This window comes from Vipera ursinii (genome assembly GCF_947247035.1).
Source record: "Vipera ursinii genome assembly, chromosome: 7".
In the NCBI taxonomy this organism is placed as follows: Eukaryota; Metazoa; Chordata; class Lepidosauria; order Squamata; family Viperidae; genus Vipera; species Vipera ursinii.
This window is the reverse complement of record NC_139521.1, coordinates 18,781,218-18,925,396: the sequence shown is the minus strand read 5'-3', so window position 1 is coordinate 18,925,396 and position 144,179 is coordinate 18,781,218. Positions and strand designations below refer to the sequence as shown.

Sequence of the window (144,179 nt, the reverse complement as noted above, 5' to 3'; positions counted from 1 at the left end):
ATGAAACACAGGGTGGACTTCTCCCAACAGGCATGGAAGTTTCAGTTCCACTGTAATAGGGTTTATGATTTTTGTGATGGGAAAAGAACCAAGGGACTTTGGCCCCAATTTTCTGCTGGGTAACTTTAATCTTAAATATTTTGTTGAAAGATAAACCAGTTGCTCAACATAAAATGGTTTTTGAGGGGAGCGTTGTTTATCTGCCTGCTCCTTGTAAACCTTGGTAGCCTTGGTAAATGCTTTCTTCACATTCACCCAAACCCACTGGAAAGACATCACCCATTGATCCAAAGTCTAAGAAGTAGGAGGCTCCTGGGGGTACTCAGGCATAGGCACAAAATCCTGACCTGTTACTACTTTAAATGGGGTGAGTCCAGTGCTACTGTGCACAGTATTGTTGTAGGCTACCTCCGCAAAAAGCAGGATGTCAGACCAATTAGTCTGCCCGTCATTTACATAGCAGATGAGGTACTGTTCCACCATTGCATTAGATTTTTCAACTGCACCATTTGTGCTTGGATGAGAAGCCCCTGAGCTGACCCAATCAGTTTAACAAACTTCCTCCAGACCTTTGCAGGAAACTGGTACCTCCCTGTCAGAAATAATCTGCTTTGAGGATCCATGGAGCCAATATATGTCTTTCAAAAACATCTTGGTTAGCTTCTGGACAGAGGGAAGTCATGAGAAATCGATGAAATGCACTTGTTTGGAAAATATATCAATTATAGTCCATATTACCATGTTTCCATTGCTCTCAGTCAACTCCACTATAGTCCATGGCTATTTCCTCCCAAGGCTGGAAAGGGTCAGCCGCTTGTTGCAGCAAACTTGGGGGCTTCTCAGGATGTCTTTTCATTGCAGCACAGGTAGCACAGCTCCTCACATAATTCTCAATGTCTCTTTTCATCCTTGGCCATCGGAATTGCCTACACACTGAATATAACATTTTCAGGAACCCAAAATGACCCGCCTGCTTTGCATCATGACTCCACTGAAGGGCTTGAAGTTTGAGGCCATCTGGGAGGTATAACTTAGAGCCTTTGCAGGCTATTTCTCCCCTAATGGTTAAAATAGATTTGTTGTCTTTGAACCAGGTGTCAATCTCTAATTGCTCCTTTAGTTCCTTCAGTAAGCAGTCATCAGGACTGGCAGGTGGTCATTGTGTTTGAGATCTAGTTGTTATTTGAGAAGCAGACTGTGGCAGGGGAATAATGGAGTTGATTACTTCCGGTGATTTTTGAACTGGGGCATTCTAGACAAGGGGTCAGCCAAAAAAATCCTTACTGTATCCCTGGGGAAATACATTAAGATGAAGTTAAAATGGTTGAAGTATTGAGCCCACTGGACCTGTTTCAGGGATAATTTGCGGGGTGAGTGTGTTCAGAGTTTCCACATTTTTATGATCAATCCATACTTCAAAAGGTATCTCCCCCCTCCCGCTTCCAAAAAAATCATGCTGTCAGAGTCCTTACCAGCCCTGGTTCCACAAATAATAAATGATGGTCAACAAGGTAGCTGGCTAGGCAGGAACATTCTGACCAGTGTTTATTGATGGCAAATAACAGCAAATAAAGTCAGCACTGGGAGTGACTTGCTCCCAGGGCCTTATATACAGGCAATCCCCTTAGCTCCACCCCTCCATCCAACCAGCCAGCATCTGGCACCCATCCCTAAAACCAGTATTGTTGACCTTTGCCTCCCCCCTCCAGTGTCATCTCCAGCAGTCTACCATGCAGCCAGGAGCCTCAGCTGTTCGGCGGCTGGAGAGAGAGCAGTCAGCATGCAGCCAGGAGCTCCAGCTGCTTGGCAGTAAGGCGGAGGGATTCCCGGGCAAAGGGGGATTCCCTTGTCATCAGGCAATGACATCAGCAGCTTGCCGTCCAACTGTGGGCTCCCTCGGTTGTCTCCCTTTCCCTTCCCTGAAGTGGCAAGCCCACAGGATTGACAGATGCCACATTAGTAACGCCCATCGCACCACCAAAGTTTCCTTCTCCCAAAAGGCCCACCTCCTCTCTGTGTCAGTTAGCTTCTGGGAAGTGTAAGCGCAAGGTTGTAATTCCACCGGTGATTTTTTTGTAAGAGAACAGTACCCACAGTCACATCAGTCACATTGTCTTGAATGATGAATTGCTTTTCAGGATCATGGTGCTTGAGAACAGGTTTGGCTGCAAAGAGACTTTTTAGTTTCTCGAATGCAGCTTGACATTCTAGGGATCAAGACAATGGCTGATAAGGTCGGGTTTTCTCCCCCCCCTTCCTATTTTCAATGTTAGTTATTGGCATGGCTTTCTTTGCGAAAGAGGGGATAAGTTGGCAATAAAAGTTAGCAAACCCCAGAAAACTTTGAAGTTGTTTACGGGTGCAAGGGGGTTGCCATTTCAATACAGCTTTCACTTTTGCAGGATACATTTCTATCTTCTCATTTGAAATTTGGTACCCTAGATAGTCAAGGCATGTCTGGTGAAACTCACATTTAGAAAGCTTTGCATACAGTTTAGCTTTCAGCAGTTTCCTCAGCACATCATGGACCAATTTAATGTGGTCTTCCATAGTCTCAGTGTAAATGGGAATGTCATCAAGATAAACCAGAACCCCCTTATACAGATAATTATGGAGCACCTGGTTGATTTAACTACATAAATACAGCAGGAGCTCCTTGTAGTCCAAAAGGCATCACTTTAAATTGGAAGCTTCCCAGGGGGCAATTGAAGGCAGCTTTCCATTCGTCCCCTTCCTTAATCTGGACTTGGTAATAAGCCTCTCTTAAATCCAATTTTGTAACAACTTTCCCCTTTTTCAGGTGGGCTAACATGTTCTTCATTAAGGGGAGGGGGTACATGTTCTCTGAGCTGACAGCATTTAACCCTTTAAAATCCATGCATAATCTCAGCAACCATCTTTCTTTTCTTTGAACAGTACAGGGGCTGCTACACAAGATTTTGTGATTGGATGAAACCTCGACCCAGGTTCTTATCAATGTACTCTCTTAACTCCTTCATCTCTCTGGGCAAACCAAACATTTTTGGTTTCAGGAGCTTGGCCCCAGGTAAGATTTCAATGGCATAGTTCAGTGATGGCAAACCTTTTAGAGACCGAGTGCCCAAACTGCAACCCAAAACCCACTTATTTATCACAAAGTGCCAACATGGCAATTTAACCTGAATACTGAGGTTTTAGTTTAGAAAAAACAACTCATACATTAACATATTTTTTCTTAAAAGAAAAACACAATAACAAAGCTTTCAATGATACAAACAACTTTTTATTGAAAGGTAAAAGTTTGCATTTAGCATGCTTTTGAACAATTAATGTGATTTTTGCTGTTGTATGCATGCTGGTAATTTGTCTAACCTTGGCTCATACTTTGTAAGTTTGAGAGCAACACATGCAGCACTCAGGTCATCTGTTAGTCTGTTTCTGGTGTCAGATTTGATATAATTCAAAGCTGAAAACAGCTGCTCAAAGAGAATTTGGCAGAGAATTCCACACTTTTAAGGATTTCATTTTCAGAACTAAATGTGCTGTCCTTTGTCACCCCTTCTATCTTTTCAAGTGTTTCATGCAGGTCATAGAATATGTAGTGCACATTTCTCATACACAGGAGGAAATGCAGACCTTGATCATCCATACAGGCTCTCATTTTCCCATTAGCAGGAGCCAGTTTGGTTCCTATGGACAGCAGACAATACAAAGTTCCCCCTCACAATCCCAGTACAATGAGTGCCATGTTTGTCCTGTCCTCTCATATAGCACATGCACCAGCTTCTTCCTCACTGATGTCACCACCTATGCTGCTTTCCTCAGCCTGTCCTGTGCAGTGTAGAGTGCTGGCTGGCTGTATGAATGACTGGAACATAAGAAGAGCCCACTGGATCAGGCCAATGGCCCATCTAGTTCAGCTCCTGTATCTCACAGTGGTTCACATCTATAATAAGGAGGTAGCATACACACATTGGGGCTAGTAAACCGAGATGGACTTTTCCTCCATAAATTTGTCCAAACCCCTCTTAAAGGCATCTAGGCTGAATGCCATCACCACATCCTGTGGAAAGGAGTTCCACAGGTTAATTACATGCTGAATAATTGGGTGTTCCTCTTTTATTGAGCAGGGGGAGAGTAACTGGTCCTCTGCACCCCATCAGTGTCTTTTCTGGTGGTTGTCTGTTGGTGTAGTATAAAGAGCTGATTTCTATGGACTTTAAAGTTCCTGTGGGAAAAAAATTATAAAGCTCTGTTGTGTGGATATACTGTATACTGAATTATACATTTTTGTATAATGGATGCTAAATCACAGAATCCATTTTATTTATCCTCATGTATAGAAATATGTATGTTTGGGTAGTAAATTTGTGGGGAGTATTTCCAAAAGTAAATTAGGATTTCATGACTTTATATCACAAAAATATAGATTTGAATCTTGAACTATTACAAGTGTGATATACCCATCTTTACTTTGGGAAGAATACCACTAAACACATAATTAAGATCATTTTAACCTTCCTGGATCTGACTACTGAGAATCATAAAAATACCAAAAATATTGGCCATTTCAGTGTTGCTAAGGACAGAAGAAGGTAAATGCTACAGTACTTCCAACACAGGTGAATTACAATAATCCCAAATGGAAAGATTAAAATCATCTCACAATCAAGAGTTCTTTTTTTTTAAGCTGATCTGTTCAGAGGAATAATAAAGAAATACTTCCATTGTTCAAATTTCAACAAGGAAGCCACAAGGCGACAACGTGAAAGACAATTTGGGTTGTTGGTTAAGCACTAGGCTAGAAACAGGGAGATTGTGAGTTCTAGTCCCACTTTAGGCATGAACTTTAGGTCAATCAATCTGAGAGACTTTAGGTCAGTCACTCCCTCACAACTGAACTCATCTCACAGGGCTGTCGTTGCTGTAGGGAAAATAGGTCGAGGAAAGAGTATTAGACTTGAGTTATTTATAAAGGCAGGATAAACATGACTAAACATGAACCAAGATGTACCTCAGCAGAAGTGATGGGGGGAGTGAGGGGATGGGAGCCAACCATGTAAAATTATTAAACAGACCATGATGTTAACAACACTATGAAGGCTACCACCAATGGCTTAATAAAATAACCAAACACTTTCATGGGATTAAAAACAGGGAACGCAAGTGTCAGAATCCATTTATATTTCATTTCTATCTCCTCTGTGCAGAAACCAAATCTCATCTTCCCCTGGATTCTGCCATTCCCAAGGGGGAGAGGGAACAAACATGGGGCTTTATTGCTTTCACCTCAGCCGCTCACCTCAGGGTGGGCAACTTTCTGATTAAGTGTCAGCTTAGGAGGCACACAGGTCGTGTTTTTGGGGGGAAGGATGGGGATTTTGTGGGGTTGTTACTTTAAAACAGGGAACACCCTTCTTAGTTATTGTTAGTGGGAAAGGCTTTGCTCTGATGTGTGGTAAGATGTTAAGTTCAAGGAAAAGTTGTGTTTTCCATAATCCAACTCTTGGTGTGTTTTAAAAAATGGTTTAAAGATCCTGGGGGGAGGGGAAATGCAGTGAGAGTAAACAAGTGAAGTTTGGCATACAGGCTGCCTAAAGTGAAAAGGTTTTATAAAACCCATCTTAAAAAGCCACTTGCCCAGGGAGATTCTGATGCAGGTTGCTCAGATGGATGGGATGCTGCACATGCCCACAGAGAGGGCTCTGAGTGTCTCCTCTGGCATGCATGCCATAGGTTCACCACCACTGCCCTAGGATGACACCCAGTGTCCTTGGAAGACCTCCAAGAGTAGCAGATGACTATTTCTGTACTTCTTTCTCTTATCTAAAGTGAGCCAGCTTGTCTGGGTGTGTGCCAGTGCTTCTGGGTGGAAAAACAGCATATAAATATAAGTGTCAAAATGTGTTCAAGGTTCCCTCTTGCTAAGGGAGGCCTGTCTTTATTCATGCTAATAATGCTAATAATCAAAGTTGTAATTTTCTCTTATTATAGCCCTACACTATAGTATGTTGGCTGGGGAATTCTGGAAGTTGAAATGCTCACATTTTAAAGTTGCTGAGGTTGAGAAAACTCTGTTATTGCCTATATTGATAAAATATAATTCTAGTTATTCTGTGAAATCTATTTCCTGGTCTGTTCTTCCCCAAAGGCATGCGATAGCCCAGGGGTCTTCAAACTTGGCCCTTTTATGACTTGTGGTCTTCAACTCCCAGATTTACTTAGCCAGGTGCCTGGCTGAGGAATTCTGGGAGTTGAAGTCCACAACTCATAAAAGGGCCAAGTTTGAAGGCCCCTGTGATAGCCATTTCCTTCTCTATCACAATCTTTCATGGGTAAATAAATCCAGAGGGGGAGGGGTTTCCTAATGTAACCAGAAATGGCATAGAGAGATTTTTTTTGCCACGGTGTCATGGGGACTATACTGTGTCCAAAGCCCCATGCTTCCCTCACAATAAAGAATCGATTTTTATCGTGCCTCCAACTCTCAGTCTTTGTGGCTTTTTCATCAAAGAGAGAGAGATCTGTGGTGTTGGACAAGAGAACAGTGTGATAAGAAATTGCTTCCAGGATCATGGAATATCAATTTCTAGGTAATCTCCAAATTGTGAACATTCCCTTAGTGAATGTTCAAAATTACACAATAAGTGCCCCCTAGTGCTTATGAGAAAGTCCCGAAATTACAAATGCTGCTGCGCCCTTACAAACGACCACAGTGCCACTACAACATTCACCCTGGTTATTGCCTTCCTCCCCTCCCCCCGGGTCTCCCTGTGAAAATTGAGATCCTTCACTTTCTTGGCTGCTCCATGCCTTCTGTGTGTTCACAAAAATGGAGGCCTAAAGTAATGCAAGATCATGCAAGATCAGTGGTGCAAGATCTCATGCTACTGATCTTGTATTACCTCATGGTATTTTAGGCCTCTATTCTCTGCAACAGAGAATGCAACCAAAGACGGGGAATGCTTCTGCAGCCCTCCAGAGGCCCAATCCAGTCGTCGGAGGCCTTTTCCAGGCCACTGTCACCTGGATCTGAGCCTGGGGAACACTTCCACACAGCCCTATGGAAGCTGGATCGGGCATTGGAGGCCTTTTTCAGGTTGCTACCACCTGGATTTGAAGCTGGGAGACACTTCTGTGGCCGTCTGGAGGCCCGAGCCAGGTGTCATAGGCCTTTTCCAGGATGCTGCTACCCAGATCTGAGGTTGGGGGAATGCTTCTGTGACACTCCAGAGGCCCGATCTGGGCATCAGATGCCTTTTCCAGGGTGCTGCCGCCTGGAAACGGGCCTCCAGAGGCACATGGAAGCATCCCCCACGTGAGATCTGGGTGGCAGTGGCCTGGAAAAGGTGTCTGACTCCCAGATTGGGCCTCCGAATGCATGCAGAAGCATCAGATCCAGCAGCAGATCCAGCAGCAGTAGCCTGGCAAAGGTCTCCAATTCCTGGATTGGGCTTCCGGAAGGCTGCAGAAGTGTCCCCCGGCCTCATTTCCAGGTGGCAGTGGCCTGGAAGAGGCCTCTGATGCCTGGTTCTGGCTTCTGGAGGCATGCAGAAGCATCCTCCAGCCTCAGATCTGGGCGGCAGTGGAAACTCTAGCAGAAATATTTTCAAGGTGAGTTTGCATGGCAAGAAGGGAGGGGGAAGCACAAGGTATCTTAGTGGGTTGGGGAGGAATTCGATTAGCGAATGTGTGGACGAAAGGAGGGAGTGAATTGCGTTCAAGGTACAAGATTCACTCCCATGTATTTTCAAATTATGAAAATAATAATAATAATAATAATAATAATAATAATAATAATAATAATAATAATAATAATAATAATAATAATAATTTTATTTGTATACCGCCCTTCTCCCGAAGGACTCAGGGCAGTGAACAGGACAAACATATAAAAGTACAAGAATACAAAAATTAAAAGAGATTAAACAGGGTGCCCAAAAGCTTACAACAGTAAGTTAAAATACATTAAAACAATAATAAAACCCAAACCCATCACCCATCAGGCCAGGCCAGCTTATTCAAACAAGTAGGTCTTCAGATCGCGTCGGAAGGGGCGAAGATCGGGCACCATCCGGAGCTCGACCGGCAAACGATTCCATAAATCTCAGTCTCCATTGCATTCGTAACTCGAGGAAAAGTAATCACAAAGCAAAACATATTTTAATTATGATTATTTTCCCTTACATCTAATACATCAATTACAAATCTCAATGGGATGTATGAGCTTAAATATAATAGTGCATTTTACTAGTGACTGGAGTAAGATCTGATATAACTATTCCAACTAATTTGATTTTTTTATCTCAGTTGTAATGAGTGTTAAAAATCCATTTACATGAAGAGGTTGATGGAAAAGGTAACAGCATTTTCCAATCACTTCCTTTCCAATTAAGACTCATATTTTGCATGAGGATTTATCCAAAAATTTTCAAGTAATGCTTTTTTTTAAGCTTGCAATACCTTGTTCAGGGTGTGCATTCCAGAAGAATAGTTTAGTCCAAATATTATGCATGAGAGAAAGAGAAAGAGAATGAAGACTGACCTCTTCCCAATAATTCATTGAGTGTATTATAGATTCAGATAGTTGAGTGGCAAGATTTTGTCTATAGTTGTAAAACTATAAATAACTCATCTTGGAATAATCACCATGGTCATTCTTGATTTTACAACTGACAGTTCTTTGAAAATTAAATCAGGTACTCTGAGAGATGATGCCCACAGAGGGGAAGCTAGTGTGGTGGAGTTTCTCAGGAAGGAGACAGTACACTTCTGAAAGTGGGCTGAGACAAGAGATATCACAACCCAGAACTGAATATGAGACAGAGGAAATGAATAAGGATAGCCACTCTCTATAATCTTCCAACATGTATATAGGGCGGGAGTTTAGTCTGGCAAGATTCTGTCTACTGCATGTAATTAAATAAAGAACTGAACTCTGAATTAATTGCTCTGTCATTCTTGGGCTTAGCCTGAAAGATACTCAATAGAAATAACCCATACAGCTTTCTGTTTTGCTTCAGTATTATGTATATTAAGCAGGGCAGCTTTTGAGTCAAAAGCAAAAAGATGCTTCAGAGCATGCAGGGGCATTGATCTACCAACTGTCTGCCACTCTTGAAAGCAGCCAATTTTTCTCAGTTGATGGGATGAAAACATTGGTTTGTAGGATATGTTGGCTTGCAATAGTCTATTTTACATAGAATTATTCTGCTATTTGAAATGAATGGATGAGTATGCACCAAACAAGAGAATACAGAGAAGTTGACTAACCTATTTAAAATTTCAGGGATGAACATGAATGAACATTAACAGAGATAATGAAGTGAATATTTGCAAATTAGACCTAAGTGGTTAAAAATTACACCAAGGAGATGAATTTGTACACCTTGGTAGATATTCATTAACAAAGATAAAAAAGAGAAAGAAAATGTTTAAAGTGTGGAAGTATTAGTACAAAGAGACTAGTAATACAGCATCTGTTGTGATGCATTGTTGTTCAGTAAAAGAAGTGAAAATGGCTGTGCATAAAAGCACTATTTTATCCACTTTATTATCTGAAATGGAGTCTAGATCTCAGCATTCTCACTGAGTTAGCTATATTACAAAGCTAACCATATATTGCTGGGGAAAGTAAATCAAGTCACAACAAATAGTTAAGAACTCTCACAATATATTGTTTTATTGACATCAGCAGCATACATTTGGAATATAATAGGAACAGTTCTGCACAAGCTACTCCTCTGGAGGTGATTTGTTTTCAAAGTTTTTTTTCAAAAAACACAGATGTTCATAATACAGATAAGTAACAAACTGGATAATACTAAAACAAATTTACAGGTACTTTCACTATTCTTTTGCGGTTTACATCAGGTAACCAGCACTGAATCTACACATTCAGTTTCCTCCATCATCATCATCATCATCATCATCATCAATCACCATCACCACCATCTTTTAATGTGACTAATAGATAGGATTCATTTTAATAACTAACTTTGTTGATTCATTTCAAAAGGCCCACAAATATTTTAAGAAGTGATCCTGCTTGCAAATGAGCCAAATCAGGACCATGGATCTATCCCAACTGTATAATTAACTGGGAAAGCAATCCTGCTGTATTGTGGGAAAACTCAAACCCAGCCAGGTGGCATACCTGGAGTTCCAACAGAAAGAGTTGAAAAAAGCAAGCTTGTTCACTACAAATTAATTGTCCAAATTTGGGAGCACCAAAGACTTCTCTTAAATTCTGACTGGTTGCAATGGCAACTGTTGCCTGGCAAATCAAAAAGAAAAGGGCTAAGGAGGTCTTGAAGTTTTGCTTGTAGTAAGAGTAACTTGGTAGAATTGTGTTCCTCAACAATGTTTGGGTGCTAACAAACAATTGATAAGGAGAGGTCATTGGATTAGTATGTAACTCCATTAAATGTGGGAACAAAGTTAATGTGATGATTTCTCAGCCTATGTAGAAATATCCTCAGTTGCTTTAATCACTTTTAATCCCAAGTAAAACAACAGCCTTAATTTTCTTTGTATAAACATATCTTGGAAGAGAGTTGTGTTATGTGATTATTTCTCTGCCACTTTCAAGTATTCATCTCTGAGATGCCAGTCTGCATTTTAGATTGCTATGTTTGGGACCCAAGTTCACTTTGTCTTTTCATAAACTATACATATTTTATGAATTATATAAAATAGTATTCAGTTAAGAATTGCAATCCAGCATTTTGTCCAGCAAGGAAAAGTTCTCACAAGTGATAAATGCAACGTTCAAATTCAGATTTTCTATAATGGGGTAATTTTTTGCTTCCTACTGATTTCCTAGTGTTTATACTTTTGATGAGAACCAGTTTGGTTAAGACATCTGGATAGACACTATAATACAGTGAGTTCTAGACCTGCCTTAGGCACAAATCCAGCTGGGTAACCTGGGCCAGTCATTTTCTCTCAGCCCTAGGAAAGAGAATGTCTCCAAAAATCAGACACACTGAACAGAAGAAAAAACTAGTTTTGATGGAGAAATGCCTGAATCTTGTAATAATAATTGACTATATTCTCATTAGAACAGTGTAACCAACTTACTGAAGTCAGTTTTTTTCAGCAAAACCAAACTATCTCATCTTCTTAGAAACACAACAAAAGTTAATTGGATTTTGGAATGACTAGGGAATGAATGAAGAAAAAGAAACAAAAGAAAGCATGTGAATCATATTTACAGTATAGCATTACACATTTCATATAATTTAAGGTTTTAATAAGTCTGTATATCTTAAACAAGGGACGCGGTGGCTCAGTGGGTTAGGACGCTGAGCTTGTCGATCAGAAGGTCGGCAGTTTGGCGGGTCGAATCCCGAGTGCCGCGTAACAGAGTGAGCGCCTGTTACTCGTCCCAGCTTCTGCCCACCTAGCAGTTTGAAAGCACGTAAAAATGCAAGTAGAAAAATAGGGACCACTACGGTGGGAAGGTAACAGCGTTCCGTGCGCCTTTGGCGTCTAGTCATGCCGGCCACATGACCACGGAGACGTCCTCTGACAAACGCTGGCTCTTCGGCTTTGAGACGGAGATGAGCACCGGCCCCTAGAGTCGGAAACGACTAGCACGCATGTGCGGGGGAACCTTTACCTTTACTATCTTAAACAAAAACATTAAATATCTTTTTGCTTAATTATTTTCTGTCCTAAGCCTAGAACCCATATACTGAATATTTGTTAATAAAGGAAATAGTAGAAATATAAGAGGTGGGCACGGCTTCCGCATGATGTAACCGGCCCATGGGCCAGCAGTTTAACACCCCTGTTCTAGAGTCTCAACAGCTTATAAAAGTTGGCTGGAATAAATGAAATTTATTCCAAACTCTGTAAGTTTGGAATAAATATAAAGAAAAGCTTTTTCTTAAAATATCCCTTTGGGTGTCACCCCAGAAGGCCTTCTTTAGAAAGGAAATGACTGTGAGGTAGAAGTGTTGGATGTATGCTGAAATAATCTTTTATTCAAGGTGAACCTACCCTTAAACCAAAAGAAGACTTGGAATCAGAATTACATGCCACTGTTTTACCTATTTTGGGGTTTGACAACTAAGTAGATCATGATTATAGAAATGGGTAATATTTATCATTTTAGATAAGTAAAAGGTTGATGGCTTATAACTGTATTATGTATCTTATTTCACTGGAAAAAGTTAAAAGTCACTGCATTTCCTTTTCTTTTTCCTCACTTTATCTTTCCTTTCCTCCCTTTTCTCTTCCTCTTTATTTATTTATTTCTATTAGTCTTTATTTTTATTTTTATTTCCTACCCAATCAGGATGAACAAAGGAAGTGGTAAGTTGCTGAAAATAATAAGGCAAAAACAATCATAATTTTTAATAGAAACTTAAGACTGAAGTGGTGTCTAAATTCCCTTTAGGAAGATGGAGGGGGTTATGCAGTCCCAAGGAACTATGTTCTACAATTTGGGAACAATTCAACAAAAGACCTTTTTCTATATGACTGCCAAATAGGACTCTGAAATGGGAACATTTACAAAAGGGCTTTTTCTGCAGATCTTTGTTCTAAATTGATTTATAAGGGGAAAGGTGATTCTTCAGATAATCAGGTTCTTAAGCAATTTTAGAACTTAAGAGGTTAAAACTAAAATAGTTATTCTATATTGTACAACAATGGACTAATTCAAATAGACATCTTCATTATTTCCCCAAGCATTCCTCAAATTCTGAAAATTCTGCTCACATTGGCCATATCATTGTCAGCAAGAACTAGTAGTTTATCCATTTCACCAATGGGGGAGTGCAATTTTTTTTGGTTGAAATTCCATTGTTTCTTCACAACTTACTGTCCAGAGACAATAAAACTAAGAATTCAAGAACAGAAAATAAAGTAACTAGCTGGCACCTTGTTCTGCTCCTTCTATTACTTCTCTATCAGGTTTGTTTTCAATGCCCCCACACCCACACAAAATAATAACCACAATTATGTTCCTCTGCTTTACTGGTATGAGAAACTGATTGAAGCTATGGTGCTTTTGCAGGAATGCAGAAAATCCTGACAATGAGAAAATGTTGCCCTTTAAAAAAACATGTTTTACAATTTGCATTACATTCATCCCTGTGTAGACTAAGGAAAATGAAAATGACCTTAATGGAAACATAAAAGAACTATTATCTAAACCAGAGTTCCCCAACCTTTCTGGTTAGGGATGGTTTTGTGGGCAGGGCAGGTGCGTGCACACGCACATGTGCATGCACAAGCACTCATTGCTTGTGTGAGTGGGGCCAAGAGCACCTGTGACATATGAGGCCCTGAATGCTTGCATAAGTGAGGCCCCAATTGCCCATGATGTGTGTGAGAGTGAGGCCCTGAACACCCATGACACTCGCACAAGTGAGACCCCGAAGCCCACAACACACAAGTGGGGATGCAAGCACCCACAACACTTGCATGAGTGAGGCCCCAACACCTGGACACTTATGCCAGTGAGGCCCCAAAATGCCTGCAACTCTCACAAAAGTGAGGCCCTGAATATCTGTGATGCTTGCACAAGTGAGCCCTGAATGCCCGTGATGCTTGTGGGAGTGGGTCTGTGCATTAGTAGGCCATTAGTAGGCCATAACCCACAGGTTGGGGACCTCTGATTTAAATAAAAGGGGATTTCTTTTAAAGTCCAGAGTGATAACATTTGGAAGCAGTTCAGGGAGATATCTCTAATTCACTGGAATATAAGGGAGAGGTGTCATTTACAGCAATCCAACTTGCGAGATCCTGCCATTATAGCCAATATCAAGTTTTCCTATGGATTTCCTTGTCTGTTCTACTTAATTGGGCTGACAATCTCAGCCAGAAGTAAGATGACTTGCCCTCTTTTTGTTTGTCCTTTGTTATTTATTACACATGACTCTTAGCAGTTTATAGCTACATCCAATGAGTCAAAATGCCCATGGTATAGTATTGTGATGGAATGTAGTCTAAATTTCCAGGAGACAGTGCATTCCATCATAAATATTAATTAAATAAATTAAAACTTGAAAAATAAACATATAACAAAATACATTTTTTAAAAAAAAACCTATAAAAATAATGAAACAAATGAAGGTAAATGACAAAGTAAATTGTAATAAGCACAATTCAAATAGTTTCCTAAATAACAATTTTGGGCAACTTAAAAAGTATTCATAAAGTGGGGCTGATATTATTTCAGGGAGAAGATGCAGAACAAAGCAGACGCAGTAACTGAAAAGCAATGTATGCTAGTTTCCATTTCCTTGTCTCGCAAAAATGGGAGACCACTAAATGGTTCTCCCTCTACATCTGCACTGGTGGGTGGAGGTACAGTAGGTTGAAGAAGATGGCCAGGAGACACCTCAAAGCCAAACTATGTAGGGATTTAAAAGTCAGAAACCAGTATTTTGAAGTGTACTTGGAAGCCAACAGAAAATCAATGCTGGGGCTTCTCATATACATTATATAGTCAGCCAGCCCTCTGCATTTTGTACTAATTGAAGTTTCAGGATGTTTTTCAAAGGAAGTCCTAAGTAAAGGCCACTGTAGTAATCCAGATTTTGTGAGGTTCTCACCCACCATGTGTGATGCTGCAACTACAGCTAGCAAAGGTCTCATATGGCATCACAGAAATACAGTGCAATCCAGCAGCAGCCTCAAAGTGTTACATGAAATTGTCCAATATCCATAAAGCTATCTATCTTTCCCTAATAATGATATTCATTAACAATCTTAAGTATTAGGATAAATAAATATATTCTACTTGAAAGATTTCAAATTTGCAGAAAATCAATGAATCAAAATCTGAAGGTTTCACGAAAAATGGATAAGGTTTAAATAAGATTATACATGAAGAAAATGTTCATTCTCAGGGCTAGGGATAGAGTCTGCATCAAAAATTTTATGCAGTTTTAAGACTGACTTTTGAATCTGTTAATTCCTTGCATTAAGTACTAGATTCTGTAATGTCCAGCTATAAGTAGAACTTTGACAAAGAGCTGCTGGATGTTCAATTCTTAAAATGTCACTATTGTGAGTCAGAACATAAAAGAACTAAAAGTTGTCATCCTGCAGCATAAGACTATAAATGTTTAGCAAGCATTTTTAAAGAAGTGCTTAAATTGGTGCTTTTCAAAACAACAACTGCATTGATCAGAACCAGCTGCATTGAGCTCTAATCCAATTCAGAACCACAGCATCCAGCAGAGAGATCTAATCCTTCCTTTCCTCTGCTATTTTCATGCTGAAAAACTGCTCACTCATTTCTTGCCCTCTCCCAAAGCTACTATTTGCAATAAATATAGTAGCTTTGTGGAAAACAGCAAGAAAGTTTATTTTTTCCCCATGACGACATACAGCACTCTATTCTTTTCAGTGCCTACCCAGGAAAACATGTAATAGTAATAATAGTAATAATAACAACAACAACAATATTGGAAGGGACCGTGGAGGTCATCTAGTCCAACCCTTGCTCGGGCAGGAAACCATATACCATTTCAGACAAATGGCTGTCCAGTCTCTTCTTAAAAACTTCCAGTGTTGGAGCATTCACAGCTTCTGGAGCCAGGTTGTTCCACTGATTGTTATAACTGTCAGGAAGTTTCACCTTAGTTCTAGGTTGCTTCTCTCCTTGATTAGTTTCCATCCATTGCTTCTTGTCCTGCCTTTGGGTGCTTTGGAGAATACCTTGAGTCCCTCCTCTTTGTGGCAGCCCCTGAGATATTGGAACACTGCTATCATGTCACCCCTCACCCTTCTCTTCATTAAACTAGACATACCCAATTCCAGCAACCATTCCTTATATGTTTTAGCCTCCAGTCTCCTAATCATCTTTGTTGCTCTTCTCTGCACTCTTTCTAGCATCTCAACATCTTTTTTACATCGTGGTGACCAAAACTGGATGCAGTATTCCAAGTGTGGCCTTACCAAGGCATTGTAAAATGGTATTAATACTTCACGTGATCTTGATTCTATCCCTCTGTTAATCCAGCCTAGCACTGTGTTGGCTTTTTTGGCAGCTGCAGCACACTGCTGGCTCATATTTAAGTGATTGTCCACTAGGACACCGAGATCCCTTTCACAGTTACTACTATTGAGCAAGGAACTACCTGTACTATACCTGTGCATTTGGTTTTTCTTGCCTAAATGTAGAACCTTACTTTTTTCACCATTGAATCTCATTTTGTTAGATAGTGCCCAGTGTTCGAGTCTGTCAAGATCCTTCTGTATATTAAGCCTGTCTTCAAGAGTGTTGGCTATTTCTGCCAGCTTGGTGTCGTCTGCAAATTTTATGAGTTCCCCATCTATCCCCTCATCCAGATCATTGATGAAGATGTAGAAGAGCACTGGGCCCAGAACAGAGCCCTGGGGCACCTCACTACGCACTTCCCTCCATGTAGATGTGGTTCCATTGAGGACTACATGCTGAGTACAGCCTGTCAGCCAGATACGAATCAATCTGGTGGTGATGCTGTCTAACCCACATTTTTCTATCTTATCAAGTAGTAGGTTGTGATCTACTTTATCAAATGCCTTTATTAAAGTCCAAATAAATTATATCCACAGCATTCCTCTGGTCCACTAATTTTGTCACTTGGTCAAAGAATGCAGTAAGATTTATCTGGCATGATCTGTTTTTGATAAACCCATGTTGGCTTTTGGTAATGACTTTGTTTGCCTCTAGGTGTTCACTGATTCATTGTTTATCTTTTTCAGAATCTTCCCAGGTATTGAGTCAGGCTGATAGGTCTGTAGTTTCCTCAATCCATTTTTCCCCTTTTTTGAAGATGGGAACTACATCAGCTCTTTTCCAGTCCCCTGATAGTTCCCCAGTGTTCCAGGATCTTTGAAAGATATAGTTCAGTGGTTCTGAGATCACATCTGCCAGTTCCTTTAGAACCTTGGAGTGTAATCCATCTGGTCCTGGTGATTTGAACTCATCTAGGTTGGACAGTTGCTCACTTACCATTTTCTTGCCTATCTTAACTTGTGTTTCTAATCTGTTTTTTACAGTACTGTTTTTGAGAGGTTGGACTGTTTTTCCCCTTTGTGTAAAGACAGATGTAAAAAACGAGTTAAATAGTTCTGCCTTCTCCCTGTTGCTTGTCACCTTTTTGCCACTTTCTCCCACTAATGGACTAATCATTTCCTTCACTTTTTTCTTGTTTTTTACATGTTGAAAGAAGTTTTTTTTGTTATTTTTTACTTTCCTTGCAAGCCTTAGTACATTTTGAACCTTAGCTTTCCTCACTTCATCTTTGCATGCTTGGGCTATGTGCCCCTCTTTCCACTTGTTATACTTGTCCTTTTTGTCTTTCAATTTATCAGAGAGTTCTTTATGCAGCCATGCTGATTTCTTTTGAGAGCTGTTATTTTTCTTCTTCATTGGTATTGTGCTAGACTGGGCTTTTAAAATATATGCCTCTTGTTTCTCATTCCATGGGGTGTTCTGAGTTTTCAAAGCCAATAACTTAGGGACATATTTTGGTTTATTCTTGGGATGTTCAGAGAGGAGAAATATCTCTTCCTGTAAAACTTCTGCAGATACTCAAATATTGAATTAAACTATGTAAACATAGAACCTTTTTCTAACTTTCTCCCTTGTTCCTGCAAAGACAGTTGGGAAGCCAGGCAGAATAGCAAATTTCCACACACTCACACATCTCTGGTTGTGTACTGTTGCCTCGGTATTTCTGACACAGCCAGATCACTGAAAATTGTTGAGCTGTGCAGCTGGAGGACCTATACTAACAGGATCTCTCTCATGCTGCAGTTCCACTATATGAATTTTCCTTGCAGGGAACATTCATATTTTTGTTTCTCTCCCACCTGAGGACTCACAGAGGGCCCCAAATGATCCTTAGCTGATCTCTTTCCAAGAAATGAATAACAAAAATGCATCATCAGGAAATTCACTCATATTCACTCTGGTTTTGTGCTGTAGCACGTGGCCGCAGGATAGCAAAGCTATCTGAAGTTGCCCCAAAGAGGTGACCATGAAGGATGGGTGCTCCATTGATCACAAAATGACTGCGGTCATTTCATTCAATCTGGGGAAAGCCCTATGACACGACAGGATAATGGATTGCATGGCATCAGCATCTAGCCCAAGCTACCTGCAGCCGAAGTCCAAAAGCACAAACAAGAATATTAGTGAACAGCGTGCTTGGAACTGGTGAGAGTATCAATCGTTTCTCTTCTATCTACTAACTGAATCCTTGGGAAAGACTCCCAAAGCAAGAAAACCTCAAAAAGTGAAGGGAGGGGACTATATCCCCATTCCCTTATAGACAGAAGTAGCAAATTAATACTAAGGGGGAAAGAAATAGACTGAAATTAAATTTAAAATACTACAGTCTGTACAAATCTAGAAACTAAAAAAACCCTGCTAAGACTACACCTAAAAGGGTTTTAATGAAATTATAAAAATATATAACAATAATATTTTTTTGTCTGAAAAAACTGGAAAATGAACAACTACTGACACCTAGTGGAGAATCAAAGCATAGAACACTAACAATAATAACTCAGAAACTGGCAGGACACCTAGAAACAAAGAATAATCTGTTCCCTTAAATTTTAAATAACCTTGAAGACAGCTGGCAATAAAGAAAGAGCTGGCCTAGCCATAAGATTAAAAAGTGTCTGAAAGAAAAATACCTGAACTGTGGACTAAATATAAGAATTGTTTAGAGAAAAAGAAAAACTTTGGCTCTTGGCTAATCTTTTAGAGGAGAATCTACAGGAAGGACTTAAAGTGGCTTAACATACTGAATTGCAGTTTTGACTGACTGATAATTAACCCCTGAAATAAAATATTGATGAAAGACTATTTGAAGAGGGGAGACAACATCATACACTTATCAACAAATGACAGGACACCACACTCAATATTCACTCCTGAAGGACTGAGCCAGGAATATCAAAGACTCTCAGAAGCAATATTTCAAGGCAAGACAAATACCTTCCAAGAGGAAACATACGCAATGTTATGACAGATATAAATGACAATAGATTTAAACCACAAGGAAATCCAGAACAACTTTCATGACATAAATAAGCACATCTCTAAACTAAATCTACAATCAAAAAACACCCAAAAAATGTCGGCGAATGAATAAACAAATCAGATAACAGAATACAAATTAGAAGAACATGATGATATCGATGAAGCTACAAATGAAAAGAATTACAATCTAACACAAATAGTAAAAAATCTACAAGACTTTGATATAACAATAAAAATGGGGTGGACTATAGAATTCCCATGAGAATCGTTACAGTTTGGGAGGCAGAAAATATATATCCTACCTATTCTATCTTCTGTATTCCCAACAATACTTGCAAAAACACAGGAACTGCTGGGTAAGCGGAATTTATCAACTTGGAAAGCTATTTGGCAAAAGAAGAAAGCTAAAGACAGATTCAAGAGAGTTGGTTCGCCCTACCAGATGGTGTATTACATGAGTAAACACTTGTTTAAATATGGTTAAAAGAATAGAGAACTTCAAACATAAAGGGGCCCTATAACAAGAGGGATAAGAGATTTGAGTAATATAGTATGTTTTACAATATATGAAATGTAAAAATATTGGGATGATGTAACTTTTATAAATAAAGTGAAATATAAGCTGATCAGAAAGGATGTTATACCCAAATTTTACAAGATAGATAAGAAGCACAGTATTTTTTATAATACATGAAATATGAAAATATTGGGATGGTATACCTAAATGGAAAAAAATTGGTATCTAGATCAGGGCTTTTAAACCAGTGGTATGCATACCACTAGTGGTACACGAGCACCTGGCTGGTGGTACTCATAGGACGGGTTGAACAGCAAGGTAAAAAAATGTTTTAAAAAGTGTTTTTTTTACTAACCTGTTTTCAGCTGCATTCCGTTTTTCCATTTGCTTCTCAGCCTTTGCCACGTGTTTGTGGGACTATCAGTAAAAAATAAAAAAAAGTTCCATGAGGCTTTCTAACTTCGTGCGAGATCTCACGAGAAGTTAGAAAGTCTCATGGAACTTTTTTTTTGTCCTACAAATGCATGGCGAAGGCTGAGAAGCGAATGGAGAAATGGAATGTAGCTGAAAGCTGCAATTCCTGTGCAAGATTTCCTGCTTGCAAAAGGGCAATCACTTCTGCCTCTCTTACAAAGACAGGGATTTCTCCAGCAGAGGATGCCAGCAAGCCAGGGTGGGGCTGTGGGCAAGGAAGTGAAACCCCTTCTCGGAGCATCTGGGATGGGGAAAACCACTGCCCCACCACCTGCCTTCTCTTTTTCTGCAAGGTGGGGGGAAGAGGAAGGAGGAGGCACAGAAGCAGTGGGCGAGATGAAGACACCAGCCTGAAGATGATGAGTGGGACCTCGTCGAAACGTCGCCACGACACTATCAATCTTACATGGGAAAAGACCTGAATACGCCAAGACCTACATACCTGTACCCGTGAAAAAAGCAGAATATATTTCCCCAAAGGAATAATGGAGAAGATCTTAAAAGGCAGAAACTTCTCCCTCCCCCACCCAGCAAGAAACTCAGCATGCCAGGTCTGTAGAAATGCAGATTTGATAATCCTTTCAGAAAGATTGGAGCCAGGAAGCTTGGAGCTGATGGGATAAAAAAGACAAAGACGCCTAAGAGACAAATCCTCACCCATCCAACACAAGACATAGCCTTCAGCCACAGCCACAGGGAAGCAGGACATGACCTTTAGGACATAATAGAATTAACTCACACCATCAGAATACAAAAAGAGCACATTGAACCTCAGGTCAAAGTTCATGCCACAGGAACAACTCCAAACACAAAAGCCCAAGAAAGTATAAAAACCTACCACTCCCAGCACCATATGGTCAGCCACCCCAGAAACATGCTGCTGTCACTGAAGTTTCTGCAACTAAATAGATAAATAAATAAGAACCTTCTATCCAAAAGCAGTCTCCACTTTGTTTATTCCCAGCTTGGATTGGATCCTGATGAGTTTTCTTTCAACAGCAGTAAAAATATACAGGATTTATTGCATTCACAAAGTCAGGGAGAACAACAAAGGAAATTAATACCTGCAACATTAATTTCTCCTATCATCATCCATTTAACCCTAGTTTTAAGTCAAAAGAGGGAAGTAAACAACAAGCATCCAGCTTAATCTAAATAACAGAAGCACTATACACAGTCACTTTCTTTTATTTTCTGAAAATCAGAAAATATTTTCAGAGGAGAGGATGTGGCAGATTTTAATGCTAATTGGGGCAGTAATGAGGTTCAGCTCCTCAGCTTCAGGAAATGAAAGTAAAGTCAAAAGTTTCCAAGCTCCTTTTCTTAAATTCTCACATAATAAGACTCAAAGGAGTAATTGTTGCATTCCCAGCCAACTAGCTTATATAATACTGCAAAACATGAAAGTAAAGTACCCAGTTTAGAAACCCCTCTCTACGCAACCCATAAATTTCTGCTTCTCCTCAATTCAACTTTAAAACAAACCCTATAAACATGCTTAAACTGGTAGTTTCTTAAAAAGAAACACCCTTTTTAGCTCTCTTACAATCACAGATTTGCACTGTTTATAGAATAAGATTGCTGTTTGTGATGCTTACTCCAGAAACCAAGTTTAAAACAAACTATTGTTAAAATGAACAACAAAAATGCTGAAAGAAAATCTCAATGGTTTCTTGAAGCCAGGATCTTCACTCCCACAAGTTAAAAACAAATAAAAAAGCTGAATTTATGAATTTCAGCCTTAAGATATTTGATATCCAAGAAGAAATTTTAAAATAAAAAAGTATTCAACCCAAATAGGCTTAGATTACTCAATTGTACAGCATCAAGTTTCATGGAGATTTTGTAAGCTTCCATCTCCAAATAAAGTGAACTGCACTTAAGTCCACTGAAGCTGTTGGAAGGAAAACAAGGAACTTCAGAAGGAAGAGTTTTATTTCATTAACTTTTTAAAGTCTAGAACTGCTTTGGGCAACAACACCCACTTTGTTCACAAGGCCTTGCAATTTTTCAGAGGAGAAAGGGGAAGTGGCATTAGAATCATTTGTTCCTATAAATCAGATATCAGAATAACAGATTTGAAAGGGATGTTGGAGGTCTTCTAGTGCAGGGCTTTTCAACCTTTTCACAGGTTGTACCTCTTTTAGGACATGACAAAATATGAGTACCACCAGTGCTTAGCAAGGTGTAAAAAACCTAATGACAAAAAGGGGAGATTTTGGGTTTTACTGATTAGATTCATTTGTTGTTATAGAAATGGCTAGCTTAAAATATTATGGAAAAGTAAAAAGTTGAGGTTCAGTGTTAATGCTTCCTTCTACTGCAACAGAGGAAGTCTGTTCTTTTTCCCTTCTCCCCCTCACTTTCCCCCCTTTTCCTCCCCACTGTGTCCTACTATTTGCTTTTGTATTTTTGCATTTTATTCTATAATCTAATAAAATATTACAAACTGTAGAAAAAAGGAAACAATTTAATTTAATTTGGTGGCTGTTCCTTTGCTGACTCACTTTCCCTTTGCACTGACAAATGTATGATGAATTTATCCATGTTTATTAATATGCACCATTACCAGCTAACTCAGGAGTCTTCAAGCTTGGCACTTTTAAGACTTGTGGACTTCAGCTCCCAGAATTCCTCAGCCATCATGGCTGGTTGAGGAATTCTGGGAGTCTTAAAGTTGCTAAGTTTGTAGACCCCTGAGCTAGCTGGTCATCCCTTCTTCCTCTCTCCCTCTCCTCTTCATCCTTCATGCCTTCTGAGCTCTCCTTCCAGAGTGTAGTAAGAATGTATCCCCCCAATCTCTTCCCTGTACCCTTAAAGACACAGGAATCAAGTGCAAAGCAAGAAAGGCTCACAAAAGCCTCCCAGAATAAAGAAACACAACAACTCTGGTTTGTTGTTTTTTAAGCTGCCTCAGGCGTGTTACATTTCACAATGTTGCAACCTGAGACCTTAAATTAACCTGTTTACCTTCAAAGAAAACTCTCTAAAAGCCATATACAGACTCAAGATAAGGGGACAAAAATAATTACATTTGTTTAAAGGGGTTAAACCTACAGAAGTCAACACTTTTGACTCATTGCTAGTCTTTGTGAAACAGACTAAAATATTCCAATAACCAAAGCACACAAAGGAGCCTCTGAATTACAAAACACTGTATAAACTGTACAAAAATCCTTATGGAACCCAGTCAACCTGCCAGCTGATCCAGAACTAAATAAACCCACCTCCTTTCTGACATGCTCATCTCCCAGCTTTTCATTTCTCAGCACTGATTATATTCTGCTAGCCAGAGAAAATGAACCAGGAGACCTTTTCTTCCAGCAACAGCTGCTGCTGCTTCCTTGTCTGATTTTCCTCCATGCCTGCTGAGCTCTCCTTCCACAGCTTCTTCTCTGTCCCCTTCTCTTTCCCTGTCTTTTTTTCCCTGCCAAAACCACCTCCTTTTATATCCTCTCCTCTCCTCCCCCCTTTTTTTCTTCAGTTCACCTCCAGCTCTGTGCTGCTTCCAGAAGCGCCAATCAGCTGGAGCCAATAAGTTGAAGCCCTGCTGGCTCAGGGGGCTTCTGCCGAGCCCAGACAGTCCTGCAGCTCCAGACTTGGGTTGCCTCAGCTCATTCCCCTCCCCTGCTAGGGGGAGTGTCTCTAGGATGGTCATGTACCACTTGCCACATGCCAAAGTACCACAGGTGGTACGCATGCCACCGGTTGAAAAGCGGTGCTCAAGCAGGAGACCCTATGCCATTTCAAACAAGTAGCTGTCCAGTCTCTTCTTAAAAGCTTCCAGTAATGAAGCACCAACAACTTTTGAAGGCAAGCCATTCCATTGGTTAATTGTTCTCACTGTTAGGAAATTTATCCTTAGTTCTAAGTTGCTTCTCTTTCTGATTAGCTTCCCTCCATTGTTTCTTGATTTGCCTTCTGGTGCTTTGGAAAATAAAGTGACCCCTTCTTCTTTGTGGCAGCCCCTCAAATATTGGAACACTGCTATCATGTCATCCCTAGTCCTTCTATATATGTATTATATGTACATAGGCAGGAATACATATACATCACAGCACCTAGCCAGATTTAGCCAGCTAAAAATTGAAGATTTGGCTAGTTGTTGAATGGGAGCCACTAGGAAGTCAGGTTGACTACACAAACAAATAAACATACAAGCAAATTATGTTTAGTTTTCCATCTCGCCAGGTATTATCGACCCAGGATTGTTTATGGGATTCCTCATATGCCTGCTAATTTAATATATGCATTTTAAAGGGAAGAAATTGGGTTCTTTCCAAAGGACGAAAACTCAATTTGATTTTCAGGGCAAAACAGAATTTAGCAAATATCATTTTCTATCAGACATGTTTGCTGTGAAAATGTTCCTCAGTGCAACAACAATAGCAATAAAAACCTCTGCCAAAGCGAGTAAAATTACATATCACAAAGCAACACAAGAGAAAATAATTTTCCAAGCAAGTATGTAACATTTGCAGATATTCTTATGGGAACCAAACATGCTCAGTTAGCAAAGGATATAGAGGTTTTTTTTTAAAAAAGAGAAATCTATATATGGACTATTCAAAAAGCACTATAATGCTTTGAATTTTTCCCCCCAAATCAAACAATAGCAACAATCTTTTAGCTGCTTGAGTAAGTAAGCACACAACTGTTAGGAGACCTTCATGCAATTCTTTGATCAAAATAAATTTATTTATGGTAGGGTTTTTTTATTTTAAAGAAAAACCAAGCCAGTCTAGGCTAAAATGTTTGACAGAACCAACTCCAAATCTTCTCCAGTAGAATAGGTACATTTTTAAATCCTAAGGAGTATTCCAATATGGTATCCTCTTCACATTATGAAGTAATATAGACCACAAGGATAAATTCACTCTTTAATCCTTGGATTAGCTATACAAGTTTTAGACAGCATGTGATTGCAGAAATACATCCATGAAATCAAAGAAAAATCCAAAGTATTAGAGAATATCCTGAATATTAGAACATACAAAGAGCAACCTTATCAATTTGCTTCTAGTGAAAGCTTATTTTCTAATTGGCTGAATCCACAATTTTGTGTAGTTGCCTACAACACGATTTCAATATTCCAAACATGTTCTCTGTCCCAAAACAGTTGTGAACAACTGTTGTTGTAAACAATTATTGTAACAATTATACACTAACATTATCCACTGGCTGGCCATCCATTATGCAGGCCCAGTCATGCACCATGCAATATATTATGGAGAAAAGTGAGCATTATGTTTTTAGAGAAGTGCATTTTCCTGTTGTCCATAAAACTAGCTTTAAATACACATCACATAAACAGCTCTGGCATCTTTAAAATATTGTAATGAGACTTTACAAAGCAACATAGTGAAAAAGGGTTCTATTGGGGCTATATATAGAATCAGGGCTTTTTTTGTCAGAGAATGCACTGGAACGGAGTTCCAGCACCTTTTTCGATGGATTTTCCAGAGTTATGTTAGTTTCCTATTGTTTTCCTTCCTATCCTCATTTGTTTTTGAAAATGCCCCACTGGTGGTACGGTGCAAGCAGGGTCCCCTCTGGCACTGTCTGCCTCCTCTAGGAGGAGCCATGAGGCGCCAGAGCACCACAGCCAGAGTGTGGCTTGATTGGCTGGGTCAGACCATGTGGTGTGGAAGCTGATGGTAGCGGTGGGAGACACGTAAATATGGAGGCCATCTTTCATGAGAGGGTGAGTGAGCCTTTTGCCTTCCCTTAGAGAAGGTGAGGTATGAGGTTAAAAAGAGGCGAAGTGAGAGGAAAGAAAGGCTGGCGTGGAAGCTTGCCCAACAGCAAAACTTTGCTGTTTCAGTTCCTTGGGTAGTTCAAAGGCTGGGATGTCTACGAAAATCTTTTTAGTCTTTTATACTTTATATTCAAACTGCAGAGGGGAAGAATAAGAATAAAGCCAATGTCTTGTGATTTGGTAATAATAATAATAATAAGGAGGAGAGATGTTACCTCCCATTGATAGAGCACGCAATCTGGGCGTCCTCCTAGATTCACGACTCAGTTTTGAAGATCATATTGGAGTCGTAGCTAGGGGGGCATTTGCCCAGATTCGCCTAATATACCAATTGCGCCCCTTTCTGGACCGAGATGCCCTACGTACAGTCACCCATGTACTCGTTACCTCCCGTATAGACTACTGCAATGCTCTCTACATGGGGCTGCCCTTGAAAACCACCCGGAGGCTTCAGCTGGTGCAGAATGCGGCTGCACGGGTAGTGATGGGAGCTCTCCGATACTCCCATATAACACCTCTGCTCCATGAGCTGCACTGGTTACCGGTTGCCCTCCGGGTGAGATTTAAGGTGCTGGTACTTACCTTTAAAGCCCTACATGGCTTAGGCCCAGGATACTTGCAGGACCATCTGCTACCGGGAATGAATTCCCATCGCCCAGTACGCTCACACAGAGAAGGCCTCCTCAGGGTACCGTCGGCTAGACAATGTTGGCTGGCGAACCCCAGGGGAAGGGCCTTCTCTGTGGGAGCGCCAGTCCTATGGAATCAGCTCCCCCCTGAGCTTCGGATGGCCCAAAATCTACAGTCTTTTCGCTGCAGCCTCAAAACACTCCTTTTCCGCCTGGCTGACCTGGACTGACAAGCATTTTAACTATATTTACAATTTTAAATTTATTTTTAATTTTAATTTATTGCACAGATGATTTTAATTTTATTTTTATCTTAATTTCTGTACTTATTATATGTTATTGTTGTTAGCCGCCCTGAGTCCTTCGGGAGATAGGGCGGGATATAAATCCCATAAATAAATAAATAAATAAATAAATAAATAAATAAATAAATAAATTAAAAATAATATGTTCACTGACAAAGTTGCAACTTTATTTCAAGTCAATATCCATATTAAACTCCAGATATAAATTTTTCCACCTTGTTTGACAACTTCTTAAAAATAATTCAATCTTTTACAAGCAACCAAATTTTGTTTTATTGGGCCAATTTCATTCCACATAGAAAGCTGACATTTCCACTCATTAAACTAAATGGGTATGCCAATGGTAAATGTCCCAAAAGATTAATAAAATGCCTTCTTGTAATTTAAAGCCACACAGTGCATGGTAACATTAATAGCATTAACTTACTTTGAACAAAATCCTAGTCTTTTAGATACAGTAAAAATTAAAGGGTTTTTTTTCCAACTACAAAGGTAAACCTTGTAGGGTAGGTAAGGAGGACTGTATGAAGTGTGTGAGTTCCAGGACCTTTAAAAAAAAGCAGTGTATAAAATAGAGCTGGAAGGGACATTGGATGTCTTCTAGTCCAGCCTCCTGTTCAAGCAGGAGAACTTATACCATCTCAGATGGTGATTGTCTAGGTGATTGGTCACCACAATGTAAAAAAGATGTTGAGACTCTAAAAAGAGTACAGAGAAGAGCAACAAAGATGATTAGGGGACTGGAGACTAAAACATATAAGGAACAGCTGCTGGAATTGGGTATGTCTAGTTTAATGAAGAGAAGGACAAGGGGAGATGATAGCAGTTTTTCAATACCTCAAGGGATGCCACAAAGAGGAGGGACTCAAGCTATTCTCCAAAGCGCCCAAAGGCAGGACAAGAAGCAATGGATGGAAACTAATCAAGAAGAGAAGCAACCTAGAACTAAGGAGAAACTTCCTGACAGTTAGAACAATTAACCAGTAGAACAACCTGGCTCCAGAAGCTGTGAATGCTCCAACACTGGAAGTTTTTAAGAAGAGACTGGACAGCCATTTGTCTGAAATGGTATAGGGATTCCTGCCTGAGCAGGGGGTTTAATTTTAATTTAATTTTATTGAATTTATATACTGCCCTTTCCTGTAGGACTCAGGGCGGTTTACAGGGCATAAAAACGTCAATACAAAAATTAAGAACAATTAAAAAGATTAAACTAAATCCCTGAAAAATATAAAACATATAAAACCCTAGTTAAAACCCCAATTAAAACGCAGCCTGGGCCGGAAAGCTCGAAGAGTCAGGTCTTCAGGTCTCGGCAAAATGATTGAAGGTCGGGGGCAGTCCTAAGCTCCACGGGTAGCTGGTTCCAAAGGGCAGGTGCGCCCACTGAGAAGGCCCTCCCTCTGGGTGTTATCCGCCAGCATTCTTTTACCGGCGGCACCCTGAGAAGGCCCTCCCTGTGGGAGCGCACAGGGCGAAGGGACTTGATGCCGGCAGCAGGTGTTCCCTCAGATATCCTGGACCCAAGCCATGTAGGGCTTTATAGGTCATCACCAGCACCTTGAATCTCACCCGGAGGGCAACCAGAAGCCAATGCAGCTCACGGAGCAGAGTGTTGTGACTCAGGGCCAGCCTGTGGTTTCGGCAGCCGGCTCAGATGTGTCGGATGACTCAGATGAAGGGGAGGAGGACCGTGTGGGAGACGAACCGGCTGATGATGGTTTGGAGGCTTTGCAGAGCCCTCAGCCGGGGACCTCTTCTCAGCTGCGTGAGCCCGAGAGTGCGGAGGAAGATGACCCACAGCTGGCCCTGTTCAAGGACGCCCGACGCAGGAGGCAGTCGAGCAGGAACAAACAAAGAAAGGCTGTGAGACTCCTCGGGAGGAGGCACAGGGAGACCACGCCCTGAGCTCTCTATAAAAGGAGTGTTTGGGGAGGGGCTGGTTGCTGAAAGCAACTTTTCCGCTTGAGAAGATAAGCTCTAGTGTTTTTGTTAACTGCGTAATAAATCTTGGCAGATGCCTTTTAGCCTTGGACGCTCTCCAGTCTCTTCTTTCTGAATAGGGGTTTGCCTTATTACAAGGCCAGAAGAGGGCTGGTTCAGAACACAGAGGTGTTACATGGGAGTAACGGGAAACCCCCATCACAATTTGCGCGGCTGCATTTTGCACCAGCTGAAGCCTCCGAGTGGTCCTCAAGGGCAGCCCCATGTAGAGAGCGTTGCAGTAGTCTAAACGGGAGGTCACGAGCGCATGAGTGACTGTGCGTAGGGCATCTCGGTCCAGGTAGGGTCGCAACTGGTGCACCAGGTGAACCTGGGCAAAAGCCCCCTTGGTCACGGCTCCTATATGGTCTTCAAAACTGAGCCGCGAATCCAGGAGGACACCCAGCTTGCGAGCCCTATCAACAGGGGGTAACACCTCACCCCCCATCGTTAATGATGGAATAGTCTGGTTAACCCGAGATGCCGGTATGCACAGCCACTCAGTCTTGGTAGGATTGAGATGAAGCCTGTTTCTCCCCATCCAAACCCGGACCGCCTCCAGGCAGCGGGACATCACGGTGAGGGCATCACTGGGTTGGTTCGGGGTGGAGAAAAAAATTGGGTATCTTCAGCGTACTGATGATACCCCACCCCGAAACCACGAATGATCTTGCCCAGCGGCTTCATATAGATGTTGAACAGGAGGGGAGAGAGAACCGACCCCTGAGGGACTCCACAAACGAGAGGCCTCAGGGCGGATCTCTGCCCTCCTGTCAACACTGACTGCAAGCGGCCCAGGAGATAGGAGGAGAACCACTGTAAAATGGTACCTCCCATTCCCAATTCCCTGAGACGCCGCAGTAGGATACCATGGTCGATGGTATCAAAAGCCGCTGAGAGATCTAATAGGACTAGGACAGAGGAATAACCCCTGTCCCGAGCCCACCAGAGATCATTCACCAGCGTGACCAATGCCGTCTCCGTGCTGTGCCCGGGCCTGAAACCCGATTGGTACAGGTCCAGATAATCAGTTTCCTCCAGGAACAGGGGAAGCTGATGCGCCACCACACTCTCAACAACCTTCGCCAGAAAACGAAGGTTGGAGACCGGACGATAGTTGTTTAAAACAGCTGGGTCCACGGAAGGTTTCTTGAGGAGGGGTCTCACCACTGCCTCCTTCAAGGCGGAGGGGAAGATACCCTCCTTCAAGGAAGCAGTTATTACTGCTTGAAACCAGCCTCATGTCCTCCCAGGCCGCAAAAACCAGCCAGGAGGGGCACGGGTCCAATAAAGAGGTGGTGGAGCTCAGCCTCCCCATAATCCTGTCCACATCATCAGGGAAAACAGGATCGAACTCAGTCTAGATAACGTGCTCAAGACCGTCCAATTCCTCCACATCAGACTCTGCCCAGTCCGAGTCCAAACCAGTCCGTATCTGAGCGATTTTGTCCGTCAGATGATGACTAAACTCCTCAGCCCGACCCTGCAAGGGATCCTCCCTCACCTCCTGGTTAAGAAGGGAGCGAGTCACCCTAAACAGGGCGGCTAAGCGATTATCTGCGGACGCGATGAGGGCAGAGAAATAATTAGCCTTTGCTGTCCTCATCGCCGCAAGATAAGACCTTATGAAGGTTCTTAACTGCAATCAGTCAGATTCGGATCGGCTGGACCTCCAACCACTCTCCAGATACCGTCTCTGACGCTTCATCTCCCGGAGCTCCACAGAAAACCATGGAGCCCAACGGGATCTGCGCCGAGTCAGGGGTTGCAAGGGTACAACACGGTCGAGTGCCTCGGTGGCCGCCCTTTCCCAGGCATCCAACAAGGCATCGGCCGGGCTGTGAATGAGGGCGATGGGTATAGACCCAAGCGCCATCTGGAACCATTCTGGGTCCATTAGGCTCCTGGGGCGGAACCACCTGGTTGGCTCCGCAGCCCAGCGATGGGGGGTGGCATAGCGGAAGACCAGCCACAGGAGATAATGATTGGACCATGACAAGGGGAAAATGGCTGGCAAACCCCCTCCCAGATCATCCAACCACTGCCCAGATAAAAACACCAGATCGAGAGTGTGACCCCCCACGTGAGTCGGGCCCTGAATTACCTGGGTCAGGTCCATGGCCGTCATGGAAGCCATGAACTCCCGAGCTAACTCTGACAACCCTCCCAGGGAAGGCAGGTTGAAGTCACCCAGCACTATAAGCCTGGGGAACTCCACCACCAACCCTGAGAGGGTGTCGAGCAGCCCAGGCAGGGCTGTTGCCACACAGCTGGGTGCCAGGTATGTGAGCAACAAGCCCATCTGGACCCGAGGGCCAAATCTCAGGAGGAGGGACTCACTCCCGCCTATCTGGACAATGGTGGTCTCCCGCGGACATAAAGTCTCCCGAATAACCACCGCCACCCCACCACCCCTACCCTGAGCCCGTGGCTGGTGTAGCACACAGAAACCTGGGGGGCATAGCTCAGTCAGAGGGACCCCTCCCTCCGAGCCCAACCAGGTTTTGGTAATGCATGCCAGATCCGCGCATTCCTCCTCGATCAAATCACGAACGAGGGGAGCCTTATTAACAACGGATCTGGCATTAAAATACACCAGCCTAAGCTCAGGGACCTGATCACCCTCATCCCCAGGCAAAAGGGTGCTAACCGGAGGGTCGGAGCGCACCACCACTCGAAGATAGCGAGGGCGCGATCCCAGATATTGATGTGGCCCTCTGTGCAACCACCTGCTGCCATTCCCTATCATTGTGGGGATTTGACACCCCACCCCAGCACACGCAGAGCCAGCAGCCTCCACCCCCAACCCCATTCCACCAGAGCCCATAACAGACCCAGACTGAGTGCCGGTTATTAGTTCCCTCCCCACTATTCCTCCCCCTCCCTAACCCCTTAAAATAACCGGCTAAAAACATATCAGGGTCCTCTTAGTGCGTCTCCCCCAGAGGCCCCTACGTAAACCTAACCACCTCTCGGGATCCCAACAATTGGGCCCGTCATCAAGGGAGATGGTAGACAGAAAGGCTGGTTGTGACCAGGAGGGAGAAACCCCCCTGAGGGCGTACAAGTCCGACCTAGAATATTGTAATTGGCCCATATAGAGCAAATATCTGTGTGAGCCATTGTTCACAATGGAAAGTCAGATGTTATAAGATGTTAAAGATGTTAAGATGATAAAATGTTAAGACCGGAACACGTCTTCATCCACTAATCCGGCTCTGCTTTCACCTGAGCCAGTCCAGACGATGAGCTCACAGCTGATGTCTCACCAGTCTGGTTGAACTAGATGACCTCCAAGGTCCCTTCCAACATTATTATTATTATTATTATTATTATTATTATTATTATTATTATTATTATTATTATTATTATTATTATTATTTATTTTAAAAATCTCCAGTGATGGAGCACCCATGATTTCTCGAAGCAAGCTGTTCCACTGCTTGATGGTCCTCACTGTCAGGAAGTATCTCCTTAACACCAGGTTGCTTCTGTCTTTGATCAGTTTCCAACAGTTGGTTCTCATCCTTCCCTCTGGTGCTCTGGTGAACAAAGTGACCCCCTCTTCCTTGTGGAAGCCCCTCAGATACTGGAATACTGCTATCATGTCTCCCCTATTTCTTCTTTTCTTTAGACTAGCCAAACCCAAGTCCTGCAGCCGTTCTTCGCATGTTTTTGTCTCCAGACATTTGATCATCTTAGTTGCTCTTCTCTGAATTTTTTCCCAAACTCTCTACATCTTTTTTGTGATATGGTGACCAAAATTGGCTGCAGTATTCCAGGTGTGGTCTTACTAGGGTTTTATAAAGTGGTACCAATACTTCATGTGATCTTGATTCTATGCCTCTGTTTATACAAACCAGAATTGTATTGTAAATGTAAAACTTTGCTTTTCTCCACATTGAAACTCATTTTGTTGGATAGGACCCATTATTCAAGTTTGTCTAAATCTTTTTGGAGTTTGTCTTCTGGGTTGTTGACTACTCCTGTCAGTTTGGTATCATCTGCAAATTTGATAAATTATAATCCACTGGCAACTTGTTATCTTTGCTTCATAAAGGTTCTCTTAAAAAATGGAGGCAAAGTAGTCCAACTGGAGATTTCCAAGAATGGAATTCCTTGAACATAGGATAGAGACAGATAGGGCTTTTTTTCTCATAGAACGCTCAGAACGGAGTTCCAGCACCTTTTTTGGATGGAACCTTGTAGGGTAGGCATGACGGGTTGTATGACATGTGTGAGTTCTGGCACCTTTTTCTTTTATAAAAAAAGCACTGGAGACAGATATACAGATTTGACATAGCTCTGCACCTGATGAGCTATTAAACTCTTCATATAACAGAATGATTTAAACAACTAAGAAGACCTCAAGTGAAAACAAACCTCAAAATCATTATGACATCTCAAGGGGTTTTCAGTTATATACCATAGAGCATATCCTAACTATAACATAAATAATCAATTTCCTGACTGCGACAATCATAAATTTATCAACTGTGAATCATATAAGGTTAAGTAGAAGAAGAGGGTGATTTCAACAAAGTACTGTCAGATTTAATTCAAGGAGCAGCTCTTGATTAACACAATCATTTCAGCAAAGATTTTACTTTCACATGAGATAACTATATACCGTATATGTGGTTGTAAAATTCTGTTTTTTTCTTTCTACCTTTCTGATACACAAGGGAGATAAAAAGTTGGCAATCTGCATCTATTTTCTCTCTTGGTAGTTTTTATTTCTTTCATCAGTTTGAGAAATAATGGTCATAGCTGCCAAGCTTGAAAGTTCATCTGGACCACAAATGTATGAAGGTCATTGGGAATTACTGTAAAAAAAGCTAAAAAAAGAGAAAGAAATGAAAATGGCTTATTATTTCCACCTTGCTGATTTTGGGGAGATCAGCCAATTTCTACAAAAATGATAAATGACATCATAGTTTCAATATAATTATGTTGTTGTTAGTTGCGAAGTCGTGTCCGACCCATCGCGACCCTATGGACAATGTTCCTCCAGGCTTTCCTGTCCTCTGCCATCTTCTGGGCTCCATTTAAGCTCACGCCTACTGCTTCAGTGACTCCATCCAGCCACCTCATTCTCTGTCGTCCCCTTCTTCTATTGCCCTCAATCTTTCCCAGCATTAGGCTCTTCTCCAAATGTCTTTCTGCTCTTGGTATCTTCATGTCAATAATTTCAAGGAGGTATTTTCTGTATCTTTATTTCATATATTTTGAAAAGTACCTAGGGCAAGGGCTTAAGATTTACCATGAGAATCATTTTATTCCCTGTCAAAATTAACTGCTGCCGGAAGAAGTAATTGTTTACTTAAACTACACTGGCTTTTATTTATTTTATTATTTGTTAATAGTAATTAATTAATATCCAATGGACCCACATCTCTTTAAAACTATGGACAAAATCCTTTTGTTTGTTTTTAGAGTTTCTTGAATCCTAAGGGGAAGTCATAAATAGCATGAATGTGTTTTCTTTGACATATATAAATGAACATGTGTTTTCCTATTTTGTGCATGAAAGTTGAATTATGAACTGGTAAACTCTTTGAAAAGGAGATGTGTTTATCTATGCATAATGCTTAATGCAACATGTGTACACCTGCCTTTTAAAGCCAGTTTTAGTAACATGATAGACACTAGTCATATACCCATTTTTGTTTGCAGGGAAGAATATCTACCAATCTTTTTCTTTTCATGTTTTATTGAAATTAAACAATGATTAACTCCATATTTTATGGCAGAATATTAAAAAACAAGAAGAAAGACAACATTCAGTGACAATCAGTTAATTAAGTCCATAGCAGGTCTATGCACAGTATATGTCCATAAAACTTTAGATGAGATCTGCAATGATATAAATAGATGTGATGTGTGAACAATGTTCCAGTCTGGTTTTATATGCGTCACACATGGAACACATATAAAAACCTGGTAGAGTTTTGATCACACCATTGCAGATGCCATCTTGACTTAACCATATTCTGAGGACATGCTTAGCCCAGAGTATTAGAAACATTAAGGACAGAAAAGTTGCAGCAAACAGAAACAGGGGGAAAACATTTTTTCAGCAAACCAAACATGGCAAGTTGCTTTCCTATCTTTTCATTTTTAAAGTAGAAATCAAGAAAAAATGCTGACTGTCTGCAGAACTAGTCCAAAGACATTTCTTTAGAATTACTAACATTTGGATCTAAAATGTTTGTGCCAGTGAGTGTATTATATAATGTCTTTGAAGAGAACCCCTGACTTCACTGTAGTAGCTTTCCTATTATATACAGTACAGTAACTAAGTAAGCCCTGTTCTCCACATGGGGGGGGGGAAACAAACTGTTGGTGATTGGAGGCTAACTCTCTCTCTCTCTCTCACTCTCTCATACACACATACACACACAAAGTGGGAGAGAATGATGCAGCAAACATGGTTGTGATGCAAGGAGGGCAGCTGTCTGGAATATATTCATGAATTTCTATTTTGTGGGTAGTAGGAACATATTTCTGGAGTTCTTTTTAGGTTTTAATTTTTAAAAAATTTCCCACTTGGTGGTGACAAATAGTGATACAGAGAAAAACTGCAGATGTCATTTGGCAGAGGCCTATTGGTTAACCACCATTTGATTGAAGTTTAGAAAAGGACAGCAAGACTCCATTATTTTTTTTAATGCCTGGAAACAATGGAGGTTCTACTACCTACTCATTTGTGTTTATCACAATGATTTAGTCCCAGATTTAGATTACTTCCAGACCAATAATCTGTATAGATTACTGCAGTAATCTGTGTAAACATGTTATAAATGTTTGCAGTGTGTCTTGATAAAGAACTACAAGAAGCAGGTTCAACACAACAATGGTTAATGCGTCAACTGATTTTATATTAAAATGTCCCTAAGGCTACTTAATTTGCAACAGGGATCTCATCATGATTCACCATTTTTATATTCAGGCTAAACAAAAAAAGGAACGTAGCAAGATATTCATGGCAAGCAAGAGAAGCATCTATTATGTTGGCAATTGCAAACTAAAGCCAAAAGGAAGTCTAAGAACATTATTTTCAATTGGTCCACTCCAGTCTGAGTACTCCAGATGTTTTCAACTTCCGTACAATCTCATATCTATAGACTGGGAATTGTGGGAATACAACAAGGGCTGGAACAGATGTTCTCAAAGTAATTTTCAATTCATATTCTTTGATTCTGTGATTTGAGGAGTATTGGGTTGGGGAAGTGTGATGTAAATATTTCAAGGCCTACATAAAGGACTTGAATCATACATTAATATACATTAATCATCTACTCCAAGCCACTGCTCAGTGCCAGGTCCTCTACAGCTTCTCTGGCAGATGTCTATCCAGCTTCTGGTTTAAGACTTTAAGGAAGGAGAACTCATTATATCACATAGTGTTTTGTTTTATCGGCTGGCAGCTTATGCACTTAAAAAGTTCTTAAACAGTAATGCAAATCCTATCTACAAAGTAAAGTCCCCAGGCAATTCCCTTCAATAAGAGAAGACTTAGTTTCATCCTAGTTAAGCATTTTCACATCTTATATTTAGCAGATGTTCTCCAAATACTTAACCTTGACTAAATCATGTTCAGCATCTATTAAAAATGATAGTTTGCATAGTTTTCCACCTCTTTTAAAAAACCCTGTTCATGGGCATAATAACCCATATATTAGTAGATAAAACAATTTCATAAAACATATCTACCACATTGTTTGTATCATTCTTTTCATTCCCAAAATATCCCCATATATTAAGTTTATAATTACATTCATATTCTTTCTGCTTATACAATCACTTAAGATTCTTTTGCTTCTTCTTTTACACAATTCATGCAGAAAATCTATATGGTTGCTAGGAATCAAAAACAATTTGACAGCACATAATTAGTCATCGTTCTGACACAGTACTCTGCTTATTTACTGGGAAATAAACCCATTGACCCTAAGGGTTTTGAACAGACAGGTATGAGATTGTTCTATCAATATATTTCTTAAAGGAAGGCCTGTACTAACAAAGATCTGGATGAAGATCCAAGTGACAGATGCCACAACTCACACTGGTGTGGCAAAGTTAAGTATTGAAAATATAGATATCTACTTATTAATATACAAATTTAGAAAAAAACAGAGCATTTGTCATACATCTGTATGCATCTGCAGTTGACTTTAACATCCCATGTCTGTTATTCCCAATGGCCCAATGTAGTTTGTTCATACAAAATGCGCTTTGTAGAGAGCCCGGAAGACATTATTTATAGCCTCCCCAACTTTTGCTGAGTTAAAATAATCTTAGAATACCTGCCTTTCACCATGGGATGAGCACAGATGTTTTGTATAAAATCGGCATTAAGACTCTTTTTTAAAAAATAGTTTTAAAAGAAGAAACTCTGCATCCATACATGTTTAGAATAAACTGCAGGGGGGGAGAGAAGTTACTACATAGCAACAGGACTACATTAGATTTTTTGATTTTTCCATGGTGTCCTTGGATAGATAAACCACCCAGTAGACCATGTTAAATGCTCCAAAAGTGACAGGAAACAAAATGCGTGCATATTTGTCTATCTTACTGGTGCCAGAGCTGCAGGCTGATGGAGCAGGAGGAGAACTGAGGCATGGGGATTTTGTGGGCATTCCCAAAGCATTTGTAGTAGTCTGAATCTCCTCCAGTCTAGATCCAAGTAAATGATGAATGGATGGAGATCCCGTGGTGCCCTGCTGGGCCATATAACCCGTTAAAACTGGGCTGGATGGAGGAGCTGAAGGAGTTGCTCTTGCAGAAGCCAATGTTTCTGATATACTGATTCGGCTGAACGGGTTTGGACTTGAAGCTGAAGGCGATCGGGGCATAATGTCCAAGGGCCCCTGAGTTAATGAATTGTTTCCTGGGTCAATTCTTTTGGCAGTCTCCAAATCTGGTTGTACTATGGTGTTTGTTCTTTTCCTCACTTTTGAATTTGAATCTGTACACTGCAGTATTAAAAGAATATCATCAGTGATTTTGAAAATCAATATTCACACAGAAGCCAAAAATAATAAAAACAGCATATGATTTTTTTTGTCAGGTTTCCTGGGTAAAGACAGGAAACACAACTAGATGAGTTAATACTAATTTATCATAAGGCTACATGAACAGACACTGTGAACTTTCTATCATCACATCATCCGATCAATTAGGGCAGTCCTTCCTAAATTTCTTCCTCTGACCATTAAGTCCTTGGGGGATCCCACTTCTCTTGTCCGTTTCCTAGGCAACCTTTCTTTCCCTTGTCCCCCAAGGTCAACAACAGATTCTATTACATTTGACAATATTTTTTAATAGCAAAAGAACAAAAATCAGCATAATTTTGATAACTTAGAAATGGCATTTAGCTGTTCAATGTAAATCTATTGATTACCAGATCAAATCTGTCCAGAGGTTTAGTCTTCCAAACTTTCATGCTTGTTCTGGAGCGCATCCTCAGGAAACCTCTGCCTACCAAGCTGAAATCTTTTGGATACACACACACACACACACACACACACACATATATGTATATGTATATGTATATGTATATGTATATGTATATGTATATGTATATGTATATGTATATGTATATGTATATATAAACATAGTTGCCTAAGTGTGCACACCTTCTTAAAATCTACATTCCCCACCCAGCTCCAAGGACAGGGCATGACCTCTCAAACCCCAATAGGAGTCAGGCAACAACAATTAGAATATTAAAAGACACACTCTTGTATCAATTAAAGTTCATTTCACAACAACCTTGGACATCTAAATCATCTAAATCATATAAAGCCCCCAAATCGCATAAAAACGCATCCAGACCACTTTTCAGTTGTTCCAGAACCAACTGCTATGTCACTTCACTTCTGACCTACAAGTAAAGGGACTTCCTTTCCAGCAGCTGGCTTAATGTCTCCATTTTGCTCCAGCGGCACTCTCATTCGTTCATCCATCTGGAGAAGCAAGCCCAATTTCTTCCAACAGTTGGAAGGTTGCAGTCAGGAGAAGGGTACAAAAACATTTCCAAGGTATTGGATATTTCATGGAACACAGTGAAGACAGTCATCAACAAATGGAGAAAATATGGCATAAAAGTGACATTACCAACAACTGGATGCCTCTCCAAAAATTTATGAAAAAACAAGAAAACTTGTCTGAAGGCTGCCAAAAGGCCTACAGCAACATTAAAGGCAAGTACTCATTGTGTACTACAAGTGACAACAATCTCCTATATTTTTATATGTCTGGGCTGTGTGGTAGAGTGGCAAGATGGAAGCTTATTCTTAAAATAAAAACAATTTTGCAAAGGCTTGAAAATGTGCTGTGGTCTGATGGGACAAGGTTGGACTTTTTTGCCATAATTCCAAAAAGTATGTTTTACACAGAAACAGCACCAAAAGTACACCATACCCACAGTGAAGCATGTGATGGCAGCCTTATCCTTTGGGACTGCTTTTCTTCAACTGGAACTGAGCCCTTTATCAAGGTGGAGAGAATTATAAACAGATCCAAATATGCATGAATTTTGGCACAAAACATTCGGGCCCCTGCTAAAATGCTGAAGGTGAAGCAGAATTTCACCTTTGAACACAACAACCCAAGGCATACTTCCAAATCAACAAAAGAATGGCTTCACCAGAATAAGATCAAAGTTTTGGAAAGGCTCAGCCATAGCCCCAGCCTGAATCCAATTGAAAATCTGTCTGGTAATATGAACAGGGCTGGGCACAGGAGATGCCCTCACAATCTGACAGATTTGGAGCACTTGTGCAAGGAAAAATGGGTAAAGATTCCCATGGCAGGATGTGCCAAGCTGATAAGCTCCTAACCAAAAAGTCTGAATGCTTTCATAAAATCAAATGGTGCTTCAGCAAATTATGAGTTGAAGGGTGTGCAAACTTATGCAACCACATTATTGTACATTATCCCCAAAATATATTTTTTCAATTGAAAAACAATCTGAAAACTTCAGTTTGTTTTTCAATTGAATTCTACAGCTTACTGTATATGTTATATTAAAGAAATATTGTGTTCCCAGGATGGGACTCAGGAAAATCCAGGTTCTCAGGATGAGACACAGGTTCTCAGGGTAGGACTCAGGGTGGGAAGAGGAAGAAAGCAGCAGGGGTTGGGAAAGAGCTATGGGGGGATGGAAAAAAATATCCTTAGAAAAAATGTCTATGTGCTTTGAATGTTGTTTTAAACATATAATAAATTTATCCTACATAAACTAAAGGAAGGAATCTAAAAGCATAGTTGATTTAATTGTTTCTGATAAAAGACTAAAACAAATATTGAAGGATGCAGAAGTGATGAGAGGGTCTGAATGTAAGACAAATACTTTTGGTAGTGTCAAGAGGGGGTGTGGGGGAAAATTAGTATGAAATTGAAGGGACCTTATTGTGCTTATGATTTTATTATGCTTAAGCTTGACATTAGTAGTGTTATTTTGTAGCTATTTTATATAAATTTTCTTACATGCAAGAAGCCTTATAGATAGAAGCAAGTGTTTCATGTATGTGCTGTTATTTAGCATTTAAAGGGTTAAAAGCTGTCTTCTTAAGAGATGGCCTCTGGGAAATGTAGTTTAGTTCTATGTCTAACTGGTCACTGGGCGGGACTTCAAAGTTTATTACAGGATTTCCTGGCTACATGCCAAGGTTGTAAAAAGCCTTTGTTTAATCAAGCCTCATGCATGCTTCGGCTGATATCCTCAATCAAGCTTCACTGATATGGGGTAATTATTTTCTTTTTACACTACATGGATGGACAGGATATGAAACATGTGCAGATGTACTGTATCTACAGCAAACGTGAGTTACTGCTTAGAATTCCTGCTCAAAAAATATTTTGTTTAAAACTATTCCGCGGTGTTTATCCTATCTGGACAATGGCTAACGCATTTGCCCACGTTCCAGAATAATGTATATTGAAAAAGCAAATGTTCCATGTCAAATATACAGGAGATTGCTTACATGAAAGGAGCAAGGTGGGGTTTTGTGGTCCAGGAGATAGGGATGGGGAAGGTGAGTTAGCCTGGATTGGTGTGTATGAGTCATCATCTTGGAATTTGTTTTTCTGTGCTTCCAGAGACTTGGTTCTCTTTGTTTTGAAAAAGTATATAGAAGAAATCTCTACTGGGTGTGTCTTTGTCCCGAAGAGGGAGAAGGTTACCCAACTCTGTCTTGGCCAAAATAAAATTGTTTTCTTTGCTGAAACCTTGGTTCAGGAGTTTCTTTTGGCTCTTTGAAATTTCTGAGTAGCGCAGAGAGGTTTGTGAGGGCTGAGTGGAAAAACTTACAAAATGAAAGAAATAAAAGAAACAGGAGAGAAAATAGGAAGGAAAGATAAGCATCTCATCTATAAAATGGCATTAAAAACACTTGGAAAAGATTGAAAAGAGAAGCATGTACAATTATGCTAATGGGAACTATAGAAAGAGCTGCTTGGGGGAATCAAGTGAGACTATGAATTTAAAAAATGCATAGAAGCGGATAACAAAGTATGAGGATGAAAGATGTTATGTAACTAGAGAAAAAAGCTGTAAAGAATATAATGAGAGAGAGCAAGGGATGATTAAAATAAAGCAAAAGAACATTGAAAAATGATTATACATGTAACTGGAGAAATGTTAAAAGTATGGATGTGGATGGCTTATGGATTGGTTGTGTAATTTGTTTAATGTACATTTCAAGTCTGCTGATTGGAAGAAAACTGGTATGGTTATCATAAGCAAAGGGAAAAGAAACAAATTTGAATGGAACAAAAACACAGAGATGTTTAAGGGTAGCACAGGTGCTTGGCAGAATTTTAATTGAAAGGGTAAAAAAAGTGACATAAAACTTTTTGGGGAGTGCTGTGTGGCTTTATACCAGGCCAAGAGTGTACAAACCAGTGCTTTGCTCTTCAAATGTTAAGTGTAAAACCTATGTGGAGGGGGTGAATATCTTTATATCTTTGTTGATTTACAGAAAATGTATGTTAATTAAGCAGTAAACGTAAAGGTAAAGGTTCCCCCGCACATGCGTGCTAGTCGTTTCCAACTCTAGGGGCTGGTGCTCATCTCCGTTTCAAAGCTGAAGAGCCAGCGCTTGTCTGAGGACGTCTCCGTGGTCATGTGGCCGGCATGACTAGATGCCAAAGGTGCATGGAACACTGTTACCTTCCCACCGTAGTGGTCCCTATTTTTCTACTTGCATTTTTACATGCTTTCGAACTGCTAGGTTGGCAGAAGCTTGGACGAGTAACAGGCATTCACTCTGTTACGCGGCACTCGGGATTCGACCCGCCAAACTGCCAACCTTCTGATCGACAAGCTAAGCGTCCTAACCCACTGAGCCACCGCGTCCCTTAAGCAGTATCTTTTGTAAATACTGAGTTAAAAGTTGCTAAATACAATTGGAGCAATATTTGTTATTAGATTAGTGGAACATGAAGATGTGTGATATCCTCTGATTTATATATTTAGGGATTGGTTATGACTTATTATTAAGTACAATTTATATTATTAATTTCTTATTGTTTATTATAAGGATTGGTTATAGTGACATTAGACATCTTTTTGGTGTGTATATTTGGTGTTTAGTTTTGCATGGTTTGCAACCAATGTTCGATTATATGCAGTAAAGAGTATGGATCTGAAAAGTAATGTATTGCTGTCTGAGATAAATGTATTTGACAGAGAACATAATTCCAAGTAATGCATAAATAGCAAAAACTAGAATAGGTCTGTTGTTTTCAGAGGGAAACAAATGTTGTTCTCCACTAATCTCCAGAGGGTAAATGGTGAAATCACTTATGGCAGATGTTAGATTAAGAACATCCAGCAAAAAATAAAGAAAATTACAAAAAACTAAATGTTGTTATGGAAAAGGAATGATCAGTCATTTTAGGAACTGCACAATAGACAATATTACCTATACCGATAACCATAGTAAGACAGGTAAGTATCTGGTTTAAATGTACGTTACCACATTCTCAGATTTAGCTATGGGTTTGTTGATAAGGCCAAATTATTTTAAGATAATTAAGAAAACATAACACAAAAAACTCAGAATGAAACTCTCCAAGCTGCAGAGTTTAAATTGACATTAAAAAGGCAAATCCCGCTCAGCATAAGCAAATCTAAAACAATGAATACACATACTATGCTGGTTTATTGAAATGATGCTATAACTATTTTAAACATTTATATTTATGTCTGCTTATTATATAACTTGCTTGCAGTAACTTATACTGTTGTCCTATGAAAAGTGAGGATTACTTACTGGGGTCACAAGGAACAAAAAATACAACTATGACATACTCCTTTAGATAAAACTCAGATGTAACTACTTTTAGAACAGTAGCATTGGCAATTGCACTTCAAAGCAAAATGATGAAGACAGAGCTGTATGGGGAACAAACAAAAGAATGTCTTCTGGTAGAGAAGGTTGGCAGCCTTGAAGTCCATAAGCTAGAGAAACCTCTGAGTAAAAAAAAGAACTGGGAGAGGGATGTATAAAAAAGCATGATATAGAGAAAGGAAACTATTCCTCAGTGGTGCCCAAAAGATAGTAAAACAAAAGGTGATTTGTTTGGCATATTTCTTCAGTTCACTATTTCTATTTCCTGTTTCTTGCTCTTTTGTGTCTACATTTTAAAGAATAAATGCATTGTTTTTAGAATGGAAGGAAACAAAAGCCAATAACAGCATAGGTAACTGAATGTGGCTATGAACACTGCAGTCATATTCCACCATAGGCAACAATGATCTACAGTATCGATGTGAATTATTAAGCCCGAAAAATATTTATGATCTGTGAAAAGTTCATCCCAACATTACAGCACCCTGAACTATATCAGGAATATACAAATAGACTATGTATTGAACATCTACAAATTAGAAACAAAGAATTGATAAAAGTACTCCTGGGTGGGGTGTTTTCTTAACAGGATTTCATAAATGGTTTGCCATGGCTTTCTTATTCCTAGGTTGAGAAAGTGACTGGTGCAAAATCATTCAGTTGTCTTTGTGCTTAAGGCAGGACTTGAACTCCCAATTTCTAGCCCTGTGTCTTAATCACTACACCAAATTGGCTCATATATTATTTAAAGGAAAATTAATCTTATAAGAATATCAATAACCTCCATGATTGGATTTGAGGTCTCCATTAACAGTGGGCTTTAAAAAGAAAACCTATGAACAAACCTAACAGAAAAATCAAAACAACTTCAACCTGTAACCAACAGGCAATCATGGAAGATGAGACAGAAATAGTGGGAACTTGAGACTGACCCCTGGATTATAATAATGGAGATCAGCTGAGTAAAACACTAAATGCATGACAACTTCATGAATTGTTTGTTATGGATTAGCAATTCCTCAAACCAAATCCGTCTTTTCCCAGGGTTGCACAGGGTGCATACACAATCCTGAAGAAATACTCAGCCACTGTAGGAAATTACAGACAAATGTTGTATGGACACTATGACACAGCTCTTTCTATTCAAGTTCACAGCTCTGTATTGCCCCTGTTGTAATGTATAAAGATGGAGGGTGAAATATTCCCACAGTTATATATTCTAAGAGGAAATGATGTAAACAGATTACAGTCAAAATGTACATATAAATTTGAAAAATAACTTCTGAAATCAAATAGGAAGCATTCTATTCTCTTGAAAACATTGTTCAGGGAAGCTCTGCTGAAACTTCACCAACAATTTTAAAGAAGAGAAGCAGCACACAGAAGACTGAATTCTTTGAAAGAATGCCTGACACTTTTTATAGAGACACTGACAGGCAGAATAGCAAAAAAATTGTCTTCTTTGCCCATCTAAAAGACTCAAATAATATATTGTTTTATCAACACAGTCACAGAAATCTAAAGGTGTTTGAATAAAGGTAGATATAAATGTATAAGTACTGTAATTAGAGGCAAGGCCATAGCTATGAAAATGAATGCACATTAAGTCAACTGAGAATAATACAGTGAAGTATGCTATTGGCATAATTTGCTGCAAATTGGGCTAAACTATTCTTCAATATTAGAGCTGTTCAGTTAAATAAAGGCTGTGCAACTCACCTTCTGAAACAAAATGTTGATTTCTAGAAAATTAAAACAATTCATAATTTCTCTCTTACAGAAAATAGCACAATGATCCATCATTATTTCCAATGCCACCTTGCAACTCATTAAGATGTGATTACCATTATGATAAAATGCTGCTACAGTTCTTCAATTGTTAATAGGCTTTGCCTATTACAAACAGCTGTTCAACAGTGCAAAATTTTGAAAAAGAAAAAAAGTCTTTTGAATCTATAATCCTCCACTTGAGCCATAAAGGGAAGTATTTGATTGCTTTGAATGTTTTACTAGTTTATGATTAGCAGACCAATTTTTACATTCCACTGAGTCAAATTGAAAATGTGAATCATAACAAGTGGGATTTACATGGCCAATACACTCACATTTTCTAAGATGATAAAAATGAGACATAAAATTTGTCCACTAACAAGAAAACAAGCCAAAAAACACAATTTACAATACAAATATAAATGAAAGTGGTTAGTCTATGCTTTTTTAAGCTATATTCTACACCTAACAATGGGTCAGATGTTTTTATAAAAGGGAACACTGACGTGTCCCAACTACTGATTTGATTTGGTATAATCCAATACCAAATAAGGCCATAAATATATAATTACTTAATATGATCCAGTCCCTTATTTCTTTTTCCCCAGCAGCCAGCCATGATGCCCATGAATATAATATTTTTCCAGATATCTAGTGCTTAAATATTTGTCCTCATGAAAAGGATAATGTTTGTCTGCCTGTTTATCCTGTCTGTCCATCTCTATCACTGAACTGCTGCATTTGTAGGCATGGCAGCACCTCCTGGAAAGCCTCCTGCTTCCCCCTCCCCCTGCAGCTACCTCCTTCAGAGCCTTCCTGATGACAATGGGCCTGCCAGCATGGCGGGGGGGAGAGAGTGCTGGGTGAGCCCCGCTTTGCAGGATGAAGCAGGTGGATCTATGCCAGCAGGCCCATTGGCATCAGGAAGGCTCCAAAGGAGCTAGCTGGTGGGGGGGGAGGAAGCAAATCGCTGTCCCTCCACTTTCCAACCCCGAAATTCCAGAGTAAAGTTGGGGAGCCTTTGAGTGCCCCTGACAAGCTGCAAATCTGATGTAGCCTTGGCTGCTGCCCCCTTCCTTGGCAGGGCAAGGCTGGAGCGCATGACCTTTATTTCATTTCATTTCATTTCTTTGATTTCTATACCGCCCTTCTCCCTAGGGACTCAGGGCGGTGCACAGGGCATATATAAATAGCTATACAAAAATTAAAAGAGAATTAAACCATGCCCAATTAAAATACAGCAATAATAGAATAATAAAAACCAATTAAAAACCCATATTCCCCATCAGGCCAGACCAGCTAACTCAAACAAGTGGGTCTTCAACCCGCGACGGAAGGATCGGAGGTCCGATGCCATCCGGAGCTCAACTGGCAGTTGGTTCCATAATGCCGGAGCACCCACAGAGAAGGCCCTCCCCCTGGGGGCCACCAGTCGACATTCCCTGACCGGAGGCACCCTGAGGAGGCCCTCTCTGTGGGCATGCACAGGGCGGAGGGGAGTTGACACCGGCAGCAGGTGGTCCTCGAGGTATCCTGGACCCATGCCATGTAAGGACTTAAAGATCATAACCAAGACCTTGAACCTCACCCGGAAGACAACTGGTAACCAATGCAGCTCGCGGAGCAAAGGTGTAACATGGGAGTACCGGGAAACTCCCAAGACAACTCTCGCGGTCGCATTCTGTACCAGTTGGAGCCTCCGAGTGGTCTTCAAGGGAAGCCCCATGTAGAGAGCATTACAATAGTCTAGGCGAGAGGTCACGAGCGCATGAGTGACCGTACACAGGGCATCCCGGTTCAGATAGGGCCGCAACTGGCGCACCAGGCGAACCTGGGCGAAAGCCCCCCTAGTCACGGCCACTATATGGTCTTCCAGGGTAAGTCGTGAATCTAGGAGGACTCCCAAGTTGCAAGCCCTATCCACGGGGGGTAAGAGCTCACCCCCCATAGAAAGCGATGGAACATTTTGAATGTCCCGGGATGCCGGAATGCACAGCCACTCAGTCTTGTCAGGGTTGAGTTGAAGTCTGTTCCTCCCCATCCAGACCCGAACCACCTCCAGGCAACGGGACATCACAGCGAGGGCATCACTGGGGTGGTTTGGGGTTGAAATGAAAAGTTGGGTATCATCGGCATATTGATGATACCCAACTCCAAAACCACGAATGATCTCACCCAGCGGTTTCATGTAGATGTTGAACAGGAGAGGCGAGAGAACCGACCCCTGAGGAACTCCACAAACGAGAGACCTAGGGGCCGATCTCTGCCCCCCTGCCAACACCGACTGCGAGCGTCCCAGGAGATAGGAGGAAAACCACTGAAGAACTGTGCCTCCCACTCCCAATCCCCTGAGACGCCGCAGCAGGATACCATGGTTGATGGTATTGAAAGCCGCCGAGAGGTCTAATAGGACTAGGACAGAGGAATATCCCCTATCCCGAGCCCTCCAGAGATCAGCCCTTTAGTCAGGGCTGCCGGCATGGTGGTGGGTTGGAGCACCAGGTGAGTGCTGCTTCGCAGGATGAAGCAGATGGGCGTACTTGCAAGTCCAGCCCCAGCTATGGCGAGGAGCAGCAACTGCCTCTGGGCCAAGGAGCTGAGGAGAAGGAACAGGAGGGGCACAGTAGCTGGGCTACCTTCTGGCCCACTGGATTCGGGTTTTCCTTTGATTGGGGGCATATGATCTGACCCTCACCAAAATGCAAATCACTCTAGAACAGGGGTGTCAAACTGCCAGCCCGCAGGCCAGACGCGTCATCAGGAAACCGCGCCCACCCATTGCCGGCAATGGAAGCTCTGATACATCACACGATGTCATATGATCTCACGAGTTTGACATTTCTGATCTAGAAGCAGGGATTTGGAGGCTGGAGGCCTCTATCTTTGTGGCCATGCAGTTCTAAAATCGATGTGCTGCTGCTGGGGAGGAGAATCAAAATAGGGCAAAACAAGTGTAGTCCACCATGGTTTATTGATTACAAAGTTTTCCTCAGGTTTTCCTTTCCCTACCTGGGATATTAAAATCATACTGGCAAGGTCTGCACCGAACACATGGCTGCAAACTTAAGACAACCGGATTTTAGTCTAGCCCCTTGTGCAATTCCAGGCCACATTCTGGAGGTAAGAGGATGTAGTGACAGGAGAAGGCTGCAAAATTGATTTGTTATTTATTCTTGCCTTTAGCAGCAACAACTACATTCTTTGATGACTTTGCTAGCAACCTGCAGACTGTGAACTTTCCTTTCTCCTTTGGGGAAAGAATTCAGAAGTGCTAGATTTATTTTTCCTGTTAATTACAGTATACCTTATTACAGTATACCTGTGAGAAAAAGATGTGTCAGAAAATTAAAGGATGTATGGATTGAGCTGTGAGACAGGAAAGGGAAGTACATAGACTTATGCACTTCCAGTTGACTTGACACCTGCATGCTCTCAGAGCCCCAAGATTACCTTCATTCTTCATAGGGTGGTATTGTGGATTAACTAATTTTTTCTGGGTTCTGATTTTAAAGTGAGTGTCCTGAGCTACAGAGGCCTTTGATCTTCTTAAATAATAAATAATAATAATAAAATAATGAGAACTACAGTACATTAATGAGATTCAAGGTGCTGGTGATGACCTATAAAGCCATAAATAGCATGGGTCCAGATTATCTCAGGAAGCACCTGCTGCCAGCATCAGCCTCCCATTGTCCTGTGTGCTCACACAGGGAGGGCCTCCTTAGGGTTCCGCCGGTTAGGGAATGCCAGCGGGTGATTCCAAGGGGTAGGGCATTCTCTGTGGGTGCACCTGCCCTATGGAATAAACTTCCGGTGGAACTTCGGACTGCCCCGGACCTTCGCTCGTTTCGCCAGGACCTGAAAACTTGGTTATTTGATCTTTCTGGCCTGGACTGAGGGGATTTTAATTTAATTTTAAATTTTAAATTTTAATTTGTTTTAATCGTGGGCTAGTCTTAATTTAATTCTATTTTAATTGTATTTATTTGTATTGTTTTATTCGCCCTGTAAACCACCCTGAGTCCTTCGGGAATAGGGCGGTATATAAAATCAATCAATCAATAAATAAATAAACTAAAGGCTCAAAGGGAAGGCAGATTAAAAAGAATGAGACCTTTTGGGGTCTTCAATTCCCTTCCTGTTAAGAGTTCCTTAATAAGGTTTCCTCTTCCTTCCTAACATCAATAAAGTGGTTTTTCCAGAAAATATGTGAAGAGTTGTAATTAGTGATTTAACTATGTTTTCTTTTTGGCTGTGTTTTAATTTATATATAATGTATGCTTAATCAAGGAGGGCTTGGAGACGTAGAAGTAGCCAATATGGAGGCTGCAACTTTCCCTCCAGATCTCTGTCTCCCCTGCAGATCTCTGGAGAGGAGGAGGGGGTGGCAGGGGAGCTGTGTGAAGGAAGGCTGCCCCAACAAGCCAGCATCTTTACCATGCACAATTGGAAATGGAAATTCCCTTTCAAGAAGGGCCAGCCTCCCCTGTGCAGGACCCAGGAGCACTCCTCCTCTTGCTCTCCAGAGATTTGTCAAGACAGAAGTTGGACTTGGAGGAAACTGTTTTCTGCAAACTTTCTCCTCTGTGCTTCCACACACAGCAGCATTGTCCTCCACCTCCTGCTTTGCCAGGATAGGGCACCAGACAGGGAAACACCATGTCTGGGATTGGGAGAACTTCTCTTTAGCGTACTATGCACATACACACACACACACACACACACACACACACACACACACATTCCAAGCTTGGAAATTTGCATCCACATCTGAGCTAGCAAACTGCAAATCATGCCTGGGCTTGGGGAGAAGGCCCTCTCCTTCCTCTGTGGATAAAAGTCCCCAAACGTGCAATGCAGTGTGTGTACTTGTGTGCTTGGCTACTAGCATTGGGGAGGCGAGGAGTTTGTGGGGCACCAAGTTGTCCCCACATTGAGTTAGCTGGTGTGACTTGTTCTGTTCTGTCTTGAGTCAGCTGTGTATAGTGAGTGGCGTTGAGCAGGCCATGCCATCTGCTAGTGAGCGGTGGTACTCAAATACTGCTGTAATGTATTGGCTTTTCTTATATGTGTAAGTGTTTGCTTATGTTGCACTGCTTGCTAATTGCTTGAATTCAACTGCTAAGTGCTAGTTCATGTGTATGCTTGTAACGGTTGCTAGCCAGCCCAGACTGTTGTCTCCAGCCAGCTAAGTAGATCTTTGGGCGGGAAATCTCTGCTTCAAATCTATTGGTCGCCACCTATCGGCCAACCATACAAATAGCTACACAGCAGCTCCCTTGTTGTTTCTGTTATGTCTGACCTTCAATAAAGCCTGTTGCTGTTTTGAACCTTCCATCTCGCTCAATGCCTGCAAAGAACCAGCAACACAACAACTGCCATATCCTAAAAGTGGTACAATCTCTGAAAAGGTTGAAAAGCACTGTTCTAGTCCTACCCCCAAGCTACTGTATTTCATCAAATAATGGTAGCCTTGTCTTCCAAACTAATACAGATATATATTAAATAGCCATGGAATGTTCAAATAACATTTTCTGCTACGTTTCTTCTTTATTTGTTAATTTGCAGGAAAACTCTAACAGTCAACAGAAGTAGAGTCTTAAGAAAAGGAAAGGATGCAAGATACAATTGAGAGAAAACAGTGTGGGAAGGATGGAGCAACATACAGCCTTACAAAGAAGGCTACAAGTAAAAACTTTTATGGGGTGGAGAGAAGCATTATTAAAAAACAATTGGAGGGGCTTCCGGTTTTGCACAATAGTGCAAATAGCTGAGGGATTGTGAGGGTCCGCACCCTACAGCAGATTTCTTTATGTTTTGGGACCCTAAATGGGCCTAAACTCAGCCCAGAGAGGTGACAAAGAAGGAGGGCAGCCCCACCAACCATGGAGATATGGCAGTTGATCCGGTTGTTCAGGGAAAGCCCTCCAGAAACTAGCAGTAGAAAGGGCTATCTACAAAGTGAGAATTATAAACTTTAGGGGAAAAAATGACCTTTCTGGATTATAAATACCTACTCATTTGTGACTCTAAAGCTGTTTGCAGAGAAAGGAAAACCCTGATTTTTGGTTATCATGGAAAATGAGAGATCTGCAGAAAGAATATACCAAGAAAAATCAAACACTTTCCAGGAGCAGCTTTATGCTATGTTGCAATAATTCAAACAACATTGATCTCAAACCATGAGGACATTAAAAAATAACTTTGAAAATAAAAATGAATACATCTCCAATTTAACTTTACAACAAAAAACTCTCAAAAAATAAAAATAGAGAGCGAGCAGATAAAACAGACAACTGAATATAAACCAGAGGAAAGAGACTTAAAGATGGAACCTAACAATAGAAGGAAGTATGACTTAACCCAGGTGGAAAAAAAGTTGCAGAAAGTATTGGACATGGAAAAGATAACTTATACTCTAAGATCACAAAATAAGTCTGAGGACAAGAAAGAAAATTCCACAAAAAGGATTACAGAGTTCTCAGGAGAACTATGAGAACTTGACAGACAAAATTTATAAGAGAAATTAAGAGAGAAAGAAAGGAAAAGATTTTCAATGAATAAGAAGGTGCAAAACCTTCCCATAAAAACATCTTACTTGATTTGCCTATTGTACCTATAACAACATTTACAAGTCTACGGGAAGACTGATTCAGCGGAGCATATTGATTAGGAAAGGTGTTTGGCAGGGGGAAAAAGGCTAAAGTGAGAATTAAGAAATTAGATGATGGGACTTATCAGAGGGAATATTTAAAAATTAAATATCTGTTTGAATATGATTAAAGAAATAGAAAGATTTTGAATATAAATAAATTTTGGTTTAAGAGAGATGAACCCCTCAAGTAACATAGCATTCTTACTTTCTTTTTTTGTTTTGTTTTTTGACATGAGAAATATAAAAATTTTGGGATGGTTTATATAAAGCAGGGCTATTCAACCTTTTCACATATTGTACAACTTTTAGGAAACGACAATATTTGAGTACCACTAGTGCTTAGCAAGGTGTCAAAAACTTGATGACTAAAAAGGGGGGGATTTTGGGTTTTACTGATTAGATTCATTTGTTGTTACAGAAATGGCTAGTTTATAATATTATGGAAAAGTAAAAAGTTGAGATAAAATGTTAATACTTCCTTCTACTGCAACAGAGGTCTGTTCTTTTTCCCTTTTCCCCTTCACTTTCCCCCCCTTTTTCCTCCCCACTATTTGCTTTTGTATTTTTGTATTTTATTCTATAATCTAATAAAATATTACAAACTGTAGAAAAAAAGGTACCAATTTTAATTTCTTTGGTGGCTGTTCCTTTGCTGAATCACTTTCCCTTTGCACTGACAAATGTATGATGAATTTATCCATGTTTATTAATATGCACCACTACCAGCTAGCTCAGGGGTCTTCACACTTGGCACTTTTAAGACTTGTGGACTTCAACTCCCAGAATTCCTCAGCCATCATGGCTGGTTGAGTAATTCTGGGAATTGAAGTCCACAGGTCTTAAATATGCTAAGTTTGTAGACCCCTGAGGTAGTTGGTTGGCCCTTCTTCCTCTCTCCCTTCTGAGCTCTCTTCCCACAGTGTAGTAAGAATGTAAGGTCTATCACAACCATTAAAATGACATTAGGGTGTTCCCATCTTTATACACAACGTACAATAAACCAACACTATGTGAGGAAATACTGAAGGCACAAAGGGGAAAGAAGATGCAGTATAGGAAAGGTCAGAGGAATTTTAATGAATCCCTAGTTCTCTTCTTTGTATTTCTGAAATAGTTTCCTCTAATTCAGCAGTCCCCAACCTTTTGGGCATCAGGGACTAGTTCCATGAAGAGAGGTTTTTCTGTGGATCAGAGGGGGCATAGTTTTTCCTGCTGGTTCCACCCAGCGGATGGGGCTTTGCTTCTTTGCAGAGCCTGGTGTCTGGCATGTGCAGCCCAGTGCCAGTGGTTAGGGATTCCTGTTCTAATTTATATTGCAATAAATTAACCTGTTTTGATATACATTTTCTGAAGAAAATTCTTCTGAGTTTCATTGTGAATCAGGGTCAAAGCAAAACACTTCTTTTTCTAGTAAGATCAGGTCTGTGACTGTGAACAGCACAGCAGACTTTGAGCAGCAGCAGTGCACAGCTATGTAGCAGAGGAATAAAGTGCCCCCAGGAGTGACTAAGGGCAGTGAGGTGGATTAGCAGTGGCTGAGAGCAACACAGAGGATCAACAGCCCACAACAGAGGCTGAGAGCAATGCAGCAGACCAGCACTAGCTGAGAGCAGCATGGTGGACCAACTAAGCAGAGTGCCCACATCAGCACATTGTATCTGAAATCCCTGACAATGGCCAGGCAATTGAAGGGAAAGAAAGCAGGGGAAAGAAAGATAAATACAAAACACTTGTTGAAAGGGAGGAAAGGGATAAACTTTCAAGTCAGGGATTCATAAGAGGCCAAAACTCTGGTAAATTCTTAAATTTAAAAAAATCTCTGAATTTCTTTTCAATTTTTTCAATTTCTTTTTCAATTTCTTTTTTCAAATTTTAAATTACTTGTTCCAATTTGAATTCTTTTTTACAACTCTCAAATATTTTTAATTTAAAATTGTTTTTTCAATTTTTAAATCTTTTTCAACTCTAAAATTCTTTTTTCAATTTTTTTATAAAATTCTTATTTATTTTTTTAATTTTAAAATCTTTTCCAATTTTAATTTTTTTTCAATTTGTTTATAAAATCCTTTTTTCATTTTTTTCAATTTTTCAATTTCTTATTTTAATTAAACATTGATATATTTGTTTTACTTATTTTAATTCTTTAGAAAGTTTTAAATTCTTAATCTAAGACACCCCCATTGCCGGCAATGGAAAAAAAGTCATGCAACATGATGTTGCGAGTTTGACACCCTTGATCTAAGAGAAGAAAAAAGGCAGACAGGGAAGCTGATGAATTCTTCAAGACAGAGAACAAAAGGTCAAGAATTATAGTAAACTATTGTAAACTAACACTTTGCAACACAGAGAATATTTAAATTTTAGAAAAAATAATTTTTTTAGCAAAAAAAGAAGAAAGTCGTGGAGATAGAAACTAACACAATAGTGACTTGCAAAGTGTGCCATATGTTTCAGCTTATGCCCACAGAAAATCCAAACTATTATGTATCAAATGTAATCTATTTTAAATACTAGAACAAAAGGGAAAGGGCTTAGAGGCAACTATAGCCACTCTGAAACTCAATGACCAAAGCAAGAAATTCCAGCCTAAACAAGAAGACTACACCAAAATAAAGCACAATAGGGAGCAAACAGTTCTAAAAAAATGATGACCCCCCATGCAGAATAGAACGGAACAGAACAGAACAGAATAGAGCTGGAAGGGACCTTGGAGGTCTTCTAGTCCAGCCCCCTGCTCAAGCAGGAGAACCTATACCATCTCAGACAAGTGACTGTCCACTTTTCTTAAAAACCTCCAGTGATGGACCCACCCACGATTTCTGAGGGCAAACAGTTCCACTTGTTAATTGTCCTCACTGTTAGGAATTTTCTCCTTAATTCCAGGTTACTTCTCTCTTTAGTCAGTTTGCAACTATTGTTTCTTGTCCTGACCTCTTATGCTTTGGAGAATAATGTGACCCCTTCTTTTTTGTGGCAGCCCCTCAAACACTGGAAAACTGCTATCATGTCTCCCCTATTTCTTCTTTTCTTTAGACTAGCCAAACCCAAGTCCTGCAGCCGTTCTTTGTATGTTTTAGTCTCCAGGCATTGGATCGTTTTAGTTGCTCTTCTCTGAATTTTTTCCAAATTCTCAACATCTTTTTTGTAGTATGGTGACCAGAACTGGTTGCAGTATTCCAGGTATAATCTTACTAGGATTTTATAAAGCGATACTAATACCTCATGTGATCATGATTCTATGCCTTTGTTTATATAACCCAGGATTTTATTAGCTTTTTTGGTGGCTGCTGACACTTCTGGCTCATGGTTAAGTGATCATCCACTAGGACTGCAATATCCCTCTCACAGTTACTGTTTTTAAGCCAGGTCTTGCCCAATGTGTACTTGTACCTTTGATTTTTCCTGCCTAAATGTAAAACTTTGCTTTTCTCCACATTGAAAATCATTTTGTTGGACAGGGCCTGTTGTTCAAGTTTGTCAGGATCTTTTTGGATACTGAGTTTGTCTTCTGGGGTGTTGGCTACTCCTGCCAATTAGGTGTCATCTGCCAATTTGATGAGTTCCCCTTCAATTCCCTCATCTAAGTCATTTATGAAGATATTGAAGGGTATTGGGCCTAAGACAGAAACTTGTGGTACCCCACTGTTTACTTCTCTCCATGTAGATGTAGTGCTGTTATGATCACATTTTCAGAATTCCCCACACTTATTAGCTTGTTTTTCCCTTTAGGATTTTCATCCATGGGATCCTTCCTAGGTTCTTTCTGAGTTTGTTAAAGTCAGCTCTTTTGAAGTTCAAGACACTGGTTGGATTGTTTTCTCTTGCTAATGTTTGTGTTATATTAAATTCCAGTATGATGTGGTCACTTTTGCCCCAAGGTTCCGGCAACTTCCAACTCCCTCTATCACTTCTTTTCTATTAGGTAGAATTAAGTCCAGTATGGCTTTATGTCTAGCTTTATGTCCTTCACTTTTTGGATGACAAAGTTGTCAGCTAGGTTGGTTAGGAATCTGTTTGATCTCCCGCTTGATGCAGAGCTTATCTCCCAGTTGATATCTGGATAGTTGAAGTCTCCCATTACTACTGTGGTATGCTTCCTACATACATTTGTTAGTTGGCTGGCAAAGAGTTCATCTATTTTTTCTGATTGGTTGGGAGGCCTGTAATATACATCTATGGTAATGTCACTTTTTTTTCTCTTTTATATTGTCCCACATACATTCTGGAGAGATTTTATCTTGGATCATGTGCATTTCTGTAGATATGTAGTGCTCTCTTACATATAGTGCAACTCCCCCTCCTCTGTTTGCAGACCTGTTTCTTTTGAACAATTTGTATCCACCCATCTGTCCATTCCATCCATGGGTTTCATCCACCAGCTTTCTGTAATGCCAACTATGTCATACCCTCCATCACGTACTATTGCTTCTAGTTTGCCCTGTTTGTTCCCCAAGCTTTAAGCATTTGTATATAAGCATTTAAGACTTTTATCCCTGTTTGTTAGTATGTTTCCTGCATCTCCTGATTGTTGTTTGGGTTTTTGTTTTTTCTTGTCTCTGCTTACCTCATTGTTTAATTTGTTTTCTTGGGATTTATGATTGGTTTTGGGTTCTAAAGATTCTAAGGATTGGTCACCCTGCCCTTTGAATTTTAGTTTAAATCCCTCCTGATGAGTTGGGCCAGTCTTTTTCCAAGTACATTTTCCCCTGTTTTCATAAGGTGCCACCCATCCCTTGCCCAGAGTACTTTGTGTAGGAATTGCAGTCCATGATCCAGGAAACCAAAGTTTTCTTGGCAACACCAATCCTTTAGCCAATGGTTTATTTCTAGAATTCTTTTTTCCCTCAGTGGGTGCTGGCCTTTTGTTGGGAGTGCGGATTAGAATGCTACTTGTGTTCTTAGCTTCTTAACTTTATTGCCTAGTTGTCTCAGTATTGTACTCAAGTTCTTTGTTGTGTCATTTGTCCCAATGTGGTAGAGGAGGAAAGGGGCATAATCTGTGGGCATAATTATTTTGGTTAGGTTCTCAGCCACATCTTTGATTTTTGCTCCAGGGAGACAACATACCTCTCTGGATTGTATGTCCGGTCTGCAGATGGATGATTCCGTTCCTTTGAGGATAGAATCTCCTATCACCAGCACTCGCCTTCCTTTGGGTGGGGGCTGCAGTCTGGAGTGCTTTTCTGTTTATGTCTGGTATGTTTGTTGATGTGATCTTTTAGGAATATTTGAAGTGACTTTTTTAGGGATATTTGAAGTTGTTTCTTTGCTAGGTGTCCGCCTATTTTCTTTGAGGTTGTGGGTTTGCGTGTTTCCATTTAAGGGGAGAAATTGATTGCTCAGTTTTAGTGGGGCTGTTTCTGGTTGAGTTCAATTGGGCAGAAGGGGTTTGTTAGTTGTTTATTAGGAGCCTTGGTGGAGCAGTGGGCTAATGCCTCCTTAAGTAACACCAGCTGCCTGCAATTAGTGCAGGTTCGCATCCCACCAGGCTCAAGGTTGACTCAGCCTTCCATCCTTCCGAGGTAGGTAAAATGAGGACCCAGATTGTTGGGGGCAATTAAGCTGACTTTGTAATAATGCCATTTGGGGTGTGTGTGAAAGCCCTAATAAGCAGGCATATACATAGAATGAAGGCTACTGCTAAGTTTGTAAGCCGCCCTGAGTCTTCGGAGAAGGGCGGGATATAAATGGAATTAAAATAATAAAAAAAGTTGTATGTTGCTTCTTTCTTTGAATATTGTGTTGCCTTCTATGTGTGACATACCTCCATTTGTCTTCCTCCAAGGGTTTATCAGTAGGGTCAAATCTTCTGGGAGTTATTTGTTCATTAATTGGTTCAGTTTGGGTATAGCTCTTTTGTAGATTGGAGTTTGGCTAGAGTTGCCTCTAAAATTCCTTACTTTTTCCTTCAGTAGTTTATATAGTTTACATCTAATGCATGTATAGTTTGGGTAATCTTTGGGCATAAGCACATGCATGGAATGTGTATTGCATACCACAATAGTATCAGTCACCTGTTCCATGAGTTTGTTGTTTGAAAATCCCTCTTTTTTGGTTTTTGCCATTTGTAGGTTGTGGTCTACTGGCATCCATAGCACTTGGTCTGCTGCTATCTGTAGTCCCTGGTCTACCACTATCCGTATCACCTTGTCTGTTGCAGGTCTTGGTCTACCATTTTCTGCAGCACCTGGCCTGCTGCTGGCTGTGGGCCCTGGTTTACTGTCTGCAGCACCTGGCCTGATGCCAGCTGTGGGCCCTGGTCTATTCATTAACATAAAGAAGAAAACAAATGCACCCAAATCGAACAAAATAGGGAATAAACAGCTTCTGTAAAAAATGAGCCTACGTATGTACCTAAAGAGCAAGACTGATGGAAACATGTCACTCTTAGAAGAAAACAACCAAGAGCAAAGCCCCTAATGTCTACCCTAGCCCACCACAATGAAGCCCCTCTGGAACTGAACAATCGCTTTTATAGCCTCCCCCTGGAAGAAAATATACAGACACTCACAAAAGAGTATTCATCAATGGTTTCTAAAAGAAAAAAAAGAAAAACATAATGAAATAGAGAACGATGGAAAGGATGGAAATCCCAGTTACAAAGTAGGAGATACAAGAAATATACCCAAGACCAATAAAGGACCCAAGTGCCTATATACTAATGCTCAAAGTTTAGGGAACAAGCTGGGTGAACTTGAAGTATTACTACAAGAAGGCAGATATGATAGAGTTGCCATTACACAAATTTGGTGGAATGAAACTCGTGACTGGAATGTACTGATGGAAGGATATAAACTATTCAAATGAAATAAAAGAGGAGGTGGAGTTGCACTATACATAAAAGATCACTACATCTTTACAAAAATACACAAAACCAAGGATGAAAACCTCCTAGAATACATATGAGTCAATATAAAAGGGGAAAAAAGAATGATTATGCTATAGGAGTATACTACAAACCACCCAACCAAGCAGAAGAAATAGATGAACTTTTGCTAATCAATTAACAAATGTAGGTGGGAAACATACCACAGTAGTAATGGGAGACTTTAAATGTAGGTGGGATATCAACTGCGAGACAAAGTCTGCAGCAAGTGGGAGATTGAACAGATTCCTAACCAACCTAGCTGACAACTTTGTCACCCAAAAGGTAGAGAAGGGAACTACAGGATAAGCTAGACTAGACCTAATTCTTACTACCGTGTTTCCCTAAAAGTAAGACCCGGTCTTACTTTCTTTTGGGCTCTGAAGTAACCACTAGGATTTACTTTCGGGAAGGGCTTACTTTTTGCTGGTACTGGTAGGCTGCAGTGTGTGAGGATAGGGTAGGCCTGTGCGTGTGGGGATGGGGTGGGGCCTGTGGATAAGCAACACTGTGGCAGGAGCATGGTATGGTACTGGGGCAGCCACGTGGGTGCATGCCCTTCCTGTGCCAGACAAGCCCCTGGGCAGCTGTGCCGGGCAGGGGTGGGAAGGGTGCCAAGATGATAGATGGAGTTCCATAAGCTCAGGGAGGGAGGGTGGTGAAGCAGATGCATGGGATGCACATGCCCTTCCTGTGCCATGCCAGCTCCTGCAGCTCCGGGGTGGTGGCAGAAAGGGCACCAAGATGGCAGGTGGAGCACCAGTGGCTTGGGGAGGGAGGGTGGTGAAACGGGTGGGTGCCCTGCCATCAGCACCCATGCCTTTCCTTACGTGACTCCCAGCCCCACGCTATTTCTCCTTCATGATCCACAGCCTCTGCGTGCAGGTAAACAAAAGAAGTTTGGGGGGGGAAAGGTCAATCAATCAGTTCCAACTTGTCGTGAAAAAAAAAGATCTCACGAAGTTGGAATTGATTGACCTTTCCCCCAAAACTTCTTTTGCATGCGGCAGCAGCAGATCATGAAGGAGAAATAGCGTGGGGCTGGGAGTCAGGTAAGGAAAGGCAAGGATGCTGATGGCAGGATACCTGCCTGCTTCACCACCCTTCCTCCCCAAGCCACCAGTGCTCCACCTGCCACCTCAGTGCGCTTCCTGCTGCTGCCCATCACAGCTGCCCTGGGGCTGCACTTGGAGCCTCCAAGACCTGCAGGGGTGTGTGCATGCCCTTTTCATGCCACTGTATTTGGTACTGCATCTGGCAAACAGGGTTTGCCTTGCTGTTTTGGCAGTGCTTTGGGGAGATGGTCTATCCCCATTTGCAGCATGGCCACCATCCAATCGCCGTGGTGCCTCTCAGGAGGGCAGCGTCAGCTGCCAATGCAATGGCGGGGAAGACAGAAGGAAATCCCACCCACCAGATCAGGCAGGTGAGGGTGCGGTGGGAAACCGAGCAGCACAAAAACATTGCTTGGAGCCTTCAGGAGCTACAGAGATCTGGGGTGCCCTTTGCAGTCATGCTCCTGCAATGCACAGCCTCTCCCTGTAAGCAATCCTGCTCACCCAGGGTTAGGTTGGCTGTCACAGGAGGCTTGTCCCACATGTGCAGCGGAGCTAGAGGATGGGGATGGGCCATGCTTCCTGTGATGGCCAACCTGACCTGGGATGAGCCAGATTGCTTCAGCTGCAAGGAGCCTGACCTAAGGTTTCCTGAAGCTGATGGGAACTGCGGCCCACAGCAACTGAACAATTTAACCAAGCCACAAAATTAAACTTGCAATGGTGCAACCGGCAGCAGGTAAGGCGGGCAATCCAGCCTGCCAAAAAAACTACAGTGGGATGAAGTGGGTGGGGTTAAAGTTGGGCTTACTTTTTTGGGGTAGGGCGTACATTAGCCGAAACCCAAAAAAATAAGCTAGGTCTTATTTTATGGCTAGGTCGTATTTTCGGGGAGACATGGTAACAGAGAAGAAGTTGAAATTGTGGGAACCTTGGGCAAGGATCACCAAGTCATACTGGAATTCAATATAATGCAAACACAAGCAATAGAATATAATCCAACCACTGCCCTAAACTTTAAAAGAGCTGATTTTAACAAACTCAGAGAGAGCCTAAGCAAAATTTCATGCATAAAAATCCTAAAGGGAAAACAATGCAAAAAGCATGGGAAACACTGAAAAATACAATCATAAAAGCCCACTCCAACACAATACCATTGAAAAAGAAAAACAAGAAATCCAAGAAGAAACCATAATGGTTGCACAAAGATCTCTTTGATAAACTGAAAGACAGAAAGAATAAATACAAAAAATGGAAAGAGGGACACATAACTAAGGCAGAATATCAGCAGATAGCCCAATCTGCAAAGATGAAGTTAAAAAAGCAAAGGCTCATAATTAACAAAGACTTGCAACAAAAGTCAAAGATAATAAAAAAATGTTTCTTTAACATATAAATAACAAAAAAAGTCAAGGAAACAGTCAGTCCACTAAAAAGAGAAGATGGCAAGGAAGTAACATGCAGTAGAGAGAAAGCAGATTTGCTTAACTCAGACTTTGCATCAGTCTTCATGCAAAAAGGGGTCAGGGGTCTTTATACTTGGCCCTTTTATGACTTGTGAACTTCAACTCCCAGAATTCCTTAACCAGGCACACTGGCTGAGGAATTCTGGGAGTTGAAGTCAACAAGTCATAAAAGGGCCAAGTTTGAAAACCCCTGCTATAGGCCAACCTACCAAAAACATAAATGTAAAAGATGAACTAGAAATTAAAATTAAAATAAGCAAAAAAATGGTAAGAGAACACCTGTCTGAACTTGATGGATATAAATCAATGGGACCTGATGGCTTACATCCCAGAGTTCTGAGGGAGCTGGCAAACGTTATCTCAGAACCATATCTTTCAATAATCTTGGAAAACAGCTGATGTGGTTCCCATCTTCAAAAAATGAAGAAAAAACAACAACAACCAGGAAACTACAGACCAATCAACCTGACATCAATACATGGGAAGATACTGGAAAAAATACTGGAGGCTAAAACATATGAAGAATGGTTGCAGGATTTGGGAATGACCAGTCTAGAGAAAAAAAGGACTAGGGGGATGAGGGGGTCAATTTATTTTCGAAAGCACCAGAAGGTAAGACAAGAAACAATGGATGGAAACTAATCAAGGAGAGAAGCAACCTGGAATTAAGAAGAAACTTCCTCACAGTGAGGACAATTAACCTTCAGTTTACCTTCAGACGTTGTGGGTTCTTCATCACTGGAGGTTTTAAAGAAGAGAGTGGACAACCGCTTGTCTGAAATGATATAGGGACTCCTGCTTGAGCAGGGGGCTGGACTAGAAGACCTCCAAGGTCTCTTCCAGCTCTATTCTGATTGATTAATACACCACTGATTTTTATTAGCATATTTAACTCTTCAGAAAGTATTTTTGAGAAACCTTCAAGCTATGTATGTTATTGTTTTGTTATTAAAACTGCATTTCAAATTGAAGGAGTTTGTTTTTCCCAAAGCAAAAGTTAAAGGTAAAGGTTCCCCCGCACATGCGTGCTAGTCGTTTCCGACTCTAGGGGCCGGTGCTCATCTCTGTTTCAAAGCTGAAGAGCCAGCACTTGTCCGAGGACGTCTCCGTGGTCATGTGGCCGGCATGACTTAGATGCCAAAGGCGCACGGAATGCTGTTACCTTCCCACCATAGTGGTCTCTATTTTTCTACTTGCATTTTTACGTGCTTTCGAACTGCTAGGTTGGCAGAAGCTGGGACGAGTAACAGGTGCTCACTCTGTTATGTGGCACTCGGGATTTGACCCGCCAAACTGCAAAAGTTAGTGGAAGTTTAAAACAGCTTGGATCCAGCCCTGTATTAACCATTAAGCAAAATAAACACATGCTTAGGACACCAAAGGGAGGGGGCACCCCATTTTCTTCCCCTAGCTTTTATGCCCTTATTTTGATTTATAATCATTGGGAGACTAATGAAAAATAGTTTTCAAGAAACTTTTTTAAAAGGCATTTTCTCCTTACTGCCATTTTATTTATTTATCATATTTAAGAACTGCCTATCTCCCTTACAGAAAGACTCTGGGCAGTGTGCAATAAAATATCAAAGCATAAAAACAGTATATAAAATTTAAATGAGGCAAAGAATGTTAAAAATTTATTAAATGACGGGGTGGGGATTTGTAGGGTGCTAAGCAGCTCCACCCCAATACTATTTTGCATGCCCCAAGTAAGGCTGCAGAGCAATGTTTTTATGCTTTTAGGGAAGACTAAGGCAGTGGTGGCCTGTGTCACTTCCAGGGGGAGTATGTTCTATAGGGCAGGGACAATGGCAGAAAAGGCTCTCTTTCTTTGGCTGATGGGGTCCACAACATATGTTCCTTGGTGGGTTGTGCTGATGTAACAGAATGAAGACAGTTCCATAGGTTGGGTGTAGAAGTTACAGGCACCAGGCTAGAAACTGGAAGACTATGACTTCTAACAGGGTGACCTTGGGCCAGTCACTCTCTCTCAACCCTAGAAAGTAGACAATGGTAAACCACTTCTGAAATCTTGCCAAGAAAACTGCTTATCCAAGCCACCAGGTCTTGGTTATACCATTTGGGGTGAGTTTGACCCTGTCTCTTTGGATGATGTGGACAGGATTATGTGTGGACTGAGCACTACAACTTGTTTATTGGACCTATGTCCCTCCTGGCTGGTTTTGGCCACCGGGGAGGTGACAGGGGGCTGGCTCCAGGCAGTTGTCAATGCTTCATTGATAGAGGGTGTCTTCCCCTCTGCCTTAAAAGAGGCTTCTCAAGAAGCCTGCCCTGGACCCAGCCTCGCTGAATAATTATCATCCTGTCTCCAACCTTTGCTTTGTAGCAAAGGTTGTTGAGAGTATTGTGGCGCATCAGCTCCCGCAATTCCTGGATGAAGCGGACTATCTGGACCCATACCAGTCTGGTTTCAGGCCCGGTTACAGCACAGAAATGGCATTGGTCGCACTGGTAGATGATCTCTGGCGGGCCCGGGACAGGGGTTGCTCCTCTGTCCTGGTCCTACTTGACCTCTCAGTGGCTTTTGATACCATCGACCATAATATCCTGCTGTGATGGCTCGAGGGGTTGGGAGTGGGAGGTACTGTTTTATGGTGGTTCTCCTCCTACCTCTTGGGCCATTCACAGTTCGTATTGGCAGGGGAGCAGAGATCTACCCCGAGGCCCCTTTCTTGCGGGGTACCTCAGGGGTCGGTTCTCTCCCCCCTCCTGTTTAACATCTATATGAAGCCACTGGGTGAGATCATCCGTGGCTTTGGGGTGAGGTATCACCAATATGCAGATGATACCCAGTTGTTCATCTCCATCCCAAGCCAACCCAGTGATGCCCTTGATTGTGATGTCCCAGTGCCTGGAGGTGGTGCGGGTCTGGGAAGGAAGAGACTCAGGCTGAACCCCTCCAAGACCGAGTGGCTGCGGATACCAGCATATCGTATTGTCCAACATGTTCCATCTCTTCTGATGGGGAGAGGTACTACCCCCCTCAGAAAGGGCCCGCAACTTGGGTGTCCTCCTGGATTCACGGCTTAACTTGGAAGACCATTTAACCACTGTGACCAGGGGGGCCTTTGCACAGGTTCGCCTGGTGTGCCAGTTGCACCCCTTTTTGGACTGAGATGCCCTATGCACGATCGCCCATGCCCTTGTCACTTCTCGCCTGGATTACTGTAATGCTTTCTACATGGGGCTGCCCTTGAAGTGCACCCGGAGGCTTCAGCTGGTGCAAAATGCGGCCACGCAGGTGCTTATGGGAGGATCTCGATACTCCCATATTACACCACTCCTGTGCGAGCTGCATTGGCTTCCGGTTGCCCTCTGGGTGCGATTCAAGTAATTACCTTTAAAGCCCTACATGGCTTAGGCCTGGGGTACTTGCGAGACCACCTGCTGCCATTGTCAACCTCCCTTCGCCCGGTTCGCTCCTACAGAGTCGGCCTCCTCAGGGTTCCGTCAGCTAGACAATGCCAGCTGGCAACCCCCAGGGGGACAGCCTTCTCTGTGGGCACGCTGACCCTCTGGAATGAATTGCCTCCAGAGCTGCGGATGGCCCCTGACCTTCAGTCCTTCTGCCGTGACCTGAAGACATGGATATTCCAACAAGCGGGCCTGGACTGACTATGGTTTCAAATTAGACTTTTATTGGGTTAAATTGTCATTTATTTATTACATCCATTGTTTAATTCTTTTTTAAATTTTGTATTTTATGTTTTTTAATTTTTTATTGTTGTGAGCCGCCCTGAGTCCTTGGGGAGAAGTGCGGCATATAAATTTAATAAATCTCAATCTCAATCTTTCCTTTGTATTAATCTCTGAGGATTTTTCAGGTGCAAGAAACTGAGAAGGACACGAATTACTTCTGAGTAGTTTTTTTAATTGTTGCTCACCTATAGACAAGAAACTTGCCAGACTAAATCACAAATCTGCATAAATATTAGATATACCCTGTGAAAAGTTAGGGGAGTGTCCACACTGGCTCTCTCCTGCATACCAAATTTTCACTATTGAGCTGTCTCTTTGCTCCTTGGGAAAGACCCTCTCCCTCTTGCAAGTCTGTACTACATTCCACCACAGGATTACAAGCCAATGTGACTGGAGTCTGAGGCTAAAGCAAGCAACAGGAAGGGTCAGAACTAAAAGTAGATTTAACCTCCTTTTTTCTGATACTTCTTTCTCTCTGTTGTTCTTTTTCTCTACCTGAAAAGCTCTTCTCTTCTCTCCCAAATAGCCAGGAAAGGAACCCATAGATGTTATCAGAAGTCTGAGTTAACCACCTTACAAACCCATTTCTGTTGCAGACTATTGTAGATTGCACTGACATCGTTTGTTGGGGAGGGCTAGCATCTACCCAAACACCAACTATTGCAACTAAAAAAGTAATAGCAAGATGTCACAACTGGGTCCAGGTCTCTCCATCTTTAGTTCTGAATGATTTTGTCCCTCCCAGATAAAACTGATGCATAAACTGAAAATCTACCTGTAGCATGAGAGTTATGGGGCTATCAGAGTACACCTCTGTTACCAAAGCTGCACAGATTATTAGGAAGCTTCTGTGCACAATTGAAGATGCTGGTTATATATGGCAAATAGCACATGCTCTAATTATTTGTGCAACCATCTTGTCTCATGCTGTTATTGCCCATTCTGTAGGATAGTACAGAGATCTGGCTCCCAACCATTAAGCAATGTCATTCAATGGCAGTATTTTCTTATCTTCCCAGCACCCCAAGATTCAAATGGCCCTAACTCTGGTTCCATATACATGAGCCTTGAACAGCTCAGTCTTTCTCCAGGGCTCAGACTAGATTGGGATGTCTACAGGGAGTTTTACAGGGGTTTTTAGTGAATATTTTTTCCCCACTGTAATAGTTATCTTTTTTGTTTGTTGTTTGCACCTTTGATTTCAATTTCTATATATTATCCAGAATCATCAAGAAGTTTGCCATTCTTAGAAATACAAATAAAATATCAGGACACGAGAGAGGATAAAGCTGGAGTCAGCAGCCTACAAGTCCAAGGGCACAATGTTCTTTCTGGGATTACCCAGAATGCCTCTCACCATGACTGCTGGATACTGACATCACAACTTTCTCCCATCTTTAACCAGGGAACAGATGACAATTGTCTTAAAAGCCTCAAATAGGCATAGAAGACTTCACCGGGCTCTATAAGGTCCTACTACTCTGGAGCTCTCAGACCCTCAAAACCCTGATGTTTCAAAAGTCCACCTAAGATAGAGCCACACATCTCTCCAAACATCTTTCAGCATGCTATTAGGGGTCATTTTGCTAGCAATGGGTATTACCGTGGATGTCTCCTGTGTACATATTTCCTTCTGTAGAGGGGCTGCTGAACATTCAGGAATAGATTTCACCCCCTTCCTTTTGGCTTTTTCTATCTGAATGTTTGTAAAATAGTTGACAGCCGCAAATTCAATCAATGCAGAGAATACAAAGGCAAAGCATACAGCTATGAACCAATCCATGGCTGTGGCATAGGAAACTTTAGGCAAGGAATGCCTGGCACTGATGCTCAGAGTTGTCATGGTCAGCACAGTGGTTATTCCTTGGAAAGAAAAGAAATATAATAAATGTAATTGGTATCTTTATGGAATAAGAAAAAAAAACCCAAAGCGTAACTTACCCTCAATTGTAAGGAAAAACTGAATACAAAGTGTGTTGGTTCATGTTGTGAACTAACATGAACTATGCAGTTGTGCGTGCTCCATCACTGGAGATTTTTAAGAAGAGATTGAACAGCCATTGTCCAGAATGGCATAAGGTCTCCTGCTTGCACAGAGTGTTGGACTAGAAGATCTCCAAGGTCCCTTCCAATTCTGTTATTCTGAATGTTATCTTCCATGAAGAGAGTCAAATGCTTTGATGCCTTTGAACAGGGCAAATAGCAATACAAACTTGATCTTGGCTGATCTTGGAAAAGCTAAGTAGGGTCAGAGCTACGTGGCTGGGAAACTCCCATGGTTTCCCAGGACTGTAGGATATACTGGAAAATTTAAGAAGTAAAAAAAAAATTCTTATAGAAGGCACTTCTGTACTGCTCGAAAGAAAACAGATGGATTTGTTCATGAAGTCATCAAGAAATGAGCCCAACTTAAAGGAGACTTCACTAACTTTTTTTATTAAAGAAGCAAACCTACATCTGAAGGTTTTATTTAAAAAGCATCAAAGCCAATTAATTCCCCATTATAATTGGGTGAAGACAATAAAATACTGGTGTCTCAGGTTATATAGTAATACTTTTAGAGTTCCCAGGGAAAAATACCAGTGATTTTAATAGAATCTACAGTACACCCTCTATGAGTCCTATGTTTTTACATATCAGGATGTAGTAAAAATCATCTGCTCCTTAGCAGTTCTTAAAAGTAGGTAAATACAACCTCAGTGTCAATGCTTCTAACATCGGATGTTCTTACTTTGACAATATATGAAGATGCTGCCATTTTCTTTATAACCTGTGTGTTACTTTTAGAATTAGAATTAGATGATGCTGGGGGGAGGAAGAATGTGTATGGGGATTAGTTAGATATAATAATACAGCAGCAGAACATTTTCAAGGCTGTTTGAAATAAGAGATGATAAGAAATGGGATTTGGAGGAAGGGGAAAAATCTGCCTTCAAACTAATTGGAGAATGTGATTTATGACTGTTAATTGGAGGAGTGAACTGTGCTTTAATTCTATATGCTTGGGGGAGGAGGATTCAGATTTTGACTTTACCATCTACTTGTGCTGATGTTATGCAACTTGATTAAAGATTCTTTAAGGTAAACAATACCTTGAAGTTCTTTAGAGAGTTCATCTGTCAGAACCTTGACATCAAGCCAAAATCCACAAACTTTTCTAATTACCTAGGGGTCCCGAACCCTGGTCACTGTCCCCAGAACTTGGTGGGCAGACTGACAAAGATTCAGGGAAGATTTCATCATGGAGGAGGGGAAATCGCCTGAAGCCAGCAGCTGCCACCACAGGGGGGGAAGTGACAGCGAACGAACTGGTGGGGAAGGAGCTTTTATAGGCCTCCCAGTTGGGAGCAAAACTAAAGCAGCTAGGAGAATTGATCTAGTCGTCAGAGTGGGATAAGCCCAGCAAAGACTCCAGATGCCTCAAATCAGCCTTGACACCCCCAAGGGCTTCAAAGGCAGAAGAGGTGGAGCTGCGACAAAGGGATCCCCAAATATCACATTCCCCAGACCAGTGTGGAGCTGCCAGGCCATCTACCTCTAACAATTCAGGTGAGTGGAGATATTTGTCTGCAGTCTGTAGTCAGTCAACAGACTATTTGGCAGAAAGATTTGAAGAGTTAAAAGTGAGGGGTGGAGAACAACTCTTGCAGAGAGAGGCCCCCAGCCCCTCCTTTGCAGATCAGACAGCCTCCCAGCCCCTGGAGTCCCCTGCTAGGGCCTCCAGTCCCACAGAGAGAGAGAACCCCAGCCTGGGCCCCCCGCAGCAGTGCAGAATTTGGAAACCACCACAGATGGAAGGCCAAAAACCTCTGAGCTTGCATCAGTTAATAGAGGCCCTACAACAGCTTGGGGTAGTGCAGAAACCAGGAGAGCAGCAGTTTGAAGGTTGGTCGCTGCCCCCAAGCACTCAGCAACCACTGAGGAGCCTGCAAATGAGGGAGGTTCAGCAACAATCCCCTCCGAGGCCACAGGAAGTCCAACAGCAATTGAAGTTAACAAGATCTTTGGCAGACCAGCAGCAGAGGGTGCCATAACTCTCCCGCAAGCCAACAGCAGAGAAGACAACAGCAACTGCCACCCATCCAGCAACCATTAAGGAACTTACAGCAGCAGAGGGCACCACAGATCCACACTGGCCAACAGCAGGGAAGGCAACAGCAGCCCCCACCCAGGCAGCAACCTTTAGGAGACCTCCAGCAACTTGAGAGGCCAGTTCTGCCAGTATTTCAACCACAGAAAGGGGGGCGGCTGCAGCCCCTGAAGATACAACCCCTGGGAATAAGACAGCAGCCAGGATGGGGCCAGCAAGAACTGGGAGTGCAACAGCCACAGTGGGGATCCCAGCAGCCAATGATCGCTCCACCTTTCAAAGGAACCTTCAATGGGGACCCAGAGAAGCTGATTTTTTCCCTCAAACAAACTGGGCCTATCCCAACCCGGACCCAGGCATGTTGGACGATGTGATTGCATCCAACTTAGAGGGAGAGGCATCAGAATTGTAGCCCCCAAAGACTCGCAAACAGCTCCAGACCTTCTTAGGTTTTGCCAACTTCTACTGTCAATTCACCCCCTCCTTTGCTGAGATTGCCCTACCCCTTACATACTTAAAACAGGCAAAAGAGGAAGGAAACCACAACTGGACCAACCACTATGAGCTGTCAAACAGCTTTTGAGAATTTAAAAAGACTATTTGCTGCTGAACTGGTCCTAAAGCACCCCTGTCCAGGGGAGCCCTTTGTAATTCAAGCCAATGCCAGCGACATGGCAGTCGGAGCCGTATTACTGCAAAAGAATAAAAATGGGATTCTGCAACCCTGTGCCTACACCTTTAAAAAAAATGCCGAAAGTGAGAGGAGATGGGCAATATGGGAGAAGGAGACCTTCACAATTTGGTGTGGGCTGTTAACCTAGCGACACTATTTAGAAGGAAGCAAGGTGCCTTTTGAGGTATGAACAGATCACAAAAATCTAGAAGCACTGAAAAAGCCCCACAAATTGTCCCCAAAACAAGTACAGTGGGCACAGTATCTTAACCATTTCAACTTTACTCTAAAGTACATACCGGGAGGGAAAAACTTCCTAGCTGATGCACTATCGAGATTGCCCCAGTACAAGAGTGAAGAGGTTAACGAGGCAATTATGTCTAGTCCACAAACTGCTACTCAACTCACACCTTGCAGAACCCCTAATCCTGATGACCCTGGAGAAAAGAAAAGAAAACAAGAACTCCTCAGCGATCAATGGTTCAAAGACAATAAACCTCCCTAACATGTAGGGATGGTTTGGCTTACAAGGGGGGGGGACTGTATTTGCCCAAATCCCTCTATCTTAAGGCTCTCAAACACAGCCATGACATAAAACAGGCTGGACACTTTGGATATCAAAAAACTATACATCTCATTTGCTGGTAATTTTGGTGGCTGCAGCTAAAACGGGACGTGGAAAACTATGTCAGGAGTTGTGCTATATGTGCCACCATGAAAAGAATCCCAGGGAAACCCCTGGATTACTGCAGCTGGTGGCACACCCTTCTCAACCATGGGAAGAAATAGCTACAGACTTTATAGTAGACCTACCTGAAAGTAGAGGAAATACTGTCATCTGGACGGTAATAGACCTGTTCTCAAAGCAGGCTCATTTCATCGCCTGCAAAGGACTCCCATCAGCCCAACAACTGACTAAATTGTTCCTGAAACATATCTACCAGCTGTATGGTGCCCCTAAGTGAATAATTTTGGACAGGGGAGTGCAGTTCACAGCGAAGTTCTAGAGAAGCTTTATTAAATTAATTGGATCATCTCAAGGTCTATCATCTGCAGAATCTGCTAACAAGATGGTGGAGCAATATCTCAGATGTTACATTTCATATCAACAAACAAATTGGACAGACCTCCTCCCTTTTGCAGAGGTGGCTTACAATAATTCTGTTCACAGCAGCCCTGGCTACATGCCTTTCAGGGTAGCCACAGAAAAAGAATTCAGCCTAATACTTGAATACCCTCAGTTGTCCTCCACTTTCCAGACACTTGATCAATGTGTGAAGGGGTGGGAAGAAGTCTGGAGAAACATGAAGACTGCTTTAAAAAAGACCTCCAAGATCTATAAAAAGCATGCTGATAAAAAGAGGGCTCCCCAAAGAACATTCCAAGTTGGGGAAAAGGTTTAACTGTCGACTACATATTTACGCCTCAAATTACCCAGTAAAAAATTTGGACTTAAATTCTTGGGGCCTTTCCCCATCATGAGAATTATCAACCCGGTCACAGTAGAATTGAAACTCCCTAGACATTTAGGAAGAATTCACCTGGTCTTCCATTGCAGCTTACTGAAACTTTTCAGGGCTCCACTCTAAGACCTCCTCCTAAAAAGGCACCCAGGCCTCTCATAGTAGCAGGTCAGACTCACTATGAATCGTATTCTTGACTCTAGAATCTTTAAGGGGAAATTGCAGTACTTAGTACAATGGAAGGGATACTCATTGTCTGAAGCCACTTGGGTGAAATCTAGCGATGTGAAAGCTGATAGACTCATCAAGAGTTTTTATGAGAGACACCCCAACAAATGGAGAGATAATCCCTAACATATGCTTTTGTTTACATTACAGGATCCATCTTTTTGTAAGGGGGAGTGGATGTCAATGCTGCTAACATTGGATGTTCTTGCTTTGACAAAATATGAAGATACAGCCATTTTCTCTATAACCTGTGTGTTACTTTTAGAGTTAGAATTAGATGGTTCTGTGGGGAGGAAGAATGTGTATGGGGATTAGTTAGACATAATGATAAAGCAGCAGAACATTTTTCAAGGCTGTTTGAAATAAGAGATGATAAGAAATGGGGGTTTGGAGGAAGGGGAAAAGATCTGCCTTCAAACTAATTGGACAATGTGATTTATGACTGTTAATTGGAGGAGGGAACTGTGCTTTAATTCTATATGCTTGGGGGAGGAGAATTCAGATTTCAGCTTTACCATGTATGTGCCAATGCTATGCAAATTGATTAAAGATTCTTTAAGGTAAACAATGCCTCGAAGTTCTTTAGAGAGTTCATCTGTTGGAACCCTAACACTCAGATGAACAATACATCATATTATATATCATGTCGTCATTTATTTTACAAAAAGATAGCCAAAATGAAGAAGCCATTTGTGAAAAACCAAGTGCACCTTATGATTCAATAGCTTGTAGAACCACCTTTAGCAGCAATAACTTGAAATAATCATTTTCTGCATGAAATTATCAGTCTCTCACATTGTTGTGAAGGAGTTTTGGCCCACTCTTCTTTACAACATTGCTTTAATTCATTGAGGCTTGTGAGCATTTTTATGTAAAGCTCTGTTGAGGTCCTGCCACAGCATTTCAATTGGGTTGAGGTCTGGACTTTGACTGAGCCATTGCAACATTCTTTTTTTTTAGCCATTCTGTTGTAGATTTGCTGGTGTGCTTGGGATCACTGTCCTGTTGCATGACCTAATGTTGGCTAAGCTTTAGCTGCAACACAGATGGTCTCACATTTGACTCTAGAATACTTTGTTATGCAGAGGAGTTCGTGGTTAATTCAACAACTGCAAGGTGCCCAGTTTCTGTGGCTGCAAAACAAGCCCAAATCATGAACTGTCCACAACCATGCTTGATGGTTGGTATGAGATGTTTGTGCTGATATGCTGTGTTTGGTTTCCCCAAAATGTGACTCTGTGCATTGTGGCTGTCAGAACCAATATCTTAGGGGTCCCCCTTTACCCCCTCCTAACCCAAACATTTTCTTTTCTCTTTCATCCTAACCCAAAGCCCACTCTCTTCTCTTCCTGGGTTTTGCCATATTCCTGGAGGGAGTGCTTGTGGGTTATTGCCTTGACTTCCTCTATCACTACAATGTAACACTTTGCTGTTTCTGCATATTTCTTCTGTGAACTTTCTCTCCCCTTGTTGTCAGCTAGTAAAGGTGGGGGGAGAAGAAATGAATGCAACTTCCAGCAACTGGTACAAAAAGCTGCCAAAACATCGCTGCAGCCCAGAGGTGACCTGATGTATCTCCTTTTTCCAATAAGGAACTAAACACCTGGGGATTGGCCCATTTGAACTGACCAGATGAACTATGGGGTGGGGCTTTTCTTGGGACCCTTTAACCTATCGATCTGAGTGGGAAATCCTCAGATCCTGTCTATTATGCCTGCTATCATCTTCTCCTAATAAAAGATTCTCTTGGAAGAAACCACCCTGAGTCCTTCGGGAAAGGGCGGTATATAAATCTAAATAATAATAAACTGCTTCCACGAGTTCTACTTTCTTGGGATGAAGTTTTGAAGTGGGTCCTGACAGTGGCTAAACATCTCCACTTTGTTCTCATTTGTCCAAAGGACAGTGTACTAGAAGTCTTGTGATTTGTTCAGATGCAACTTTGCAAACCTAAGCTATGTACCATGCTCTTTTTAAAGACAAGAGGTTGTCTTCTGGAAACCCTTCCCAACAAACCATACTTGTTCAATCTCTTTTTCTAATTGTATTGTCATGAATTTTAACATTTAATATGCTAAAACTGAGGCCTGTAGAGTCTGAGATGTAACTCTTGGATTTTTTGCAATTTCTCTGAGCATTGCATGGTCTTTTTTTTAACTTCAAAAGTTTTATTAGTTTATAATATACAATACAATGAAAATAGAAAACTAAATAGCAGAAAAGGTAGGGAAGGGAAAAGAAGTAGAGAAGTGAGGTAAGGGAGAAAAAAAGAAAAAAAGGCATTGACTTCCAACTTCCTTTGGTGCAGTAAAGTAGAATATCAACATCAAACCTCAACTTTTTACTTTTACAAAATAATTTAAACTAGCCATTTCGATAACATCAAGTCTATCTAACTGGTAATATCCAAAATCAAAAAATCATTTTTTTTCCACCTCAAGCACAAAGTCTAGAAGCAGTTTCCATGTAACAATAAAAGTATTTGTATTCTTTTCTTTAACCAATACAGTCAGTTTAGCCATCTCTGCTAGCTCCATCAGTTTTTGCAACCATTCCTCCATTATGGGAATTGATGTAGTCTTCCATTTCTGAGCGTAGAGTAATCTTGCTGCTGTCAACATATATAACATCAAAGTTCCATTTTTTTCCAGGTCCTTGTTCTTTAGCCCCAAGAGAAAAATCTCTGGTTTTCTTTCTATATTCACTTTAAGAATTTTCTATTAACATATGAATCCTACTCCAATAATTTTCTTGCTTTATCACATGTCCACCATAAATGGTAAAAAGACCCCAGCATTGCATGGTCTGATCTTGGAGTGATTTTGCTTGGACGCCCACTCCTGGGAAGATAGGCAACTGACTTGAATGTTTTCCACTTGTGAATAATCTTCCTCACTGTAGAGTTATGGAATTTAAATTGTTAGGAAATGGCCATAGAACCCTTTCCAAATTGATGGGCAGCAATAATTGCTTTTATATGATCAGTGCTGATGTTGTTCTTCATTGGCATTGTGTTAGGCTCTAGGAAAACTTGGTGCAGCCATCTCAGCACATCCAGTTTTGTATGGCCAGCTAGTCATTGCCAAATCACCTCTGCCAACTCACTGCCACCAAGTCATCACAGGACAACTCAACAAGGCCAATTCGCTGTAGAGATATCTTGCTGCAAGCAGTGGGAGAGAGAGTTGTGTGAGCGAGCAAGTGGATGGGCAGACCACAAAGCAGTAGCAGTGGTCAGGGGCTTTCCATTTTAACACACCGCACTGCCACTGCCAGTGTGGACTATTTGGCAGTGGTGGTGTTTGGGTCATTGGTGGTGGAGGTGGATGGGGCAGGCAGAAGAGAGGTGGCAGAGGCTGGCATGTCCCATTTTCACACCCTCTGCCACCACCACGATGAGTTTGCTTGCCCTGTTCAGTACTGCTGTAGTGGTGTGAAAATGGGACACCATGCTCTCTGCTGCCTCCCCGCCACCCGCCCTACCCACCACCATCACCAAGCAGCCTGAACACTACAGCTGCCAAATGGCAGCAGTGGCAGGAGAAAGACTGTGAAAATGGGAAGCTCCCAGCTCCCAGCTGCCACTGCCATTGTTCTGTACTCTACCCACCCACTCACCCACCTGGTTCTCCCTCCAGTTGCCTGAGGTGAGTTGACCACACACTAAATTGGCTGTATTGAGTTGTCCTGTGATGACTTGGTGGTGGTGAGTTGGCCATGCTGAGATGGCTGCACCAGGATGGCTGCACCTAGTTGTTCCATTCCAATTGCATTAACACACAATTCAGTGCTAGAGACCAGCAAATTCCTAAAACTTCAGCTTTTATAAAAATAGTTAAACTTGCTGATGATTAATTGATCAAGGGCACTTGATTAGCAGCACCTGGCTGCTACTTAGCCTCTATACCACGGGTCGGCAACCGTGGCTCCAGAGTGCTAGCTTGGCAGACAAGGGACAGTGGGTGGCCTAAAGGGAAAAAGGGAAAATTTACCTATACTGCTGTCTGTGGGAAACTTTATAGAATTTGCTTTACTTCATCTGTATCTATATGATCCATTAGTAAAATTACACTCTTGGTGAAATTATGTCCAAGGAGTTTCTTTTTCTGCATACGTATGCTAATGGGACAGTTGACTCTTGTCTTGTCTTAACATCTTATATTTTATCTTATCTTATATCATGTCTTGTCTTATCACACATCCCAAGATGATCACAATGGCAGCATTCCATCATGAAGAGAAAAAGTTAATAAACTAAGAAGGAATGGAAGGAGGAGAGGAGGAGGAGAGGGAGCAGAAAGATAGTGAGAGAAGGAAGACAGGAGAAGGGGAAAAAGATAAAGGACAACTGAAAACAATATCAAGAGATTACAAACAGCTAGGCAAGAAAGCTAAGGAGTTAGGAGCACAAGTCATATTTTCATCTATACTTCTAACAAAAGATCAACATCCTATCAGGAAACAAAGGATTTTAGAAATGAACCACTGGCTTAAGAGTTGGTGCCACCAAGAGAACATTGGATTCCTAGACATTGTCTGCATTACCTACATGAACGGCTCAACCAAACAAGGAGATAAAGAGTGAAGGGAAGGAAGAAAAACTCAGATACAACTTAGGAGATGTAGGAAACATACCCAGGGTCAGCCATAAAAGGGTAAGATGCCTATACACCAATGCTCAAAGTTTGGGAAACAAATAGGATGAACTTGAAGTACTAATATATGAGAGCAGATATAATATTGTTGCCATTATTAAAACTTGGTGTGATGAAAATCATGACTGGAATGTACTGATAGAAGGATGGTCAACAATTTGTAAGATTTAGTAGATTAAAAATTTTGGGAGAGCCTGTTTAGTTGGGGGTGGGAACTAATATTGTAGTAATCTATTAATCAGTATTCAGCTAGAGAGGATGTTATATGTACATATGATAGGGTTTATTGATGCATATTTTTCTTTAATTGTTTTGTGTTTTTTGTCTTTTTTCTTTTGAATTTTTTTTTGAGTTCTGTTTTTTGTATTTCAATCTTGTTTCAAACAAAATAAAAATATATTTTTCTAAAAAAGGGGGGAAATGGATCCAATAAACTATAGACCTATCAGTCTGACATCAATACCTGGAAAGATTCTGGAAAAGAAAATGAAGCAATGAATCTGCAAACACCCAGAGGCAAACAAAGTCATAGCCAAATGCCAACATGGGTTTGACAAAATCAGAACATGCCAGAAAAATCTTATTGCATTTTTTCATAAAGTGAAAAAATTAGTGGACCAGCAAAATGCTGTGGATATAAGTATACTTGGATTTTGGTGAGGCATTTGACAAAGTAGACCACAACTTATTTTTTGGTAAGCTAGAAAAGTGTGGGATAGACAGGATCACCATCAAATGGATTTGGAACTGGCTAACAAACTGTATAGTCCTTAATGGAACTACATCCACATGGAGAGAAGTAAGCACTGGAATACTGCAAGGCTCTCTTTTAGACCCAATACTCTTCAATATTTTCATAAATGATTTAGATGATGGAAGAGGAAGTTATCAAATTTGCAGATGACACCAAGCTGGCAGGAATAGCCAACACCCCAGAAGATAGGCTTAAGATCCAGATGGATCTTGACAGACTTGAACACTGGGCCCTATCTAACAAAATGAAATTCAATGTAGACAAATGCAAGGTTGTACACAGGCAAGAAAAAGAAATATATCTTATTATGAAGTGTCACTCATTTAAGTCAAGATTATGTTCTTATGGGTGCTGTAATCACAGGAGGTTTTCAAGAAAAGATTGGACAACCGACTTCTGGTTTGTGTTGTGGCCTTGCAACTGAGGGAAAATGGAGTTCTGCTCCCCCATGACTGATTTTACCCTGCCAGGGGGGCCTAAAGGTGTCTAAAGATGCTCTGGATAGGCGATGAAGAAGGAGGGCACTCTCGTCTATCATGGAGAGATGGCAGTCGATCTGTTTGATTCAAGGAAAGTCCTCCAAACCGGCAGGGGAAAAACTGGCTGCATTCCTGGGCCAGTCCAAGCTACTGACAACCGAACAAAGAAAGCGCTAATTAGCAGATCGTAAACAGTGTGCTTGGAACCAGGTGAAGATATCGATCCTTTCTTTACTACTTTGCAACTGGATTTCCTGGAAAAGACAAATTCCCAAGAAGAAAAAAAAAACATGAGAAGGAAGGGGATTGCAGCCACATCCTTCCAGAGAAACAGAAGCAGCATTTTAATTTTTTATGGGGCACAGAAATATATAACATCAATGTGGAATAAAAAGCTATAGCCTTGAAAATTTGAAAACTGAGCAAATTTAAGATTTTCTCTTTGAAAGAATATTGAAGTGAAGTACAAGAAATTAACTTTCTATTTTAAGAGTTGGAAAATGGATATTTAATGACATCTAGTGGTACACTATGGTACAGCACCATAGTGTTATGGCTGAGTGAATTTGGCAGAATGCCCAGAGTTAGATAACTATTGAGCTTCTTTGATGTTTGGTGACTCTTAATTCAACAGAGAGCAGCTGGATACAGAGAAAAACACTTTGGGCTATTTTCAACAGGGTGTGGGGCTATAATTGTTCTGAAACCTGCTGACCTTCCTGGATTACAAATATTGACTGAAGTCTGACTTTTAATTTTAAGAACTATTTGGAGTGAAAGGAAAATTTGATTTTTGGCTACTTTTGTCTGGGAGACACTTACGGACTGTTTTTAAGGGTGGTTGAACATTTTGGATTACAAACATCTGTTGACTGATAATTTTTGAACTCCTGAACAGAAGAACTGTTACAAAATATTACCTTTAGTGGTGGACCTATATTTTGAGACCTACTGGATTATAAAAGCTATAGGTAAAGACTATAACAACTTTATGAGATACTGCTGTATTCCTGTATTGATTTTAAGATTGGTTATGTGAGTTAAGCCAATACTTGGAGAATACAATAGTATATCTGGAAGGACATAACAAAATGGGTGTTTTGTACCTAGCTAAAAGTGGAAAAAAAACATTCCCAATAACTTCCTCTGAAAGCCCCAGCTCAGCATATCAGGGAACTGTAGGAGTGACGCTCCAACAAGAAAAAGGCAATATTTATCAGAAGAAAATGCGGTCTATGCTGCAATCAATTCAAGAGGCAATTTTCTCATATAAAGACTCAAGAAGATATTATGATGAGACTAAAAAGAAGTTTAACAATATAAATGAGCAAGTCTTTAACTTAAACCTAAAACTAGTAAACCCTCAGAAAATGACTATAAAGAAAGAACAAGCAAGTCAGAAAACAGAAGACAAATCAGAGGAAATTGACCCAAAGACGGAGGCTATAAAGGAAGGAAATTACAGACTGGCATATGCAGATAAAAATCTGGAAGACTTAACCATAATACCGGAAATGGAAAAAATATCCTATTTCTTAAAACCTCAAAATATACCTGAGGATAAGGAAGAAGATCTTATTGAATGGACTATAGAATTGTTAGGTGAAATGTTAGAAATCAGAAAACAACAAATGAAAAGAGAAACTGAAAGAGAAGGAAAGTGGGAGTTGTTTAATGAATATAAATGGGTTGAACTCCCCCTCAAAAATATTCTACCCAAATTGTCTTTCCTATTTCAGACAATATCCATAAAAACAGAGGAAGAATCCTTTGGTGACTTAAATACATTGACTTGGAAAGTTATTTAGCAAAAGAAGGAAGACAGAGTTAGACTGAAGAAAATAGAAGATCTGACTTACCAGATGGGACACCATATGAATAAACTGTGTTTGCATATGGCTAAAAGAACATATAACCTTTCGATATAAAAAGATTTTTATAATTAGAAAGATATAATTTATAATTAGGATAGCACACTTCTTTATGATAGGGGAAATATGAAAATACTAGGATGGTTTGTACAAATGGAACTTTTGGTCACCCAAATGTAACTAATATTGAGAAAATTATAATTTATAAAGATACTTTGAATACTGAGGGGAAATTAAAGCTAAATAAGGGCTGGAAAAACAGGATATTGACTTAATAAGGGGACTTTAATTGCAAATACAACTAAGACATGAGTGGGTTAGAAGAGATGTTACAAACTGATACTATTTTTATTATGTATAATGCTAGGAAATTCTGTGTATACTTAACTTTGCAGGTATTAATAGTAAAATTTGTATTTGCTCAATGTTGGGAAATGAGAACGCCATTGGAAGAAGAGAGGATCAAGAAAACACTATACTGTGTAGTATTGGACAGATCAATGTTGAAGAAGTTAATAAGTATTACTGAGTAATAAACGAGCCCAGACAACATGTTGTTTACTAAGCACGTATGATTTGTAATAACAGAAATTAATAGAATTGTTTTTTTAAAAAAAGAAAGAAAAAAAAGGAAGAAAGAAAGAAAGAAAGAAAGAAAGAAAGAAAGAAAGAAAGAAAGAAAGAAAGAAAGAAAGAAGGAAGGAAGGAAGGAAGGAAGGAAGGAAGGAAGGAAGGAAGGAAGGAAGGAAGGAAGGAAGGAAGGAAGGAAGGAAGAAAGAAAGAAAGAAAGAAAGAAAGAAAGAAAGAAAGAAAGAAAGAAAGAAAGAAAGAAAGAAAAGATTGGACAACCATTTGTACAGGATGATATAAGGACTCCTGCTTTGGGCAGGCGATAGGACTAGGAGACCTCCAAGGTCCCTTCCAGCTCTAGGATTCTACAGGAACAGATTAGATGAAACATGGCTCAATAGAAGTAATTGCAAGAGGGGTCTTAGAGTCCTATTAGACAATCACTTAAATATGAGACAGCAGTGTGTTGCAGCATCCAAAAAATCCAATGCAACCCTAGGCTGTGTTAACAGAGGGATAGAATCACGATCACGTGAAATGTTAGTACCGTTTTATAAGGCCTTGGTATTTGCAATACTGCATTCAGTTTTGGTCATCTTTTATTTTATTTATTTATTTATTTATTTCGATTTATATACCGCCTTTTTCCCAAGGGACTCAGGGCGGTTTACAGGGCAAATTAAAACAATACAATATATATACAGATTAAAATAAAATTAAATTAAATAGCCCCAAAATAATTAAAAATTAAAACCTTGACCCAAAAACCCTCAGTCCAGGCCGGCAAGCTCGAATAGCCAGGTTTTTAGGTCCTGGTGAAACGAACGAAGGTCGGGGGCCATCCAGAGTTCCACAGGCAGCTGATTCCAAAGGGCAGGCACACCCACAGAGAACACTCTCCCCCTGGGGGCCGCCAGCTTGCACTCCCTGACGGGCGGCACCCTGAGTAGGCCCTCCCTGTGGGAGCGCACAAGACGATGAGAAGTTGATGCTGGCAGCAGGTGCTCCTGAAGATAATCTGGACCCATGCCATTTAGGGCTTTATAGGTCATCACCAGCACCTTGAATCTCACCCGGAGGGCAACTGGAAGCCAATGCAGCTCGCAAAGAGGCGTTACATGGGAGTATCGGGAAAACCCCATCACAACTCGCGTGGCCGCATTCTGCACCAGCTGAAGCCTCCGAGTGGTGCTCAAGGGCAGCCCCATGTAGAGAGCATTGCAGTAGTCTATCTGGGAGGTCACAAGTGCATGAGTGACTGTATGTAGGACGTCGTGGTCCAGATAGGGCCGCAACTGGTGCACCAGGCAAACCTGGGCAAAAGCCCCCCTGGCCACGGCTCCTATATGATCTTCCAAAATGAGCCGTGAGTCCAGGAGTACACCCAAGTTGCGGGCCCTATCTATGGGGGATAACACCTCACCCCCCATAGATAACGATGGAATAGACTGGTTAATCTGAGATGCCGGTATGCACAGCCACTCAGTCTTGGCGGGATTAAGTCAAAGCCTGTTTTTCCCCATCCAGACCCAGACTGCCTCCCGGCAACGGGACATCACGTCGAGGGCATCACTGGGTTGGTTCGGGGTAGAGAGAAAAAGCATACTGATGATACCCCACCCCAAAACCATGAATGATCTCATGCAGTGGCTTCATATAGATGTTGAACAAGAGGGGAGAGAGGACTGACCCCTGAGGAACTCCACAAATTGGAGGCCTCAGGGCCGACCTCTACCCTCCTGCCAACACCAACTGTGAGAGGCCCAGGAGGTAGGAGGAGAACCACTGTAAAACAGTGCCCCCCACTCCCAACCCCCTGAGACGCTGCAGCAAGATACCATGGTCGATGGTATCGAAAGCCACTGAGAGGTCTAATAGGACTAGGACAGAGGAACAACCCCTGTCCTGAGCCCTCCAGAGATCATTCACCAGTGCGACCAATGCCGTCTCCATGCTGTACCCAGGTCTGAAGCCCGATTGGTACGGGTCCAGGTAATCAGTTTCCTCTGCACTCTTTCCAGAGAAGAGCAACAAAGATTATTAAAGGGCTGGAGGTAGAATATATAAAGAATGGTTGCAGGAATTGAGTATTATCATTCTAGACAAAAGAAGGACTAGGAGTGATATGATAACAATGTTCCAATATTTGAAGGGTTTCCAAAAGAAGAGGGGGTCAGCTTATTTTCCAAAGCACCAGAAGGCTAGACAACAAGCAATGGATGGAAAATAACCAAGGAGAGAAGCAACCTAGAACTAAGGAGAAATTTTGTGACAGTTGGAAATATCAAGCAATGGAACAGCATGCCTTCAGAATATGTGGGTGCTCCATCACTGGAGGTTTTCAGAAGAAACTGGACAGCCATTTGTCTGAAATAGTATAGGGTCTTCTAGTCCAGCCTCTTGCTCAAGCAGGAGAACCTATACAATTTCAGACAAGTGACTGACTCTAGTTTCTTCTTAAAAACTCTCCAGTGATGGAGCACCCATGATTTTTGAAGGCAAGCTGTTCCATTGATTAGTTGTCCTCACTGTTAGGAAGTTTCTCCTTAATTCCAGATTGCTTCTCTCTTTGGTCAGTTTCCAACCATTGTTTCTTGTTCTACCCTCTGGTGCTTTGGAGAATAGTTTGACCCCCTCTTCTTTGTGAGTATACTACTTGCTGAGTATGGTTTTGTCACTGTGTAAGAAATTTTATGGAATAGCCATAGTGACAAACCAGACAATGAGAACTGTTTTTGATTAAGACACAGTATTGACTGTGTAAGGCATGTGATCCAGCCTTGGTCTGGGCGTGTCTTAGTCTTCTGTTTTTGTTTTTGTTGTTGTTGTTGTTTTTCTGATCTCCAAGTTAAAAGTTAGTGATGTTTGCCAGAGCTGAATGAAACTGTATGTATCATGTTTATATGTGTTTTATAGATGAAGTTTTTCTAAACTATGTCTCCTGCTCAATTTGAATGTGTGCTTATTTGGGGGGCTTATTTTTGCACTGGAAAGCTGTAAACTCTAATGGGTTATGGGCCCAGATCCCAGCCAGCCCTTACACACAGTTCAGACTGAAGAAAAAGGATGGAGGCTCAATATGGAGCTGTAATTAAGCTGAAGGACTGCCTGAGTTAAGAAAGAAAAAGGCTGCTCAGCTGAAGGCTTGCAGGATGCCTGATTTAAAGGAGAGCTCTCTGCCTCAATTGGGACAAAAGAAATATCTTATTTGGGCTGCAAAAATGGAATGCTTTTGGAAGGCTAAGGAGCTCTGATTAGTCCACCCGTGGCAATTAGCAGCTGCAGATCAATGGAGGAATGATAAGGCACTGACTGGCTTACATCATCTTAAGTGTGGAAGATGAACAATTCTTAAATGTAGCTGACTTAAAAACTGCAAAAAAGGCAAAATTCATGGGGAAAGGCATGTGCTGATTCCATGTCTGGAGGAAAGGTTTAATAATGTATTATGTGTGCCTGAAATGGAGCATAATTTACTGAGTGTCTCCAGTCTTGACAAACAAGGGTTTGAGACCACATTTGTGGATGGCAGATGTCTTATAAAAAGAAATGGGAGTGTATGTGCACAGGGCATGAAACAGGATAATCTTTATGTGTTGCAGACACAAAAGGTTAAATGTGCCTAAAAATTTGGTAATGTGGCACAACATGATTCATGCATTCATCTCTTTCACAGAAAGCTTGGCCATGCCAGCTTCAGAGTGTTGCATAGGATGCCAGAGTTTGCAGAGGGATTAACCTTGAAAGGGTGTAAGGCATACTTAGTATGTACATCATCGAAATCTAAGGTATTCCCAGTAAACACAAGGCAGACAACAAGGGTTCTAGAGCTGGTACATGCAGATTTAGTAGGACCAATGCAAGCCAGCTTGGGAGGAGCAAGGTATGCACTGGTCATTGTAGATGACCATAGCAGATTTGGGTTCTGCTATTTGCTTAAGAGCAAAACAGAAGTGCTGCAGAAGTTAAGCAATGGGTGAGCTTTGCAGAAAAAAGATATCGGCAACAGGTATGCCAGCTGCAAACTGACAAGGGTTCAGAATTCATGTCAGCAAGTTTTCAACAGTCGTTGAGGCAGCTAGGAATAAGACATAGATGCACAAATCCATACATAGCAGCTGAGAATGGCATGGCTGAAAGACGAAATGGAGTCTTGCAGACCATGAAAGACTCACTGCTGGAGGATTATGGTCTGAGCACGTCATATTGGGGCAAAGCCATGTTGACTACCAATTATTTAGTCAATAGGCTGTGGAGTTCCTCTATCAATGATACTTCATATGCTGTACTACATGGGAGAAAGCCATCTCTGGTGTTTGGAAGCAATGCATGGGTGCATATTCCAAAGGCAATCAGGAGAAAAGGGCAACAAAAGGCTAGAAAGCTCAGATTCATGGGCTATGAGCCTGGCTCAAAGAGCTATCACTTTAGTGATGGGAGCAGAAGTATAGTAATTTCCAGATCTGCTAGCTTTGCAGAGCAGAATTGGGGCAGAATTGATGCCAGTTCTGGAAATGATCCACTTAGTGATGGTGACTCACTTAGTGATGGTGACTCACTTAATGATGGTGACTCACTTAATGATGGTGTCAGGGTTCAGGAAGGAGAAGCTGATAATAAGCAAGAAAAGGAGTCAGAAGGAGATAGTGACTATAATGTGAAGCAGGAAAGGGTTGACAATCAAGAGCAGTCAATGCCATGCAGGTCACAGTGATGGAACAAGGGGATTCCACCTGACAGGTATTCTGCTGGGAAAGTAAAGGTGTGTAAGGTGTGGTATGAGCCAAGAAACTATCAGGAAGTATTGACACTGCCCAAAGTGGAGCAAGTGAAGTGGAAAGAGGTCATGGATAAAGAAATGAAATTCATGGATTTCACCTCTATGACTTTGCCACAAGGTTACAAAGCTGTAGGATGTAAATGGGTATACAAAAAGAGTTACCCAACAATGAAGTCCAATATAAGGAAAGATTAGCAGCACAGGAGTTTTTGCAGAAGAAAAATGTGCACTATGATGAGGTATTTGCACCAACGGTAAAAACTGAAACTATAAGGTTGGCACTAGCATTGGCAATGACACATAGTCATAAAATCTGGCATTTTGATATAACCACAGCATTCCTCAATACAGAGTTTGAGGAAGAAATTTACATGGTTCAAGCACCAGGGTATGGCATCCTTTCTTTAATGATTCTGTTCCATTATTTCTTCAGTATTAGTGTAACTGTTGTCCCATGGCAAGATGGCTATAGCAAGTTGGTTGTGGTGAGTTGGCCATGGCGAGTTGGTTGTGGCGAGTTGTCGCAGACCCATTTTCATATGCTCTGGACAAGGAGCTGAGTTTTCCAACTGGAAAACTGGGAGCAGTCATATTTATTCTGTACCTCAATGTTTCAGTTCAGAATATGAAGTATATCTTCATGCAAATAAAGATTGGTCCTTTGTCAAAGGACCAAAATAACTGATTTTGTTCTTACTGAGGTAAATAATAGGGACACAATTTAACTGGAGCACAATATATCTTCCATAGGTTTCTTCTATTTTCAGATTCTTTCCCTTATAACTCACCTAGTATAAATGTTAGAAAATACCGGTATTTCAGAACATATTTCTCAGAAGATAGAAAAATAGAGTTGGAATGGACCTTAGAGGTCATCTAGTCCAAACCCCCTGCTTGAGCAGGCCTTATACCATTTCAAACAAATGACTGTCCAGTCTCTTCTTTAAAAGTCTCCAGAGATGAAGTACCTACAACTTCTGATTTTATATTCCACATTAATACATAATAAATAGAATATTAATATTCTATTTCTATAAGCTTCACTCTTCCATTAAAGAGTTACAGTGAAGTATATCATGGTATATCATATATAATCATCACCACTACCTTGACTTTTCTTTTCATAGCAATCTTTTAAAAGTTTCTTAATACCTTTTTATACTAATATTGGTAAGAAAAGAGAACACACAACATGGTTAAGGCAGACATAGTCAATGGTGGCACTTACCAAAAACAGTTCTGGCAGGAACAGACTCTTTATTAATCCAAAATGACACCTGGGAGAGGATCACAGTCATAATGCATGGAATATACGTCTGTATCATAAAGTACCCCATTTTCCTTCGGAGATGGAAATGTACTGTCATGACCACATATTCACCTAAAAAAAAGCAGAAAAACAATACACTTCACCCCATATATTTTAAACAAAAAAAATCAAAACACTGAATCTAATAAAAAACCAGGAAAAAAATCTCTAGTTATTTCATCTCATCCTAAAATCATAAGAAGCTAAAGTAAAAAGGGTCACATCTTATATTGAAGCCCCAGCTATATCACTTTTATCTCTGTGAAGGTAATGAGGGACATAGAATAACCCAGGAATGACAAGGTAAGACCAAGGAATGGTAACAGATTTTAAAACAAAGAACAAATATGAATCAATCAGTACCATTTGATTTTCCTCAGGTTGGCCTTCCAAAAGATGATGCCCTCTAAATGTTTTGAAATAAAATTCTCAGGTAGGCCCATCTAATTATAATGGGCAATAGAGAGAAGGAGGGTCTAGGTGTTTAAGGATTCAGAAAGGTTGTTTAAGGGCTTTAAAAGGTTGCTTGGGGGCTTGTAATTCTTCAGAAATGTGTCAGATCTGCCCCAATCTGATCCCTTAGGAAAGAAAGAACCTTGACTCCATTGGGTTGAAACAAAAGGGCGGCCATGAAGTGGTCAAAGTTTCTCAGTTCCAGAGCATTGTTTATGTTTATGTTTATGTTTATTGGACTTATATACCGCCCTTCTCCTGTAGGACTCAGGGCGGTTCAAAAGGAATTTAAAATAACAATACAATCCTTTGCCGGCAGTACCCTGAGAAGGCCCTCCCTGTGGGAGCGCACAGGACGAAGGGAGCTTGTCATCGTGGAGGGTGACCATCCATTCAACTGCAGTTCCTTCCAATGCCATGGTCATGCATCTCATTTTGGCTCCTTCTGTGGCTATTTCTGGACCATACTCTTGCATGTAAGTCCAGACATGTGCCAGAAAGGACTTCCAACTGCTTGGGATCTCCACTGAACTTTACACCCAGGGTTGGTGTTCTGTGTCCTCTCTGCCGCAGTGGCACTGTTCCTACAGCCGGTGCAGGCTGGGCTGCAGGACCAGGGGCAGCTGGCTCTGCCGTGAGGTCCACTGCTGCTGCCATTGCAGCAGAAGAAGGGGTTGCCCTATTGCTTGCCATGGCTGAAGGCAGCTGGTCAGCAGTTTGTGCCACCTAGGCCAGGACTTCTAGTGCTTTGAGGTTGCTAAAAGCCCACCTCAGGAACTTTATGGCTTGCTCCAGCATCCAGTCCTCTCGATCCAACTCACCTATACTTAGTTCTTCCTCCAGCTTCTCCAGTTCCACTCTTGTCTCCTGTCAATGGCTGCCATGGCTCCTGTGGGGGAAAGTCATTCCCATGGGCTTCTCTTCCCACTCTTTCTTCTTCCCAACCATGAGGAGCCATCGGGGTCTTGGTGGGTCATCTTCTACCAGTCACTTGGATAGATTCACCCCTACAGGAGGTGTGTTGAGGATGCTTCCCCCCAGTCTTTGATCTCTTCCTGATTGCTCCCTTGAGCTGACATCGTTTGCACAGTCCCCATGGTAGAGGCAATTTCATTTCCAGGTTGATCACAACTGCAGAGCTAACCTAATGTCATACCTGCCTCAATCTGATCCCATAAGAAAGAAGGGCCCTTGAGTCCATTGGGTTGTAGTGAAAGGTTCTTTTACTAAAAACATGTTGACTACAGTAAGTCAGAGTAGCTCTGGGTTTCCCATGCTCAAAGATACAGAAAGGTTCCCCTCATCCCAGTCCTCCCCCCATCACCAGTCCTTCTTCAGCCAATCAGAAAACGCTGAAGTGTTTTGAGAACATTGAGATGTTTTGAGGTAATTCACATTCATTCTCAGGTTACCTGGCCTTGGGTGCTGGTACAAACTAGTTCTGAGCTTCTCTGGTCTTTATCACCTGTCATTCCCCATTCCCTATTTCCCATCACATATACGCACAGCTTTATTGCCCATCTATCCTTTGCACCCCCTTCTAGTCCTTGATTGTTTCCTTTTGATATTCTGCTCTCAATCTTTATCACTTTCTATGACTTTCTCTCTTTTATGATCCCACCAGTTCTTGCTTACAGGCAAATGGTATTTCTTGCAGATCTTCCAATGCACCATTGTTGCTACTTTGTCATGCCGCTGCTTGTAGTCAGTCTGTGCGATCTTCTTGCAGCAGCTTACCAGGTGGTCCAATGTTTCTTCAGCTTCTTTGCATAGGTGGCACTAACTGTCTGTTGCTGTCTTCTCAATTTTGACTTTGTATGCATTTGTCCTTAAGGCTTGGTCTTGTGCAGCCAGAATTAATCCCTCGGTCTCTTTCTTCAACTTTCCTGCTCTTAGCCATTGTCAGGTCTTGTTATCATCTGCTTTCCCAGATATTTTTTTAATGGACTGGCCATGTAGTGCTTTGTCTTCCCATGCCTCTATTCTGTTCTTCATTTGGTCTTTCTTGTAGGCCAGTTTGGTCTCTCCAGTAGTCAGTAAGCCTTCCTGATATACTAATTTCAGTGCATCTTCATCATTGTCCTTCAGATATTCTTCCAAAGCCATTTTTTCTTCTTCAACCATCTGATATACTTGCAGCATTCCATATCCCCCTATTTGCCTTGGTAGATAGAGTCTGTCAATGTCACTGCATGGATGAAGGGCATGATTCATTGCCATTATTTTTCTGGTCTTCCCATCCATTGCTTTTAGTTCTGCTTGAGTCCAGTCCACTATTCCAGCTGTGTATCTAATGACTGGAATTGCCCAGGTGTTGATTGCCTTCACAGTATTTCCTCCATTGAGTTTGGATTTTAAGATCCAATACACTCTCTTGATGTATTCACCTCTAATCTTTTTCTTGACTTCAGTGTGCTTGATGTTGTCAGCTTGAAGGATACCCACGTATTTGTAGTAATCTTCCTCATCCAGTCTCTTAATGTTATTTTCGTGGGGCATCTTTATTCCTTCAGTTGTCACTATTTTTCCTTGTTTGAGAGTAAGTGTGGGACATTTATCCAAGCCAGACTGCATTGCAACATCTTGGCTATATATACGGACAGTGTCCAGCAGCGATTCTATTTCAGATGATGTTTTTCCATACAGTTTCAGATCATCCATGTAAAGGAGGTGGGATAGTCTGGCAGATGTTTTTGATGTTTGATAGCCATGTCCTGAGTATTGTTGACAGAGGAAACAGTGCAATAACAAATAGTAGTGGTGATAATGAATCTCCTCTCTTGATATTAACCTCTCCCAGTCTTTCACCATTGACCTGCAACTGTGTTTTCCATTGTGCCATTGATCTTTGCACAAATTTTCTGATGTTTCTACTGACTCCTGTTATTCCTAGGCACTTGATTATCCAGTCATGTGGCATAGAGTCAAATGCCTTTTTGTAGTCAATCCATGCCACATTCAGGTTAATCTTCCTTTTCTTGCAATTTTCCAAGATCATTTTGTCTATTAGGAGTTGATCTTTTGTTCCTCTGCTATTGGGCGGTTTCCTTTCTGCTAGGGTGGAAAGAGATTGTTTTCAACTAGGTGCTGTTGTACTGCATCAGCTACCACACCAGTTAGCAATTTGAAAGTTGTTGGTAAGCAGGTAATTGGCCTGTAGTTGCCTGGTGTTGCCCCTTTTGCTGGATTTTTCATTATTAGGTAGGTTTTCCCAGCTGTTAGCCACTTTTCAATTTCTCCTCCTTGTAGTATATTGTTGAACTGCTTGACAATGAGTGGGTATATAACAGTTAGATGTTTCAACCAAAACCCATGCAGTACATCTTCACCTGGTGCTGACCAATTTTTGATCTTCCTTGCTCTTTTTTCTACTATTTTTTGTTGTTATTACTAGTTCTTTCATTTCATCTTCTGTTTTATTTGCATCCACCTCTTTTAACCAAGCCACATCCTTGTTGTGTTTCTTTGGGTTATCCCATATCTGCTTCCAGAACTGCACTGTTTCTTCTTTGTCAGGTACTGATTCATTGCAGTTTCTCCCTTGATGAATTGGTAGAAATGTTCTGATTGGATTGAAATCGGAGGTTCTGCCTATAATTTGTAATTCAAGCTTCATGTCTACTGATTTTCTTTGCTATAGCTGTTATTTGCTGTTTTATTACTTCCAATGATTCCTTGATCTTCCTTTTTTCTAAGTGGTATTTCTTGATTAGGTATTCTTTGGTCTTCTTGTTCTTCAGCTTCTTTTCTTTCATCTGTTCTAGCTTGCTTGCATGTGATCTTAACTTGCTGATCTTATTTTCTAGTCTAACCTTCCATTTTTGTGGTGCACTGTGTTTGTTTTTCTTCTTTGTTGATTTTGCATCCCAGGTATTCAGTTATAACTGCAGCTGTGCAGTACATTCGTTAGTTTGTTTCTTGCAGTGAATTGGTGCTTATACTTGATATTGCAGTATTTGCATCTTTTAATGCTTGTGCTAGCTGTTTCTTTGGAACAAGCTTCAATGCAGGCAGCCTTGTTCTGTTGTTTTTGTGCTGTTCTAGATGCTCAGTTATTCTTTGTTTCAATTCTTTTATTTATTTAGTTAAAGGGCTTTGTTCTTTCAGAGGAAGAGGTGCCTGGTTTCCAAATGAGAACAGTTGTATATCTCTGCTGGTTTCCTTCACTGCCAAATCCCCTTGGCTTGCCTCTACATTCTGAATTACTTCTGGCAAGGCTTTGATTTCTTTGCCCTGGGTAAACCTTTGCAGTTCATCCAATTCTGTTTCTGTGAATACTTTATTTCATATTATAAATCAGCATTGATCTGCTAGTCTCTGTTCTGTTATTTCTGATTCTGGATGTTGTTCTTTCTAGAACTGGTGCATTCATTTTAGATATCCTCTTCTTGTTGTACTTGATCTGTAATACCAGATCATTATTTCTTTGTTTTCAATCACTGTGTATTTGTGATGAGTAAACACCTTTTCATCCAGTAGTTCTGCAATTGCTGGCCCTGGTTGCTCAGCCAACAGTCCTGAGTCCTGTAACCCATTTTTCACCAGATATCCAGGAACTCCAACATCTGATGCAGACCTTGTTAACCTGGGCAATATCCAAGCCGGTATGGCATTCTGAAATTTACGTCTCACCATATTTTTAATGGGAGAGACACTCTTTGTCTGACTCCTCTGATGAAACCTGTCCAGTATGGTTGAACCTCTGGCATAGCTCTCATCTTCCTCAGAATACACAAGCCCCACAACTACATCAAGGTAGTGCCTCACTGGGGTTTATTATTGTTGTTATTGTTATTGTTGTTATTATTATTATTATTCTAATTATTCTTATTATTATTCTAATTATTCTTATTATTATTCTAATTATTCTAATTATTATTATTATTATTATCGCAGATGTTCAGACTGGATTTGGCATTTTTGTCTACCTATCAAGTCCTTACCAAGGACCTGGGATAGGCAGATGTGGATGTTTGATGCTATTACAGATATTGTTGCAGGATAGAAGCAGTTCCTAGTAAGGCCACCTATTATTATTATTATTATTATTATTATTATTATTATTATTATTATTATTAACTTTTATTCATTACACATGAACCTCAGTCAACTGAACATTCAAATTGACTGGCACTAATGGTTGACACAGGTTGCTGCCAGCATCCTAGGTATCAACCAGGTATCTCCTTAAAATGTAAGATGTTCCAAGTAGCGCAGTTTTTTGTAGCTTTGCTGGAGTTATTGCAGGAAGCTGCAATTTCTTGATGTATTTTTCAAAATTATTATTATTATTTTTTATTGAAAAGTTTTACAATACATTTTTTAAAAAGACAAAACCCCTCCCAACCCCCTCCCCTCTCCCCAAACCTCCCCAACTCCTCCCTCCCCTCCCCCTCCCCCTCCCCCCCTCCCCAACTTCCCAGAGTTAAATACAGGGTATAAAAATACAAACAATCATAGTCTACCTTGTGCAAACAACAATAAAATATTAAGTTCTATCGCACTTTAACTCTTATAAAATAACTACAAGCAATTTATATATCACATCAATACTTATTCAAATGCTAGGTGAAACTTTTTAGTCCCATATTTATTCTCGATATAATCAATCCATCTTCTCCACTCCACAATATATCTCTGTTGCGACTGGTCTTTCAAGTACGCTTAGATCTTTGCCATTTCCGCCAGATTGGAGACTTTTAAAGTCCATTCTTCTATAGTCGGCAGTTCTTCCTTCTTCCAATATTGCGCTACTAAAATTCTTGCTGCCGTAATTAAATTCAACATCAACTTAGTGTCCACGACAGTAGTATCTGTAGAAATGCCCAGTAAAAGCAGTTGCGGACAAAACTTTAGCCTTTTCTTGAATATTTTTTGCATGTTCCACCAAATTTTAATCCAAAAAGCTTTAACCTTTTTAAAGGTCCACCATATATGAAAATACGTTGCATCTTCACAACCACACCTCCAACATTTGGGCTGACAGTTCGGATACATACTTGCTAACTTTTTAGGATCTAAGTGCCACCTATAAAACATTTTATAAAAGTTCTCTGTTAAATTTTGGGCCGGTGTAAATTTTACATTTCTCACCCAAATCTTTTCCCAAGTATCCATTGTAATAACTTCTTGAAAATTCTGAGCCCACTTTATCATACAGTCTTTAACAAGTTCTGTCTCTGAATCAATTTCTATCAATGCAAGATATATCCTTTTGATATGTGCTTGACCTTGATCTCTAATTTGCTTTACCAAATTTTCATCAATCATTGAAAAACCAATTTTCTGGTCTTCCTTCCACCTGGCCTGTAATTGCCCATACTGAAACCAAGTTTGTACAATCTTTTCTTCTTTTAAAATATTATATGGCTTTAATTGCCATACATTCCTTTCCAAACTTAAAATTTCCTTATATGTAGTCACATCATGTTTAAACCCAACATTTATATTTTCTATTGCGTGTTTCAGTATTGCCCATATAGGTATCTTATAATTTAACTTGTGTCTGTACTTTTTCCAAACTCGCAACAGAGCATACCTTAAAATATGTATCTTGAACACATTATCCACCTTCTTATCATACAATAAGTATGCATGCCATCCAAATAACAAATCATGGCCCTCAAGATTTAGTAATCTCACTTGTGTTAAATTAAACCAATCACTTATCGCTGACAAAGCAGCAGCTTCATAATATAATTTAAAATTAGGCATTTTAAGACCACCTCTTTCACGTGTATCTTGCATAATCTTAAATTTAACTCGTGGCCTTTTCCCTGCCCAAACAAATTTATTAATACCCTTTTGCCATTCCTCCAAATTTAAATCCTTTTTAAGTATAGGTATCATTTGAAATAAAAATAAAATTTTTGGCAAAACATTCATTTTCACAGCTGTGATTCTTCCTAATAAAGAGAATTGTAATTTTTTCCAACTATCTAATTCTTTTTGAACTTTTCCCCATAACTTTTCATAATTATTTTTATATAACTTTACATTTGAGGGTGATAAATATATCCCCAAATATTTAACCCTTTTAACTATTTCAAATCCCGTTAGCTCTTCTAAGACAGCCTTTTGTGATACTGTCATATTCTTAGACAACATTTTAGTTTTTTTGTACATTAACCTTAAATCCAGAGACTTTCCCATATTGCGTTATTATCTCCATCAATTCTACAACTGAATAATCAGGCTGAGTCACTGTAACAACCAGATTGTCTGCAAACGCCCTCAATCTATAATCCTGGTCTCTAATTTGAATTCCCTTAATTTTGTCCGAATCCCGTATTTTAATCAATAATATCTCCAATATTAAAACAAATAATAAGGGCGACAACGGGCACCCCTGCCTTGTACCCTTTTCAATATTACATACTTCAGTCAAACTATTATTAACTATTATGCGGGCTGTTTGCTTTTGATATATTGCCCTGATTGGTTGTAAAAATTTATCCCCAAATTTCATTTTATCTAATACTTTCAGCAAAAATTGCCAATCCAATTGATCAAAGGCTTTTTCAGCATCCAAGAAGAGCAATGCTGCAGGGATCTGATTGTTTCTTTCCAAAAATTCCAACAAATCTACTATATGCCTCACATTATTCTTCATTTGTCTACAACTTATAAACCCAGTTTGATCACCATGAATTACTTGTTGCATTACCCTCATTAATCTGTTAGCTAAAACTTTAGCAAATATCTTGTAGTCCGTGTTCAAAAGTGATATTGGCATATAATTTTTTGTTTGGGTGACATCCTGGGCTTCCTTCGGAATCAAAGAAATAAAAGCAGTTTTCCAAGACGGAGGTACCCCTCCTCCCATTTGAATTGTCTGAAACAGTTCCCTTAAAGCAGGCATGTCCAAAGTCCGGCCCGCGGGCCATTTGCGGCGCGCAGGGCGGTTTAATACGGCCCACAACAGCCCTCCCTGCTGTATGTAAATGCGGCCCTCCAACGGCCCTCCCTTCTGATTGAGGGCCGCCCCTTCGGGAGCTGCTCCCGCCTCCCCCGCCGAGGGGCCGCCCCAGGAAGCGCAGGCCAGCCCAGCTGCCGCCCCCACCCCGCCAGCCAGGCTCTGGGGCTCCACGCGGCTTCCTCCGCCTCCTCCTCCTCCTCCACCAGGCCTGCTCGGGGCCCGGGGTGGCTCCAGTGCGCAAGGGAAGCACGCGGAGAGCGGATCATGCCCTCATCCCGGCCGGAGCGCAGCCCAGAGGAGGAGCATGGGCCGGGCATGCCCTGAGCGGCCGGGGGTCTCCGGTTGGGCCATGCGGCACTGTGGGTGAGGCGGGGGTGGCCGGCAGGGGTCTTGGCCTGCCCGCCCATCCCGCTGAGCACCTTCCCTGCATGCCGCAGCTGCCCATGGCGGCGGCTCCGGCTCCGGCGGCGCTGGGGTTCCTGGGTGCGCGGGCTCCGGCGGTGCCGGGCTGGCCGCTCTGGTACCACAAGGACCTGAGCCGGGCGGCGGCCAAGGAGCTGCTGGCGTGGGCCGGGCGGGCCGGCAGCTTCCTGGTGCGCGACAGCAAGAGCATGGCCGGCGCCTTCGCCCTCTGCATGCTGTGAGTCCGGGGACCTGCGGGCGCCGCCTTGGGGACGGGCCGCAGGAGGGAGGGAGGGGAGGGGAGGGGGCCAGGGCGCGCCTGCAGAAGACTCCCCCCCGAGGCTGGGCATTCCGTGGTGGCAGCCCCGGAGCCTGGAGCGGGGTCTTTCTTTCTTTCTTTCTTTCTTTCTTTCTTTCTTTCTTTCTTTCTTTCTTTCTTTCTTTCTCTTTCTTTCTTTCTTTCTTTCTTTCTCTCTCTCTCTCTCTCTCTTTTTTCTCTTTCTTCTTCCTCTCTCCTGCATCCATTCTCTCTTCTTCCTTCCTTCCTTCCTTCCTTCTCTCTTTCTCCTTCCCTCCCTCCCCCCATTCATCTTTTCTCCTCCCTGTCTCCTTCCCTCCCTTTCTCCCCCCCTCCCCCTCTCAGCCCTGCCTGGCGCTGGAGTCCCGGGGGTGACCTTCCGCCATGGAATCTGAGACGACTTTTTCAGCTGCAGAAATGTCAGCCTCCCGGGACGGGCTGAGCGACCCCCCGGCGGGGAGAGGTGACTCCCCTCCCCCTTCTAGTGGCTTTCCCGACTCCGGCCACGCCAATCTGCCGCTCCTCCGGTGGGTTGAAGGGCCGGCTGCCTGGCCGAACCGCCATGCTCCTTCCCCTCGCCCCGGGCTTGGCGCGGCGTCTGTGCCGGTGCAGCGAGGCTGACGGTGCGCGCCTGGCCTGGCTGAGCGCATGGCAGTTCGGCCAGGCAGGAAAAGGTGCAGGAAGCGGCCGCCGCCTGGTAACGGCGCCCGGGCTCACAACGTGGAGGTGGCGAGCAAGCGCGCGCTCAGGGCGAGGCGGCCGCGGTCCAGTGAGGGAAGAGCGCCGAGGGAGTGGCTGGCCGGGCTGTGCTGCTGCCGAGCAAAGCTCGGCTGGGGCGCCCGCTCTGCTCTGCCTGGCGCCAGCTCAGAGACTCCGCCCGCCAGGCCCTTCTCCCGCTCAGCCAGGCCAGGTGCGCACCGTCAACCTCGCTACACCGCCTCCACATTGTGAGCCCGGGCGCCGTTACCAGGCGGCGGTCACTTCCCGCACCTTTTCCTGCCTGGCCGAACAGCCGCGCTCCTCCCCTCCCGCCCCAGGCTTGGCGCAGCGTCTGTGCCGGTGCAGCGAGGCTGACGGTGCGCGCCTGGCCTGGCTGAGCGGGAGAAGGGCCTGGCGGGCAGAGTCTCTGAGCTGGCGCCAGTCAGAGCAGAGCGGGCACCCCGGCCGAGCTTTGCTCGGCAGCAGCGCAGCCCGGCCAGCCACTCCCTCGGCGGTCTTCCCTCACCAGACCGCGGCCGCCTCGCCCTGAGCGCGTGCTTGCTCGCCGCCTCCACGTTGTGAGCCCGGGCACCGTTACCAGGCAGCGGCCACTTCCCACACCTTTTCCTGTCTGGCCGAACCGCCACGCTCCTCCCCCCGCTGCGGGCTTGGCGCGGCGTTTGTGCCGGTGCAGCGAGGGCGCGCCTTCTTTGCCGCCGGAGCTGCCCCGGCTTCGAAGCCCTCTGGCTCCCCTGGGTGAAGGCGACATCCAGGGAAGGGCGTGTGTGTGTGTGTGTGTGTGTGTGTGTGTGTTGTGTGCACGTGCGCGCATTCTGTGTTTCACAGCCATTTTATGGGCTGGGATGTGGGGAGCTGGACAGGGGTAGGTAGGGCCCTGGCCTAGCAGAATTTGTGAAGTGGTGGAAGTGTGTGAGCTGTTACCAGAGAGTCTGACCTTGTCAAAGTAAGTTTGACAAGGTCAGACTCTCTGGTAACAGCTCACACAGTAAGTTTTTTTTAAATTTATTTAAAATACATTGTGAAAACTCAGCTGTAAGTTGATCTTATGTTATAAAATGAAAAGTATGCCATTTGCAATTAACTTGGCATAAAATAATTCATTTGCATTTAATTGTAATTGTTCAAAGAATGTTCGGAAAAATGTTCGGCCCTCCAGCATGTTCACTTCATCCAATCTGGCCCTCTTTGAAAAAAGTTTGGACACCCCTGCCTTAAAGACTTCACCATCTCTAACTGTAAATTTTTATAATATACCGCAGTCAGTCCATCCGTACCTGGCGCTTTGCCCACTTTCAATTGTTTAATTGCTGAAAAAAATTTCTTCCTCAGTTATCAATTGGTTCATCTCTTCCTTTTGTTCTTGCGTAAGAACAGGAATATTAGCTTTCATCAAATATTCATCAATATCTGCCTCACTAATCTTATCTCTAGCGTACAACTTAGCATAAAAATCAACAAAGGTCTTTTTGATAAGACTCTGCTGGTACACTACCTTACCCTTATGTTCTATTCTTTCTATATTAGGAGCCCTTTGCTTCTTCCTTAACAAATAAGCTAGCCATCTACCTGGTTTATTGGCATTGCAAAAAGTATTATGTCTAGCATACCGTAAGTTAGTTGCCACTTGATCAGCCATCAACTTATCAAACTGTCCCCTTAATAAATTAATTACCTCTTTAGTCTTCCCATCCAATGGGTTCAAAATTAAAGCCTTTTCTTTTTCCTTAATTTCATTCTCTAATTCTTTCCTCCTAAATTCCAAATTACGTCTATATTTATTTTTCAAATATATTAATACACCTCTCATATAAGCTTTACTAGCGTCCCAAACCATTTCAATAGAAGTACCTTTATACATATTAATTTTAAAAAATTCCTTCATCTGTTTTTTACACTCTTCCACATTTTCCTGATTTCTAAACAAATTTTCATTTAAACGCCAGGAGCGCCTATCCCTATTATCTTTTTTTTATCTCTAACCATACTAGACTATGATCAGACATAGTTCTTGGACAAATCTTAATCTTCTTAAACCTAGAAAAAAGATCATTAGTAATTAATATGAAGTCAATCCTGGAAAAAGATTGATGTCTATCAGAGAAAAAAGTATAGTCCTTTTCTTGCAAATTTCTTTCTCTCCAGATATCTCACAATTCCAAATCGTCCTTCATCTCAAAAAAAGATTTAGGCAGTTTAGCATGACTTGGGGTGCTTTAAAAAAAACCTTGTCCATTTGTACATCCAAAACGCCATTCCAGTCTCCCATAAAAATACAAGATTTATAATCCCACTGAGTAATCTTGCTGTGTAATAAACTATAAAAATCTGCTTGTTGTTGATTAGGAGCATATAATCCAACCAGAAGAGTTTTCTTGCCTTCTATTAACAGTTCAATTATAACATATCTTCCTTGTTTATCTGCTTCAATTAAAGCCGCTGTCAAAGTGTTCTTAACATAAACAACCACTCCATTTTTCTTATCCATTGCGGAGGCAATAAATTGTGTACCCAACCTTGAGTTAAACAAATACTTTTGATCCGTGACTCTAATATGTGTTTCTTGTAAACAAATAACATCATTCTTAAATTGTTTTAAATATTGAAAAACTTTCTTTCTCTTCTGTGGTGAATTTAAGCCATTAACATTCCAGGTTAGAAACTTTGTCGCCATCTTTCGCGACCTGAAGCTTTTGGAGCGCTTCTTCCAAAATCACCTGCACTCTCTTAGGTCGTGCTCCTCCCACTGCTTCACTGTAAGTAAGTTTTGGAGGTGCCATCATAACTTTCTGCTGTTCTTGTTCTTGCTCTCGTCTCATTCGTCTGGCAGCAGCACATGTCATTCTCTGGTCTCTAACCTCCTCCGATGATACTGAAATTTGATCCACTCCTGTAACTTTCTGGAATTCTCCATCTTTCATCTGCGTTTTTCCTTCAGCACCTTGTAGATTCTCACTTCGTGATTGACACTCTCCCTCACCATTCTTGTTTTTAGATTCCAAAAGTGGTATGGGGACTGCTTTTAAAACATTGGTATAAAAATCACGTGCCTGCAACACTGTAAGAAGATGATGTCTCGTGCCTTCATGCATCACCACCATACCCACTGGTATCTCCCATCTGAACTTAATATCGCGTCTTCTTAATTCTTGTGCCAGAAAAGCAAATTCCTTCCTTCTCCTCAGGATTCTTGGAGGGATCTCTTTTAGAATCAAAACTTCTTGTTCAGCAATTGCAAATTTATTATTGTAAAAAGCTTGGATAACCTCATTTCTAATTGCTCTCTTTGTAAAATAAACCACCACATCTCTGGATAATTTCCTTTGTCTTGCAATCCACGAATTAACACGAAAAATTTTGTCTATATCCTCCATGATTGCTTCTGCTGGTTGCTCCAAAACACCTTCCAAAGCCTCTGAAACTATTTTTTTCAAATTTTCTTTAGAATCCTCTTTTAAGCCTCTAATTCTCACAGCGAACTCCATCTCTCGGTACTGTACCAAGGTCAAATCGTCGTCAATTTTATCCACCACATTTTGAGTCTCTGTCATTTTTGCATCTAATCTGATATTATTTTGGCTGAGATCTTCCACTCTCTCGTCCAAGCGCTCTATGCATACAGCCATGCCTTGAAATGCAAGTAAGATGTCTGCCCTCATTTCAGTAAACCTCTCATCCGTAAGATCAACTAGTTGTTGAGATTGCTTTTTCAAAGCCTCTTGCAAAACATCCTGCAAATCTTTAACTGTAAAAGTTGGTACAGGTGCAGGTGCAGGTGCAGAGGGGGGGGCATTAAGGCTTGTAAGATTGAAGATTGCTGCACCGGAGAAGCCCCTGCGCTTCTAGGAACTTTAGAAGATTTAGCAGCCATTTTCACCCACTATTGCCTGCTACGCACTTTCACTTTCATCAAACTCCACAAAGTCCACCGAGTTAAAGATCATAAATTCACTTTCACCTGGTTCTCCTGTATCGCTCTGCCTGCATCCAAGTTCTCTAAAGTTCTCTCTTGCTGGCAGGGATGGTTGCTGATGCCCTGCTCTGCAGAGGCGTCCCGCAGTCCGGAGCAAACTCAGGCTTCGGGGGGGCTCAATCCTTCAGCCGCCAGAATTTTAACTCTGGCGGCCCCGGAGAGCTCTACCCCTACCTGGGCGCTCACCCCCTCCTCTTCTCCCGAGGATCGGGCTTCCGAGCCGTCAAAACAGCTGATCAGCGCTGTTTTCGGCGGCTCTACAGAGACGACGGGGCTGACAGCCAGAATGGCTGCTGGCGGTGGAGCCTTGCCACCCGGAAGTCGTATTTTGCAAAATTATTATAATAATCATGTACATGTTGAGACTGGATTTGGCATTTTTGTCTACCTATTGAGTCTTTATCAAGGACCTGGGATAGGCATATGTGTATAATTATTGTTGTTGTTGTTGTTGTTGTTGTTGTCATTCTATTTGGGCAAAACATTGGCTCCCCATATTAAACATACCAAGGGCTTCAACTGAATTAAACGGATAAAAGTCAACACACTGAATTGTTTTTTTTATTGAAAAGTTTTATAAAGAGTTACAATATTATCCCCTTCCCAACCCCCCCAACCCCCCTCCCCCACTTCCCAAAGCTGATTACAGGGTTACAAATATATAGTAATCATAATCTAACTAACATTAATCAACTATATAAAAAACCAAATACATAATACACTTTAACCCGCCTTTAACATAATTACCAACACTCTAAAATACCCAACTTCTAAAAAAAATAAAAATTATAACAATAATAACAATCTAAAATTTACTCATAAGCTAAATGGAACTTTTTAGTCCCATATTTTTTCTGAATATAATCTATCCATCTTCTCCAAACCGAAATGTATCTCTCTTGTGAATAATCTTTCAAGTAAGCAGAAATCTTAGCCGTTTCTGCTAGATTTGACACTTTAAGCATCCACTCCTCTATAGTTGATGATCACTGAATTGTTGATGATCAGTGAAAGCTGAGAAATATTGTATATTATTCAACTGAGCAATTTCAAACGAAACCTTGGCAATTGCGTTTTGAAACAGCTGGAACATATGCCTTCCATGGCAGCTTCATGGGACAGATTGTCATTGTACCAATAGGTGTTCTCATATCATTAGGCCCACCCAATTATTAGATATTTAAATGATAAAGTAATTATTGCATTAAACTATAAGTTCCAGAAAAGAACAAAAAAGTTAAATCCCCAAATTTGTGGGAAATGAAATTGCATGGTCCAATTTACACATTCTAATTTTTGACTGGATTATATTGCAAATATTTACATTTTCTTCAACCATAAGCACTGAAAGCAAAACATAGTGAATTAAACAGTCACAAACCGGTTCATTTTTCAAATATACCTTTTCTATGTAAAACAGGAACAGAATCAGTATGAAGCAGATTTTAATAAAAACTTCATCTAGTTTAAGAATATGGAAAGTACTATCAACCAAGTCAGGGAATGTAGTTTATCTTGTTTACATAGATTTTAGTTCAATTTGTCTAAATAGATTTAAGCTCAGTATTGCCTTGATAAAATTTAGTTTAGCATTGTCTCTATTAACAACCAGTAACTTTTTATTATTTCCAATCTTTCCCAGCCAAAAAGTGAATCAACTAAAATGTTCTGCATGCAGGATCCACACTTTACTATCAATCCTTATATTCTCTACAAGCATACCAAATAGATATTTTTATAAAACAAGGTAGTATTTTTCATCTGTCTTTATAAATAATGTTAGCAGGCAGCAACACATATTGAACTGGCATGAAATGTAAATGATGCTCTATAGTAAAGATCTCCAGTGTCCTAAATGGCAAATCTAATGGTAAAGATCATTAATGTCACTATTAGCACCATGATAAGTCAATAATTATTATCATTATAATTATCAGAGTCAACATAAGGCATGAGAAGAAAAAATAGACAGCATTTATATGAAATTCCAATAGGGAAGCAGTGGCTCAGTGGGTTAGGACGCTGAGCTTGTCGATCAGAAGCTTGGCAGTTTGGCGGGTCGAATCCCAAGTGCCGCGTAACAGAGTGAGCGCCTGTTACTCGTCCCAGCTTCTGCCAACCTAGCAGTTCAAAAGCATATAAAAATGCAAGTAGAAAAATAGGGACCACTACTGTAGGAAGGTAACAGTGTTCCGTGCGCCTTTGGCATCTAGTCATGCCGGCCACATGACCACGGAGATGTCCTCGGACAAGCGCTGGCTCTTCAGCTTTGAAACGGAGATGAGCACCGGCCTCTAGAGTTGGAAACAACTAGCACGCATGTGCAGGGGAACCTTTACCTTTACCTTTATATGAAATTTAAAAATAAAAAGTGGTCTTACAAAAATCATTTGGTCTTCACTAAACGTAGCTGTGCCAAAAGTGCAGAGAAGAGCAACTAAAGGGTTGCCACAAAAAAGCGGGGGTCAACTTATTTTCCAAGGTACCAGAGGGCAGGACAAGAAACAATAGATGGAAACTAATCAAGGAGAGAAGCAACCTGGAATTAAGGAGAAACTTCGTAACCATGAGAACAATTAACCACTGGAACAGCTTACCTTCAGAAGTTGTAGGTCCTTCATCACTGCAGGTTTCAAAGAAAAGATTAGACAACCACCTGTCTGAAATGGTATAGGGTCTCTTGCTTGAGCAAGGGTTGGACTAGAAGACTTCCAAGGTCCCTTCCAGCTCTATTCTTATTGATAGAAATAAGTCTCACTGATCCTGCAACATATGAGTCAGCTTTCTCTGGGTCACAGCTGACAATCATCATCACCACCACTATCAAGGAGGGGGAGTTACACTATATGCAAGAGAACACTACATATCTACAGAAATGCACATGATCAAAGATAAAATCTCTCCAGAATGTATATGGGTCAATATAAAAGAGGGGGGGAAAGTGACATTGCCATAGGTGTATATTACAGGCCACCCAACCAATCAGAAGAAATAGATGAACTCTTTGCCAACCAGTTAACAAATGTATGTAGGGCCCTCTTTAATACTCATCCTAAGAAAGCAGAACTTGTGCAAGCAGTTTCTTCCAAAAGGAACTTTTATTATGAGAAGTTGATAGCAGGCTTAATAAACAGGATCTGAGGGTTTTCCACTCAGATCAATAGGTTAAAAGAGTCCCCAGCAAACCCCACCCCAATAGTTCCTCTGGTCAGTTCGAATAGGCCAATCTTCAGGTGTTAAGTCCATTGTGGGAAAGTTGCTGGTCTTTCCCAGGCTCATAGCAATGTTGTGGCTTTGCACCTTCCCTTCCGAAATGGGAGATAAGCCAGATGTCTGGAGGCTCATTTCTTTCTCCTCCAAGGTGACATCAGGGGAGAAACAATTCAGACTTCCAGTTTGGTGCAGAATGAGACAGCTGAAAGAAGCTGGGGCTCCAGTTTCCCAGCCTGATTTTGTTCTGCCCTGTAGACTCTAAGAGGTTGGAAAGTTGCCCTGGAGGGGCAACGAAGAAGGAAGGATGTTTCAGGAGTTCAGACCAGATGGCAATTGGTCCGGGCGGACTGAAGAAAACAGGAAGATGGTTAGCTTATAAACTTAAAAACAGAAGAAGAAAATGATAAACAAATTGGTAGATGAAAAAGGTGGTCAACAATTTAAAAATGAAGAAATAAAAAAGATAATTAAGAATACTACAAAAAACTTTATGCTATAGAAGAAATCCCAAGAGAGAGAATGATTCAATATTTGGAAGGAAATAACCTTCCAAAAATTCCAGAAACTTACAAGACTATGATGGAAATAACAGAGGCCATAAAAAGACAAAAAATGAAAAAAAACACTGGGGCCAGAAGGACTACCGGAGGAGTTATATAAAACCCTACAAGATATGCTAAGTGAACCATTGAAAGATGTTTGTAATGAACTCTTGTTCGAGGCTAAACTTCCAAATATGTGGATAGAAGCAAATATCACTTTAATACCAAAAGAAGATGCAGATTTGACACAGATAAAGAACTACAGACCAATATTGTAGTTCAATAATGGCAGAGAGACTGAAATGATACTTAACTGAATTCATACAATCAGATCAAAGTGATTTTTTACCAAAGAGACAAATTAAAAACAATTTAAGAGTGATAATGAATGTATTAGAATATTATGAATTGCATCCAGGAAAACAAATGGCATTAGTATTTCTGGATGCCCAAAAGGCATTTGATAATGTTTCCTGGAAATTCATGATTCAACAATTACAAATAATGGACTTTGGGCAGAATTTTATAAATATGATAAAAATGATATACAATAAACAAATAGCGAAAATGATTGCTGTTAAGTATTCGGTTTGGTTAGGCATTGACAAGGCAGAGCGGTAAAACAGCAACCAGTTTATTGAGTACAACAGAAGCAGCCCTAATGGCTGCTTAACAGATATATATATATATATATATATATTCGAACCCGGGCTGATTATATATATCAGGCAGTGTTTTAACCTCCTGAGCCATTCAAAAAACCTTGACAAATACTTAAACATACATTTGCCTTGCCTTCCAGCTAATATAAGAGAGAAGGAACCCGTGGCTCAGGAGGTTAAAACACTGCCTGATATATATAATCAGCCCGGGTTCGAATCTCAGATAAAGGGTATGACTAACTGATGAGAACATAAATAGTTCGAAATGATCATCTTAGCCTCCCAAATTCTTTATTAGCAATTTGAATAATTTGCATATATATATATATATATATATATATATATATATATATATATATATATGGATCCTTGGTTTTTCGGGTTTTTCCCCGCGTAGAATTAAAGGTGTAGGCGCAACGTTTCGACGGAATCCCATCCGTCATCATCAGGCTTCTGCTTCCTTCTTCTGGGAGAAGCATGTGGCTCTTGCTCTTTGTTCCTCTTTTTTAAACTGCCAGAGGGGGTGTGTTCTGTGGAGGTGTGCTCTGATTGGGTAGGGGACCAAGTGTGTTCTGATTGGGTGGGAGTGTGTTTTGAATGGTGGGTGTGTTCTGATTGGGTGGGGGTGTGTTCTGAGTGGATGGGCTGGTCTCAGCTGCCAGCTCCAGAACTGAGCTGGTGAGTTGTGCTGCTTTTGTTCGGCTTCGTGTTTGTGGTGGTGCCATGTTTTTATAGTGGGTGTCAGTTTGCTTATTGTGTGGTTTGGAGGGGTTTAAAGTGGCTGATGTTGCAGCTGTAGTTAGGTTTCTGTTTTGTGGTTGTGTGTCTTTATCGTTGTGGGTTCGGATTTGCTTTTTGAATGGTTGTGTGGTGGTGATGTCATGTGATGTTATCATGAGTTTGGGTCTGGTATCATTCTTGGTGGTTGGGCTTCGTCTGTCAATCAAGGCGGGTTTCCAAATGGCTGGTAGACGAGAGGTATCATCTCGTTTATTCATGCTGTGGGGGCGTTTTTCTATCTCAATGGCTTCTCTGATTATTCTGTTGTTAAAATGTTCAATTTTGGCGATAGTTTTGGTTTTTTTTAAAATCAATTTCATGTCCCGTGGCTTCAAAGTGTTGGACCAGGGATGAAGTTTGTTCTCCCTTTCTGAGTGAGTTTTTGTGCTCTTCAATGCGTGCACTTATTCTTCTGTTGGTCTGTCCGATGTATGTGGTGGGGCAGGTGGTGCATGGGATTTCGTATACTCCTTGGTTTTCTAACCCAATTATGTCCTTGGGGTTTCTTAGGATGGTGGATATTTTTCTGTCTGTGTAGAATGCTGTTTTGATGTTGTGTTTTTGGAGGACCTTGCTGATTCTGTCTGTGGTCCCTTTTAAGTATGGGAGGAGGGCTTTGCCATTTTCTTGTTCTCTGTCTTGGGTTTTTGTGGGTGTCTCTCTTTGGATTAAGTTGGTAATCGTGTTTCTTTGGAATCCATTGGCTGTTAGTACATTAGTGAGAGTGTGTAGTTCGGTTTTTAGGTGTTGTTCGTCAGCTAGGTGTTTTGTTCTGGAGATGAGTGTCTTGGCTACGGAGTTGATCTGTGCTGGGTGGTGGTGTGAGAGTGCGTTCAGATAGCGGTTTGTGTGTGTTTTTTTATGGTAGATAGTGTGTCCTAGGGAGCCGTTGGATTTCTTGTAGACTAAGACATCAAGGAAGGGAAGTTGATTGTTAGCTTCTGTTTCCATGGTGAATTGTATTTTGGGGTGTAGGCTATTGAGGTGTATGAGGAAGTCATCCAGTTTTTCTTTGCCATGTGGCCAGATTACGAAGGTGTCATCTACGTATCTGAGCCAGAGTTTGGGTTTGTGGTTGGATTTTTCCAGAGCGAGGGTTTCAACAGCCAATGGATTCCAAAGAAACACGATTACCAACTTAATCCAAAGAGAGACACCCACAAAAACCCAAGACAGAGAACAAGAAAATGGCAAAGCCCTCCTCCCATACTTAAAAGGGACCACAGACAGAATCAGCAAGGTCCTCCAAAAACACAACATCAAAACAGCATTCTACACAGACAGAAAAATATCCACCATCCTAAGAAACCCCAAGGACATAATTGGGTTAGAAAACCAAGGAGTATACGAAATCCCATGCACCACCTGCCCCACCACATACATCGGACAGACCAACAGAAGAATAAGTGCACGCATTGAAGAGCACAAAAACTCACTCAGAAAGGGAGAACAAACTTCATCCCTGGTCCAACACTTTGAAGCCACGGGACATGAAATTGATTTTAAAAAAACCAAAACTATCGCCAAAATTGAACATTTTAACAACAGAATAATCAGAGAAGCCATTGAGATAGAAAAACGCCCCCACAGCATGAATAAACGAGATGATACCTCTCGTCTACCAGCCATTTGGAAACCCGCCTTGATTGACAGACGAAGCCCAACCACCAAGAATGATACCAGACCCAAACTCATGATAACATCACATGACATCACCACCACACAACCATTCAAAAAGCAAATCCGAACCCACAACGATAAAGACACACAACCACAAAACAGAAACCTAACTACAGCTGCAACATCAGCCACTTTAAACCCCTCCAAACCACACAATAAGCAAACTGACACCCACTATAAAAACATGGCACCACCACAAACACGAAGCCGAACAAAAGCAGCACAACTCACCAGCTCAGTTCTGGAGCTGGCAGCTGAGACCAGCCCATCCACTCAGAACACACCCCCACCCAATCAGAACACACCCACCATTCAAAACACACTCCCACCCAATCAGAACACACTTGGTCCCCTACCCAATCAGAGCACACCTCCACAGAACACACCCCCTCTGGCAGTTTAAAAAAGAGGAACAAAGAGCAAGAGCCACATGCTTCTCCCAGAAGAAGGAAGCAGAAGCCTGATGATGACGGATGGGATTCCGTCGAAACGTTGCGCCTACACCTTTAATTCTACGCGGGGAAAAACCCGAAAAACCAAGGATCCACATACAGGCACCCGCGAAAACCTCAGAAAACAAATATCTTACCTCTACGGGGAGGAAATCTACCAGCTAACCAAGACCTACGAAAAACTCGAAGTACGAAGAGCTTCCATCCTGTGTGACCTCACATTCCTACGCAACTGCCGAGACCAAAATTTAATCCCCACATCCTTCCAATTGAAATTCCACTCCAACTCTGCAGCCATCAAACGCATCCTGATAAGAACAGAACTGGCCCTAATCAGAAACGAACTCCACACAAAAAGATTCCTCTTGGACCGAATCAACAGAGACCTCCTCACACTTCACCTCAAACTCAGCAACAAGATCCACCCCACACTTTGGGACAAATTCAAACAAATCGCTGTCTGGAGAGCTGAAACAGAGACTGCCTACAAAACAGACACACACACCAATAAACTCCGAAGACTAAAGGAACGCCAGAAACAAACCCCTCCTCTCCCACAGCAACACATGAAACAAACTGTGCACAACATCTCAGATAGGATTCTCACCATAGCCGAAACCAACGTCCTGTCTAAAGGATTTAATTTTGCAGTCGCTCCCAAACACATTCCCACGGAAACCATTATATGCGGAGTCGAATCCAGCCTGACCAAAATTAACCCTGATGATGCCAACAAAATCAGACTCGAAGTTACCAACATCCTCTGCACCAGCAAACCACCCAAAAGCAACTTACCCAAAGAGGAACAGACAGCACTACTTAACCTAAAAAATGACACCAGCATAATCATTCTGCCAGCAGACAAAGGCAACGCCACGGTGGTAATGAACTCATCTGACTACCATACCAAATTATCCAACCTACTCCGAGACTCCACATACAAACTCCTCAAGACAGATCCCACCACCTACCTGGAAAAAACCACAAAATCAAAAATAAAAGCCACACCCATCAGTGAAGAGATCCAGAAAACAATCATTCCCAGAGAAAAATCATCCAGATGTCCTAAGCTCTATGGTCTGCCCAAGATACACAAAGAAGGAACCCCACTCAGACCCATAGTCAGCTCCATAGGCTCACCTCTACAAAATCTAGCCAAATTTCTTGCCAAACAACTACAGCCTTATGCAAATTCCATCACCTCACACGTACAAAACTCATTCCAATTCATAGAGATCATAAGTAAACTAAACTTACAGCCCTGGGACCTACTTGTGAGCTTCGATGTTGTATCCCTCTTCACCCAAGTACCAATCAAAGAAGCCTTGACAGCTATCCTAAATAAATACAACCCCCCAAAACACATCCTAGATCTGACCAACCACTGCCTATCTAACACATACTTCATCTACAATGGACAAAGATACAAACAAATGGAAGGAGCACCCATGGGATCACCCCTCTCACCTGTCATCGCTAACCTCTACATGGAACACTTTGAAACCCTCGCTCTGGAAAAATCCAACCACAAACCCAAACTCTGGCTCAGATACGTAGATGACACCTTCGTAATCTGGCCACATGGCAAAGAAAAACTGGATGACTTCCTCATACACCTCAATAGCCTACACCCCAAAATACAATTCACCATGGAAACAGAAGCTAACAATCAACTTCCCTTCCTTGATGTCTTAGTCTACAAGAAATCCAACGGCTCCCTAGGACACACTATCTACCATAAAAAAACACACACAAACCGCTATCTGAACGCACTCTCACACCACCACCCAGCACAGATCAACTCCGTAGCCAAGACACTCATCTCCAGAACAAAACACCTAGCTGACGAACAACACCTAAAAACCGAACTACACACTCTCACTAATGTACTAACAGCCAATGGATTCCAAAGAAACACGATTACCAACTTAATCCAAAGAGAGACACCCACAAAAACCCAAGACAGAGAACAAGAAAATGGCAAAGCCCTCCTCCCATACTTAAAAGGGACCACAGACAGAATCAGCAAGGTCCTCCAAAAACACAACATCAAAACAGCATTCTACACAGACAGAAAAATATCCACCATCCTAAGAAACCCCAAGGACATAATTGGGTTAGAAAACCAAGGAGTATACGAAATCCCATGCACCACCTGCCCCACCACATACATCGGACAGACCAACAGAAGAATAAGTGCACGCATTGAAGAGCACAAAAACTCACTCAGAAAGGGAGAACAAACTTCATCCCTGGTCCAACACTTTGAAGCCACGGGACATGAAATTGATTTTAAAAAAACCAAAACTATCGCCAAAATTGAACATTTTAACAACAGAATAATCAGAGAAGCCATTGAGATAGAAAAACGCCCCCACAGCATGAATAAACGAGATGATACCTCTCGTCTACCAGCCATTTGGAAACCCGCCTTGATTGACAGACGAAGCCCAACCACCAAGAATGATACCAGACCCAAACTCATGATAACATCACATGACATCACCACCACACAACCATTCAAAAAGCAAATCCGAACCCACAACGATAAAGACACACAACCACAAAACAGAAACCTAACTACAGCTGCAACATCAGCCACTTTAAACCCCTCCAAACCACACAATAAGCAAACTGACACCCACTATAAAAACATGGCACCACCACAAACACGAAGCCGAACAAAAGCAGCACAACTCACCAGCTCAGTTCTGGAGCTGGCAGCTGAGACCAGCCCATCCACTCAGAACACACCCCCACCCAATCAGAACACACCCACCATTCAAAACACACTCCCACCCAATCAGAACACACTTGGTCCCCTACCCAATCAGAGCACACCTCCACAGAACACACCCCCTCTGGCAGTTTAAAAAAGAGGAACAAAGAGCAAGAGCCACATGCTTCTCCCAGAAGAAGGAAGCAGAAGCCTGATGATGACGGATGGGATTCCGTCGAAACGTTGCGCCTACACCTTTAATTCTACGCGGGGAAAAACCCGAAAAACCAAGGATCCACATACAGGCACCCGCGAAAACCTCAGAAAACAAATATCTTACCTCTACGGGGAGGAAATCTACCAGCTAACCAAGACCTACGAAAAACTCGAAGTACGAAGAGCTTCCATCCTGTGTGACCTCACATTCCTACGCAACTGCCGAGACCAAAATTTAATCCCCACATCCTTCCAATTGAAATTCCACTCCAACTCTGCAGCGCATCCTGATAAGAACAGAACTGGCCCTAATCAGAAACGAACTCCACACAAAAAGATTCCTCTTGGACCGAAGCCTGATGATGACGGATGGGATTCCGTCGAAACGTTGCGCCTACACCTTTAATTCTACGCGGGGAAAAACCCGAAAAACCAAGGATCCACATACAGGCACCCGCGAAAACCTCAGAAAACAAATATATATATATATATATATATATATATATATATATATATATATATATATATATATATATATATATATATATATATATATATATACGGATCACCTCTAGGTGGCAACCAATAGATTTAAAGTAACAATTCCCATGCAAAAACACAGTTAACAGTCCTGGAGACAAGCAGTCTGGGTTTCAAACAATACAGCTGTTAAGCAATCATTCAACTGATTACAGCAATTAAGGCCAATACATTACACCCCTCCCCCCTAGATAGTTCTTACTCTCAAATGCTTGACATAGTCCTGTAAATACTTAAGCGGCCTATGTGACTGTTCCAAACATCTGGGGTTGCTGGAGGGTCCCGGTCTATCTGCTCACCTGCCAGGCTGGGTAGACCAGGACTTTGAGACCCAATTGCTTCAGGTTGACTTGAGTCCCTTTGGCTGGCCTGTTCCAGTAGGCCCAAGCCAAAGTCCATTTGAGGAACAGAGTCCGCCAGGCTGGAAATCTGAGCCACTTGCCAGCTCTGCTCAGTGGGTGCAGTCTGTGTGTCTGGAGAAAATTCACCCACGGCCAACCTCCCAACTCCTTGGCTAAGAGTTCTGTCACAGCATGCAGGCTCTGCCATCGGGCTGCTGTCGTGCCAGCCCTGTGGTTGGCCCTCTTGAGATTCTTGAGCCAGCACCTGGTTCACCAGCCTCCAATGTAGCTGGTCAATGTGCCATCAAATAACTCAACCATCTTCCAGGACCACTTCATACGAAAGTGGCCCTGACACCTTAGCAACAACAGCTACCACCCACAATGCCCCTTTGGCCATAATTCCAGGCCCAAACTGGTCACCAACTTGCAAATTTCACATTGGTTTTGGCTGTGCTGGGTCCAAGGCAACTCAGTCAGGGTGCAGCTGATCCAGCTTAGTAATTAAGCACTGGCCCCATCTAAGTTCAGCTGCGCTTCTGCCTGTGGAAGTGCAAGGAGTTGTGCGTTGGCAGAGTAGGAAATCTGCCAGCCTGAGGTGCCAATTGCTGGTGACCATCCTCTTTAAGGATTCTTTGGTCATTTGGACCATGTGTTCTGCTGGGCCATTCAAGGCCAGGTGAAAGGGGGTGAAGTGGTGTGCCTTATTAAGTTAGCCCTGAGGAAGGACTGAAATTCTATAGCAGTAAATTGAGCCCCATTGTCCGAGACTAGCACGTCTGGTAACCCGTGCATTGCAAAGATTCTGTGCAGTTCCTGAATGGTCCTGGCAGTAGTCATAGTTGTGACTAGTGCGACCTCTAACCATTTGGAGTGACTGTCCACCACAATGAGGAACAGCTGTCCCTGAAATTGCCCAGCAAAGTCGATGTGGATTCTTGACCACGGTGCATGTGTGGCTTCCCATCGGTGGACAGGAGCTTGCGGTATCTCCGGCCTGGATTGCTGGCAAGTGTAACAGACATGTACTTGGGCCTCAATTTTTTTTATTAGTTTTCCAATATTACAATAGTATCTTGAAAAAGCAACGTGGTGTCTGGGTTACAATAGTTCAATTTCAGACAAATACATATTATTACAAATCTCCAAATTGTTGTAACCAATACTTCCTCTCTCTTTTTTCCTTTAATACATACTATCTCTTATCTAAATTAACATACTTCTCATTGCTATCCATCAGTCATTTAATAGTTTTCTTATATTTATCAATACTTTAGTATATTTTATATTTTAACATTCCATCTTTAAAACATCAAACACCTTATATATTTTTCTAGCTTTAATTTTACATTGATATTAAACGTTTAAAATTTTTCATTTTCATATTGCTAAATAACCTCCTTTCCCTTTACACAATTTTCTCCAATATCTAGTAATGTAATACAGTTCTTATTTATCTCATTTCCATATCAATATTAGTAGTACAATATTAGAATATTAGTCATTAGAATACCAATTGCAAGGAGGAGAAAGAGGAGGAGGACAATATAATATTCTTGTTTCTCATTTATAGTTTCCACATATTAAAAATTAACCAAAATTTCTTTCGTTTCAACATTTACTACATCCTCTCATGTCACTAAATCCAAGTATATTAGTTACATTCTATCATTTTAACATATTAATCCATATCATTTAAGGAACTCAATATTTCAATGTTAGTATTCATACATCTGTGTTTTATTTTTTATTTTTTTAATTAGCCAGTATTTTTATCTACTCATCAAAACAATCTCTCATAATCCAAGTACAATCCTGTCTATTTTGGTATTATCTATTTCAGGCCTCTTAAGAATGTCCATATTTCTTCAATCTTATTCTTGCTTTCTTCCTTTGCCATGTCATTTTTCGCTTCTTTGCCTCAGGTTCATCAAAGCATTCTTGAAGTGGCCCTCCAGTCTCCACTTTTGAAGGATTGAGGAGTCTGTTAACAGCACCAAATCTTTTCATTATTTTCCTGATCTGAATAAATTTTTTCCACCTGTTTTCCATTATAATCTTCAAAAGTCTGTATTTGTTGAATATTTAATTCTTCTGCCAATGTATTTGATTGTTCAATTTCTTCTGTTAAGTTCTGTCCCAATAAAATATTAGTTGTAGTCACAGTTTGAGTTTGTTTCTTCAAGATGCTTTCTAGTTCTTTTCCAAAAGCTCTTATTTCATTGCCAGCTGAAGAAAGGAACTGATAAGTTTGATAAGATATTTCCCACATAGCATAGATTTGTTTTTGAAACTCTTCCATAACGAAGTTTCACATCTGGTGTTCAAGGTTAATCTTATCTTGTTTTTCTTAAATATTTTCTTAATTTTTTTTAAAGAGAAAGTCAGATTGCAATTTCATGTTTAGACACTGGGTGTCCCCCAAGTACTTTGAAAATTCTTTTCTTTTAGTCCATTTCTTTTTTCAACCTTTTTTTAAAAAAAAAAACACCCCTGGGCTTGCTCGCCGCTTATTTGAAGGGAGGGTTGAATTCCCCCATCCCTCTCCACAGGGGGGAAGGTACTTATTTATTTATTTATTTATTTTATTTTATTACATTTATATACCGCCCTTTCCCTGAGGACTCAGGGTGGTTTACAGGGAATTAAAAACCAAAAATACAAAAGTTAAAACCAGTTTAAAAAAGATTAAATTTAACCCTGTGCAACTAAAACCCCAATTAAAATAAATTAATCCTCAGCCTGGGCCAGAGAGCTCGAAGAGCCAGGTCTTCAGGCCCCGGCGGAATGAATGGAGGTCGGGGGCAGTCCTCAGCTCCACTGGCAGCTGGTTCCAGAGGGCAGGCGCCCCCAATGAGAAGGCCCTATCCCTGGGCGTTACCCGCCGGCAATCTCTTACTGGTGGGACCCTGAGCAGACCCTCCCTGTGGGAGCGCACTGGACGAAGGGCACTTGATGCTGGCAGCAGGTGTTCCCTCAAGTACCCCGGACCCAAGACATGTAGGGCTTTATAACAACAACTTTTATTGATTAGCCCTTGGGCCATATCAAAGTACAAAGTTCCAGCAACAAACCGTCACCAAAACTAGATAAAAGCAATCCGAAATGGAATTTGATAAAATACAATTTAAAATGGAATTAAAATACAATTTAAGTTAAAATAGTAATAAAATGCAAATTTAAGATATAGATAAAATATGGAAACATTATATTTCGGAGTCGCCCTTACAATCTACCCCAATCAGTCCCACATATGCAGATCTTAACTGGATCATTTTGTTCAAATACTGTGCTACATTGGATGTTATTTTCAAGTTCTGGCCGGACATAAGGTAAGTTATTTTGATATGGGGATCCCAATGGGTCATTCGTTTGGTATATAGACCAAGATACCTGTCTCTCACCCTCTTATACAAACAACAGTCAAATAGGATGTGAGCCAGGTCCTCTACCTCTGCTGCTCCGCAAATGCAGAGACGCTCATTGTACGGTATAGCATGAAATCTCCCATATCTGACCATTGTGTCAAGCTGTTCAAATCTTGCTCTCGTAAATATCTCCCTAAGATGTTTTGGGAGTTGTGACTTCAAATAACTGTCCACTTGAAAAGTACATTTGTATTTACTCAGCCATTTCAAGTTACCCACCTTACTATATCAGTTTGTGCTTCTATATCCTTAATTCTTTGGGCAACTCTTTTTTTAGATTGTTCTCCTGTTACGCAAGAAACAGGAAGGCCACAGCTTCTTACAAAATTTGTTAGTTTGGTGATCCAGGAGATTTGTGATTGTAGTTTTATTTGCTCTAGTAGGCATAATTTGGGGAGTCTATCAGTCTCCATTTCATTAACTTTGCACCAGTAGTTATAAGCTCTAATTTTAGATAACGCCTGAATTGTATGAATTCCCAATTCAGCTCTGACTGCTGCAGCAGATGTTCTTGGCTCTACACCCAAAATGCATCTCAGATGCTGGGACTGTGTTCGTTCTAAAGCTGTGGTTGAATAAAGACCCCAAATTTCTGCTCCATACAAGAGCATTGTCGTAACCTTAGCCTTATAAACTTTGAGTAGTGGAGCTAGGGACCCTGGGTAACTATGATTCTTTAGTTTGAGCAATAAATTCAAACGGGCTTTTGCTCTAAATGTACTTCGTTGATGATGGCAGGCCCAAGATCCAGTCTTGGAAAAAGTTACTCCCAAATATACAAAGGTATTAACCTGTTCAATTGGTTCACCGTCTAATTGCCACTTATGTCTCTGATGGTTTCTTCCAAACACCATTATTTTCGATTTGGATTTGCTAATAATTAGGGAGTTATCCTGGCAATAAGAGCTGAATCTTCTTAATAGCCTACGTAATCCTACTTGTGAGTATGATAATAAAATCATATCATCAGCATAAAGCAAGCTGTTACAGTAAGTATTTAGGATCATCGGCATGTGTACCATGGTATCCTTCATTAACCCTGGCAAATCATTGATGTATAAATTAAATAATAATGGGGCCAGGATACACCCTTGCCTTATCCCTTTATTTGTGTGAATCCTATTAGTCAGGGCCCATTAACCCCATACCGCACCCTCAAACAGGTACTTGTGTAAAGGGCTTTAATCAAAGCCAGAAGTCTGGGTTCTATTTTAAGAGATGTCAATTTACTCCATAGTACGTCTCTATTTACCATATCAAATGCTGCTGTACGGTCTATAAAAGCAGCAAACAGGGGTCTCCTCTTATAGGCATATTTGGCAATTAGATGGTTCAAAACAAAGCAGTTATCAATAGTAGATCTGTTCTGTCTAAAACCTGCTTGTTCTTCTGTGAGGATGTTGTTTTCCTCTACCCAGATTTCAATTCTGTTCAAAAGGTACCTAGCATATATTTTTGCTACAATGTCAATCAGGCTGATGGGCCTATAATTACTAGGATCCTTTTTATTCCCTTTTTTATATATAGGGACAACTATTGCCATCTTCCACCCGTCTGGTATATGGCAGGTGTTATTTATGTGTGTAAAAAGACCTACTAATACAGGGCCACACCAGTTGGGAAATTTCTTAAATAATTCTGCTGGTAAAAAATCCTCGCCTGGGGCTTTATTGCTCTTTAAGCTTTTAATGATGGACTGTATCTCCTTTTCTGAAACTGGTGGCCAAGGGGGGAGGGTTCTCGGATTTACCAAATCACTGTTTAAAAATAATTTCTTTACCGGTTCGGTGGGGGCAAACAAGCACTGATAATAATTCTCTCAGTCCGCAGCAGAGATTGGTATGTCAAATGCAAATCTCCGTTCCTTCAGAATACCTGCTACTGAGTGCCAAAATAATACTGAATTATGACTTCTGGCAGCCAACTCAAGTTCTGACCAGATTGAAATGGCAAAACATTTTTTCTTTAATGTTATAGTTTTTTTATATTCCCTTCTTGTGTGCAGCATCTTAGCTTGTATATGGGCAGTAGGATTCCTCTGGGCAAGCCTCATGGCTGCCTTCAATTTCTTTTTCTGTCGCTGGCAATCAGGATCAAACCAGCGAGGTCTACCCACTTGGGCTCTTTTTGTAGTAGGTTTAGCTGTTAGGTGTTTCTTCAGTATGTTACACAGATTGGAGAATGCATTGAAGGCTGACATCCAGTCAGTAGTAGATGACTGTATTGTTCTAGCCCACTTAGTAGCATTCTCTGTTTTAAGGCATTCTAATATTGCCTTAGTATCAACTTTGGCCCAAATTAACCTTTTATTTTGGGTCACCTCTACCTTTTTGGTGAGCCATCTGTCAGCCATGTTATATGGTCTTAAATCTGAGCGGCCTCGCAATGTCACACTTACAGGCTGATGGTCGCTATTGTCGCTAAGGTATACTGTGACCTCTGAGAAGAGGTCAGCCTTATCTCTAGACACACAAAAGAGATCCAGTACACTACTTGAATTGGCTGAGTGGTATGTATAAGGGTATGTATAATTCTTGTCCTTACCTCCCAAAATTTGGAGATTACCCTTAAAAATTAAGGAGACTAGGAGCAGGCCAGCGGCATTACTTTTACAGTCTCTTGAGAGCCACTGAGGATGGTTATCAAAGAACTCCCCTGGGATTCCCTTCTTCTGGGCAAGCTCATACAGAGAGGGACCCAGTCTAGCGTTCAGATCTCCTAATAATACCACTATGGACTGAGGGTACAATATAGATAAATCTTCTAAGATAACTTCCAAGCCCATCCAATATTCAAAATTATAGTGCTGGGATGTGCTTGGAGGAATGTACACATTTACCAATATTAACTCAAACTGGTCATATTCAAATTTGACAGCTAGAAAGTACTGATACTTATCTTCATTATATAATTTCTCTCCCTGCCATTGCAACTCTTCCTTTATAAGAATGCATAGCCCACCAGAGGGTCTCCCTTTGTTCTTTGTTTTTAGAGCTGGGGAGGCCCATCCCTGAAAGCCTGGCAATTGTACTGGTTCATCCACTTCAGTTAGCCAGGTTTCTTGAAAGGCTATTACGTCAAATCTAGAAAGAAAGCTCATTAGTCCACTATCAACCATCCTTTTCCAGCCAGCTATGTTCCAGGTCATCAACTGTATGGGGTTCTCAGAAGCAACGTGGTCTGACTTGGTTGATTGGCTAGATGGTGGAAATGCCAGATGTCAACTTGACAATGGAGCTGGGTCAATATCATCTAAGCTTCCCATATAAACACAGTCGTTGTGAGGTTCGATATTTCTCCTCGTGGGTTGCAGAACTTGTTGTTGCTCCTCTATATCTCGGTTGCCAGTGTGCCTCTGCTCTTGCTCCAAGAATGATTTTTTTTCCAAAGAGCAGGTACTCTGGCTTAAGTCAATAAATGTAGATTTATGTCCATTTTTGGAGGGGCATGGCTGAGGGTTCATCTTGTGGAGAGATGTTGTGGGAACTTCTAAATCAAATGAGGATGGAAGCTGGATTATGTCCTTAGTGTTTATCAGCTTAGGGGGCACTGTGTGATGAAGCCCTTTGTCTTTCAGTTGTTTCTCAGAGGCTGGGTCAGTCAGTGCAGTTACTCCACTCTCAGCCTGTGTGACAACACCTTTTTTTACTGTTGAGGTAAAGGCAGATTGTTGATTAAATATCTTGTCACAAGGTTGCGTATTTAGTGGATCCAAATTAAATAGAGGCTTTGCTGTAGATTGGGTTGTTGTCAGTGCCTCTTTTAGGTCGTCCAATCTTTGAATGATGTTAACTTGCTCAGGTTCTGGCAATGCACTGAATAGGTCAATCAACATTTCCTCTGGCACATCCTCAGCAGTTCCTGCAGCTGTGGGTAACACAGTTCGTATATTGCTTCTTTGCTTTCTCAGGGTCAGTTCAGTTGCAGCAGCCTCAGGCTTAGTAGTGTGAGGGCTGTTGCAGCCTAGATTTAAAGCGACAGTTCCCTCTTGGTGACGCTGTTTCAGGAGTGGGCACACTTTTTCTGAGCAAAAGACCCTTATTGGAAATATAGAGAAAAAGCTCAGAAAGGGCTTCATTCTGAAGAGCATGGAGGGAATTGTGGGCTGCTTGAATAATAGGAGAATTCTCATACATTGTGTTCTTGCTGGCAGCCACTCTACATGTATCTATCAGAGTGGATTCACAGCAGAGCAGCTGGCTCAGGGACAGCCTAATAGCTTTTCTATTGCTCCAACGCCCTCTATTTACTCTCTTGTCATAAATTTGCAAAGTAACCTGGTTAGTTTGCAGACTGTAGTTATATTGGTCATCTCTTAGACCTTTGCCTGATTGAGTGTTTTCTCTGTAGGTGTTCAAATTTTTGGGAGGAGAACAAGGTCCTTCTCTACTTTCACCTTCTGAGTTAGCCATCCCATGTCTGTCCATGGTTATCCTCCCAAGTCCTTCCACAGTATTTGGGTGGCTCCTAACAAACTCTGCAAAAGACTCTTTCAGACAATCAACCTTATCCATGACAATTGACAAGAGATTATATATTGAGTTTACAGTTTGAGCTGTAAGCAAACATTGTCTAGAGAGGAAGTCTGTCACATTTTCCCCCTTCAAATTTGCCACATCTCCCTCCTGTGTAAAAGAGGCTGTTGCCAGATTCCAAGGAGGGGAGCCATTCTCCAAGAGGGAGGAGGACAACTCCACACGCCGTCTGCTCTCCAGTTCAGTTTGTAAGTCCCATTCCAATGAGTCACATAAATTAACTTTATCTGATAAGGTGCCTGCGAATGAGTTACTTACTGGAGCAGACTGTCTGTTTGCAATATAATCCTCCATTTTCTGCTGCTTCAAAGGCTTGGATATACTTTCTGCTGCAGAGTGCTGTCTCTTCCTTCTTTTCCCCATTCAGGTTTGTTAAAACAGGTTTAAAAATAAGTTTAAAACTATGGTTTAAAAAGTTGAAATGGGTTAAAAATGGGTTTAAAAAGTTTAAAAGAGGTAGGTTAAAATACAATATTAAAAGAGGTTAAAAAGTTAAAATAAAAATAAAGTAAAATAAAATAAAACCTTTACTTTTGGAGGAGCTCTTTACAGCCTTTGCTGCCTCTCCACCATCTTGGCTCCGCCCCCTGTAGAGCTTTATAGGTAATGACCAGCACCTTGAATTTCACCCGGAGGGCAACCGGAAGCCAATGCAGCTCGCGGAGTAGAGGTGTTACATGGGAGTATCGGGAGACCCCCATTACAACTCGCGCAGCCGCATTCTGCACCAGTTGAAGCCTCCGAGTGGTCCTCAAGGGCAGCCCCATGTAGAGAGCATTGCAGTAGTCCAAACGGGAGGTCACGAGTGCATGAGTAACTGTGTGTAGGGCATCTCGGTCCAGATAGGGACGCAACTGGCGCACCAGGTGAACCTGGGCAAAAGCCCCCCTGGTCACGGCTCCTATGTGGTCTTCAAAATTGAGTCGTGAATCCAGGAGGACGCCCAAGTTGCGAGCCCTATCAATGGGGGGTAACACCTCATCCCCCATCGTTAGAGATGGAATAGTCTGGTTGACCCGAGATGCCGATATGCACAGCCACTCAGTCTTGGCGGAATTGAGACGAAGCCTGTTTCTCCCCATCCAGACCTGGACCGCCTCCCCATCCAGACCTGGACATCACGGCGAGGGCATCACTGGGTTGGTTCGGGGTGGAAAGAAAAAGTTGGGTATCATCAGCGTACTGATGATACCCCACCCCGAAACCACGAATGATCTCGCCCAGCGGCTTCATACAGATGTTGAACAGGAGGGGCGAGAGAACCGACCCCTGAGGAACTCCACAAATGAGAGGCCTCGGGGTAGATCTCTGCCCTCCCGTCAACACCGACTGCGAGCGGCCCAGGAGATAGGAGGAGAACCACCGTAAAACGGTGCCTCCCACTCCCAACCCCCTGAGATGCCGCAGCAGGATACCATGGTCGATGGTATCGAAAGCCGCTGAGAGATCTAATAGGACCAGGACAGAGGAGCAACCCCTGTCCCTAGCCCTCCAGAGATCATTTACCAGTGCGACCAATGCCGTCTCCGTGCTGTGTCCGGGTCTGAAACCCGATTGGTACGGGTCCAGATAATCAGTTTCCTCCAGGAACAGAGGAAGCTGATGCGCCACCACACTCTCAACAACCTTTGCCAAAAAGCGAAGGTTGGAGACTGGACGATAGTTATTTAAAACAGCTGGGTCCAAAGCAGGCTTCTTGAGGAGGGGTCTCACCACCGCCTCCTTCAAGGCAGCAGGGAAGACACCCTCCTTCAAAGAAGCAGTTATTACTGCATGGAACCAGCCTCGTGTCCCCTCCCGGGCCGCATAAGCTAGCCAGGAGGGGCACGGATCCAACAAACAGGTGGTGGTGCTCAGTCTCCCCATGATCCTGTCCACATCATCAGGGGAAACAGGGTCGAACTCAGTCCAGATAACATGCTCAAGACCGCCCGATTCCTCCATATCAGACTCTGCCCGGTCAGAGTCCAGACCGGTCCGGATCTGAGCGATTTTGTCCGCCAGATGATGATTAAACTCCTCGGCTCGTCCCCGCAAGGGATCCTCCCTCACCTCCTGGTTAAGGAGGGAGCGAGTTACCCTAAACAGGGCGGCCAGGCGATAATCTGCGGACGCGATAAGGGCAGCAAAGTAGTTAGACTTCGCCGTCCTTATCGCCGCAAGATAAGACCTTATAAAGGTTCTTAACTGCAATCGGTCAGATTCGGATCGGCTGGACCTCCAACCGCTCTCTAGACCTCGTCTCCGACGCTTCATCTCCTGGAGCTCCACAGAGAACTTAGCAGCTTATTTAGATGAAAAGAAGAAGATTAAGGTATAAGAGAGGAATCTTACCTTTGTCTCTTCCACGCTGCTTTAATGTTGCATGATGGTAAGTTTGACTTTGGCTGTCTGCAGCCTAGTAACTGGCCATATTACTATGGCCAGTCTTTCATCTGCTGGTACGAAGGGAATGCAGGCACTAATGGGGGGGTTGCGGCTCCCCCGCGTTTCTGCAAAAGCCCCTTCCATCTGGTTGCCCCTCCAAGGTGGCTCTTTGGCCCTTTTAGGACCCCCCAGCGATGCGAAACTGGACGTGGAAGATGAGAGCCATCCTTCAGACATCTATGTCGGCTAACTTGGCAAACCAGAAGCCTGGACCTCAATATTTTTATCTAGCCCAAGCCACCAAAGGTAGCTCCTCATGAATGCCTTCATTCCCAGATGTCCCTCATGCAGAGACTCTAAAAACCTGGGCCTCAAGGAGCTCGGGACTATGACCCGACTCCCCCAAAGAATACACCCCTTATGATCTGAGAGCTCATCTTTCCTCATGTAGAAACTCTGGAATTCTGGCCCTGGACATTTGTCTGGCCATCCCATGTGCACCCAATTCAACATGCGGCTAAGTGTCTTGTCAGCGGCTGTCTCAGCAGCCACGTCTCCAGCATGAAGGGGAGAATCCAGCAAATCCTGGATAGCCAGGATGCATGCAGCCAGAGCGGGATCTGGCTCTACGTTTGGCAGGGGTAACATGCTAAGGCCAACTGCATGGCCCATTTCCCTGCCTGGTTTGTGAATCAGCCTGTAGCTGTAGGCTGAAAGGTAGATAGACTACCTCAGCATTCATGACGATAGAATCTGAGGTGTCTGCTTGTTCGTGGTGGCTTGTGGTCCATGAAGTGGCTTGTGGTCCATGAAGACCATGAAATTGCAGCCATACAACTAGTCATGAAACTTTTTTATGCCGGCCACTATAACCAGTGCCTCCCTGTCTATTTGCACATAATTGGGTTCTGCTGATGACAGGGTCCTAGAGCAGTAAGCAATGGGAGTCTATCTCCTGTCAGCCATCAAGTGGCTGAACACGGCCCCAACCCTGTACAGAGATGCATCACAAGTGATGCAAATAGGCAGCTTCTCATTAAAGTGAGTGAGCACTGAGTTTGAAGACAGCAGTGATTTGACTGTCAAGAAGCTTTTCTCGTGGATACTTGTCCACTGCCACTCTGCCCTTTTGTCCAAGAGCCAGTGTTACGGCTCTGCCACTGCGGCCTTGTGTGGAAGAAAGGCATGGTAAAATTTCAAAAGCCCCCAAAAGGCCTGAAGCTCCCCCTTAGACTTCAGACTCTGGACCTGCTGAATTGCTTTGAGCTTGGAGTCTGCTGGATGAATGCCTGAGGCATCAATGCGGAACCCAAGGAATTTGGTTGAACATACCCCAATCTTGCATTTCTCCCTTTTTAGTTTCAGTCCCGCTTCACGGAAATGCTGAAGGACAGTCTTAAGCCATTCTGCCAAACAGTTCTGACTCCCCTGCTATGAGGACATCATCGAAATAGGGGCACAACCTGGGAATGTCCTTGAGCGTGCGCTCCATCACTCCCTGGAAAAGCCCTGGGGCTACACTAACCCCAAACTGTAGGCACTTAACCCTGAAAGCCACTCATGGGTGACAATGGTCTGAGCTTCTGCCATGGCCTCGTCCACAGGCAGTTGCTGGTAGGCTTGAGCCAAATCTAATTTGCCAAATATGCAGCCTCCCTGTAGTGATGCCAAAATATGGCTGACTACAGGCACCGGATATGCATGTTGTTGAAGTGCCCTGTTGATAGTGCACTTATAATCCATGCATATGTGCACCTCACCATTGGCCTTAAGTGGCGTGACTATGGGGGGGGTCTCTCACACCCCACTGTCTACTGGCTGCAACACCCCTTGTTGCACCAGCTTGTCCAGCTCTGCATCAGTTTTGGGTTTGAGGGCAAAAGGCACTCTATGAGGCTTGATCTGTATTGGGGTTATGGTAGGATCAAGGTGAAGAGCAACAGGTGGACCCTTGTACTTCCCTAAACTTGAGCTGAAGACATCAGAAAATTCCTGGCAAACTGCCGACAGGTCTGCTGCTTGTGTTCTATGAATGCTGGTTACTTGGATGCCCAAGGCATCAAACCAGTCTAAGCCATTGAGGCTTGTGCACTGGCCTTCCACTAGTATGACATCTAGTGGACCCTCAAATCCCTTGAACTGTACATTGAGCATAGCTTCTCCTTTGACCACTACGTGGGAGTTTTGGAAATCTGTCAGCAAAAGGTTAGATGGCCTGAGTTTAGCTTGTCTGCTGCTGTGACTGCAAATGTGCTTGAAGATTCCTTGGGAAATTATGGATAGGGCTGACCCTGTGTCCAGTTCCATGTTGCATGGAACTCCCTGAAGCTTGACCTTGAGTCTAAGCTTCTCTTTAAGTGGGTGATGGGCACCAGTTCTGAACACGCTCCTCCAGCTGGAGCAAAAGCCTACTCTATGTTGTCCTGGGGCCCCGGTACCTCTCCTGAATGCTTCTTCCTGTGGTCTGTCCCTCCGGCGACCTCTGCAGATGGTGGCAATGTGGCCTGGTTTTCCACATGCCCTGCATGTTGTTGCTCGGAACCTGAACTCCAAGCTTCTATGTCAGCCAAGCATCGAGGGAAGGAAACTGCCTTGTCAGTTGGCCACTGTCCCGTCTCTGTTTGCTTCTGCAGCTGGTCGACCTCAAAGTCCAAGTCAGAATCTTCTGTTCATTTGGTGTCCTCCTGGTGGATGGTTTCTGGGCTGGGAGTTTTCTTGGAGGGCCACAAACCTTTAATGACCCCTCTGGCAACTTCATCGGCCATCACCTCCTTCAAGGCATCTTGTAATGAGAAGCTCTCCTTTGCGAACAGCTTCTGCTGGAGCTCTCGGTTCCTCAGTCCGCAGACTAAATGGTCCCTCAGCCTTTCCTCTAGGTCTGCAAAGTTGCAAAGCTGAGATGCCTGTCAGAGGGTGACTATGAACTCGGTTGCAGACTCTCCTGGCTGTTGCTCCTGCTGCTCAAGCGTGTGTCTCCATGCAATGACAGAGAGTTTCAGCCCGAAATGGTCCTTGAGCTTCTTTTTGAGATCTGTGTAGGCGACCAAATTGAGCGTAGCAGGGACGACCAGGTTCTCGGCTATGTCAAATGTTGCCAGGACACACATGCACAGGAGTGTCATGGCCTTCAAGCCATCTTCACTAACCTGGTTAGCTTGCAGATAGTTCTCAATGCGAGAGATGTAAGAACTCCACCTCTCGGGATGCGCCACATCGAATACTTCCAATTTGCCGACCTTGCCCATGCTGAGTTGCTTTTGTGCTCACAATGCCTTGTACTTCTAGGCTTCTGTGCTGGCCCTAGGATGGATCCATAGGGCATGGTGGTCTACACCATGGCTTGCTAGTAGACCGAGGGGAGGAACATAGTTCCTGCCAGGTTCTGGTGCTGGCCTCACCCCCTAGTGACTTCTGACTTTCTTTGTTAAGCAGCACATCCCACCTTTGTCACCACTGTTAAGTATTCAGTTTGGTTAGCTCGCAGATAGTTCTGTTCTGTTCTGTTCTGTTCTGTTCTGTATGGGGGTCATCATTTTTTTAGAAACTGTTTGCTCCCTATTGTGTTTTATTTTGGTGTAGTATTCTATTCTATTCTATTCTATTCTATTCTATTCTATTCTATTCTATTCTATTCTATTCTATTCTATTCTATTCTATTCTATTCTATTCTATTCTATCATTAGCCATATTCAGAACCATCTCAACTGTTATGTCCCCACCTATTGATATTTTCTTCCAGAAGAAAACATTAGAGAAAAATTTTGGGTATTAAAAGGTTGCCCCATCCAATCCAAATTCTTCTGTACATGTTTTATTTTGACTTGACCATCAAAACAGCTAATTAGATCATTTTTCCCTAATGTATAACTTGGATCCATCATTTTCTTTTCCTGCCTCATTGTCCAAATTGTGAGAGTACTGAGCATCATGAAACTGAGCAAGTTCAAGAAAGCAAGAATTACACAGAATTCAGTAAAATCTTTAATGCTCATCTGGAGAAATACAGAACCTTGGAAAATGTAAGTAAAATCTCCCAGCTTCATTTATAATAAGGAAATAATGGTAGAGTATTTTGAATATTTTGCAATGATTCTGCCTAGATTTCTTCCCACCTAGGCTGAGTTGCCATTTAAGCTATCAACTGCCTCGCCAATCATCTCTTTATATTTTATATCCCTTCCATTCTTTTCCTCGTCTTCCATAATCCCTCACAGATAGCTGTATACATCTAAGCTACTCTAGAGAACTCAGTGTTTCTACATTGCTTCTTAATACAGGGTGGAGTAATTACTGCTATTTGCCATTGCTATCAAGGAAGCATTGACAAGGCCATTGACATAATAAGGAGGCCCTCTGCGAAATCTGCACAGAACTTGCTCAAACCAAGAGCACATACTGCTGAACCTGCTTTGCACCAGCACTGAATTCATATAAGGAAATTCATGGAGATCATCAGTGTGCAGAAGATTCTCTTGATCTTATGTTACATCCTGGTATTATGTTACATACACTCACACACTTAATAAAAAGAAAAAAAGAAAGCAAGAAATGCTATCTTGTAGGAAGAAAATACAACATGATGAAAGGGTACTATCAAAGGTCTGGGTGATACTTAGTGTTCCAACAAGCAAGTATTCTCTTCTAGGTAACTTGTATTTCAGGTTCAGTGTCCCAAATGAGAAATCAGATTATTTCATAACAGAGAATAAATGAATCAATCTAAGTAAGATATACTTTTTTCAAAAGTGCAATGGTCTCTCACCTCCCTGTTATAGGATGGTAATTGAGAAGTAATTAAATATATAACAGAAAAGTAAAATGGGTTTCAAAAGCACATCTATAAGATTTTTAAGTGTATCTTATATTTATATGAATTTCTGGGCTCTTCCAAGAAAGCATGGGCTGCAAAAGCAAAACAATGCCATCTTTGGCAGCAATGAAAAAAAAGTTTATTGAATCTTCAGAGAGCCATTTAGATGATCACAGTTTGGAGAATAGGATGCAATTTTCTCAGCTCATATCAAGGTACATCAATGGAAAAATTTATTTACTTTTTAATTTAATTCTATATAGTTAAAATTTCTTGTATCAAATAATTATTCCAATATTGGCTGCTATTGAAACTTAATTTAATAGGATGCAAATTTAAAGGCACTGGGTTAGAAGGATGCTCTTAACGAGCCTCAAATACTGAATAGAAAATGTGCAAAGATTTGACTGTTATCCCTTGATAACTTCTTTGTATAAAGTTTTTCTGAATGAATCAGGGATCAATAGTGTCTCACTGACTAATAATTTCCAATTCATTATGAAAATATTGCTTTCTCTTGCTATCAATAATGCCATTCAAAAATATGTCAGCTACATCTGCTCCCTCTGCTGCCCAGTTCTGTCCTCAGTTACAGTACAAGATTTCAGCTACACCAATAACAGCAAATTAGTAAATCTTCACATAATATAAACAACAAAATTAATTAAAAAACCACCCACAGACCATCAGTGTTGTCACTTCTATTCCTATTCTACCTATTGCTTTATTCAAACATGATTTTAAAAACCGTCACAAACAGTAATGATGGTTATACTTGATAGATTTGCTCTAGCAGCATTTTAATATGAATTTCTTTGGACCACCTGCAGAGTTTGGTTGTACACTAAGTCACAAATAATGATTATCATTGACAAACAAGTAGTTATGAAACATGCCACGTTACAAACTCCCATGTTTTTAATTGCCTTTTCAATCATTTTCACTTTGCCTCCTAAAGAATTATCCAGCAAAGAGCAAGCAAGTTTATCTAAACTTGGAAGAATCTTACCTGTGATGGATTTAATTGTGTCAGTAGATGCTGTATGTCCAAGCAGGTCATATTGAACTAAACTGGAAGACTCTTCAGGGACTTCCACTGAATTTTTTGGCCCTTTTGTCCAGGTGTAGATCATTTCACTCTTTGGATATGCATCTGAACAAGATATATTTAGGAAAAATATTAATGGACAGGACATTTGTCTTAAGAACTTATCCTAAAAGGCACTGAAAGCATTTATGTTGCTTTCAGGGACACCAGCTTTCTTTTTTGACAAAGACACAAGCCTCTGGCTATTCTCTGACCTGTTTCTTACAACAAGAACAAAAATGAAGCTTTAGTACCATAAGTAAAATGTCATAATGGGGACTTACAGCTTCCAAATTTTAGCGGACAAGCATGTCCATCCATTGGGAAATCCACCAATCTCATGGGACACTCGGCACTTATGGTGAGTCTATAGGAAACATGTAAAATTAGTTCTCACATCGGATAGTACATCAGCAATTAATAAATCATGTAAAAGTACAGAATATATAAAGCAGTTACCTCATTGTATAGAGAATGGTGCCATTTCTCATAATTCTAAATAGTTTATTTGGGGCTGTCATGTTATGAGACACAGATTTTTTTCCATTTCGAAAGAAAGTATCTGGGGTCCACACTTTGTTAACCATCAAGTTGTTTAATCTTAGAATTTCAATGGGACCATCATATTTTAATCTCTTGTCCACCCATGTCTGACGAAAGAAAACATCCATTGTGTATTCCTACAATAATTGGGAGGCAAATGAAACAATGTTATACACTATATGCATTTCACCAAGGACAAATCAGTGATAGGAAACTATAAATTCCCTAAACACTATAGTTTGACAGAACTATAAACATTTTAATATTTTCTTTATTAGTTATATAAATTACTAAACATACTAAATAAAAATAATTAGTGTAATCTAATAGAATGGCAAGAAGCATGTAATTAAATTTGTTCAGCACTGGAAACAAAATGATTAATTGACTCACATATGATAATGATTTTATGTCCATGCTATTTTGTTTTTTTCTACATATGATTAAAATTTATGCTGGGAATATACTGTACTGTATGTTTATAGCAAACAAATGAAAGGAATGTTATTGAACTGCAACCAGTAAAAACATAATTGGGTTAAACAAAAAGTGAAGATAGATTTTCCACAAAATAGTAAGTCTTCTGATTTCACTACCATTTATATTTAAGATAGATATGGAAGTTTGTAAATCATGCAGAATCATTTTAATTGGGCCCTCAGAATCTTTGCATTGGGCCCCTGCATTGGGACATTCGCAAGAAGTCTTTTTTAAAAAATCAAGATGGTGGCCATAGTCACCTAATTAAGGCCTTCCCCTGTCTTAAAATACGTGGGAGAGGGGTTTCAATCATATAGTTCTGGGCAACATTTCTATTTCTATCTGGGGATGGTTATACAACTATTGCAATGTCCTGCAAGTGTCAAAACTGAATAAAATAAATAAATAAAAAAATAAAAAATGCATAGGGTAGAATTCAATTTCTAAAAATTTCAGTTTATCCTTTATTATTCTTTTTAAACTGTTATTGCAAGATAATTGCTTACATATATATGTAATGTGTGGTATAATTGGAAAATTCAGAGGTGTTTCTGAACTAAATATCAAGGAACTGGGATATAGGATCAATGACGATGCTATTTCTTGCCTTTCCTCCCAGGCAAATGGGATGATTTCATTTGGTGGCGAACCTATGGCACGTGTGCCAGAGGCGGCACTCAGAGCCCTCTTGGTGGGCATACGTGCTGTTGCCCCAGCCCCACCTCCCCCCATGGCCCCCTCCTCACCAGCAGCCCCCCCCAGAGGAGTCACCCCCAAGCGCAGCCTGCACGGAGCAGCGCAGCCAAAGAAATGGCAGCCGGGCATTGGGGACAAGACTCCACCCTCGTGACCTCTCATGTGCAGATGATGCTATGGGGAGTGAGTGGAGGGCGTGGCCACAATGGTGCTGCTGGGCTGCCTGGGTGATCTGCTGTAGCAAGCCGAGGAGGTGGAGGTGGCTCAGGTGCAGGGTGGGGGCAGAGTGGGTGGGATGGGACAGGGGCGGGTTTGGGGCACTCGGTCTCTAAAAGATTCGCCACCACTGTTGTGCTGTATTCATCATATCCTGACTGACTTCAGGCAAGCACCCATCCCTACCATGCTAATATTTTGAGGGTTTTTTCTTTTTTAAAATATGGAAAGACCAGAATAGAAGCTGTCATAGCCACATGTAATAAAGCCTGAAAATAAATTATTGGTGATCTGGTATTTTTTTACATGAATAACAGGTGAATCCCAAAGTCCTTCATTTAGTCACCCACTTAGTACTAGATGTATTTATTTTTTCCTCCTTAAACCTACCAAAATACTCATACTTACCATTTCTACATCAGAAACAGGTCCAAAACTTGTGACATAGATATCTGTCTTGACTTCAGTAACAGGACCTAATGTATAAAAAAAGTAACCAAGGAGAATTGAATTGTTTCACATCAAAAACTAGGGAAAAATTATGCAGACAAGTAATTCTAAGACTTACAGGAACAATTCATTGGCCTCATTTTAGGAAAATGAAGCACTAACATATGGCAGCTGTATTTACAGATTCCTGTATAATATGGATTTCCATATACCTTTATATAATTTCCTTTGTTTATGCAAATACAGTTTATATACAGTTTTATAGTGCTCCATTTCCCACTGACATGGATAAGAGAATATATAGTATATGCATAAAAACCTAATTCCATACTACTTCAAACAAGGGAAAATAGAGGGCCTCCTCAGGGTGCCTCCGGTCAGAGAATGCCGGCTGGTGGCCCCCAGGGGGAGGGCCTTCTCTGTGGGCGCCCCGGCTCTGTGGAATCAACTGCCGGTTGAGCTCCGGATGGCACCGGATCTCCGCTCCTTCCGGCGCGGGTTAAAGACCCACCTATTCGAACAAGCTGGCCTGGCCTGATGGAGAGTTAATTTAGGGTTTTAAATATTTGTATATTTTATTGTTTTATTTTGGGCATTAATTTAATTCTATTTTAACTTTTGTATTTTTGTATTTTTATTATATGCCCTGTTCACCGCCCTGAGTCCTTCGGGAGAAGGGCGGTATAAAAATTTAATAAAACTAAAACTAAACTAAACTAAATTGTACTACTCTATTTTTGGACCTGGTGGCTCAGTGGGTTAGGATGCTGAGCTTGTCGATCAGAAGGTCAGCAGTTTGGCGGGTCGAATCCCGAATGCCGCATAACAGAGTGAGCGTCTGTTACTTGTCCCAGCTTCTGACAACCTAGCAGTTCGAAAGTACGTAAAAATGCAAGTAGAAAAATAGGGACCACTACAGTGGGAAGGTAACAGCGTTCCATGCGCCTTTGGTGTCTAGTCATGCCGGCCACATGACCATGGAGACGTCCTCGGACAAGCGCTGGCTCTTCGGCTTTGAAACAGATGAGCACCAGCCCCTAGAGTTGGAAACGACTAGCACGCATGTGCGGGGGAACCTTTACCTTTACTCTATTTTTAAAAGCTCTTCTTATGCAAATTATTTATTTACCTACAATGAGTTCTTCTATAACTTGCTCTATGTTTAAAAACCAAATAACATTAGCAATAGCAACAGCACTTAGACTTATATACTGTTCCATAGTGCTTTACAGCACTCTTTGAATGGTTTACAATGTCAGCATATTACCCTCAACAATCTGGGTCCTCATTTCACTGACCTCAGAAGGATGAGGTCAATGTTGAGACCATCAGGATCAAATTCCAGGATGTGGGCACAGATAGCCTGCAATACTGCCTTCTAACCAATGCACCACCAGGGCTTATACCATATAATTCAGGCCATTAGAGTATGAGTTAGCAGAAACATTTGAAGTTTTTTTTAACTATTGCATGGAACTTCATGTCAGGTCCACTTTTGGGTGCCCTGCCATTCTGTTGAAGGGGAGGAGGGGGAGGCTCCAAGGAGCATTCTTTTCATGCTTCTGCTCTAACCGTAGGGAGATTGTCTTCAGAGATGGGATGGACTCCCTCCCAGCTGGTTCCAGCCTTATTCCAAGGTCACTGTGCCCTGAGGATGACCCATTATCTGTCCTGTACCTCAGTGCTCTCAAAACAACCTTGCAGCATTGTATTGGCTGCTGGTGGACTGGTTAGGGGTGGGTGGGTTTTGGAATGGGAAGAATAGCTTGGTGCTTTGCGCAGGATTGTTAGATTCCACCCGACCTTATTGCAACCACTATTTCTCAGGAAAGTTCTTTAGATTAACCACATGGTGTCAAGAGACATGCTTTCCTGAGAGGGCCAACTGGGGCAGGTGTTTACATTAGGCAGAATTTGCAATAGTGGTCAACTCAGAGAAGCACTTATCTGTACCATGAGGACTGTGCAAGGAATGTCTGCACAAGGTAGTGACCAGGAGGAAGCAGAGTGCTGGGGAGAAGCCTCTACCAAGGCTTACCCAGGGCAGACCTCAGCAGGTGGACAGAGGAGTTCTCTGGCCTGGGAGATTCATCAAAACCCAGGTGGTCCATTGGCATTGGGAAGAAAGATGACTGGGTAAGAAGAACCAAAGGAGTAACTCTGACCTGAGGCAGCCAATGACGCAAATTGCAAGTGGAGGGGAAGAGCTTGGAGATAAGAAGGGAGAAAGCGGTGAAGTCAATCATGCCAACTTCCTCATGAAGCAAGTTATGCGCTGCATGATGGAAGCATTCCAGAGCCTCAAGGCACACAAGACCCTAGCCAGAATGGCCTCTGGGGATGCTTGCCAAACCTGAGAGAAGGATGGTGGGAGAGCCTCACCGTTAGACACCATGGCGGGAGTTGCAGCAACCCTAGCCAATGCAACTGCGGCCATGGGACTCCCATGGCCGCAGTTGCACTGGCTAGGGTTGCAGAGGGGGCCCACCAGGACCACTGTCCTGGGGGTGTTGGAGCCATGGGTCCATGAAGACAAAAAGCCTCACTGCTGGGTGTGAAGTTTGATGGGGACTCCCAGCAACTGGGTTTTTTCCTGGCCCATGTCCTAACCTACATGCAGGAATATGGACCAGAAATTCCCACCAAAGATGCCAAGGTAAGGTGTGTCACGCTGGCTGGAAGGAGAAGCAGCTCGTTGGATGGTGACGCTCCACAACACAAATGCCCCTGATTTGAGGAACCTCGATCATTTCATTACAGCACTCCACCACCATTTTGAGGACTCTTTTGCTGACCGAAAAGCAAGAGACCACATTAAAACCATAAGGCAAGGATGCAGAGCCATGGCAGAGTACACCAAGGAGTTTTGTGACCTGGCATGCCAACTTGGTTGGCCACAGGACATCCTCATCAGCTGTTTTAAAGATGGGCTAAATAATGGCCTATACAATGCTTGTGCGGAAAGTGGGGACCCTGCAACCCTTCACAACTGGTGTGTGCTGGCTGAGGAAGTAGAGGTTGACCAAGCCCAAAACAAGTACCACATGGTGAGGTCCTGGGAAAGATCCCCTGCAGAGAAGAGGGAAATGGCCAAATCCCAAGCTGCGCAAGTCAGATCCACCACCTGCTTTAAATGTGGCCAGGAGGGGGATTGAGCTGCAGAATGTAAAACTGGCCATCCAGCCAAGAAGGCAAGCCCAAACCCCATGGGGAAAACCAACAAGGCACAGCCATGGGCCAAAGAGATGGCGCTTAAAAAATGGAGGTCATGGAGTTCACTCTATCACCCAAAAGGGTGGAGAGAATGCCAATCCCACCAGATGACAGCAAGGGTTTAACAGATACTGACTCCAACAACAACCCCCTGGTAAGTGACCTGGTCATGTCAGCAACTGAGTTTCCATGGGTCAGGGATGAAAGCTACTCTAAGAGCCCTACTAGACTCAGGCTATACCAGATGCTTGGTAAATTCAGCACTGGTCAAAAAACTGGGAATCTGACTGAGATGGTTAAAAGTCCTGGTTGCATTTTGTCAATTGGACAGTTCTATTGTGGGGAGCATCCCAGCGACTTTTACTCCAAACCCATAGAGATGAGATGGGGGCCCATTCAGAAGTCTTCAGCTTCACAGTAGTACCCAGGATGGAAAGACCCCTAGTTCTAGGGCTATCCTGGCTAAAAAAGTAGAACCCTTATGTGAATTGGAGGAAAGAACTGTTAAAGTTTTTGATGAACTGCTCCTCCTGCACCCAAGAATAACTTATAAAGGCGACTACCCTGAAACACAAACTATGGGCTGTCATTCAGGGGAAGGACCTTCCTGTCATCCCCAATGAATACTGAGACCTCAGAGATGCATTTAGCAAAAAGGGCTCAGATGAATTTCCTCCCCATAGACCTACTGACTATGCTATAGAAATTCTATCTGGTGCCAAACTGCCAAAGCTGAAGTTGTACTTAATGTCTGCAGGGAGTTCTGGTAGGAAATCATCCTGACACAACAGAGGCCTTGCAAGTTTACCTCTGAGAGACAATTAGTGCTTTACTTAGCATGAATTAGGGACCTAACTCCTGCAACTTGTAAATCATGATGGTGCAAGTCTTAGTGAGCTCTCCAAACACAATATACTACAACATTTTCAACAAACCATAAGAAAATGTATTGCAGGCCTGTGATGAGACTTCCTTGAATAAACCAATACAAGAATATTTGAAAGCAACCAGTGACATCTTTCTAATTCCTGACTTAGAAAGGTCACCTGTAGAAAATAGAGGACAAACTGTTTTTTTATTCTTCTTCAACACTCAGCCTACCATCTGAAGACAGAAAGAAAGATGGTAATGGGCCAGATTCATGATTGGGACACCTGTCCAAAAAGGACAGTGCTAAAAATAGCACCTGATTTTGCCAAGGTTTCCAACCAAGAGACAGATGGTAATAATTTCTGTCACTGTCAACCTGAAGAAGGAATCAACTTGCAATTAATACTTCCATACTTGTTTTGCAGTCCCTTGACTAATCCAGTTTCTCAGGCTGGACAGCTGCCTGAAAGAGTGATCTACCTCATTTCATTTCTCGCATGTTACTCAGAATTTTATTTTCTGTGCAAATTAATGTTAGTACCTTGTGTATCTATAGATAATTTTTTTACCATGCATTATCCTTGAATCTGTGAAACCACAGAACCCCACATGCCTTATATATATATATATATATTGGCTTGTAAAAATCAAACAAAAAGGATGATGGAATAAACCAGTGTTTTTCAAACTTGCCACTTTAAAATGTATAGACTTCAAATGTTGACTGGGGAATTCAGGAGTTGAAGTCTATTCTTAAAGTTACCAAGTTATATAACAGTCTATTGTAGAGGCTTATTCTTACACTATGTTCTTACAATGGCTCATTTCAAAGGTATTAGTACCTTACATTATTTATGCTAAAAGAATCCAGAATTAAATGTCTAAATATTTCTGGAGGTAATATTTACTTTACTGTTTATATGTCCACATGAGCTGTAAAATCCAGTTCCAAAGTACAGAAGCAGAACACAATAATGAGCAGTTTAGGAGAAAGCAAGAAGGCCTTCTAAATATTCTTGCCAAGTAAGGAATAGAGTTGCTTAGCTTTTTTACTTTCAATATCAACATACCCAAATCAGTCCCTTTAAAATATACATTTTAAATATAAATGGATTGTTTATTTGTTACATTTCTCTTGTTCTTCCAAGCATAACTGGTTCTATAATCATAGTGCATAAAATTTAAATGTATGGATAGATACTAATGTACAAAAATATAAAAAAAACATTTAGTATCAAGAACTTCTTTCAGCTACACAGTTTGTTCATCTGCTGTTATGCTGGCACCTCTGTAAACATTTCAGTTTAGCCTTCTGGCCAATTATAATTGCAAATGTGTGTTCTAGAAGTTACAAAACACAGACTAACAGACCTGGTAGGGACTTGGAGGTCTTTTAGTCCAACCCATTGCTCAAGCAGGAGACCCTACTATTCCAGATATATGGCTGTCCAATCTCTTCTCCAGCGATGGAGCACCCACAAACAAGGGAGCACCCGTGGAGATAAGCCATTCCACTGATTAACTGTTCTGTCAGGAAGTTTCTCCTTGGTTCTTTGTTTGTTCTCCCTTTGATAAGCTTCCATCCATTACTTCTTGTCCTGCCTTCAGATGCTTTGGAGAATAGATTGGCCCCCTTCTTCTCTGTGACAGTCCCTCAAATATTGGAAGATTTCTTTTCTTCATTTTAAATACATTTTTAAATGTTCTGGTTTAATTCTTAGTCAATTTTAAAAAGATGTATTCCTTTATGCCCAAGTTTCTCCAATAAAGAACTATCAATATTGAATCAATTGGGGTAAAGTCAATATTAAACGGGTCTCAAAATGTTCTAGAGTTTGTGCAAGAACTCTTTCCAAAATGAAACTAAAAAATTAATTATAGGAATCTGTTGATGGAGGAGTGCAGTAAATCTCGTATAATATCTTAAATCAGAATTCACATACTCCTCTAAAAGAGGCTTGTGGGGAAAAAATCCTTATTCATTTAGCAGTTTAACATTTCCTATTTAATTTCTATGTAGGTGCCCAGAAGCTACAATGTTGTTGTATTTATCATGACACCATTGCCCAAATGACATGAATTATGGAATTTGAGTCAGTCACATCATATTCTCATAAACCAAATGACAAATAGTATGTAATTTGCTCAATGATATTAAGTCACTTGGAACATCACTTGGCTCCTGCACTTATTAAATATTGAGTCTAGGTCAATATTTTGATCAAACCAATCTCTATAAATGGGAGTTTATCTTTTAAAAATGTATTCTACATTACTTTTGAAATGAGTCATAAGGCCTAGACAATAAACAATTCTTAACTATATGAACATAGTCCAACTTTAGAACATCTCAGACAATATGTAACACTTCTCTGATATCAATTTAATTCAATTTAGAATAGAACTGGAAGGGACTTGGAGGTCTTCAAGCAGGAGACCCTATAACATTTCAGACAAGTGGCTGTCCAGTCTTAAATATGTCCAGTGATAAAGCACCCACAACCTCTGAAGGCAAGCTCTTCCACTGGTTATTTGTTCTCACTGTTAGGATGTTTTCCATAATTCCAAGTTACTTCTCTCCTTGATTAATTTCCATCCATTGTTTCTTGTCTTGCCCTCTGTTGTTTTGGAAAATAGGTTGACCCCCTCTTCTTTGTGGCAATCCCTGAAATACTGGAATACTGCTATCATGTTGCAGTATTGGGGTGTTGGCTATTCCTGCCAGCTTAGTAGCATCTTCAGATTTGATGAGTTCCCCATGTATTCCCTCATCTAAGTCATTTATGAAAATATTGAAGAGTATTGGGTCTAAGACAGAACTTTGTGGTATCCCACTGCTTACTTCCCTCCATGTAGATGTAGTACCATTAAGGAGGACTCATTGAGTATCGTTTGTCAGCCAGTTACAAATTCATCTGGTGGTGATGCTGTCTATGCCACATATCTCTGGCTTACCAAGAAGTAAGTTGTGGTCTACTTTGTTGAATGCCTTGCTAAAGTCTAAGTATACTATGTCCACAGCATTTCGCTGGTCAACTAGGATTTTGACAGAGTTGAACATTGGGCACTATCTAACAAAATGAAATTCAATGGTGAAAAAAGTAAGGTTCTACATTTAGGGAAGAAAAATCAAATGCACAGGTACAGTATAGGTGATATGTCACTCAATAGTAGTAACTGTGAGAGGGATCTTGGAATCCTAGTGGATAATCACTTAAATATAATAATTATAATAAGAAGAGACCTGCCGACGTTTGGGGAGGTTTGGGGAGGCGCCCAAACCTCCCCAAACGTCGGCAGGAGGAACGGAGACCTGCCGACATTTGGGGAGGTTTGGGGAGGCGCCCAAACCTCCCCAAACGTCGGCAGGAAGAACGGAGACCTGCCGATGTTTGGGGAGGTTTGGGGAGGCGCCCAAAACTCCCCAAACATCAGCAGGTCTGTGCGGAGGAACGGAGACCTGCTGACGTTTGGGGAGGTTTGGGGAGGCGCCCAAACCTCCCCAAACGTCGGCAGGAGGAACGGAGACCTGCCGACGTTTGGGGAGGTTTGGGGAGGTGCCCAAACCTCCCCAAACGTCGGCAGGTCTGCGCGGAGGAACGGAGACCTGCCGACGTTTGGGGAGGCGCCCAAACCTCCCCAAACGTCGGCAGGAGGAACGGAGACCTGCCGACGTTTGGGGAGGTTTGGGGAGGCGCCCAAACCTCCCCAAACGTCGGCAGGTCTCTGTTCCTCCGCGCCCTGCCTGCCTGCTTCTTTCCGCTGCGGAAAGAAACAGGCAGGCAGGGCGCGGAGGTCCGGAGACCTGCCGACGTTTGGGGAGGTTTGGGGAGGTGCGCGCGATCCTGGAAGCACCGAAGCCTCGGCCGCGCGCAAGTCCTCGGTAAGCTCCGGGCGGTCACTTGCTTCGCGTCTCCTGAGGGAAGGGGGGCGACTGGAGAGGGCGTGTTTCCTCGCCTGCTGGGCGCTGCGATTTGCCCGGGGAATGCGCGGGCCCCGAATGGCAGCGTGGAGCGAGGAAGCGGACAGCCAGGGCTTCCCCGAGAGCCGCGGCCACACAGCGTATTCCTGTGTATTCAGGCTTGCAAAATGGCGGATCGAGCCTCTGCTGGCGGCAGAGGCTTGCAGAACGGCGGATCGGCTTATACTCGAGTCAATAACTTTTTCCAGTTTTGGGGGGTGAAATTGGGGGTCTCGGCTTATACTCGAGTCGGCTTATACTCAAGTATATACGGGTAATTGTTCTAACTGTCAGGAAGTTTCTCCTTAGTTCTAGGTTGCTTCTCTCCTTCTCTCCTTCCATCCATTGCTTCTTGTCCTGCTTTCAGGTGCTTTGGAGAATAGCCTGACTCCCTCTTCTTTGTGGCAGCCCCTGAGATATTGGAACACTGCTATCATGTCACCCCTCACCCTTCTGTTGGTTAAACTACACATGCCCAATTCCAGCAACCGTTCCCTGTATGTTTTAGCCTCCAGTCCCCCAATCATCTTTGTTGTTCTTTTCTGTACCCTTTCTAGAGTCTCAACATCTTTTTTACATTGTGGTGACCAAAAGTGGATGCAGTATTCCAGGTATGGCCTTACAAAGGCATTGTAAAGTGGTATTAGTACTTCACGTGATCTTGATTCTATCCCTCTGTTAATGCAGCCTAGCACTGTGTTGGCTTTTTTAGCAGCTGCAGCACACTGCTGGCTCATATTGAAGTGATTGTCCACTAGGACTCCGAGATCTCTCTCACAGTTACTACTATTGAGCAAGGTTCCACCTATACTATACCTGTGCATTTGATTTTTCCTGCCTAAATGTAGAACCTTACTTTTTTCACCATTGAATTTCATTTTGTTAGATAGCACCCACTGTTCGAGTCTGTCCAGAACCTCCTGTATTTTAAGCCTATTTTCTGGAGTATTGGCTATTCCTGCCAGCTTGGTGTCATCTGCAAATTTGATGAGTTCCCCATCTATCCCCTCATCCAAATCATTGATGAAGATGTTGAAGAGCACTGGGCCCAGAATAGAGCCCTGGGGTACCCCACTACAAACTTCCTTCCATGTAGATGCAGTTCCATTGAGGACCATATGCTGAGTACGGCCTGTCAGCCAGCTACGAATCCATCTGGTGGTGATGCTATCTAACCCACATTTTTCTATCTTATCAAGTAGTAGGTTGTGATCTAATTTATCAAATGCCTTACTGAAGTCCAAGTAAATTATATTTACAGCATTCCTCTGGTCCACTAGTTTTGTCACTTGGTCAAAGAATGTAATAAGATTTGTCTGGCACGATCTGTTTTTGACAAACCCATGTTGACTTTTAGTGATGACTTTGTTTGCATCAAGATGTTCACTGATTTGTTGTTTGAGCCAGCAGTGTGGATATTTTCCTACTCATGTGATCTTGGGATAGATGAAGACTTTTTAACCATCCTAGTTTAATCTAATCAAACTCCATTATCTGGATTGAACTACTCTTGAAAGTATACCAAGCAATTGTTTTGGTCATCAAGGTCATAGTTGTCTAAAAAGTGCTTTTTCAAAAGGCAGCTGGACTGTTTTTGGTTTTCTATCTCAAGAAAAAAACAACAGTCCAGTTGCCTTTTGAAAAACACTTTTTAGATATACCAAGCAACAATTGTGCAAGTCAATTCAGAATATAGGTGGGGCTGACCTCTTTTATCACAGGCACATCAAACAGGATGTGCATCCAGCAAAAGGTTACTGGTCATTCAGATGGCAGATTTAAACTTTCTATTTCTTAAACATTTCCCTTGGGTATCCTGCAGTGAAGCACAGGAAGGAAAGCCACAGCATCAGACAACATCTGACATAATGCCATAACTAGACAGGAATTACTAATCTAAATAGTCCTGAAACATCCTTAGGATATCCAAGTAGAAAACAGTTTTATATTTCTAAGGGGAAAAATTATATTAGAAGGAGACAAATAATGTCTAAATAGTTGGGTTGGTAGCACTTCCTATTACCCCAAGACCATAGGCCAGACATGTCAAACACAAGGCCCGGAGCCAGATCCGGCCCATGAAGTGGTTTCATGTGGCCCATGAAGCCATCCTGGAAACAGTGAGGGAATGGCCCCGGCTGCCTTGGCCCCAGCCCAGGCTGACCATGAGCCAATGTACAATTTCATGGTGGCATCTATACTGAAACACATTCAGTAAGACTGAATTCAGCTCCACAATGCTGTCTGGAAACAGCAAGGGACTGGCCCCTGCCGCATCGGCTCTGCCCTCTGGGCACACACTGGGGAGGTATCACCCTTTGTGAGGAATGAAGAGATGCACCATTACCCGGAAGTGGCTAGCACATGGCCCTGCCTACTTTGGGTAGGCTGGGGACTGGGCAGTGTTGTGCTTCTCTTCATATTTGTGCTACCCAGCTCAGCCTCTCAGCGCTGTGAGGAGAGCACCCCGCTGCCTGCATTATGCTTTGCACCACCTGGCACAGCCTCTCAGCACTGGGAAAAGAGTGCCCCGCTGCCTGCCGAAACTTGGCAGACTGGAGGCTGAGAAGCATTGTGCAGGTAACATCGACTCTCACGCTGCTCATGGCATCCCCTCCCCCAGAGCCCACCAAGCCGGATACGTGAAGTAGGTGAGGGCCATGTGCTGGCCACTTCCAGGCAATGGTGCATTTCTTCATTCCTCACGAAGGGTGACACCTCCCCAGCTGCGTTTCTTGTCTGTTTTTCTCCCTCCCTCATCTCAAATATTTTCCCACCACTCTGTTCTGGAAGGAAGGAAGGAAGGAAGGAAGGAAGGAAGGAAGGAAGGAAGGAAGGAAGGAAGGAGGGAGGGAGGGAGGGAGTGAGTCTGAGGGAAGTTCTGCCTTAGTCCTTCCCTGCTGCCCTTTCACCATCCCCTTGCCCCCTCTTCCTGGCCTATCCTGGGGGTCTCCCATCCTATTGCTAAGGAAGCTTTGGATACAAAGCCAGGTCTCCTCACATGGAAAGGGAGTGGGCCTCCCTCTGACTTTGCCCTCATACCCATCATGAACAACTTGGCTAAGGAGAGCAAGCACAGCAGCAACAGCCTTGAGAAGGAGGTAAGTGCAGCTGGGCACCCCCTTGCAGAAGTGGGGCTGGGCTTAGTGTCATGGATCCTTGAGGGCATTTGACTTCTGCAGCCCAGAGCTCCGGGCACCCCGTGCCACTGTCCAGCTCCCCTGCATGGCCTGAGAGGAACAGTGAGGCTCCTCCAGTGGACCATGCCTTGGCACTTGCCCCGATCCACCCCCTTCTGCCAGAGACCCTCAAATCTGTCCCACTCCTGCCCAGACCACTATAGGCACCCTTGACATGAATGACGTAGAGCTGGCCATGCCCACCCAGTAAGCCACATGCACTCTAACCATACCCACCCAGTAGGTCATGCCTACCCTGGCCACTGCCGCCTAACCCCCCAAGGGCAACCACAATGCTGATGCAGCCCTCAATGAAATTGAGTTTGACACCCCTACCCTAGGCTGTGATTATTGAAGAAAATATATATGTCTGAAGTGATTAAACTGTCCTCTACCAAACTTAAATTTTAAAGTTGAGTTGCCTATATATCTGATTTTGTTCCCTGTGCAGATGGGATTTCTCTTTCTGACCTACATATGGCTCACAGACTGACCATTTCCTTAGTAACAATTTCTAACATAATCTAGCCCTCATTATGGAGATATAAAGCCTCTCACTAATCTTACATAGCCACTGACTTGAGTTGTAATTTACAGAACTGACAGGCACCAGTTTGAGAATCAGAAATTTTTTCACCCACATGTAATTTCCACTGAAGTCAGCAGGGATCCTTTTCCAGTCCATCTGGATAGAACAGCACTCTTCCTATGCATTTGGACCAAGTAGCAATTTTGCTTATTTCCTCTTCATTTCCCCCAGTCATTTTGAAGCATCTTCTACGGTGCATAACAAAATGCTTTTAAAATTCTACTCATATTTCCCAAACCAATTTATCATAAGATACAAAGAACTGTTGGTCCCAAACTATAAATGCAAGTCCCCTTTCCTTCTAGACTCAAAAAGCAAATGACTGATACATTTCAATCCTGGCAGCATTTCTGTCTTCCTGCTAAAGAGGTTTCCCTAACTTAAAAAAGTTAATTTCTTTCTCCAATCAAAAACCTCCAGACTACAGTTCCCATAACTCTGAATCAATATGAGGATTTGTAGACTTAATCCATTGGGAAGTTATTAGACTGGAAAAGACAGTCCCGCTTTAATAGAAGCTGGCAAAATCAGAGGCATCACACAGTGGTTACCATCTAAACATATAGGATAAACAAATACATTGGGAAGAATAGAACGTACACATTCAAGACAAAAATACACAGAAGACAATAGAAAAGCCCAACTGAATTTAAGGAACCAATTCTCTATGGTGTTTTGATAAGATTAGCTGTATCTATCCTGCCCATCCTTAAATGGATGAAAAGGAAAATCCAGGTCTCTCAAATCATACTGAAATAAGCAGGTTATACAGTTTCTGTCGTAGATAACAGGATATGTATATGGAAATTGGTTGAATAGTTGCTTTTGTAAATAAGTCACACGTCTAAACTAAACACTCAAAGAAAGGAACGCATTTTTTTCAGGGAACAAGCTTGGACTAAGTCTTCTTACAATGTCAGCTAAGTAGTTCCCAGGAAGATGGCTTCCTCCTACATTTTCACAGATACCAATCTCTGGTGAGAAAGAAATGCTTGAACCAACCTCTCAGGACTTAAAGTGATACTACAAGCTGTTAGACCCTCTTTGGGTCATTACTCTAAGTTGTATCTCTTCTATCCACAAAGCTGGCCATGGATCAATTCTGAGTTAGCCACCAAAACTGTGAAGTCCAGATGCTGGGCAGTGAGAATAGCAGAGTAGAAATATCTGGGAGGAAACCAGTAACTGAGATACATAAGAGATTCTTTCAAGATCTCTACATCCATGGAAAGCATGGATGTTGCTAAAAAGGGCAAGTGGGGGTGTTATACACTTTCTGCTGCTATAAATTGCAAAAGATGGGGGCTTTGAAAGTGAATATGGCTGCCAAGAATAAATCAGATGCAGGTGCAAGATCTCAAGCCTTGGGCTGTTTACATATTTCCTCCCTGCTGTCACTACTAGAGGACTAGAGCACACAGGTGTGTTTTTCACCAAGAAGCAACAGCTGCACTTGTTCTACTTTCACAGAATGTCGAGCAATAGCTGCCCACAAAGTGGCACAATCCAGACAACCCACTCCCAACATCTCCCAGCTCCCAGTGGACAAGATCCACAAGATGGGTGGTGTGTGTATGTGTGTGTGTATTTGTGTGTCTGTGTATAGACAGACAGACAGACACACACACACACACACAGAGAGAGAGAGAGAGAGAGAGAGAGAGAGAGAGAGAGAGAGAGAGAGAAAGAAAGAAAGAAAGAAAGAAAGAAAGAAAGAAAGAAAGAAAGAAAGAAAGAAAGAAAAGCTGAGAGGAGGAGAAAAGTGGCATGTGAATTGGCATCAAATCTGCCTGGTATTTGGGAGTCACTTGCTGTGTTTAGCTCACCAAGGGGTATGAGTTGGAAGAGGAAAAGTTCCTCCTGGTATTAAATACATGGAATTCAGTTCAATGGTGTCCCTGGCTTTCCAGGCATTGGAGGAGCAGGTACCATAACTGAGGAGTTCTGGGAGAAGGAACTAGCAGGATCTCTTATCTTTTTTCCCCCTCTTCAAATTCATCAGTGGGAGCAAGAAGAGAAAGGTTCAGCCAGTCCCCTTGGCTGCCACATCTCAACAAGGGGTTGGGGGAAAATGCAAAGATCACAATTACTTTCGGTTCTATTTTCAAAGGCGCTGTAGAATCCCTGAATCACATTTCTTCCCCCCCCCCCAAATTAAGAAACAGAGGCAGACAGCAAGGACCGCAGGCATGAACCATACCCCCAAATCCAGGACGCAGCCTGTTGTCATAGCCATCCAGGAGACGGTCCAGGATGCGTGTAAAATTCTCCGGCCGTAATTTCTCTTCCTTTCTGAGCTGTCCCGGGTGCGCGGTGAGACTGGAAGCCGAAGGAAACAAAGCGTGAAGCCTGGGGCTACGCATACGAAATCAGGAAAGGAAACGAGATAAGACCGCCACCATCGGGAGAAGGGGGACGCATCCTTGCCTCCCTGGTTCGCGCCCACTCCTAATTCTCTGCCACCACCCACCCCCTGTCCCCGATTCTGGGCATCAGGTACAGGTGGAAGGAAACTGGAGAGCAGCGGCGGCGGAAGAAGGCAAAGAAGCGAAGCGAGAAATAGAGCGCTTACCAGGTTGCCCAGCACAGGAAGTGTACGAAGATGATCGACAGACCCGAAAACATAGCGATCGTTGGCTCCTTGGCAGAAACCATCTTCGCTTGCCATACTTTAAGCCTGGTTGCGCGTTTCACGTCGCTAAACGCCTCTTCCAGAGAGGAGATCACCCGGCCGCTGAAGAAGGAAAAGGGGGGAGCGGAGAAGGAAAGAGCGGGCGGGGCGGGGGAAGGAGAGGAGGGGCGGACGATCCCGACACCGGTACGCACGATCTTCCAGCCCGGAGCCCGCCTAGACAACGATCTGGTACACGCCGAAAGGCAAAAGCCCGGCGAAGGACGAGGAGGAAAAAGTAGGGCCCGTTCCTCAAGCTAAGCTACATCTTTTCGGCGTCCCCGGAGCCGAGGCAGGTTAGCGCCCGAGCGCGCACACCAGTTCCTCGCCTGCGAGTCCTTTCCCTTCGCTCTTTGGGGGATCCCAGGCTGTCAAACCCCACCTCTTCCTGGAGCCCCTCCTTCTCTCCTCCCCATTCCCATTACATCTCTCTCCCACATCTCATTTTTGCTTCGGTTTAAATTTTTTCTCTCTGCTTTAGCAAAATTGGGGGTTAAAATCACCTCGTGAAGTTCTCTGCGCGGATCGGCAAAATCAATCTCGACTTAACACCAGCCATTAATGAATTTCCGAGCATATGCAGAGTGCCTCGACGATTACCCTTAACGTATTCCCCTCCCACGTGAATAAAGGAAGCCAAGGGAAAAGTCCTGCAACCAAAAATACAGTATAAAGCTAATTCATGAAATAATAAGGAAAAGGTATCTATTAAATGTGTCTTATTTTCCCCTCATAACCAAATAAGTTACTAGCACCAATACAAT

General features: G+C 42.0%; 1 protein-coding gene across 1 annotated transcript; it reads right to left on the bottom strand.

Moving 5' to 3' along the window:
- Positions 1 to 37,110: 37,110 nt before the first annotated feature.
- On the bottom strand, positions 37,111 to 143,399 carry LOC310642941 (gamma-aminobutyric acid receptor subunit alpha-4-like; the record flags this gene model as incomplete). The annotated part of the gene is made up of 9 exons (XM_083366931.1): positions 37,111 to 37,629; positions 66,146 to 66,405; positions 85,334 to 85,486; positions 126,470 to 126,613; positions 126,832 to 126,914; positions 127,007 to 127,227; positions 128,891 to 128,958; positions 142,945 to 143,063; positions 143,317 to 143,399. The coding sequence occupies 9 exons, from the start codon at positions 143,397 to 143,399 to the stop codon at positions 37,111 to 37,113; spliced, it is 1,650 nt and encodes a 549-aa protein (XP_083223057.1).
- Positions 143,400 to 144,179: the final 780 nt, after the last annotated feature.